Here is a 144,179-nt window from a genome sequence, read left to right on the forward strand (position 1 = left end):
CGTTATGGGTTGGGCATGGTCTGTGGATTTAACACACGCTATGGGTTGGGTATGGTCTGTGGATTTTTACACACGCTATGGGTTGGGTATGGTCTGTGGATTTAACACACGCTGTGGGTTGGGTATGGTCTGTGGATTAAACACACGCTATGGGTTGGATATGGTCTGTGGATTTAACACACGCTATGGGTTGGGCATGGTCGGCGGATTGAACACAGGTCGGTGGATTTAACACACGCTATGGATTGGACATGGTCTGTGGATTTAACAAACGCTATGGTTTGGGTATGGTCTGTTGATTTAACACACGCTATGGGTTGGGCATGGTCTGTGGATTTAACAAACGCTATGGTTTGGGTATGGTCTGTGGATTTAACACACGCTATGGGTTGGGCATGGTCTGTGGATTTAACAAACGCTATGGTTTGGGTATGGTCTGTGGATTTAACACATGCTATGGGTTGGGCATGGTCTGTGGATTGAACACAGGTCTGTAGATTTAACACGCTATGGATTGGACATGGTCTATAAATTTAACACACGCTATGGTTTGGGTATGGTCTGTGGATTTAACACAGGTCTGTAGATTTAACACACGCTATGGATTGGACATGGTCTGTGGATTTAACACACGCTATGGGTTGGGCATGGTCTGTGGATTGAACACAGGTCTGTAGATTTAACACACGCTATGGATTGGACATGGTCTGTGGATTTAACACACGCTATGGGTTGGGCATGGTCTGTGGATTTAACACACGCTAAGGGTTGTGCATGGTCTGTGGATTGAACACACTGCATGGGTTAACCATGGTCTGTGGATTGAACACACTTTATGGGTTGAGCATGGTCTGTGGTTTGAACACAGGCTGTAGGGTGGGTATGGTCTGTAGATGTAATATGCTATGGGTTTAGCAGCGACTGTAAAAACACGATTTAAAACTATGTTTTATTCTACCAGGTAAGGCCTGCTGAGTTATATAGCTCTTTTTCAAAAGCCATCTGGACATAACTGATAGCTCAACGAAGCGGTGTATGTGGAAATTTATAGCACCCAAATACTAAAATTTAACACACACCAGGGATTGAGTATGGTCTGTAGATTTAACACACGCTATGGGTTGGGCATGGTCTGTGGATTTAACACACGCTATGGGTTGGGTATGGTCTGTGGATTTTTACACACGCTATGGGTTGGGTATGGCCTGTGGATTTAACACACGCTGTGGGTTGGGTATGGTCTGTGGATTTAACACACGCTATGGGTTGGGTATGGTCTGTGGATTTAACACACGCTATGGGTTGGGCATGGTCTGTGGATTTAACACACGCTATGGTTTGGGTATGGTCTGTGGATTTAACACACGCTGTGGGTTGGGCATGGTCTGTGGATTTAACAAACGCTATGGGTTGGGCATGGTCTGTGGATTTAACAAACGCTATGGTTTGGGTATGGTCTGTGGATTTAACACACGCTATGGGTTGGGCATGGTCTGTGGATTTAACAAACGCTATGGTTTGGGTATGGTCTGTGGATTTAACACACGTTATGGGTTGGGCATGGTCTGTGGATTTAACAAACGCTATGGTTTGGGTATGGTCTGTGGATTTAACACATGCTATGGGTTGGGCATGGTCTGTGGATTGAACACAGGTCTGTAGATTTAACACGTTATGGATTGGACATGGTCTATAAATTTAACACACGCTATGGTTTGGGTATGGTCTGTGGATTTAACACAGGTCTGTAGATTTAACACACGCTATGGATTGGACATGGTCTGTGGATTTAACACACGCTATGGGTTGGGCATGGTCTGTGGATTGAACACAGGTCTGTAGATTTAACACACGCTATGGATTGGACATGGTCTGTGGATTTAACACACGCTATGGGTTGATCATGGTCGGTGGATTGAACACAGGTCTGTGGATTTAACACACGCTATGGGTTGGGCATGGTCTGTGGATTTAACACACGCTAAGGGTTGTGCATGGTCTGTGGATTGAACACACTGCATGGGTTAACCATGGTCTGTGGATTGAACACACTTCATGGGTTGAGCATGGTCTGTGGTTTGAACACAGGCTGTAGGGTGGGTATGGTCTGTAGATGTAATATGCTTTGGGTTTAGCAGCGACTGTAAAAACACGATTTAAAACTGTTTTATTCTACCAGGTAAGGCCTGCTGAGTTATATAGCTCTTTTTCAAAAGCCATCTGGACATAACTGATAGCTCAACGAAGCGGTGTATGTGGAAATTTATAGCACCCAAATACTAAAATTTAACACACACCAGGGATTGAGTATGGTCTGTGGATTTAACACACGCTATGGGTTGGGCATGGTCTGTGGATTTAACACACGCTATGGGTTGGGCATGGTCTGTGAATTTAACACACGTTATGGGTTGGGCATGGTCTGTGGATTTAACACACGCTATGGGTTGGGTATGGTCTGTGGATTTTTACACACGCTATGGGTTGGGTATGGTCTGTGGATTCAACACACGCTGTGGGTTGGGTATGGTCTGTGGATTAAACACACGCTATGGGTTGGATATGGTCTGTGGATTTAACACACGCTATGGGTTGGGCATGGTCGGCGGATTGAACACAGGTCGGTGGATTTAACACACGCTATGGATTGGACATGGTCTGTGGATTTAACAAACGCTATGGTTTGGGTATGGTCTGTTGATTTAACACACGCTATGGGTTGGGCATGGTCTGTGGATTTAACAAACGCTATGGTTTGGGTATGGTCTGTGGATTTAACACACGCTATGGGTTGGGCATGGTCTGTGGATTTAACAAACGCTATGGTTTGGGTATGGTCTGTGGATTTAACACATGCTATGGGTTGGGCATGGTCTGTGGATTGAACACAGGTCTGTAGATTTGACACGCTATGGATTGGACATGGTCTATAAATTTAACACACGCTATGGTTTGGGTATGGTCTGTGGATTTAACACAGGTCTGTAGATTTAACACACGCTATGGATTGGACATGGTCTGTGGATTTAACACACGCTATGGGTTGGGCATGGTCTGTGGATTGAACACAGGTCTGTAGATTTAACACACGCTATGGATTGGACATGGTCTGTGGATTTAACACACGCTATGGGTTGATCATGGTCGGTGGATTGAACACAGGTCTGTGGATTTAACACACGCAATGGATTGGACATGGTCTGTGGATTTAACACACGCTATGGGTTGGGCATGGTCTGTGGGTTTAACACACGCTATGGGTTGGGTATGGTCTGTGGATTTTTACACACGCTATGGGTTGGGTATGGCCTGTGGATTTAACACACGCTGTGGGTTGGTTATGGTCTGTGGATTTAACACACGCTATGGGTTGGGTATGGTCTGTGGATTTAACACACGCTATGGGTTGGGCATGGTCTGTGGATTTAACACACGCTATGGTTTGGGTATGGTCTGTGGATTTAACACACGCTGTGGGTTGGGCATGGTCTGTGGATTTAACACACGCTATGGGTTGGGCATGGTCTGTGAATTTAACACACGTTATGGGTTGGGCATGGTCTGTGGATTTAACACACGCTATGGGTTGGGTATGGTCTGTGGATTTTTACACACGCTATGGGTTGGGTATGGTCTGTGGATTTAACACACGCTGTGGGTTGGGTATGGTCTGTGGATTAAACACACGCTATGGGTTGGATATGGTCTGTGGATTTAACACACGCTATGGGTTGGGCATGGTCGGCGGATTGAACACAGGTCGGTGGATTTAACACACGCTATGGATTGGACATGGTCTGTGGATTTAACAAACGCTATGGTTTGGGTATGGTCTGTTGATTTAACACACGCTATGGGTTGGGCATGGTCTGTGGATTTAACAAACGCTATGGTTTGGGTATGGTCTGTGGATTTAACACACGCTATGGGTTGGGCATGGTCTGTGGATTTAACAAACGCTATGGTTTGGGTATGGTCTGTGGATTTAACACATGCTATGGGTTGGGCATGGTCTGTGGATTGAACACAGGTCTGTAGATTTAACACGCTATGGATTGGACATGGTCTATAAATTTAACACACGCTATGGTTTGGGTATGGTCTGTGGATTTAACACAGGTCTGTAGATTTAACACACGCTATGGATTGGACATGGTCTGTGGATTTAACACACGCTATGGGTTGGGCATGGTCTGTGGATTGAACACAGGTCTGTAGATTTAACACACGCTATGGATTGGACATGGTCTGTGGATTTAACACACGCTATGGGTTGGGCATGGTCTGTGGATTTAACACACGCTAAGGGTTGTGCATGGTCTGTGGATTGAACACACTGCATGGGTTAACCATGGTCTGTGGATTGAACACACTTTATGGGTTGAGCATGGTCTGTGGTTTGAACACAGGCTGTAGGGTGGGTATGGTCTGTAGATGTAATATGCTATGGGTTTAGCAGCGACTGTAAAAACACGATTTAAAACTATGTTTTATTCTACCAGGTAAGGCCTGCTGAGTTATATAGCTCTTTTTCAAAAGCCATCTGGACATAACTGATAGCTCAACGAAGCGGTGTATGTGGAAATTTATAGCACCCAAATACTAAAATTTAACACACACCAGGGATTGAGTATGGTCTGTAGATTTAACACACGCTATGGGTTGGGCATGGTCTGTGGATTTAACACACGCTATGGGTTGGGTATGGTCTGTGGATTTTTACACACGCTATGGGTTGGGTATGGCCTGTGGATTTAACACACGCTGTGGGTTGGGTATGGTCTGTGGATTTAACACACGCTATGGGTTGGGTATGGTCTGTGGATTTAACACACGCTATGGGTTGGGCATGGTCTGTGGATTTAACACACGCTATGGTTTGGGTATGGTCTGTGGATTTAACACACGCTGTGGGTTGGGCATGGTCTGTGGATTTAACAAACGCTATGGGTTGGGCATGGTCTGTGGATTTAACAAACGCTATGGTTTGGGTATGGTCTGTTGATTTAACACACGCTATGGGTTGGGCATGGTCTGTGGATTTAACAAACGCTATGGTTTGGGTATGGTCTGTGGATTTAACACACGTTATGGGTTGGGCATGGTCTGTGGATTTAACAAACGCTATGGTTTGGGTATGGTCTGTGGATTTAACACATGCTATGGGTTGGGCATGGTCTGTGGATTGAACACAGGTCTGTAGATTTAACACGTTATGGATTGGACATGGTCTATAAATTTAACACACGCTATGGTTTGGGTATGGTCTGTGGATTTAACACAGGTCTGTAGATTTAACACACGCTATGGATTGGACATGGTCTGTGGATTTAACACACGCTATGGGTTGGGCATGGTCTGTGGATTGAACACAGGTCTGTAGATTTAACACACGCTATGGATTGGACATGGTCTGTGGATTTAACACACGCTATGGGTTGATCATGGTCGGTGGATTGAACACAGGTCTGTGGATTTAACACACGCTATGGGTTGGGCATGGTCTGTGGATTTAACACACGCTAAGGGTTGTGCATGGTCTGTGGATTGAACACACTGCATGGGTTAACCATGGTCTGTGGATTGAACACACTTCATGGGTTGAGCATGGTCTGTGGTTTGAACACAGGCTGTAGGGTGGGTATGGTCTGTAGATGTAATATGCTTTGGGTTTAGCAGCGACTGTAAAAACACGATTTAAAACTGTTTTATTCTACCAGGTAAGGCCTGCTGAGTTATATAGCTCTTTTTCAAAAGCCATCTGGACATAACTGATAGCTCAACGAAGCGGTGTATGTGGAAATTTATAGCACCCAAATACTAAAATTTAACACACACCAGGGATTGAGTATGGTCTGTGGATTTAACACACGCTATGGGTTGGGCATGGTCTGTGGATTTAACACACGCTATGGGTTGGGCATGGTCTGTGAATTTAACACACGTTATGGGTTGGGCATGGTCTGTGGATTTAACACACGCTATGGGTTGGGTATGGTCTGTGGATTTTTAGACACGCTATGGGTTGGGTATGGTCTGTGGATTTAACACACGCTGTGGGTTGGGTATGGTCTGTGGATTAAACACACGCTATGGGTTGGATATGGTCTGTGGATTTAACACACGCTATGGGTTGGGCATGGTCGGCGGATTGAACACAGGTCGGTGGATTTAACACACGCTATGGATTGGACATGGTCTGTGGATTTAACAAACGCTATGGTTTGGGTATGGTCTGTTGATTTAACACACGCTATGGGTTGGGCATGGTCTGTGGATTTAACAAACGCTATGGTTTGGGTATGGTCTGTGTATTTAACACACGCTATGGGTTGGGCATGGTCTGTGGATTTAACAAACGCTATGGTTTGGGTATGGTCTGTGGATTTAACACATGCTATGGGTTGGGCATGGTCTGTGGATTGAACACAGGTCTGTAGATTTGACACACGCTATGGATTGGACATGGTCTGTGGATTTAACACACGCTATGGGTTGGGCATGGTCTGTGGATTGAACACAGGTCTGTAGATTTAACACACGCTATGGATTGGACATGGTCTGTGGATTTAACACACGCTATGGGTTGATCATGGTCGGTGGATTGAACACAGGTCTGTGGATTTAACACACGCAATGGATTGGACATGGTCTGTGGATTTAACACACGCTATGGGTTGGGCATGGTCTGTGGATTTAACACACGCTAAGGGTTGTGCATGGTCTGTGGATTGAACACACTGCATGGGTTAACCATGGTCTGTGGATTGAACACACTTCATGGGTTGAGCATGGTCTGTGGTTTGAACACAGGCTGTAGGGTGGGTATGGTCTGTAGATGTAATATGCTTTGGGTTTAGCAGCGACTGTAAAAACACGATTTAAAACTATGTTTTATTCTACCAGGTAAGGCCTGCTGAGTTATATAGCGCTTTTTCAAAAGCCATCTGGACATAACTGATAGCTCAACGAAGCGGTGTATGTGGAAATTTATTGCACCCAAATACTAAAATTTAACTCACACCAGGGATTGAGTATGGTCTGTGGATTTAACACATGCTATGGGTTGGGCATGGTCTGTGGATTTAACACAGGCTATGGGTTGGGCATGGTCTGTGAATTTAACACACGTTATGGGTTGGGCATGGTCTGTGGATTTAACACACGCTATGGGTTGGGTATGGTCTGTGGATTTTTACACACGCTATGGGTTGGGTATGGTCTGTGGATTTAACACACGCTGTGGGTTGGGTATGGTCTGTGGATTTAACACACGCTATGGGTTGGGTATGGTCTGTGGATTTAACACACGCTATGGGTTGGGCATGGTCGGCGGATTGAACACAGGTCGGTGGATTTAACACACGCTATGGATTGGACATGGTCTGTGGATTTAACACACGCTATGGTTTGGGTATGGTCTGTGGATTTAACACACGCTGTGGGTTGGGCATGGTCTGTGGATTTAACAAACGCTATGGGTTGGGCATGGTCTGTGGATTTAACAAACGCTATGGTTTGGGTATGGTCTGTTGATTTAACACACGCTATGGGTTGGGCATGGTCTGTGGATTTAACAAACGCTATGGTTTGGGTATGGTCTGTGGATTTAACACACGCTATGGGTTGGGCATGGTCTGTGGATTTAACAAACGCTATGGTTTGGGTATGGTCTGTGGATTTAACACATGCTATGGGTTGGGCATGGTCTGTGGATTGAACACAGGTCTGTAGATTTAACACGCTATGGATTGGACATGGTCTATAAATTTAACACACGCTATGGTTTGGGTATGGTCTGTGGATTTAACACAGGTCTGTAGATTTAACACACGCTATGGATTGGACATGGTCTGTGGTTTTAACACACGCTATGGGTTGGGCATGGTCTGTGGATTGAACACAGTTCTGTAGATTTAACACACGCTATGGATTGGACATGGTCTGTGGATTTAAAGCACGCTATGGGTTGATCATGGTCGGTGGATTGAACACAGGTCTGTGGATTTAACACACGCAATGGATTGGACATGGTCTGTGGATTTAACACACGCTATGGGTTAGGCATGGTCTGTGGATTTAACACACGCTAAGGGTTGTGCATGGTCTGTGGATTGAACACACTGCATGGGTTAACCATGGTCTGTGGATTGAACACACTTCATGGGTTGAGCATGGTCTGTGGTGTGAACACAGGCTGTAGGGTGGGTATGGTCTGTAGATGTAATATGCTTTGGGTTTAGCAGCGACTGTAAAAACACGATTTAAAACTATGTTTTATTCTACCAGGTAAGGCCTGCTGAGTTATATAGCTTTTTCAAAAGCCATCTGGACATAACTGATAGCTCAACGAAGCGGTGTATGTGGAAATTTATAGCACCCAAATACTAAAATTTAACACACACCAGGGATTGAGTATGGTCTGTAGATTTAACACACGCTATGGGTTGGGCATGGTCGGTGGATTTAACACACGGTATGGGTTGGGCATGGTCTGTGAATTTAACACACGTTATGGGTTGGGCATGGTCTGTGGATTTAACACACGCTATGGGTTGGGTATGGTCTGTGGATTTTTACACACGCTATGGGTTGGGTATGGTCTGTGGATTTAACACACGCTGTGGGTTGGGTATGGTCTGTGGATTTAACACACGCTATGGGTTGGGTATGGTCTGTGGATTTAACACACGCTATGGGTTGGGCATGGTCGGCGGATTGAACACAGGTCGGTGGATTTAACACACGCTATGGATTGGACATGGTCTGTGGATTTAACACACGCTATGGTTTGGGTATGGTCTGTGGATTTAACACACGCTGTGGGTTGGGCATGGTCTGTGGATTTAACAAACGCTATGGGTTGGGCATGGTCTGTGGATTTAACAAACGCTATGGTTTGGGTATGGTCTGTTGATTTAACACACGCTATGGGTTGGGCATTGTCTGTGGATTTAACAAACGCTATGGTTTGGGTATGGTCTGTGGATTTAACACATGCTATGGGTTGGGCATGGTCTGTGGATTGAACACAGGTCTGTAGATTTAACACGCTATGGATTGGACATGGTCTATAAATTTAACACACGCTATGGTTTGGGTATGGTCTGTGGATTTAACACAGGTCTGTAGATTTAACACACGCTATGGATTGGACATGGTCTGTGGATTTAACACACGCTATGGGTTGGGCATGGTCTGTGGATTGAACACAGGTCTGTAGATTTAACACACGCTATGGATTGGACATGGTCTATGGATTTAACACACGATATGGGTTGATCATGGTCGGTGGATTGAACACAGGTCTGTGGATTTAACACACGCAATGGATTGGACATGGTCTGTGGATTTAACACACGCTATGGGTTGGGCATGGTCTGTGGATTGAACACAGGTCTGTAGATTTAACACACGCTATGGATTGGACATGGTCTATGGATTTAACACACGCTATGGGTTGGGCATGGTCTGTGGATTTAACACACGCTATGGGTTGATCATGGTCGGTGGATTGAACACAGGTCTGTGGATTTAACACACGCAATGGATTGGACATGGTCTGTGGATTTAACACACGCTATGGGTTGGGCATGGTCTGTGGATTTAACACACGCTAAGGGTTGTGCATGGTCTGTGGATTGATCACACTGCATGGGTTAACCATGGTCTGTGGATTGAACACACTTCATCGGTTGAGCATGGTCTGTGGTTTGAACACAGGCTGTAGGGTGGGTATGGTCTGTAGATGTAATATGTTTGGGTTTAGCAGCGACTGTAAAAACACGATTTAAAACTATGTTTTATTCTACCAGGTAAGGCCTGCTGAGTTATATAGCTCTTTTTCAAAAGCCATCTGGACATAACTGATAGCTCAACGAAGCAGTGTATGTGGAAATTTGTAGCACCCAAATACTAAAATTTAACACACACCAGGGATTGAGTATGGTCTGTGGATTTAACACACGCTATGGGTTGGGCATGGTCTGTGGATTTAACACACGCTATGGGTTGGGCATGGTCTGTGAGTTTAACACATGCTATGGGTTGGGCATGGTCTGTGGATTTAACACAGGTCTGTGGATTTAACACACACCAGGGATTGAGTATGGTCTGTGGATTTAACACACGCTATGGGTTGGGCATGGTCTGTGGATTTAACACACGCTATGGGTTGGGCATGGTCTGTGGATTTAACACACACCAGGGATTGAGCATGGTCTGTGGATTTAACATACGTTGATTTTGCATGTTTTATGTTCTCTCGTAATTTCTTGCAGGCAAAGTAGCTGAAACGTCGAGATTCGTTATTGCCGTTTCCAATTCGTACTGTATAAGAGCTTACTTGAAAGTATTCAGTAAAATACTCATTCACTGCAAAAGTTAATGAGCACCCCGCACGATGCGAACACATCAGCACTGGGGAGACAAAGGTGGCCGAGCATGGTGCTGGCTCCACCACCCCCTGGTTTCGCCGCGAACCCCGTAATAGGTGCTTGCTAACAGCATTTCCTCAACAATGCGTTTGATTTGTAGGGGGATTCTAGATGATTCAGTGTCAAAACATTTATTCACCTTCCACAAATTTGGCACCTATCCCTTGCATAGCCTCACACGGTATACTATCATGTACAACACGTGGGTCTTGAAGGAGTGTGTGCGGTCCAGGGTCACTCCAAGGTAGATGAAGTTGGTGCTGCGAGTCAGGGGAATGTCATTCTCGGTGACCTTTTACGTTTTTTTTACATCACCGTTATGACCGACCTGTCTTGCTTGGGTTTTGCCGGAGCTGGTTGGTGTCAGGGTGTGCTCAATTTTGGCGAAGTCTCCTGCTTGCGTTGCAATTATCAGGTTATCGGCATAGATGAAGCTGTATGTGGGTAGAAAGTTTGATCTTTGTGTAGATCTTGAGGGGTATCAGAACACTTCCTTGTGGTAGTCCATTCCACTGCATTTTGCTCCAATAATTCAATCAGTGACAGAATTATTCCGACTCGGTGGTGGTACTTTGTCAGGCTGTAGATCTTTGAAAGGAGAATTATCTGGTTAACAAGTGGCATATGCTGCTGATAGGTTGACCAAGGCGACACCAGTAATTTGGTTGTTCTTGAAACCGTCTCTTATGTACTGGGTGAGGTTTAGCACTTGGCCAGTGCAGGACTTGCGCGGCTGGAAATCAGATTGTTCTGGAAAGAGTTGTTCCTCCAGTATAGGTGATTGCTGCTTCAAGATAAGTCTCTCAAAAAGTTTGAAGAGGTAGCAGAACAAGGCCATTGGTCAGACGCTCTTAGGGTCAGATGGGTCTTTTCCTGGCTTTGGAAACGTGACAAGTCTTCCGTGTCTTGGGTATGAGCACAGAAATTTAACATTCTCAAGAGCCAATCCCTTGTTTTTAGTGCAACATTCTTTAACTGTTCAGTGCAGATGTCCGAATGCCTGCTGCCTTGACAGTCTTTATACCCTTGATGGCTTCCAGTGCCAATAAAGACCGGTAAACTCTTTCCACTGCAGTTCATCCAGCATTAGCCTATGAGTCTTGCAAACATTAAAACTTTTCAACATATAACATTCACCATGTATATGCTTTCGGTAAAATGAAAACAAAAACTATTAAATAAATGAACTATTAACATTATCATGAAAACCAGCACTGTTCAATTACTCTGCATGACATTTTGCAAAGCACCAATGTTGTGGGTAACGGCTACAAATTGACAACTTTTATGACAAAGTTTATCTCACAAAATAATCAGGAAATAACATTTTAAAAACCATAATCAGTATAGATTATCACAATGTGATGTTATTTTGGAAATGGATAGTGTTATTTCGTAATTGCTTATGCCTATAAAGTAGAGAAAATGGCTATTATTCCACACAAACTTTGTTACCAAAGCACATACTTTGCTTTTGAGGGGGGGGGTCGACAATTTTCGGGAACCTTTTATATCAAATATTTACTCCCCAATTTCTTAACTCTTTAGACTTCTGCAAGCCTCTTATAATTTTGTTAGTGGAGAAATGGGCAAACGGCCCACCAGGCTTTCACAATAGCTGAGTATCTGTGTATGTATATGTAATGCTTCCACAGAGTACTTTTTCGCTCTTGTCTTGATAAATTGGCCGCAGATATGGCAAAATGCGTCTGCCGGATGCTTGCAGCCTCTTGATGCCATCTCAGAAAAATGCAGATATGTATCCACTTAGGCAGCTGGAACTAAACTGAACTGGTGGGCTTAAGGCCCCTGTATTTATACTATTATTTATATTACTGGAAAGTTCCAGAATGTTCTAGAAGTTACTACAAGTTTACTCAGCACTGAATCTATCTGGAATGTTCTGGAAAATAGGATAATTTCTAAATATCATTCTCCTGGTCACAAAAGCAAAGTTTGTGGGGAATAATAGCCATTTTCTGTACTTTTGAGGCATAAGCAATTAGGAAATAACACTCACTACCCAGGAACAAAAAAAATTGTGTTATTGCAGACCTTGAATCGTACAATGTACTAAAGTGTCCCCATACCCTGGACACCCTTGCAAGCACTATATTCCAGCTCGACTTCCCTGGCTTCCAACTGCCATGGGAACGGGGCAGCACATACCCGGACCCACACGAAGCACGCGAGTTGCACAAGTTGCGAATCAGAGACTCTCCTGTGTGCAACTGCGGCTCCGAAATTAAAACCACGTAGCGCGTGAATTCGCACTGCCCCAAATATAAACGTGAGACTAGGCAATTTAATGGATGAATACGTTTACGGCAGAATTTGTAATAGTTGGCCTTGATTGACCATAAGGAAGGAGATTCAGATATAATATTGAAATAAGTAATATTAAAATTTGCAGCATCCCTAGAATTTTGGCCTAGCTGGTCCCATCCATCAGCCCCTCTAAACCCTGGCCTGACCCACTGTCCAGGACGCCCTTGATGGCCACAGGGGCCTGGAACCACACGCAGTCGTCCTCGCATGGCTGGCCGAGGGCCGTGCCCAGCGGCTCCTCCAGGCTGTTGCTAAACGCGACGACGACCCTCCTCCCGCGGTTGGGCGGCTTGTAGTTGAGCTTGGGCTTGAACCAGTCGACGCCGCAGTCCCTGTGCGCCCACAGCAGCAGTGTGGCCGAGGTGACAGGCAGAGCGCGCGGCTCGCCAAACACATTCTGCACGAAGAGTGAGTGAAACACGTGGCGGCTGTAGCGAGCGTGGCACAGTGAATCACCGCTGCCTCCCAGCGCCAGCTCGTGGAAGTCCAGCTCGTAGAGCTCAAGCGGCGACATGGGGCTCGGCCCTAGCAGGATGAGGACCCGGGGCACGTGCGACAGGGAGAAGAGCGTCTCCAGGTGGCCGCTCAGCTCGTGCAGGGCCGTCAGCATGCGTGCTTCTTGCCTTAACCTGGGGGGCACCTCTGCCTGCAGGGAAGAGGGGAGGGAGGCATTCACACCAGGACGAAAGCCACGGTCTTCAGCCACCAACAGAACTGCTGCCCTGAGATGCAATTGCAGATATTATAAACATCACGTCCAGCATTATTACGTTGTGTCCCACGTCAATATATCCACCTCTACCATCACCGTCACCACAAACTAGAGGCCGACCGAAATTCGGTTTGGGCGCCGAAAGTTGGCAAATGGCCTCTTTCGGCATAGTTTTGGTTTCGGCCGAAAGTAAATTTTTAACTTTCAGTCTGGTTTCGTTTTCGGTCGGCCTCTACCACAAACATCGCAACAGTCACCTGTCACACCATACTATCACCACCACTATATCCGGCACATATTATCCATCATCACATTCACCTCCACCATCACATTTAACATCAGCAGCAACATCGACTATCACCACATCCAACATTTAACTGCCACCTCGCCACCATCGCCCCATTTACGAGTCCTTAAGAGATGCTGTAGTTCAGCGACTGTACTCCATGGGTACAGCGTCATCTAACACGTGAAGGACACCGGCCATGATAAAATGTATCTTTACTTTTTATAATCTCACTAGCTTGACTACCTGGCTTCGCCCGGGACGCCCGGCCGTCTTTGTCTCCCCAGTGGCGATGTTCACACACCACACCAGTTACTCGTTTGAGTCGACCTAGGGGAGGCCCAGGACCGGTTCAAATAATCGTGGTGGCCGTGAGCGGGAATCGAACTCGGGTCGCCGGGTTTGTAGCGCGGCGCGCTAACCACTACACTACAATGCGTTACGCTTCCACATGCGCGGGTCACGTGACAGAACTGAAATCACAGCTCACTTGCCGTGCAAAAAATAAATGCATTGAGCTCCCCAACCCCCCTCCCAAAAATAAGAAAGTGTATTTTTATAATTTTTGCATAGTGTACAGTCTGGAAAGTACCCACATGGCAAATTTCCAGTTTGTTGCATGTCGGGAAGTACGCTAAACATTTCGAACAGACACACAATCACAACTTTGCCTTTTATATATATGGAGATTTCTATTACTGTTTAAACATCACCGAAATTATTAAAACCTTAATTTCATGTCGAATGTCGCCCGCTCGTGTCCACCCTTCGCGTCCACAGCCGCTCCGCCTCCACACACGACCCGGGGTCAGGTCTAAACCAATCGGTGACCTTGCGCCCACACACCGAAACCCAAATTGCTGAACCCTCAAAGCCTACACCCCTGCACACTCCACCCCTGCACACTCCACCCCTGCACACTCCACCCCTGAACACGCCACCCCTGCACACTCCACCCCTGAACACTCCACCCCTGCACACTCCACCCCTGAACACTCCACCCCTGCACACTCCACCCCTGAACACGCCACCCTGCACACTCCACCCCTGAACACTCCACCCCTGAACACTCCACCCCTGCAGACTCCACCCCTGCAGACTCCACCCCTGAACACTCCACCCTGCAGACTCCACCCCTGAACACTCCACCCTGCACACTCCACCCCTGAACACTCCACCCCTGCAGACTCCACCCCTGCAGACTCCACCCCTGAACACTCCACCCTGCAGACTCCACCCCTGAACACTCCACCCTGCAGACTCCACCCCTGAACACTCCACCCTGCACACTCCACCCCTGAACACTCCACCCTGCACACTCCACCCCTGAACATTCCACCCCTGAACACTCCACCCCTGCACACTCCACCCCTGAACACTCCACCCCTGCACACTCCACCCCTGAACACTCCACCCCTGCACACTCCACCCCTGAACACTCCACCCCTGAACACTCCACCCTGCACATTCCACCCCTGAACACTCCACCCCTGAACACTCCACTCCTGAAAACTCCACCCCTGAACACTCCACCCTGCACACTCCACCCCTGAACACTCCACCCCTGAACACTCCACCCCTGAACACCCCACCCCTGCACACTCCACCCCTGAACACTCCACCCTGCACACTCCACCTGCAGACTCCACCCCTGAACACTCCACCCCTGAACACTCCACCCCTGCAGACTCCACCCCTGAACACTCCACCCTGCACACTCCACCCCTGAACACTCCACCCTGAACACTCCACCCCTGAACACTCCACCCTGCACACTCCACCCTGCACACTCCACCCTGCACACTCCGCCCCTGAACACTCCACCCCTGAACACTCCACCCCCACCTCACCACTCCCCTCACCAGGTGGCTGTGGAAGTGCAGCAGCTGCGGGTAGGGAAGCGGCAGCTGGCCGCGCTGGTACAGGGCGTGAGCGAAGATCTCCCAGACCAGGGCGCCAAGGCTCCGCTGGCTCACGGCGCCGCGCACCGTCACCTCGCAGCGCCGCGCCGACATCGCCGCCGCCACTCTCCTCTCCTTCCTCCTCCTCTCTCCTCCTCTCCTTCCTCCTCCTCTTCTTCCTCTTCTTCTCACTCCCCTCGCTCGCCCGGCTCCGCTGGCCCGTTAGTCGTCTCCCAGTTAATAAACTGAACAGTTCAAAACGGCGTCACGTGGCCTACCCACCGGAAAAGGGCACGACGGGAAGAAGGGGCGCGGCTTAGGTGAGGGGTTTGGTGAGGGGTTTGGTGAGGGAGGGGTTTGGTGAGGGGTTTGGTGAGGGGAGGGTTTTGGTGAGGGAGGGGTTTAGTGAGGGGAGGGGTTGGTTAGGGGGGTTTGGTGAGGGGAGGGGTTTGGTGAGGGAGGGGTTTGGTGAGGGGAGGGGTTTGGTGAGGGGAGGGGTTGGTTAGGGGGGTTTGAGGGGTTTGGTGAGGGGAGGGGTTTGGTGAGGGAGGGGTTTGGTGAGGGGAGGGGTTTGGTGAGGGGAGGGGTTTGGTGAGGGGAGGGGTTGGTTAGGGGGGTTTGGTGAGGGGAGGGGTTTGGTGAGGGGTTTGGTGAGGGGAGGGGTTGGTTGGGGGGGTTTTAGGGGGGTGGTGAGGGGAGGGGTTGGTTGGGGGGGTTTGAGGGGGGTGGTGAGAGGCGTTGCGTGGAGAGGTAAGGGGGAATTTTTATTTAAAGCTTTCGTGACTGCAGTAATTCATATTCTTAGCTCTTTCGGTAAAGTCACGTTGAAGGGAAACAATAAAATAATAAAAAATATATAAAACAATAAAAATTCTCACGACGTTTCGACCATAATACAAACGGTCGTCATCAGGTGCGTCGGTTTGCATTAATTTATTTTAAACGGTGTATTTATTTACTTATAAAAAACCGTCAGCGCCACGCGCAGTGATTTGGCAGTTTATTTAGAAGGACTAGTCCATCTATGTTCTGAAAAGAGGAGGGGGGAAACGAAAAATTAATGTATGCTGTCTGAAAGCCACTGTAAGCGTGAACAATCAATTAAGACCTGAAATAGTTAATCAAATCTTTCCAATGATTGCTAAGCCATTTCAGGTCTTAATTGATTGTTCACGCTTACAGTGGTTTTCAGACAGCATACATTAATTTTTCGTCTCCCCCCTCCTCTTTTCAGAACAGAGCCAAGCTGTGGCTCCACTAAATAAACTGCCAAATCGCTGCGCGTGGCGCTGACGTTTTATATAAATAAATACACCGTTAAAAATAAATACATTAATGCAAACCGACGCACCTGATGACGACCGTTTGTGTTATGGTCGAAACGTCGTGAGAATTTTTATTGTTTTATATATATTTTATTGTTTCCCTTCAACGTGACTTTACTGAAAGAGCTAAGAATATATATAACTCTTATACACAAAAACCTGGCAGGAAGCAAGTAAAAAAACTCTGCCTGGAGGAATTTGTGGCCAGAAGCCGTAACTGAAAGGGACTTTGAGGGCTTTGAGGCTGTGCCTATTGTGGAGGATATTGTCTCTCTGGGCAGGTCCATGGGCCTGGAGGTGAATGGTGATGATGATGTGGAGGAGTTAGTGGAGGGGCACAAGGAAGAGCTGTACCCACTGAGGAGCTGCGGCAGCTTGAGAGGGAGGAACACCAGGTGAAGATGGATGCACTCTCTTCAGGCGAGGAGGAGATAGAGGAAGCCCCTACTTCACTTATTAAACAAATGTGTGCAAAATGCATGGCAGTCCAAAGTTTTGCAAGAAAAATACCACCCCAATAAAGCTCTAACAAGGCCGTAAGAGTATTGTGTGGAATGACCAGACAATGTCACACTTCAGGAACGTTCTTAGAAGAAGGCAAAAACAAACGTCAATGGACAGGTTTTTAGTACAACTCAAACCTGGTGAGCTTCAACCAGGTCCAAGTCAAGAAAAAAGACAGAAAAGAGAAAAAAACCCTCAGAATTTCAGCTTGCTGAAGTTTTAATGGAAGGGGAATCTCCTTCCAAAGAATAACATCTCCTCCTGCTCCTCCCCCTCACCACCATCCTCGTAGGCTATCAACTCCTCTCAGCGAGGTAAAGTGACGTTAAATTTTATTTTTATTTCAATTTATGCATTTATTTTAATGTATGTATGCATTTTAGTAATAAGTAGAGTCTATATTCTTAGCTCTTTCGGTAAAGTCACGTTGAAGGGAAACAATAAAATATATAAAACTATATTGTTTTATATATTGTTTCCCTTCAACGTGACTTTACCGAAAGAGCTAAGAATATGAATTACTGCAGTCACGAAAGCTTTAAATCAAAAGTAGAGTCTACATTATATTATACAACTCCACTAATGTATAATATGCCATATAAAATATAATTTCTTACACTCTGGAACGGATTATTTCCTTTCACTTTATTTCTTATGGGGAAAAATTGCGTTTGGTGTTCGTCATTTTGGGTATAAGTCCTCCTACCTTCTGGAACGATTTAACGACGCGTACCGAGGTACCACTGTACGTTGTTGTTGTTGGTATTATTAACAAGGCGTTATCGACTATTACATAACATCGCACTTTTCTCACCAAAACGCTCTAAAGCCACCTTCCAACTCGGTCGCGTCGATGTCATTCCGATTTGGATCGATAAAAGAAGCGATGAATACAGTATTAGTAGTACTGTAATAATTATTGTTAATAACCACATCTTGTTACGCCCATTTGATTTCCCCGCGCAAAAAAGGCGGGAAAACCCCCAACGGCAAAGTTAACGTCTAAAAGCTCGCAAGACGTTCATTGGACACAGTCCCCTACACTTGTAACTTTTAACATTTTAGACCTTAATTATTACAAAGTTTTTGTTTATATCATTAAACAATCGACGATAACACCTCGGGCTCTCTAAGGCAGCCGCAGTCACCAATCACCGAGTGTTGTTTAATCGATGTCAGTGATGTAGAGTTCATTTTAAATGTATACAAGTTAATAATAAATGTATATAAGTTAATAAATATAAGTTAATGATAAATATAAGTTAATAAGAAATATAAGTTAATAAATAAAAGTTAATAATAAATATAAGTTAATAATAAATGTATAAAAGTGTTGCGGCGCTTACCAGCGTTGCCGAGTGCTACTGACGGAGTGAAGGCCCTCGAGGCGTGTCACGTGGTCTACAGGACCACGTGGGGGGGTGGGGGAGTGGCCTTGAGGACGGCCCCCTCTTGGGGGGACCAATCAGTGGCCGCCTCGTGCAGAATGCGCGCGCGTGCGCGTGAGTGGGTGGGTGGGGGGGAGGAGCGGTGGTCAGCGAGTCACTCCACGACCCCGGCCCACCCGAGTTCGATTCCCGCTCACGGACAACACCGTCAGTGACGATTATTCTGAACCGGTCCTGGGACTCCCCTAGGTCGACTCGGCCTCAAATGAGCACCCTGGGTGCCTGTGCGTAGTAAACGTCGCGATTGGGGAGACAAAGGCGGACGGGCGCGTGGCGTTGGCCACGGTGTGCCGTGTCGGCCTTAATAGGCGCTCGCTAACAATACCCCCGGTAGTCTGTCAGGGCTACACGGGGGATCTGTGTGTGTGTGTGTAGAGGCGCAGCCCCTGCAATTGCTTGCTCAGACCACTCATGGCTGGCGGAGGAGACTTTGACCGGAAGCTTCAATCACAACGAAGTGCTATGAAGAGAGACCATTGGCGTAACCACCTGTCACGTGCATTGTTTTTACCATGAGAAATCACTATTATTGACTCGTGCGGTGGTGAGTCGTTTTGCTATTTGTGCACCACTGACAGCGCAGCATCACCACGTTATTTGCTCAAGCAGAAGGAACTCTTAAGAGAGGCCCTCTTAGTGGGTAAACTTAGCCTACTTCTCCACACGGGCCAGGTGCCTTGGGAGAGGTTGTGAGTGTCCACACTCTACCCCGACACACGCGGCCTGCTCCTGAGTGGAGGTCGGTGAGTGGGCGAGTGAGTGGGTGAGTGAGTGAGTGAGCGTGAGTGAGTGAGCGAGTGAGCGTGAGTGAGTGGGTGAATGAATGAGTGGGTGAGTGAGTGGGTGAGTGAGTGAACGGATGAGTGAGTGGGTGAGTGAGCGTGAGTGGGTGAGTGAGTGAACGGGTGAGTGAGTGGGTGAGTGAGCGTGAGTGAGTGAGTGGGTGAATGAGTGGGTGAGTGAGTGGGTGAGTGAGTGGGTGTGAGTGGGTGAATGAGTGAGTGGGTGATTGAGTGGGTGAGTGATTGAGTGAGTGGGTGAGTGAGTGGGTGAGTGAGTGGGTGTCAGTGAGTGGGTGAGTGAGTGACTGAGTGGGTGGGTGAGTGACTAGGTGGGTGAGTGACTGGGTGGGTGGGTGAGTGGGTGGATGGGTGGGCGAGTGGGTGGGTGGGTGAGTGACTGAGTGGGTGGGTGAGTGAATGGGTGGGTGGGTGAGTGGGTGGGTGAGTGAGTGGGTGGCTGCGTGGATGAGTGGATGATTGAGTGGGTGGGTAGTTGAGTGGGTGAGTGAGTGGGTGGGTGGGTGAGTGGATGATGGGTGAATGAGTAAGTGAGTGGGTGGTTGAGTGAGTGGTTGAGTGAGTGGTTGAGTGAGTGAGTGGGTGGTTGAGTGAGTGAGTGGTTGAGTGAGTGAGTGGTTGAGTGAGTGGGTGAGTGAGTGAGTGGGTAAGTGAGTGAGTGGGTGGGTGAGTGAGTGGGTGGGGTGGCTGAGTGAATGGGTGGATGGGTGGCTGAGTGAGTGGGTGAGTGAGTGGGTGAGTGGCTGAGTGAGTGGGTGAGTGAGTGAGTGGGTGTGTAAGTGGGTGAGTGGATGATGGGTGGGTGTCATAACCCTCCACCACCCGACACGGCCAATCAGCAAAAAAAGTGTCACGTTGACAAAAGACAAAATAGCTCACTACTTTAGCCCACCGGTGTGTTGAAGAGTGAATCCACAACATTTACACATTTTTTTTAATACGACGTTTCACTGGAAATTACATCCAGCATCATCGGGCATTAGAGGGGTTGTTTGTTATTGCTGTGCAGCGTGTCCTCGTGTGACTCTGGGGATAGGCATGGGACGCCCCCCGGTGCATATCCCTTTTTGTTATCAAAACCCCCATGATTTGGTGACTACAAATATATAAAAAAAGCAATAAGGTCCAAGGTTGTTAAAAATAAAATGTAAAAAACCCACCACCATTGAACAGCGAAAATAACAAACCAATCGCGGAGCGCACCGTCCAGTGCTGCAGCAGTACCCGGGTGGCACACTGGGCAGCACCCAGGTGGCACACTGGGCAGCACCCGGGTGGCACACTGGTGGCACACAGGGTGGTACCAGTGTGGTACACTGGTGGCACACTGGTGGCACACTGGTGGCACACTGGGTGGTACCAGTGTGGCACACTGGTGGCACACTGGTGGCACCCGGGTGGCACACTGATGGCACCCGGGTGGCACACTGGTGGCACACTGGTGGCACACCGGGTGGCACACCGGGTGGTACCAGGGTGCCGCCTGTGTACAGCCAACTGAGCTGCTGTGTACCACTTTTTCAGAAGCGACCCGACCATCACAGACGACAGCTCAACTGAGTGGCGAAGCGTCGTCATCATCATCATCACGTGGACATTTATAGCGGCAGTCAAATACTCTAAACGGGTCATCGATGTTGATTCTAAATGTGGATTAGAAAAATCCACCCGACCATGGGGAGAGAGACACAAATATACAGCAGCAGCAGGCGTCGGGGTCGAACCCACGACGTCCTGTAGACCAGGCGAGGTAGTCAACATCTCCTAGCCACCATGGTGATGAGAGAGACACGCAAACGCCAAATATACAGTGGCAGGCACACTACACTATACACTACACTATACATTACTATACCCTACACACTACACTATACATTACTATACACTACACTATACATTAATATACACTACACTATACATTACTATACACTACACATTACTATACACTACACACTACACTATACATTACTATACACTACACAGTACACTATACATTACTATACACTACACATTACTGTACACTACACACTACACTATACATTAATATACACTACACACTATACATTACTATACACTATCCATTACTATACATTACTATACACTACACATTACTATACACTGCACACTACACTATACATTAATATACACTACACACTACACTATACATTACTATACACTACACATTACCATACATTACACACTACACTATACATTACTATACACTACACATTACTATACACTACACACTACACTATACATTACTATACACTACACACTACACTATACATTACTATACACTACACAGTACACTATACATTACTATACACTACACATTACTGTACACTACACACTACACTATACATTAATATACACTACACACTATACATTACTATACACTATCCATTACTATACATTACTATACACTACACATTACTATACACTACACACTACACTATACATTAATATACACTACACACTACACTATACATTACTATACACTACACAACACACTACACTATACATTACTATACACTACACATTACTATACACTACACACTACACTATACATTACTATACACTACACACTACACTATACATTACTATACACTACACTATACATTAATATACACTACACACTACACTATGCATTACTATACACTATAAATTACTATACACTATCCATTACTATACATTACTATACACTACACACTACACTATACACTACACTATACATTAATATACACTACACTATACATTACCATATACTACACACTACACTATACCTTACTATACACTACACACTACACTATACATTACTATACACTATACATTACTATACACTACACACTACACTATACATTACTATACACTACACATTACCATACACTATACACTACACTATACATTACTATACACTACACACTATACATTACTATACACTACACATTACCATACACTACACTATACATTACTATACACTACACACTACACTATACATTACTATACACTATCCATTACTATACACTACACACTACACTACACATTACTATACACTACACACTACACTACACATTACTATACACTACACACTATACATTACTATACACTACACATTACTATACACTAGTGATGTATACGTGTAGCAGTGAAGCCGGTGCCAGGCTAGGTGCACCTGCTTTAGTGATGTAGCAGTGAAGCAGTGAAGCCGGTGCCAGGCTAGGTACACCTGCTGTAGTGATGTATCTGTGTAGCAGTGAAGCCGGTGCCAGGCTAGGTGCACGTCGTGTTGCGGGTGGAAGGAACAACCTGAAGCCCTCCTGATTGGTCCAAGTGGCACCCAGCCACCCCAAACCATCGCCTCCTCCGATTGGACGGTGCCTCTGAGCAACGTGCGCTCCTATTGGCTAAGCTGCGCAGATCGCATCATAGCCGATTCGATTCCTAATTATAGCTCAATACGATTTAGCCGCTGTTCAACAAAGAGGGCGGTAGGCATCGATGATCGATTCTATGAATCGTTTGTCAATGCGTTCTTAGATTGGAGAGAATCTAATTTTTTTACGGTGAAGGTGAATATCGATTCTGATGGAACGAGTCGGGGAATGAATCGAAACTACGGAATCGCGTTTAGATCCACACTAGTGTTAGTGAATTTTTAAAAAATATTTTTAAGCAGGAAATTCGTTTTAAAATTTAGATTATTTTTTTTCTCCATGGCTACGGCCTTGATGTATGCACACACATACACGTGTTGAGATATCGCACCTTCAATTAGCAAGGTTGGCGTAATCTCGGACCGGTTTGATCTCGTGATAAGACGCTTGGACATGGCCTAAACGGTAAAATAACACAGCGTTTACAGAAAGCAAACGCACACTGATGCCTATCTGAATGCAGAATCGCATCATCATCATCCAGCTCAGAAATCCTCTCTTATCAAGACGCTCATACATCGGGCTAAAACAGTGTCTGATGGTGAGAGTCTAGTGAGAGAGATTAAACACGTTAAAGACGCACTACGACAGAATGACTACAATAATGCTCAAATTAACAGCACTGAATGCCAAATCACGATCGCAAAGCAATACTGCTGAAAGCGACCAGATTGTTAAAACAATAAAAAATTCCATATATCTTAGGAGTAGCTGACAAATTAGCCCGTGTTTTGCAAAAACAAAACATTACAGTAAGATTTGGTACAGTACACAAAATTCAAAAACTAGTATCTTGCACTAAAGACGCATTACCTAAATTATCAACAGAAGGTGTATATCGGATTAATTGTTTATGTGGCAGATGCTATATTAGACAGACGGGACGTAACATCAGCATAAGACTAAAAGAACATCAAAGAAATATTAAATTATCTCAAACAACTGTCGGCAGTGGCAGAACATGCTTGTCAACAAGGACACTCAATTGATTTTGATAACGTTGAAGTGTTGTGTAAAACGAATTATTACTGGCAAAGACTAATTAGAAAATCCATTGAAATTGAGAGGAATAGAAATAATTTTAATCGCTCTGACAGCTACAGGCTTAGTGCGGCTTGGAAGCGTATTATTAAATCATACATATTACAATTCCTTATTGGGGAAACACATACTAATTAACGGATTACTAACGTAGCATATAATCACAATAACACACATTACAACTAATTACTAATCTACAACTCATTACTAATCAAAACCATTGACTGATTACCAATCGATTATATAATTACAATACCCCCCTCCGCCTCTAATCACTGCCCCTGATATGAGTTAAGTGATGACGTCACCCTGCTGCTCTATATAAAACCGGGAGCAAGTGAGGGCTTTACCATTCTGGCGAATTGCCCGTTGATGCGGATGTAATTACCAGCGAAACGTCGTACTCAAACTGTAAATGTTGTGGATTCACTCTTCAACACACCGGTGGGCTAAAATAGTGAACTATTTGTCTTTTGTCATAGTGACACTTTTTTTTGCTGATTGGCCGTGTCGGGTGGTGGAGGGTTACGACACATTTATAAATAACGCGATCTAACCCAAAAACCTTTATGATGAATATACATTGTATTAAACCTATATTAGATCATAAATACATTTCTACCCTACAATATACAAATCTACATTGTGCTTATGTTTCAATTCTACTTTTATTAACTCACACACTTACAAATATAGTGTCTAGGACACATTTATTGTCTAGGACACATTTTCAAAGAAATATTTTCATGTACCCAGACAATATTTGCACGTGCCCACATTAAAAAAAACTTGCAGACTGCATACGTAGCTACGACAATGCAAAGCAGCACACACAGCCATGCATTCAATAGCTTTTTACGTTTCGCGGGTTTCTCTCTAAGTTTATTCTGTTTCTATTTCAGCTTATTGGGGTTTTCTCCTAGTGAATGGGCAGTGATGAGTCGATGGGCAGTGCTGAGTCTACGGGCAGTGCTTATCAGATCTACGGAATCTGAGCCTCGCTCGCCCCCACGTGATCGCCTATCCGCGCTACGTTTTCTGAAAGCGTCAAGATAAGGCCTCTGACGTGATCACAGGCACGCGCGCAAGTCACCCGTCCGTGGCAGCGACACGGAACGTCAGACATAAGCGACCTCCTCTTCCACCACCGCACTAGGAAATAGTTTCATGTGTAACCTCATCAAGACCCCTCCCCCCCTCCCCCAGACACCTACGGAGCTTTGCGCCGGTAAGTGCCGTAGTGAGGCCTGGTCCCCGGGAGTGTCGCCGGTCTCGGCTAGATTGCTCACCCGGCCCAGGGTGGCGATGTGGGCCGCCTGGGGCTCGCTGGGGAGACAAAGGCGGCCGCGCGCTCAGGCGCTTGGTCACCCCATCGTGCACCACGCGGCGGCTGCTGCTGCTGCTGCTGGAGACTGAACAGCGGCTCGCCCCCCAAGGGTCTCGTTCCAGGGCTCGTACGGTGGGGGGGGGGGGCATCTCTCTAGTTTGTCTTTGATGGTGGTGATGGTGGTGGTGATGATGTTGGTGGTGATGATGGTGGTGGTGGTGGTGATGGTGGTGGTGGTGGTGATGGTGGTGATGTTGGTGGTGATGGTGGTGGTGATGTTGGTGGTGGTGATGATGTTGGTGGTGGTGATGTTGGTGGTGTTGGTGGTGATGTTGGTGGTGGTGATGGTGGTGGTGATGATGTTGGTGGTGATGATGGTGGTGGTGGTGGTGATGGTGGTGGTGATGGTGGTGATGTTGGTGGTAGTGATGGTGGTGGTGATGTTTGTGGTGATGATGGTGGTGGTGGTGGTGATGTTGGTGGTGGTGATGGTGGTGATGTTGGTGGTGGTGATGGTGGTGGTGATGTTTGTGGTGGTGATGTTGGTGGTGGTGGTGGTGGTGATGTTGGTGGTGGTGGTGATGGTGGTGATGTTGGTGGTGGTGATGATGGTGGTGGTGATGGTGGTGATGTTGGTGGTGATGTTGGTGGTGGTGATGGTGATGATGTTGGTGGTGATGTTGGTGGTGGTGATGGTGGTGGTGATGTTGGTGGTGATGTTGGTGGTGATGTTGGTGGTGGTGATGTTGGTGGTGGTGGTGGTGATGTTGGTGGTGATGTTGGTGGTGATGTTGGTGGTGGTGGGGATGTTGGTGGTGATGTTGGTGGGGGTGATGTTGGTGGTGGTGATGGTGGTGGTGATGTTGGTGGTGGTGGGGATGTTGGTGGTGATGTTGGTGGTGGTGATGGTGGTGGTAATGTTGGTGGTGGTGGGGGTGTTGGTGGTGATGTTGGTGGTGGTGATGTTGGTGGTGGTGATGTTGGTGGTGGTGATGGTGCTGTTGGTGGTGGTGATGTTGGTGGTGGTGATGGTGGTGGTGATGGTGCTGTTGGTGCTGGTGATGTTGGTGGTGGTGGTGATGGTGGTGGTGGGGATGTTAGTGGTGGTGATGTTGGTGGTGGTGGTGGTGATGGTGGTGGTGGTGATGGTGATGTTGGTGGTGGTGATGGTGCTGTTGGTGGTGGTGATGTTGGTGATGGTGATGTTTGTGGTGGTGATGTTGGTGGTGGTGGTGATGTTGGTGGTGATGGTGGTGGTGGGGATGTTAGTGGTGGTGATGTTGGTGGTGGTGGTGATGTTGGTGGTGGTGATGGTGATGTTGGTGGTGGTGATGGTGCTGTTGGTGGTGGTGGTGATGTTGGTGATGGTGATGTTTGTGGTGGTGATGTTGGTGGTGGTGGTGATGTTGGTGGTGGTGATGTTGGTGGTGGTGATGGTGCTGTTGGTGGTGGTGATGTTGGTGGTGGTGATGGTGATGTTGGTGGTGGTGATGGCGCTGTTGGTGGTGGTGGTGGTGGTGATGTTGGTGATGGTGATGTTTGTGGTGATGTTGGTGGTGGTGGTGTTGGTGGTGGTGGTGATGTTGGTGGTGGTGGTGACGGTGGTGATGTTGGTGGTGGTGATGTTGGTGGTGATGTTGGTGGTGGTGGGGATGTTGGTGGTGATGTTGGTGGTGGTGATATTGGTGATGGTGGTGGTGATGTTGGTGGTGGTGGGGATGTTGGTGGTGGTGATGGTGGTGGTGATGTTGGTGGTGATGTTGGTGGTGGTGGTGGTGATGTTGGAGGTGGTGGGGATGTTAGTGGTGGTGATGTTGGTGGTGGTGATGGTGCTGTTGGTGGTGGTGGTGATGTTGGTGGTGGTGGTGATGTTGGTGGTGATGTTGGTGGTGGTGATGTTGGTGGTGATGGTGATGTTGGTGGTGATGTTGGTGGTGGTGATGGTGGTGGTGATGTTGGTGGTGGTGTTGGTGGTGGTGGTGGTGGTGATGTTGGTGGTGGTGGTGGTGATGTTGGTGGTGATGTTGGTGGTGGTGATGTTGGTGGTGGTGGGGATGTTGGCGGTGATGTTGGTGGTGGTGGTGGTGATGTTGGTGGTGGTGGTGTTGGTGGTGATGTTGGTGGTGGTGGTGATGTTGGTGGTGGTGATGTTGGTGGTGGTGATGTTGGTGGTGGTGGGGATGTTGGTGGTGGTGATGGTGCTGTTGGTGGTGGTGGTGATGTTGGTGATGGTGATGTTTGTGGTGGTGATGTTGGTGGTGGTGGTGATGTTGGTGGTGATGGTGGTGGTGGGGATGTTAGTGGTGGTGATGTTGGTGGTGGTGGTGATGTTGGTGGTGGTGATGGTGATGTTGGTGGTGGTGATGGTGCTGTTGGTGGTGGTGGTGATGTTGGTGATGGTGATGTTTGTGGTGGTGATGTTGGTGGTGGTGGTGATGTTGGTGGTGGTGATGTTGGTGGTGGTGATGGTGCTGTTGGTGGTGGTGATGTTGGTGGTGGTGATGGTGATGTTGGTGGTGGTGATGGCGCTGTTGGTGGTGGTGGTGGTGATGTTGGTGATGGTGATGTTTGTGGTGATGTTGGTGGTGGTGGTGTTGGTGGTGGTGGTGATGTTGGTGGTGGTGGGGATGTTGGTGGTGATGTTGGTGGTGGTGATATTGGTGATGGTGGTGGTGATGTTGGTGGTGGTGGGGATGTTGGTGGTGGTGATGGTGGTGGTGATGTTGGTGGTGATGTTGGTGGTGGTGATGTTGGTGGTGGTGGGGATGTTAGTGTTGGTGATGTTGGTGGTGGTGATGGTGCTGTTGGTGGTGGTGATGTTGGTGGTGGTGGTGATGTTGGTGGTGATGTTGGTGGTGGTGATGTTGGTGGTGATGGTGATGTTGGTGGTGATGTTGGTGGTGGTGATGGTGATGTTGGTGGTGGTGTTGGTGGTGGTGGTGATGTTGGTGGTGGTGGTGGTGATGTTGGTGGTGATGTTGGTGGTGGTGGTGATGTTGGTGGTGGTGATGTTGGTGGTGGTGATGTTGGTGGTGGTGGGGATGTTGGTGGTGGTGATGGTGCTGTTGGTGGTGGTGGTGATGTTGGTGATGGTGATGTTTGTGGTGGTGATGTTGGTGGTGGTGGTGATGTTGGTGGTGATGGTGGTGGTGGGGATGTTAGTGGTGGTGATGTTGGTGGTGGTGGTGATGTTGGTGGTGGTGATGGTGATGTTGGTGGTGGTGATGGTGCTGTTGGTGGTGGTGGTGATGTTGGTGGTGGTGGTGATGTTGGTGGTGGTGATGTTGGTGGTGGTGATGGTGCTGTTGGTGGTGGTGATGTTGGTGGTGGTGATGGTGATGTTGGTGGTGGTGATGGCGCTGTTGGTGGTGGTGGTGGTGATGTTGGTGATGGTGATGTTTGTGGTGATGTTGGTGGTGGTGGTGTTGGTGGTGGTGGTGATGTTGGTGGTGGTGGGGATGTTGGTGGTGATGTTGGTGGTGGTGATATTGGTGATGGTGGTGGTGATGTTGGTGGTGGTGGGGATGTTGGTGGTGGTGATGGTGGTGGTGATGTTGGTGGTGATGTTGGTGGTGGTGATGTTGGTGGTGGTGGGGATGTTAGTGTTGGTGATGTTGGTGGTGGTGATGGTGCTGTTGGTGGTGGTGATGTTGGTGGTGGTGGTGATGTTGGTGGTGATGTTGGTGGTGGTGATGTTGGTGGTGATGGTGATGTTGGTGGTGATGTTGGTGGTGGTGATGGTGATGTTGGTGGTGGTGTTGGTGGTGGTGGTGATGTTGGTGGTGGTGGTGGTGATGTTGGTGGTGATGTTGGTGGTGGTGATGTTGGTGGTGGTGGGGATGTTGGCGGTGATGTTGGTGGTGGTGATGGTGGTGGTGATGTTGGTGGTGGTGGTGTTGGTGGTGGTGATGTTGGTGGTGGTGGTGATGTTGGTGGTGATGTTGGTGGTGGTGATGTTGGTGGTGATGTTGGTGGTGGTGGGGATGTTGGTGGTGATGTTGGTGGTGGTGATGGTGGTGGTGATGTTGGTGGTGATGTTGGTGGTGGTGGGGATGTTGGTGGTGGTGGTGTTGGTGGTGGTGATGTTGGTGGTGGTGATGTTGGTGGTGATGTTGGTGGTGGTGGGGATGTTGGTGGTGATGTTGGTGGTGGTGATATTGGTGGTGGTGATGGTGGTGGTGATGTTGGTGGTGGTGGGGATGTTGGTGGTGATATTGGTGGTGGTGATGGTGGTGGTGATGTTGGTGGTGATGTTGGTGGTGGTGGTGATGTTGGTGGTGGTGATGTTGGTGGTGGTGATGTTGGTGGTGGTGATGTTGGTGGTGGTGATGGTGATGTTGGTGGTGGTGATGGTGCTGTTGGTGGTGGTAGTGATGTTGGTGATGGTGATGTTTGTGGTGGTGATGTTGGTGGTGGTGATGGTGATGTTGGTGGTGGTGATGGTGCTGTTGGTGGTGGTGATGGTGGTGGTGGTGGTGATGCTGGTGGTGGTGATGGTGGTGGTGATGCTGGTGGTGGTGGTGGTGATGTTGGTGGTGATGGTGGTGGATGGAGCGTTTGTGTGAACTAATATAAATGACGGTGTCAAAAATCTTTACTTGAAAGGAATTGGCCTTTAAAAGGTAGCAAAGCGTTTATTTGCAAGGCAATTTTAACAAATTGCACGAACATGAACCATTCAAAAACGTGTCATAACGTGACTGATCAGACATCACGAAAACGTCTGAGGCCTGCGCCCAAAACAATTACCGCACTCCCGGTCAAAGTGCGCCGTCTAATCTGGGAAACGGGGGCATTACAGGAGAAAGGTCAAATTTAATTTAACAACAACAACAATAATAATATATGGACAAGTTCGGCAGGCCAAATTAAGAAGCCCAACGGGCCGTCTTTTGCCCACGTCTGGCCCAACTCGTGTAGAGACGGAGCTACGGGATCGCTTCATGACGCAGGAGCGAAGTGTAACGTGGCCCTTGCAGTACCGTGAGCGACTCACGAGGGGGGTGCCCTTCACCCCGCAGCGGATAGACCACGGCTGAGGCTGATGACGGACCGGTTGAGGGTCACGGCGTTCCTCTGAGGCCGAATGAATCAGCCTCGCCCCCCTCCGCTGCACTCCGGGCTCTCACGTGATGTATCCTGTACACAAATTGAACGTCTCTGAATGTGGATTCAACTGTCGCCGGTTCCAACGTGCAAGCCTCATCTCCCCTCTTACACCAGGCACCGCCTCCGTGCGCTCTGTGCTGCAGGAGCCGAAGCTTTCTGATCGAAGCGGCGAGTTGACCTTCTCCTTGTGTAGAGGTCAACCCTCGATTCGTCATTTGCCTCGCCTTCTCCTCTTGCTGCCTCCAAGATCTGGAACTTACTTCCCTCAACCATCTGTCCAAGTCCAAGCTAAATACATTTCCTCCTCTTCTCTGCCTATGGCCGTCTCTCTCTTAAAATACCGGACAAATATCACGCCTCGTTGTTACCGGTTAGGTGCACGCGTCTGTTGTGGTATAGCGTCGTGAGATTTGGTTGCATGCAGATGCTCTCTAAATTAAAAATCGTGTTAACTTATTCTGTACAAGCTACACCACTGTCGTCATGTATAATAATCACACACACACCACTCGCGCTATTCGCCACAGCAGAGTTAATTGTGTAGGCAATGTCACAACAGTTGCAAAGCTACCGATCAAAGATGAATCGGCCCACTCTGAAACACATGCAAAATGAATATCTAGATATGAATGGCGTGACCAAATAAAACATATGCCGGATCGTTTTGGTGAACGCTACACTAACAACAATACTCATTTCTATACAACGTCTGGCTCGCATGATTACTCTGTGTGGTTCATAAGGTGAGGGGCGTGTGCTGCTTTGATTATGGCAATTCAACCCCCGACCCACCACCCTCCCCAACAACTCACTCCAACCATTCTGCGGTCATGATTTGGGACTGTGATTCCATTTGCAAGTAAACTCACATTTCAACAATGAGGGTTGAAAGCATTAAGCATTAGATCTGTCTGCATGTCTGCTGTGTTGTAAAGATGATCCAATATGAACACAATTGTAGCACAACAGCTCTGTTGCTGTTAGGGACCTAACAATTTTGAAAACTGGCCACAATTGATTACACGGCCCACGCATGGTCCAGAGCAGAACTCGGTATCACCTAAGGTAGCAAGACTTCAGTCGTACCCATTTATTTGGATGGAAAATGAAAGTAAATTACTTGATAGTCTCACTCATTGCATTTGTTTATCACTGGCCACGTAGAGAAATTGAAACTGCTCAATTTAGGCCACCTCACGTGGTACCGACAAAGGAGACATCTCATGGGCTATGAAAAAATAAGAATAGGTTGTATCCTTTCTGGCAATAAAACAGATCTTAGGATTCATTGAAGAAGGTTTCTGTTTGGTGTTTGAACATCTAAACACCCGTTTTATTGCCAAAAAAGGATCAAATCTATTCTTATTTTGTCATACTTTGATACCGGCAAAACGGTCTCATTTTGAAGCGTCTCATGGACTATTGGATGGGGGGGAAAAAACTGGCGCTAAAAGTCAGTGGCGACCTCTCCTGTCGTGCCCAGTGACGTCATCACGGGCGAAGTTCACCGCGCGAAGTCAAACGCCGCCTCATGAGCGCCGCTCGAAACGCAAAATCATCGCTCGGTGAACATTTCCGAGGACAAACAAACGCATGCCGGGAACCGTGTGAGTTTGTGTTTCTTGTTTCCTCTGCGCAATGTGGGGGAGGGCTTCATCCAGCAGTGGATTGACAAAAGCGCTGTATGCATACTGCACAGGCTACGCTAACGTCACATTTAGGCCCATGGACCGAACAAACGCGTCTCTCTTTCTCCATCCGTCTCCACTCTCTCTCTTCCTCTCTTCACTGCTGGCCTGTAGGTTTGGGCCGAGCGAGTTCCTGCCGGGGATTTGGCTCTTCAGGAGCTGATTCCCCCCGTGGCTTTGTCGGCACGAGGCGACCGCGCGGAGTGTCAAGGGCTCCACCGGGCCCCAAGCCGCTGCCCCAGCACCACCGTAGCAGCCAAACCACCGGTGCTCGGCATGGCCTGTATGAAGGTCCTGCCGGACCTCATGTTGCGCACAGGGTACAACATCGTCCAGGAGAACGGACAGAGGAAGATCGGACCACCGCCCGACTGGCAGGGGCCCCGTCCCGCCCGTGGCTGTGAGGTGTTTCTGGGGAGGATCCCGCGCGACCTCTACGAGGATGAGCTGGTGCCCGTGCTGGAGATGGTGGGGAATCTCTACCAGCTCTGCCTCATGATGGAGTTTAGCGGAGAGAACCGCGGCTACGCGTTCGCTACCTACGCCACGCGCGCCCAAGCCATGGATGCCGTCAAGAAACTCGATAAATTCGAGATCCGTCCAGGATGCCGCATTGGAGTCCACTTCAGCGTGGACAATCGCTGCCTCTTAATTGGGGGGCTGCCAAAGGACAAGAAGCGAGCGGAGGTGATGATGGCGATGAGCGGTGCCACGGAGGGCGTGGTGGACGTCAAGATGAGCGTCTGTCGCTGGGACAAAACCCTCAACCGAGGCTACGCGTTCATCGAGTACGGGAGCCATCGCGCGGCCGCCATGGCCCGGCGGAAGCTCCTTCGAATCAACTTGCAGCTATGGGGCCGGACCATCAAGGTGGACTGGGCCATCCCGGAACGGGTGGCTGCGGCCGCGGCGGTGGAGATGGAGGCGGCGGTGCCAGACCTGCTGCAGCCGGAGTGCACGGGCACCGGCAAAGCCGCACAAAGCCAATTTGGGGGCTGGGGGGCACGCATGCAGCTGTGGTGGGTACCTCTCCACCTGCGGCCCATGCCCATTGCTCTCGAGGCGCTGCCGGAGGCGGCCATGCTGTCGTGGGAGGTGCGGCTGCGGATGCTGTGCCGGACCGCCGGCATCAGCTACCCAATCTTCGAGCTGCACGCTTACTCGGAGCCCGGGATACCCGTGGGCCTCCTCTATAAGATGTCGATTCCCGGGGTGGGAGAAGGCGCCGGCATCTTCCCCGAATTTCTGAGCTCCAGCGAGGAGGGAGCACGGGAGGTGGCGTGTCAGCTCGCCTACAACATCCTCAGCAATGCGAATTCCCCACCTCCGGCCACGCCCTCTCGTGGAACCTTCGAGCAGGTTACCTGAGAGGGCGTGGCCAGAGGCGTGGCTAGGCCCCGCCTCCGGCCACGCCCTCTCGTCGAACCTTGGAGCAGGTTTCACGAGAGGGCGTGGCCAGAGGCGTGGCTAGGCCCCGCCTCCAGCCACGCCCTCTCGTGGAACCCTTCGAGCAGGTTACCGGAGTAACTCGGCTAGCCCCACCTGTTGCCCTTGCCCCAGATGTGCCTCCTTCCCTGATTGGTTGTTACCTCTGTGGCCGTACCCCTGAAGCCCTTGCCAAGCCAGCAGGTGTCACCCTGTCAAGTCAGCAGGTGTCACCCTGTGATGTCAGCAGGTGTCACCGTGTGATGTCAGCAGGTGTCACCCTGTGATGTCAGCAGGTGTCACCCTGTCATGTCAGCAGGTGTCACCCTGTCATTACACTTCAATGAAAACCGACAACAGAATCCTTGAAGAAAAAAAACTAATTCAGGTTTTTTGACATGTCGACGCCATTTCGTTTATGAAAATGCACGGGAGAAAAATATATTTTGTTCACGTCGCATTCTGATGTCAGAACATTTGATTGTTTATCAAATAGAAAAACCCTTGAACAACTTTGCTGCACACGGAGATGTCCGTGCACCGCCTCGTTTCCACGGCCTCTATCCCGGTGCCATTTGTATTTTAGTTCTGTTCCTTCACCTGAAGAAGGCTACTTGTGTTGTGGCCGAAACGTCGTGATTTTTGTTGTTTTATTTTTTTACCTACGTGGTGACTTTACCGAATAGAACCAAAGAGTACACATACAGCTGTTAAGAGTTTGATGTTTTATTGATTTTCAGTTTAGGTGTTTTTTTCCGGTAATGTTTCTGTTGTTAATGTTTTAGTGGAAATAAAGTCCCGAAAAGTCTCTCTCCACTCTCTCTCCACTCTCTCTCTCTCCACTCTCTCTCTCCACTCTCTCTCTCTCCACTCTCTCTCTCCACTCTCTCTCCACTCTCACTCTCCACTCTCTCTCCACTCTCTCTCCACTCTCTCTCCACTCTCTCTCTCTACTCTCTCTCTCCACTCTCACTTTCTCCACTCTCTCTCTCCACTCTCTCTCTCTCCACTCTCTCTCCACTCTCTCTCCACTCTCTCTCCACTCTCTCTCTCCACTCTCTCTCTCCACTCTCTCTCTCCACTCTCTCTCCACTCTCTCTCTCCACTCTCTCTCTCCACTCTCTCTCTCCACTCTCTCCACTCTCTCTCTCCACTCTCTCTCCACTCTCTCTCCACTCTCACTCTCCACTCTCTCCACTCTCTCTCTACTCTCTCCACTCTCACTCTCTCCACTCTCTCTCCACTCTCTCTCTCTCTCCACTCTCTCTCTCTCTCCACTCTCTCGGCCGAGTCTCTGCCACTTGTGGTTCTGAGTGTCGCACGCTTGGGATCCTTCTTGCCCTCCTCTGCGGTTCTGTGTGTGACCGACGACGTGTGTGGAGAGCTGAAGGGTAGCGGTTAGCGCTACGCTGCACCACGATCCTGGCGACCCAAGTTCGATTCCCACTCACATCCAACACCGGTGACGATTCTCTGTACCGGTCCAGGGCCTCCCCTAGGTCGACTCCGCCTCAAATGAGTACCTGGTGCGGTGTGTAGTAAACATCGCCACTAGGGAGACAAAGGCGGCCGGGCGTGGCGCTGGCCACCCACCCCCTCGTGTACCGTGCTGGCCTTATAGGAGCTCGCTAACAGCACTTGCCACTACAGTCTGTTAAGGCTATATGGGGGATCTTTGTCTGTGCGCGGCACGGTGAGTGTGTGCGGCGAGTGTCTCTGCTGGGCGTATCAGAAGGCAACGAAAATAAGGACAACTTGGCAGTCACACAAACACAGTGACACACACACGCAGAGACAGACACACACATGCAGAGACACAGACACACACGCAGAGACATAGACACACACGCAGAGACAGACACACAGACGCACACGCAGAGACACATAGACACACACAGAGACACATAGACACAGAGACACATAGACACACGTAGAGACATAGACACACACGCAACCACAGACACACACGCAGAGACAGACACACAGACACACACAGAGACACATAGACACACACGCAGAGACAGACACACACGCAGAGACATACACACACGCAGAGACAGACACACATGCAGAGACACAGACACACCGATACAGACACACACACGCCGAGACAGACAACAACCGCCATTCGCCACTAAGTGGCGGTGACGTCACCACGACGCTTGTGCCAGGCTATGTACACCCTGAGGCCACGTGAAGTGTCGAACGCCCGCTGGCAGGAGGTCACGGGGCAGACCCAGGTGCCACAGGTCGACTGACTGAGATGACTGAGATGACTGGCTGATGCACCACCTGTGCCCCCTACTGTGCCAACCTGCTGTGCTTTAGCCACCCGGTGCTCCACTCGTTGTTGAGTAGTGGCCTAGACACACACACAGACATCACACACACACAAGACACACACACAGACATCACACACACACATTACACACACAGACATCACACACAGACATCACACACACACACAAGACACACACACAGACAACACACACACACACACAAGACACACACACACAAGACACACAGAGACATCACACACACACAGACAACACACACACAACACACACACAGACATCACACACACACAAGACACACGCAGACATCACACACACACACAAGACACACGCAGACATCACACACACACACAAGACACACACAGACATCACACACAGACAGACATCACACACACACACAAGACACACGCAGACATCACACACACACACAAGATACACACAGACATCACACACACACACAAAACACCACACAGAAGACACACAGACATCACACACACACAGACATCACACACACACAAGACACCACACACAAGACACACACAGACATCACACACACACACACAAGACACACACACAGACATCACACACACACACATCACACACACACACAGACATCACACACACACAAGACACCACACACAAGACACACACAGACATCACACACAAGACACACACACAGACATCACACACACACACACAGACATCACACACACAAGACACACACACTTGACACACACACAGACATCACACACACAGACATCACACACAGACATCACACACACACACAAGACACACACAGACATCACACACACACACATGACACACACACAGACATCACACACAGACATCACACACACAAGACACACACACAGACATCACACACATGACACACACAGACATCACACACACACAGACATCACACACAGACATCACACACACACACAAGACACACACAGACATCACACACACAGACATCACACACACACAGACATCACACACACACACAAGACACACACACATGACACACACACAGACATCACACACACACAAAGACCCCCCGTACAGACTGTAGGGGCAAGTGCTGTAAGCGAGTAGCAGCACCTATAAGGGCCGGCACGGCACACGAGGGGGTGGGTGGCCAACACCACGCCCGACCGCCTTTGTCTCCCCCAGTGGTGATGTTTACTACACACCACTACACCAGGTACTCATTTGAGGCTGAATCGACCTAGGGGAGGCCCAGGACCGATTCAGATAATCGTCGCCGGCGGTGGCTGTGGAAGGGGTATAGAACTCAGGCCGCCCGGTTCGTAGCGCGGCGTAGCGCTAACCACTACACTACCGCTCCCCACATACACACACAACACACACATCACACACAGAGACGCACACACAGAGACTCACACGGAGGCACACACGTACACACACGGAGACACACACACAGAGACACACACACCACACACAGAGACACACATCACACACAGAGACACACACAGAGACACACACAGAGACACACACACCACACACAGAGACACACATCACACACAGAGACACACACAGAGACACACACAGAGACACACAAAGACACACACATTACACACAGAGACACACAGACACACACACATCAACCAAACAGAGACACACACAAAGACACACACATCACACACACACAGACACACACACGAGACACACAGAGACACACACACATCACACACATCAAACAGAGATACACACACAGAGACACACACACACAGAGACACACACACAGACATCACACACACAAGACACACACAGACATCACACAGACATCACACACACACAAGACACACACAGACATCACACACACACAGACATCACACACACACAGACAAGACACACACAGACATCACACACAGACATCACACACACAAGACACTCACACAGACATCACACACAGACATCACACACACAGACATCACACACAGACATCACACACACAGACATCACACACACACAGACATCACACACACAAGACACACACAGACATCACACACAGACATCACACACACACAGACATCACACACACACAGACATCACACACACAAAGACATCACACACACAAGACACACACAGACATCACACACACAAAGACATCACACACACAAGACACACACAGACATCACACACACACAAGACACACACAGACATCACACACACACAAGACACTCACACAGACATCACACACACAGACATCACACACACACAAGACACTCACACAGACATCACACACAGACATCACACACACAGACATCACACACACACAAGACACACACACAGACATCACACACACAAGACACACACACAGACATCACACACACAGACAAGACACACACAGACATCACACACAGACATCACACACACACAAGACACACACACACAAGACACACACACACAAGACACACACACACAAGACACACACACACACAGACATCACACACACAGACATCACACACACAGACATCACACACACAGACATCACACACACAGACATCACACACACAGACATCACACACACAGACATCACACACACAGACATCACACACACAGACATCACACACACAGACATCACACACACAGACATCACACACACAGACATCACACACACAGACATCACACACACAGACATCACACACAGACATCACACACAAGACACACACAGACATCACACACACACAAGACACACATGAGATACACACAGATACACACATAATACAGATACAAAGACAAAGATCCCCCATATAGCCTTAACAGACTGTAGGGGCAAGTGCTGTTAGCGAGCACCTATGAAGGCCGGAACGGTACACGAGGGGGTGGGTGGCCAGCACCACGCCCGACCGCCTTTGTCTCCCTAGTGGCAATGTTTACACACCGCACCAGGTACTCATTTGAGGCTGAGTCGACCTAGGGGAGGCCCGGGACCGGTTCAGATAATCGTCACTGGTGTTGGCCGTGAGCGGGAATCGAACCCGGGTCGCCAGGTTCATAGCGCAGCGCGCTAACCGCTACACTATCGCTCCCCACATAATACAGATACACACACATATACACACATCACACACAGATACATACACACACATACACACAGATACACACACACAGATAAATACACATACACACACATACACACACATACACACAGATACACACACTATTACACTATTCAACTATAGACGAGAGACCTGCAGTGATCTATCAGTGCAGGAGCGGAGCTGCTGTGAGGCGAGGCGCTTGGAGCTCTCTGATTGGTCCAAGCGGCGACTTGGAGCCAATCAGATTTGATTCCTCCCTAGCCACGTGACCCGGGATTTTTTTTTCCCGCCAAATTTTTGAGACTCCTCGTCGGCCAGGCGCCATTTTGAGAGTCGTGAGGTGCGGATTTGAATTTTTTTTATTTCGTAGCAGAAATTAACGACGATGACGACCCCCCAGGGGTGCGAGATCGCCTCTCGTGAGGGAAAACGTGAGGTAAAAAGTGGCCTCAAATGTCCAGCCCGTGATTCGCAGATAGTTTAAATATGCACTGTTGAATCTATGTGCAGTGTTGGGTTTATGGGACAGTGTTGAATCTATGGGCAGTGCTGAGTCTATGGGGCAGTGCTGAGTCTATGGGACAGTGCTGAGTCTATGGGGCAGTGTTGAGTCTATGGGGCAGTGCTGAGTCTATGGGACAGTGCTGAGTCTATGGGACAGTGCTGAGTCTATGGGACACTGCTGAGTCTATGGGGCAGTGCTGAGGCTATGGTCATTGACAAAATAAAAACGATTTAATTTGTGAATAGTTTGCCTCGTGAGGGGCATAAGATGTGCCAGTATTCGTCGAGATGACTGTTTTCTTTTCACCCTGCGAGTCATTTATTGCTTAAAGGAGACATCGTGGAGGGAAACAATGGGAGTGATATAAAACTACATCTGTGTGCTTTGTGGTTGTTCCTACAAGTAACTAAACCTACCCACGTGACGCGGGAGTTTTTTCCCCGCCACATTTTTTTTGGCTCCTCCCCACCCCCGCCTTGGAGCCAATCAGGTTTCGTTCCCTCCTACCCACGTGACACGAGATTTTTTTTTATCCCGCTAAATTATTTTGGCGTCTCGCCCTCCTCGCTACGCCTTGGAGCCAATCAGGTTTGAGTCCTCTCTACCCACGTGACGTGATATGTTTTTCCCGCCAAATTTTTTGTGACTCCTTTTCCTCGGCCAGGCGCCGTTTTTAAAGTCGTGAGGTGCGGTTTTGATATTTTTTTTATTTCGGAGCAGAAATTAACGACGATGACGACCCCCCAGGGGTGCGAGATCGCCTCTCGTGAGGGAAAACGTGAGGTAAAAAGTGGCCTCAAATGTCCAGCCCGTGATTCGCAGATAGTTTACAAATGCACTGTTGAGTTTATGGGCAGTGATGAGTCTATGGGACAGTGCTGAGTCTATGGGGCAGTGCTGAGTCTATGGGGACAGTGTTGAGTCTATGGGGCAGTGCTGAGTCTATGGCACAGTGATGAGTCTATGGGACAGTGCTGAGTCTATGGGACAGTGCTGAGTCTATGGCACAGTGCTGAGTCTATGGGACAGTGCTGAGTCTATGGGACAGTGCTGAGTCTATGGGACAGTGTTGAGTCTATGGGACAGTGCTGAGTCTATGGGACAGTGCTGAATCTATGGGACAGTGGTGGGTCTATGGGGCAGTGCTGAGTCTATGGGACAGTGCTGAGTCTATGGGACAGTGCTGAGTCTATGGGGCAGTGCTGAGTCTATGGGACAGTGCTGAGTCTATGGGACAGTGCTGAGTCTATGGGACAGTGCTGAGTCTATGGGGCAGTGCTGAGTCTATGGGACAGTGTTGAGTCTATGGGGCAGTGTTGAGTCTATGGGACAGTGCTGAGTCTATGGGGCAGTGCTGAGGCTATGGTCATTGACAAAATACAAACGATTTAATTTGTGAATAGTTTACCTCGTGAGGGGCATAAGATGTGCCAGTATTCGTCGAGATGACTGTTTTCTTTACACCCCGCGAGTCATTTATTGCTTAAAGGAGACATCGTGGAGGGAAACAATGGGAGTGATATAAAACTACATCTGTGTGCTTTGTGGTTGTTCCTACACGAATGTAGACTGTAGTAATGGTTATTAACCAGAGTGTACTGACAGTCTATAATGTAGACTGTAGTAATGGTTATTAAGTATGGTGAGTGTACTGACAGTCTATAATGTAGACTGTAGTAATGGTTATTAAGTATGGTGAGTGTACTGACAGTCTATAATGTAGACTGTAGTAATGGTTATTAAGTATGGTGAGTGTACTGACAGTCTATAATGTAGACTGTAGTAATGGTTATTAACCAGAGTGTACTGACAGTCTATAATGTAGACTGTAGTAATGGTTATTAAGTATGGTGAGTGTACTGACAGTCTATAATGTAGTCTGTAGCCTGGTTATTAAGTATGGTGAGTGTACTGACAGTCTATAATGTAAACTGTAGCCTGGTTATTAAGTATGGTGAGTGTACTGAGAGTCTATAATGTAGACTGTAGTAATGGTTATTAATTCTGGGTGAGTGTACTGACAGTCTATAATGTAGACTGTAGTAATGGTTATTAAGTATGGTGAGTGTACTGATAGTCTATAATGTAGACTGTAGTAATGGTTATTAAGTATGGTGAGTGTACTGACAGTCTATAATGTAGACTGTAGTAATGGTTATTAAGTATGGTGAGTGTACTGACAGTCTATAATGTAGACTGTAGTAATGGTTATTAAGTATGGTGAGTGTACTGAGAGTCTATAATGTAGACTGTAGCCTGGTTATTAAGTATGGTGAGTGTACTGACAGTCTATAATGCAAACTGTAGCCTGGTTATTAAGTATGGTGAGTGTACTGAGAGTCTATAATGTAGACTGTAGTAATGGTTATTAATTCTGGGTGAGTGTACTGACAGTCTATAATGTAGACTGTAGTAATGGTTATTAAGTATGGTGAGTGTACTGACAGTCTATAATGTAGACTGTAGTAATGGTTATTAAGTATGGTGAGTGTACTGACAGTCTATAATGTAGACTGTAGTAATGGTTATTAAGTATGGTGAGTGTACTGACAGTCTATAATGTAGACTGTAGTAATGGTTATTAACCAGAGTGTACTGACAGTCTATAATGTAGACTGTAGTAATGGTTATTAAGTATGGTGAGTGTACTGACAGTCTATAATGTAGTCTGTAGCCTGGTTATTAAGTATGGTGAGTGTACTGACAGTCTATAATGTAGACTGTAGTAATGGTTATTAAGTATTGTGAGTGTACTGACAGGCTATAATGTAGACTGTAGCCTGGTTATTAAGTATGGTGAGTGTACTGACAGTCTATAATGTAGACTGTAGTAATGGTTATTAAGCTGAGTGAGTGTACTGACAGTTTATAATGTAGACTGTAGTAATGGTTATTAAGCTGAGTGAGTGTACTGACAGTTTATAATGTAGACTGTAGTAATGGTTATTAAGTATGGTGAGTGTACTGAGAGTCTATAATGTAGACTGTAGCCTGGTTATTAAGTATGGTGAGTGTACTGACAGTCTATAATGTAAACTGTAGCCTGGTTATTAAGTATGGTGAGTGTACTGAGAGTCTATAATGTAGACTGTAGTAATGGTTATTAATTCTGGGTGAGTGTACTGACAGTCTATAATGTAGACTGTAGTAATGGTTATTAAGTATGGTGAGTGTACTGATAGTCTATAATGTAGACTGTAGTAATGGTTATTAAGTATGGTGAGTGTACTGACAGTCTATAATGTAGACTGTAGTAATGGTTATTAAGTATGGTGAGTGTACTGACAGTCTATAATGTAGACTGTAGTAATGGTTATTAAGTATGGTGAGTGTACTGAGAGTCTATAATGTAGACTGTAGCCTGGTTATTAAGTATGGTGAGTGTACTGACAGCCTATAATGCAAACTGTAGCCTGGTTATTAAGTATGGTGAGTGTACTGAGAGTCTATAATGTAGACTGTAGTAATGGTTATTAATTCTGGGTGAGTGTACTGACAGTCTATAATGTAGACTGTAGTAATGGTTATTAAGTATGGTGAGTGTACTGATAGTCTTTAATGTAGACTGTAGTAATGGTTATTAAGTATGGTGAGTGTACTGACAGTCTATAATGTAGACTGTAGTAATGGTTATTAAGCTGAGTGAGTGTACTAGCAGTCTATAATGTAGACTGTAGCCTGGTTATTAAGCTGGGTGAGTGTACTGAAAGTCTATAATGTAGACTGTAGTAATGGTTATTAAGTATGGTGAGTGTACTGACAGTCTATAATGTAGACTGTAGTAATGGTTATTAAGCTGAGTGAGTGTACTGACAGTTTATAATGTAGACTGTAGTAATGGTTATTAAGCTGAGTGAGTGTACTGACAGTTTATAATGTAGACTGTAGTAATGGTTATTAAGTATGGTGAGTGTACTGAGAGTCTATAATGTAGACTGTAGCCTGGTTATTAAGTATGGTGAGTGTACTGACAGTCTATAATGTAAACTGTAGCCTGGTTATTAAGTATGGTGAGTGTACTGAGAGTCTATAATGTAGACTGTAGTAATGGTTATTAATTCTGGGTGAGTGTACTGACAGTCTATAATGTAGACTGTAGTAATGGTTATTAAGTATGGTGAGTGTACTGATAGTCTATAATGTAGACTGTAGTAATGGTTATTAAGTATGGTGAGTGTACTGACAGTCTATAATGTAGACTGTAGTAATGGTTATTAAGTATGGTGAGTGTACTGACAGTCTATAATGTAGACTGTAGTAATGGTTATTAAGTATGGTGAGTGTACTGAGAGTCTATAATGTAGACTGTAGCCTGGTTATTAAGTATGGTGAGTGTACTGACAGCCTATAATGCAAACTGTAGCCTGGTTATTAAGTATGGTGAGTGTACTGAGAGTCTATAATGTAGACTGTAGTAATGGTTATTAATTCTGGGTGAGTGTACTGACAGTCTATAATGTAGACTGTAGTAATGGTTATTAAGTATGGTGAGTGTACTGATAGTCTTTAATGTAGACTGTAGTAATGGTTATTAAGTATGGTGAGTGTACTGACAGTCTATAATGTAGACTGTAGTAATGGTTATTAAGCTGAGTGAGTGTACTAGCAGTCTATAATGTAGACTGTAGCCTGGTTATTAAGCTGGGTGAGTGTACTGAAAGTCTATAATGTAGACTGTAGTAATGGTTATTAAGTATGGTGAGTGTACTGACAGTCTATAATGTAGACTGTAGTAATGGTTATTAAGTATGGTGAGTGTACTGACAGTCTATAATGTAGACTGTAGTAATGGTTATTAAGTATGGTGAGTGTACTGACAGTCTATAATGTAGACTGTAGTAATGGTTATTAACCAGAGTGTACTGACAGTCTATAATGTAGACTGTAGTAATGGTTATTAAGCTGAGTGAGTGTACTGACAGTCTATAATGTAGACTGTAGCCTGGTTATTAAGCTGAGTGTACTGACAGTCTATAATGTAGACTGTAGTAATGGTTATTTATTATGGTGAGTGTACTGACAGTCTATAATGTAGACTGTAGTAATGGTTATTAAGTATGGTGAGTGTACTGACAGTCTATAATGTAGACTGTAGTAATGGTTATTAACCTGAGTGAGTTTACTGACAGTCTATAATGTAGACTGTAGTAATGGTTATTAAGTATGGAGAGTGTACTGACAGTCTATAATGTAGACTGTAGTAATGGTTATTAAGCTGAGTGAGTGTACTGACAGTCTATAATGTAGACTGTAGCCTGGTTATTAAGCTGAGTGTACTGACAGTCTATAATGTAGACTGTAGTAATGGTTATTTATTATGGTGAGTGTACTGACAGTCTATAATGTAGACTGTAGTAATGGTTATTAAGTATGGTGAGTTTACTGACAGTCTATAATGTAGACTGTAGTAATGGTTATTAACCTGAGTGAGTGTACTGACAGTCTATAATGTAGACTAGTAATGGTTATTAACCTGAGTGAGTGTACTGACAGTCTATAATGTAGACTGTAGCCTGGTTATTCAGCTGGATGAGTGTACTGACAGTCTATAATGTAGACTGTAGCCTGGTTATTAAGTATGGTGAGTGTACTGACAGTCTATAATGTAGACTGTAGTAATGGTTATTAAGCTGAGTTAGTGTACTGACAGTCTATAATGTAGACTGTAGCCTGGTTATTAAGCTGAGTGTACTGACAGTCTATAATGTAGACTGTAGTAATGGTTATTTATTATGGTGAGTGTACTGACAGTCTATAATGTAGACTGTAGTAATGGTTATTAAGTATGGTGAGTGTACTGACAGTCTATAATGTAGACTGTAGTAATGGTTATTAACCAGAGTGTACTGACAGTCTATAATGTAGACTGTAGTAATGGTTATTAAGTATGGTGAGTGTACTGACAGTCTATAATGTAGTCTGTAGCCTGGTTATTAAGTATGGTGAGTGTACTGACAGTCTATAATGTAAACTGTAGCCTGGTTATTAAGTATGGTGAGTGTACTGAGAGTCTATAATGTAGACTGTAGTAATGGTTATTAATTCTGGGTGAGTGTACTGACAGTCTATAATGTAGACTGTAGTAATGGTTATTAAGTATGGTGAGTGTACTGATAGTCTATAATGTAGACTGTAGTAATGGTTATTAAGTATGGTGAGTGTACTGACAGTCTATAATGTAGACTGTAGTAATGGTTATTAAGTATGGTGAGTGTACTGACAGTCTATAATGTAGACTGTAGTAATGGTTATTAAGTATGGTGAGTGTACTGAGAGTCTATAATGTAGACTGTAGCCTGGTTATTAAGTATGGTGAGTGTACTGACAGTCTATAATGCAAACTGTAGCCTGGTTATTAAGTATGGTGAGTGTACTGAGAGTCTATAATGTAGACTGTAGTAATGGTTATTAATTCTGGGTGAGTGTACTGACAGTCTATAATGTAGACTGTAGTAATGGTTATTAAGTATGGTGAGTGTACTGACAGTCTATAATGTAGACTGTAGTAATGGTTATTAAGTATGGTGAGTGTACTGACAGTCTATAATGTAGACTGTAGTAATGGTTATTAAGTATGGTGAGTGTACTGACAGTCTATAATGTAGACTGTAGTAATGGTTATTAAGTATTGTGAGTGTACTGACAGTCTATAATGCAAACTGTAGCCTGGTTATTAAGTATGGTGAGTGTACTGAGAGTCTATAATGTAGACTGTAGTAATGGTTATTAATTCTGGGTGAGTGTACTGACAGTCTATAATGTAGACTGTAGTAATGGTTATTAAGTATGGTGAGTGTACTGACAGTCTATAATGTAGACTGTAGTAATGGTTATTAAGTATGGTGAGTGTACTGACAGTCTATAATGTAGACTGTAGTAATGGTTATTAAGTATGGTGAGTGTACTGACAGTCTATAATGTAGACTGTAGTAATGGTTATTAAGTATTGTGAGTGTACTGACAGGCTATAATGTAGACTGTAGCCTGGTTATTAAGTATGGTGAGTGTACTGACAGTCTATAATGTAGACTGTAGTAATGGTTATTAAGCTGAGTGAGTGTACTGACAGTTTATAATGTAGACTGTAGTAATGGTTATTAAGCTGAGTGAGTGTACTGACAGTTTATAATGTAGACTGTAGTAATGGTTATTAAGTATGGTGAGTGTACTGAGAGTCTATAATGTAGACTGTAGCCTGGTTATTAAGTATGGTGAGTGTACTGACAGTCTATAATGTAAACTGTAGCCTGGTTATTAAGTATGGTGAGTGTACTGAGAGTCTATAATGTAGACTGTAGTAATGGTTATTAATTCTGGGTGAGTGTACTGACAGTCTATAATGTAGACTGTAGTAATGGTTATTAAGTATGGTGAGTGTACTGATAGTCTATAATGTAGACTGTAGTAATGGTTATTAAGTATGGTGAGTGTACTGACAGTCTATAATGTAGACTGTAGTAATGGTTATTAAGTATGGTGAGTGTACTGACAGTCTATAATGTAGACTGTAGTAATGGTTATTAAGTATGGTGAGTGTACTGAGAGTCTATAATGTAGACTGTAGCCTGGTTATTAAGTATGGTGAGTGTACTGACAGCCTATAATGCAAACTGTAGCCTGGTTATTAAGTATGGTGAGTGTACTGAGAGTCTATAATGTAGACTGTAGTAATGGTTATTAATTCTGGGTGAGTGTACTGACAGTCTATAATGTAGACTGTAGTAATGGTTATTAAGTATGGTGAGTGTACTGATAGTCTTTAATGTAGACTGTAGTAATGGTTATTAAGTATGGTGAGTGTACTGACAGTCTATAATGTAGACTGTAGTAATGGTTATTAAGCTGAGTGAGTGTACTAGCAGTCTATAATGTAGACTGTAGCCTGGTTATTAAGCTGGGTGAGTGTACTGAAAGTCTATAATGTAGACTGTAGTAATGGTTATTAAGTATGGTGAGTGTACTGACAGTCTATAATGTAGACTGTAGTAATGGTTATTAAGCTGAGTGAGTGTACTGACAGTTTATAATGTAGACTGTAGTAATGGTTATTAAGCTGAGTGAGTGTACTGACAGTTTATAATGTAGACTGTAGTAATGGTTATTAAGTATGGTGAGTGTACTGAGAGTCTATAATGTAGACTGTAGCCTGGTTATTAAGTATGGTGAGTGTACTGACAGTCTATAATGTAAACTGTAGCCTGGTTATTAAGTATGGTGAGTGTACTGAGAGTCTATAATGTAGACTGTAGTAATGGTTATTAATTCTGGGTGAGTGTACTGACAGTCTATAATGTAGACTGTAGTAATGGTTATTAAGTATGGTGAGTGTACTGATAGTCTATAATGTAGACTGTAGTAATGGTTATTAAGTATGGTGAGTGTACTGACAGTCTATAATGTAGACTGTAGTAATGGTTATTAAGTATGGTGAGTGTACTGACAGTCTATAATGTAGACTGTAGTAATGGTTATTAAGTATGGTGAGTGTACTGAGAGTCTATAATGTAGACTGTAGCCTGGTTATTAAGTATGGTGAGTGTACTGACAGCCTATAATGCAAACTGTAGCCTGGTTATTAAGTATGGTGAGTGTACTGAGAGTCTATAATGTAGACTGTAGTAATGGTTATTAATTCTGGGTGAGTGTACTGACAGTCTATAATGTAGACTGTAGTAATGGTTATTAAGTATGGTGAGTGTACTGATAGTCTTTAATGTAGACTGTAGTAATGGTTATTAAGTATGGTGAGTGTACTGACAGTCTATAATGTAGACTGTAGTAATGGTTATTAAGCTGAGTGAGTGTACTAGCAGTCTATAATGTAGACTGTAGCCTGGTTATTAAGCTGGGTGAGTGTACTGAAAGTCTATAATGTAGACTGTAGTAATGGTTATTAAGTATGGTGAGTGTACTGACAGTCTATAATGTAGACTGTAGTAATGGTTATTAAGCTGAGTGAGTGTACTGACAGTTTATAATGTAGACTGTAGTAATGGTTATTAAGCTGAGTGAGTGTACTGACAGTTTATAATGTAGACTGTAGTAATGGTTATTAAGTATGGTGAGTGTACTGAGAGTCTATAATGTAGACTGTAGCCTGGTTATTAAGTATGGTGAGTGTACTGACAGTCTATAATGTAAACTGTAGCCTGGTTATTAAGTATGGTGAGTGTACTGAGAGTCTATAATGTAGACTGTAGTAATGGTTATTAATTCTGGGTGAGTGTACTGACAGTCTATAATGTAGACTGTAGTAATGGTTATTAAGTATGGTGAGTGTACTGATAGTCTATAATGTAGACTGTAGTAATGGTTATTAAGTATGGTGAGTGTACTGACAGTCTATAATGTAGACTGTAGTAATGGTTATTAAGTATGGTGAGTGTACTGACAGTCTATAATGTAGACTGTAGTAATGGTTATTAAGTATGGTGAGTGTACTGAGAGTCTATAATGTAGACTGTAGCCTGGTTATTAAGTATGGTGAGTGTACTGACAGCCTATAATGCAAACTGTAGCCTGGTTATTAAGTATGGTGAGTGTACTGAGAGTCTATAATGTAGACTGTAGTAATGGTTATTAATTCTGGGTGAGTGTACTGACAGTCTATAATGTAGACTGTAGTAATGGTTATTAAGTATGGTGAGTGTACTGATAGTCTTTAATGTAGACTGTAGTAATGGTTATTAAGTATGGTGAGTGTACTGACAGTCTATAATGTAGACTGTAGTAATGGTTATTAAGCTGAGTGAGTGTACTAGCAGTCTATAATGTAGACTGTAGCCTGGTTATTAAGCTGGGTGAGTGTACTGAAAGTCTATAATGTAGACTGTAGTAATGGTTATTAAGTATGGTGAGTGTACTGACAGTCTATAATGTAGACTGTAGTAATGGTTATTAAGTATGGTGAGTGTACTGACAGTCTATAATGTAGACTGTAGTAATGGTTATTAAGTATGGTGAGTGTACTGACAGTCTATAATGTAGACTGTAGTAATGGTTATTAACCAGAGTGTACTGACAGTCTATAATGTAGACTGTAGTAATGGTTATTAAGCTGAGTGAGTGTACTGACAGTCTATAATGTAGACTGTAGCCTGGTTATTAAGCTGAGTGTACTGACAGTCTATAATGTAGACTGTAGTAATGGTTATTTATTATGGTGAGTGTACTGACAGTCTATAATGTAGACTGTAGTAATGGTTATTTATTATGGTGAGTGTACTGACAGTCTATAATGTAGACTGTAGTAATGGTTATTAAGTATGGTGAGTGTACTGACAGTCTATAATGTAGACTGTAGTAATGGTTATTAACCTGAGTGAGTTTACTGACAGTCTATAATGTAGACTGTAGTAATGGTTATTAAGTATGGAGAGTGTACTGACAGTCTATAATGTAGACTGTAGTAATGGTTATTAAGCTGAGTGAGTGTACTGACAGTCTATAATGTAGACTGTAGCCTGGTTATTAAGCTGAGTGTACTGACAGTCTATAATGTAGACTGTAGTAATGGTTATTTATTATGGTGAGTGTACTGACAGTCTATAATGTAGACTGTAGTAATGGTTATTAAGTATGGTGAGTTTACTGACAGTCTATAATGTAGACTGTAGTAATGGTTATTAACCTGAGTGAGTGTACTGACAGTCTATAATGTAGACTAGTAATGGTTATTAACCTGAGTGAGTGTACTGACAGTCTATAATGTAGACTGTAGCCTGGTTATTCAGCTGGATGAGTGTACTGACAGTCTATAATGTAGACTGTAGCCTGGTTATTAAGTATGGTGAGTGTACTGACAGTCTATAATGTAGACTGTAGTAATGGTTATTAAGCTGAGTTAGTGTACTGACAGTCTATAATGTAGACTGTAGCCTGGTTATTAAGCTGAGTGTACTGACAGTCTATAATGTAGACTGTAGTAATGGTTATTTATTATGGTGAGTGTACTGACAGTCTATAATGTAGACTGTAGTAATGGTTATTAAGTATGGTGAGTGTACTGACAGTCTATAATGTAGACTGTAGTAATGGTTATTAACCAGAGTGTACTGACAGTCTATAATGTAGACTGTAGTAATGGTTATTAAGTATGGTGAGTGTACTGACAGTCTATAATGTAGTCTGTAGCCTGGTTATTAAGTATGGTGAGTGTACTGACAGTCTATAATGTAAACTGTAGCCTGGTTATTAAGTATGGTGAGTGTACTGAGAGTCTATAATGTAGACTGTAGTAATGGTTATTAATTCTGGGTGAGTGTACTGACAGTCTATAATGTAGACTGTAGTAATGGTTATTAAGTATGGTGAGTGTACTGATAGTCTATAATGTAGACTGTAGTAATGGTTATTAAGTATGGTGAGTGTACTGACAGTCTATAATGTAGACTGTAGTAATGGTTATTAAGTATGGTGAGTGTACTGACAGTCTATAATGTAGACTGTAGTAATGGTTATTAAGTATGGTGAGTGTACTGAGAGTCTATAATGTAGACTGTAGCCTGGTTATTAAGTATGGTGAGTGTACTGACAGTCTATAATGCAAACTGTAGCCTGGTTATTAAGTATGGTGAGTGTACTGAGAGTCTATAATGTAGACTGTAGTAATGGTTATTAATTCTGGGTGAGTGTACTGACAGTCTATAATGTAGACTGTAGTAATGGTTATTAAGTATGGTGAGTGTACTGACAGTCTATAATGTAGACTGTAGTAATGGTTATTAAGTATGGTGAGTGTACTGACAGTCTATAATGTAGACTGTAGTAATGGTTATTAAGTATGGTGAGTGTACTGACAGTCTATAATGTAGACTGTAGTAATGGTTATTAAGTATTGTGAGTGTACTGACAGTCTATAATGCAAACTGTAGCCTGGTTATTAAGTATGGTGAGTGTACTGAGAGTCTATAATGTAGACTGTAGTAATGGTTATTAATTCTGGGTGAGTGTACTGACAGTCTATAATGTAGACTGTAGTAATGGTTATTAAGTATGGTGAGTGTACTGACAGTCTATAATGTAGACTGTAGTAATGGTTATTAAGTATGGTGAGTGTACTGACAGTCTATAATGTAGACTGTAGTAATGGTTATTAAGTATGGTGAGTGTACTGACAGTCTATAATGTAGACTGTAGTAATGGTTATTAAGTATTGTGAGTGTACTGACAGGCTATAATGTAGACTGTAGCCTGGTTATTAAGTATGGTGAGTGTACTGACAGTCTATAATGTAGACTGTAGTAATGGTTATTAAGCTGAGTGAGTGTACTGACAGTTTATAATGTAGACTGTAGTAATGGTTATTAAGCTGAGTGAGTGTACTGACAGTTTATAATGTAGACTGTAGTAATGGTTATTAAGTATGGTGAGTGTACTGAGAGTCTATAATGTAGACTGTAGCCTGGTTATTAAGTATGGTGAGTGTACTGACAGTCTATAATGTAAACTGTAGCCTGGTTATTAAGTATGGTGAGTGTACTGAGAGTCTATAATGTAGACTGTAGTAATGGTTATTAATTCTGGGTGAGTGTACTGACAGTCTATAATGTAGACTGTAGTAATGGTTATTAAGTATGGTGAGTGTACTGATAGTCTTTAATGTAGACTGTAGTAATGGTTATTAAGTATGGTGAGTGTACTGACAGTCTATAATGTAGACTGTAGTAATGGTTATTAAGCTGAGTGAGTGTACTAGCAGTCTATAATGTAGACTGTAGCCTGGTTATTAAGCTGGGTGAGTGTACTGAAAGTCTATAATGTAGACTGTAGTAATGGTTATTAAGTATGGTGAGTGTACTGACAGTCTATAATGTAGACTGTAGTAATGGTTATTAAGCTGAGTGAGTGTACTGACAGTTTATAATGTAGACTGTAGTAATGGTTATTAAGCTGAGTGAGTGTACTGACAGTTTATAATGTAGACTGTAGTAATGGTTATTAAGTATGGTGAGTGTACTGAGAGTCTATAATGTAGACTGTAGCCTGGTTATTAAGTATGGTGAGTGTACTGACAGTCTATAATGTAAACTGTAGCCTGGTTATTAAGTATGGTGAGTGTACTGAGAGTCTATAATGTAGACTGTAGTAATGGTTATTAATTCTGGGTGAGTGTACTGACAGTCTATAATGTAGACTGTAGTAATGGTTATTAAGTATGGTGAGTGTACTGATAGTCTATAATGTAGACTGTAGTAATGGTTATTAAGTATGGTGAGTGTACTGACAGTCTATAATGTAGACTGTAGTAATGGTTATTAAGTATGGTGAGTGTACTGACAGTCTATAATGTAGACTGTAGTAATGGTTATTAAGTATGGTGAGTGTACTGAGAGTCTATAATGTAGACTGTAGCCTGGTTATTAAGTATGGTGAGTGTACTGACAGCCTATAATGCAAACTGTAGCCTGGTTATTAAGTATGGTGAGTGTACTGAGAGTCTATAATGTAGACTGTAGTAATGGTTATTAATTCTGGGTGAGTGTACTGACAGTCTATAATGTAGACTGTAGTAATGGTTATTAAGTATGGTGAGTGTACTGATAGTCTTTAATGTAGACTGTAGTAATGGTTATTAAGTATGGTGAGTGTACTGACAGTCTATAATGTAGACTGTAGTAATGGTTATTAAGCTGAGTGAGTGTACTAGCAGTCTATAATGTAGACTGTAGCCTGGTTATTAAGCTGGGTGAGTGTACTGAAAGTCTATAATGTAGACTGTAGTAATGGTTATTAAGTATGGTGAGTGTACTGACAGTCTATAATGTAGACTGTAGTAATGGTTATTAAGCTGAGTGAGTGTACTGACAGTTTATAATGTAGACTGTAGTAATGGTTATTAAGCTGAGTGAGTGTACTGACAGTTTATAATGTAGACTGTAGTAATGGTTATTAAGTATGGTGAGTGTACTGAGAGTCTATAATGTAGACTGTAGCCTGGTTATTAAGTATGGTGAGTGTACTGACAGTCTATAATGTAAACTGTAGCCTGGTTATTAAGTATGGTGAGTGTACTGAGAGTCTATAATGTAGACTGTAGTAATGGTTATTAATTCTGGGTGAGTGTACTGACAGTCTATAATGTAGACTGTAGTAATGGTTATTAAGTATGGTGAGTGTACTGATAGTCTATAATGTAGACTGTAGTAATGGTTATTAAGTATGGTGAGTGTACTGACAGTCTATAATGTAGACTGTAGTAATGGTTATTAAGTATGGTGAGTGTACTGACAGTCTATAATGTAGACTGTAGTAATGGTTATTAAGTATGGTGAGTGTACTGAGAGTCTATAATGTAGACTGTAGCCTGGTTATTAAGTATGGTGAGTGTACTGACAGCCTATAATGCAAACTGTAGCCTGGTTATTAAGTATGGTGAGTGTACTGAGAGTCTATAATGTAGACTGTAGTAATGGTTATTAATTCTGGGTGAGTGTACTGACAGTCTATAATGTAGACTGTAGTAATGGTTATTAAGTATGGTGAGTGTACTGATAGTCTTTAATGTAGACTGTAGTAATGGTTATTAAGTATGGTGAGTGTACTGACAGTCTATAATGTAGACTGTAGTAATGGTTATTAAGCTGAGTGAGTGTACTAGCAGTCTATAATGTAGACTGTAGCCTGGTTATTAAGCTGGGTGAGTGTACTGAAAGTCTATAATGTAGACTGTAGTAATGGTTATTAAGTATGGTGAGTGTACTGACAGTCTATAATGTAGACTGTAGTAATGGTTATTAAGTATGGTGAGTGTACTGACAGTCTATAATGTAGACTGTAGTAATGGTTATTAAGTATGGTGAGTGTACTGACAGTCTATAATGTAGACTGTAGTAATGGTTATTAACCAGAGTGTACTGACAGTCTATAATGTAGACTGTAGTAATGGTTATTAAGCTGAGTGAGTGTACTGACAGTCTATAATGTAGACTGTAGCCTGGTTATTAAGCTGAGTGTACTGACAGTCTATAATGTAGACTGTAGTAATGGTTATTTATTATGGTGAGTGTACTGACAGTCTATAATGTAGACTGTAGTAATGGTTATTAAGTATGGTGAGTGTACTGACAGTCTATAATGTAGACTGTAGTAATGGTTATTAACCTGAGTGAGTTTACTGACAGTCTATAATGTAGACTGTAGTAATGGTTATTAAGTATGGAGAGTGTACTGACAGTCTATAATGTAGACTGTAGTAATGGTTATTAAGCTGAGTGAGTGTACTGACAGTCTATAATGTAGACTGTAGCCTGGTTATTAAGCTGAGTGTACTGACAGTCTATAATGTAGACTGTAGTAATGGTTATTTATTATGGTGAGTGTACTGACAGTCTATAATGTAGACTGTAGTAATGGTTATTAAGTATGGTGAGTTTACTGACAGTCTATAATGTAGACTGTAGTAATGGTTATTAACCTGAGTGAGTGTACTGACAGTCTATAATGTAGACTAGTAATGGTTATTAACCTGAGTGAGTGTACTGACAGTCTATAATGTAGACTGTAGCCTGGTTATTCAGCTGGATGAGTGTACTGACAGTCTATAATGTAGACTGTAGCCTGGTTATTAAGTATGGTGAGTGTACTGACAGTCTATAATGTAGACTGTAGTAATGGTTATTAAGCTGAGTTAGTGTACTGACAGTCTATAATGTAGACTGTAGCCTGGTTATTAAGCTGAGTGTACTGACAGTCTATAATGTAGACTGTAGTAATGGTTATTTATTATGGTGAGTGTACTGACAGTCTATAATGTAGACTGTAGTAATGGTTATTAAGTATGGTGAGTGTACTGACAGTCTATAATGTAGACTGTAGCCTGGTTCTTAACCTTGGTGAGTGTACTGACAGTCTATAATGTAGACTAGTAATGGTTATTAACCTGAGTGAGTGTACTGACAGTCTATAATGTAGACTGTAGTAATGGTTATTAAGCTGAGTGAGTGTACTGACAGTCTATAATGTAGACTGTAGCCTGGTTATTCAGCTGGGTGAGTGTACTGACAGTCTATAATGTAGACTGTAGCCTGGTTATTAAGCTGGGTGAGTGTACTGAAAGTCTATAATGTAGACTGTAGTAATGGTTATTAAGTATGGTGAGTGTACTGACAGTCTATAATGTAGACTGTAGTAATGGTTATTAAGTATGGTGAGTGTACTGACAGTCTATAATGTAGACTGTAGTAATGGTTATTAAGTATGGTGAGTGTACTGACAGTCTATAATGTAGACTAGTAATGGTTATTAACCTGAGTGAGTGTACTGACAGTCTATAATGTAGACTGTAGTAATGGTTATTAAGTATGGTGAGTGTACTGACAGTCTATAATGTAGACTGTAGTAATGGTTATTAAGTATGGTGAGTGTACTGACAGTCTATAATGTAGACTGTTGTAATGGTTATTAAGTATGGTGAGTGTGCTGACAGTCTATAATGTAGACTGTAGCCTGGTTATTAAGTATGGTGAGTGTACTGACAGTCTATAATGTAGACTGTAGTAATGGTTAAGTATGGTGAGTGTACTGACAGTCTATAATGTAGACTGTAGTAATGGTTATTAACCTGAGTGAGTTTACTGACAGTCTATAATGTAGACTGTAGTAATGGTTATTAAGTATGGAGAGTGTACTGACAGTCTATAATGTAGACTGTAGTAATGGTTATTAAGCTGAGTGAGTGTACTGACAGTCTATAATGTAGACTGTAGCCTGGTTATTAAGCTGAGTGTACTGACAGTCTATAATGTAGACTGTAGTAATGGTTATTTATTATGGTGAGTGTACTGACAGTCTATAATGTAGACTGTAGTAATGGTTATTAAGTATGGTGAGTGTACTGACAGTCTATAATGTAGACTGTAGTAATGGTTATTAACCTGAGTGAGTTTACTGACAGTCTATAATGTAGACTGTAGTAATGGTTATTAAGTATGGAGAGTGTACTGACAGTCTATAATGTAGACTGTAGTAATGGTTATTAAGCTGAGTGAGTGTACTGACAGTCTATAATGTAGACTGTAGCCTGGTTATTAAGCTGAGTGTACTGACAGTCTATAATGTAGACTGTAGTAATGGTTATTTATTATGGTGAGTGTACTGACAGTCTATAATGTAGACTGTAGTAATGGTTATTAAGTATGGTGAGTTTACTGACAGTCTATAATGTAGACTGTAGTAATGGTTATTAACCTGAGTGAGTGTACTGACAGTCTATAATGTAGACTAGTAATGGTTATTAACCTGAGTGAGTGTACTGACAGTCTATAATGTAGACTGTAGCCTGGTTATTCAGCTGGATGAGTGTACTGACAGTCTATAATGTAGACTGTAGCCTGGTTATTAAGTATGGTGAGTGTACTGACAGTCTATAATGTAGACTGTAGTAATGGTTATTAAGATGAGTTAGTGTACTGACAGTCTATAATGTAGACTGTAGCCTGGTTATTAAGCTGAGTGTACTGACAGTCTATAATGTAGACTGTAGTAATGGTTATTTATTATGGTGAGTGTACTGACAGTCTATAATGTAAACTGTAGTAATGGTTATTAAGTATGGTGAGTGTACTGACAGTCTATAATGTAGACTGTAGCCTGGTTCTTAACCTTGGTGAGTGTACTGACAGTCTATAATGTAGACTAGTAATGGTTATTAACCTGAGTGAGTGTACTGACAGTCTATAATGTAGACTGTAGTAATGGTTATTAAGTATGGTGAGTGTACTGACAGTCTATAATGTAGACTGTAGCCTGGTTCTTAACCTTGGTGAGTGTACTGACAGTCTATAATGTAGACTAGTAATGGTTATTAACCTGAGTGAGTGTACTGACAGTCTATAATGTAGACTGTAGTAATGGTTATTAAGCTGAGTGAGTGTACTGACAGTCTATAATGTAGACTGTAGCCTGGTTATTCAGCTGGGTGAGTGTACTGACAGTCTATAATGTAGACTGTAGCCTGGTTATTAAGTATGGTGAGTGTACTGACAGTCTATAATGTAGACTGTAGTAATGGTTATTAAGTATGGTGAGTGTACTGACAGTCTAGAATGTAGACTGTAGCCTGGTTATTCAGCTGGGTGAGTGTACTGACAGTCTATAATGTAGACTGTAGTAATGGTTATTAAGTATGGTGAGTGTACTGACAGTCTATAATGTAGACTGTAGCCTGGTTGTTAAGTACGGTGAGTGTACTGACAGTCTATAATGTAGACTGTAGTAATGGTTATTAAGTATGGTGAGTGTACTGACAGTCTATAATGTAGGCTGTAGTAATGGTTATTAAGCTGAGTGTACTGACAGTCTATAATGTAGACTGTAGTAATGGTTATTTATTATGGTGAGTGTACTGACAGTCTATAATGTAGACTAGTAATGGTTATTAAGTATGGTGAGTTTACTGACAGTCTATAATGTAGACTGTAGTAATGGTTATTAACCTGAGTGAGTGTACTGACAGTCTATAATGTAGACTGTAGCCTGGTTATTCAGCTGGGTGAGTGTACTGACAGTCTATAATGTAGACTAGTAATGGTTATTAAGTATGGTGAGTGTACTGACAGTCTATAATGCAGACTGTAGTAATGGTTATTAAGTATGGTGAGTGTACTGACAGTCTAGAATGTAGACTGTAGCCTGGTTATTCAGCTGGGTGAGTGTACTGACAGTCTATAATGTAGGCTGTAGTAATGGTTATTAAGTATGGTGAGTGTACTGACAGTCTATAATGTAGACTGAAGCCTGGTTATTAAGCTGAGTGTACTGACAGTCTATAATGTAGACTGTAGTAATGGTTATTTATTATGGTGAGTGTACTGACAGTCTAGAATGTAGACTGTAGCCTGGTTATTCAGCTGGGTGAGTGTACTGACAGTCTATAATGTAGACTGTAGTAATGGTTATTAAGTATGGTGAGTGTACTGACAGTCTATAATGTAGACTGTAGCCTGGTTGTTAAGTACGGTGAGTGTACTGACAGTCTATAATGTAGACTGTAGTAATGGTTATTAACCTGAGTGAGTGTACTGACAGTCTATAATGTAGGCTGTAGTAATGGTTATTAAGTATGGTGAGTGTACTGACAGTCTATAATGTAGACTGAAGCCTGGTTATTAAGTATGGTGAGTGTACTGACAGTCTATAATGTAGACTGTAGTAATGGTTATTAAGCTGAGTGAGTGTACTGACAGTCTATAATGTAGGCTGTAGTAATGGTTATTAAGCTGAGTGTACTGACAGTCTATAATGTAGACTGTAGTAATGGTTATTAAGTATGGTGAGTGTACTGACAGTCTATAATGTAGACTGAAGCCTGGTTATTAAGTATGGTGAGTGTACTGACAGTCTATAATGTAGACTGTAGTAATGGTTATTAAGCTGAGTGAGTGTACTGACAGTCTATAATGTAGGCTGTAGTAATGGTTATTAAGCTGAGTGTACTGACAGTCTATAATGTAGACTGTAGTAATGGTTATTTATTATGGTGAGTGTACTGACAGTCTATAATGTAGACTAGTAATGGTTATTAAGTATGGTGAGTTTACTGACAGTCTATAATGTAGACTGTAGTAATGGTTATTAACCTGAGTGAGTGTACTGACAGTCTATAATGTAGACTGTAGCCTGGTTATTCAGCTGGGTGAGTGTACTGACAGTCTATAATGTAGACTAGTAATGGTTATTAAGTATGGTGAGTGTACTGACAGTCTATAATGCAGACTGTAGTAATGGTTATTAAGTATGGTGAGTGTACTGACAGTCTAGAATGTAGACTGTAGCCTGGTTATTCAGCTGGGTGAGTGTACTGACAGTCTATAATGTAGACTGTAGTAATGGTTATTAAGTATGGTGAGTGTACTGACAGTCTATAATGTAGACTGTAGCCTGGTTGTTAAGTACGGTGAGTGTACTGACAGTCTATAATGTAGACTGTAGTAATGGTTATTAACCTGAGTGAGTGTACTGACAGTCTATAATGTAGGCTGTAGTAATGGTTATTAAGTATGGTGAGTGTACTGACAGTCTATAATGTAGACTGAAGCCTGGTTATTAAGTATGGTGAGTGTACTGACAGTCTATAATGTAGACTGTAGTAATGGTTATTAAGCTGAGTGAGTGTACTGACAGTCTATAATGTAGGCTGTAGTAATGGTTATTAAGCTGAGTGTACTGACAGTCTATAATGTAGACTGTAGTAATGGTTATTTATTATGGTGAGTGTACTGACAGTCTATAATGTAGACTAGTAATGGTTATTAAGTATGGTGAGTTTACTGACAGTCTATAATGTAGACTGTAGTAATGGTTATTAACCTGAGTGAGTGTACTGACAGTCTATAATGTAGACTGTAGCCTGGTTATTCAGCTGGGTGAGTGTACTGACAGTCTATAATGTAGACTAGTAATGGTTATTAAGTATGGTGAGTGTACTGACAGTCTATAATGCAGACTGTAGTAATGGTTATTAAGTATGGTGAGTGTACTGACAGTCTAGAATGTAGACTGTAGCCTGGTTATTCAGCTGGGTGAGTGTACTGACAGTCTATAATGTAGACTAGTAATGGTTATTAAGTATGGTGAGTGTACTGACAGTCTATAATGTAGACTGAAGCCTGGTTATTAAGTATGGTGAGTGTACTGACAGTCTATAATGTAGACTGTAGTAATGGTTATTAAGCTGAGTGAGTGTACTGACAGTCTATAATGTAGACTAGTAATGGTTATTAAGTATGGTGAGTTTACTGACAGTCTATAATGTAGACTGTAGCCTGGTTATTAAGCTGAGTGTACTGACAGTCTATAATGTAGACTGTAGTAATGGTTATTTATTATGGTGAGTGTACTGACAGTCTATAATGTAGACTGTAGTAATGGTTATTAAGTATGGTGAGTGTACTGACAGTCTATAATGTAGACTGTAGTAATGGTTATTAACCTGAGTGAGTTTACTGACAGTCTATAATGTAGACTGTAGTAATGGTTATTAAGTATGGAGAGTGTACTGACAGTCTATAATGTAGACTGTAGTAATGGTTATTAAGCTGAGTGAGTGTACTGACAGTCTATAATGTAGACTGTAGCCTGGTTATTAAGCTGAGTGTACTGACAGTCTATAATGTAGACTGTAGTAATGGTTATTTATTATGGTGAGTGTACTGACAGTCTATAATGTAAACTGTAGTAATGGTTATTAAGTATGGTGAGTGTACTGACAGTCTATAATGTAGACTGTAGCCTGGTTCTTAACCTTGGTGAGTGTACTGACAGTCTATAATGTAGACTAGTAATGGTTATTAACCTGAGTGAGTGTACTGACAGTCTATAATGTAGACTGTAGTAATGGTTATTAAGTATGGTGAGTGTACTGACAGTCTATAATGTAGACTGTAGCCTGGTTCTTAACCTTGGTGAGTGTACTGACAGTCTATAATGTAGACTAGTAATGGTTATTAACCTGAGTGAGTGTACTGACAGTCTATAATGTAGACTGTAGTAATGGTTATTAAGCTGAGTGAGTGTACTGACAGTCTATAATGTAGACTGTAGCCTGGTTATTCAGCTGGGTGAGTGTACTGACAGTCTATAATGTAGACTGTAGCCTGGTTATTAAGTATGGTGAGTGTACTGACAGTCTATAATGTAGACTGTAGTAATGGTTATTAAGTATGGTGAGTGTACTGACAGTCTAGAATGTAGACTGTAGCCTGGTTATTCAGCTGGGTGAGTGTACTGACAGTCTATAATGTAGACTGTAGCCTGGTTCTTAACCTTGGTGAGTGTACTGACAGTCTATAATGTAGACTAGTAATGGTTATTAACCTGAGTGAGTGTACTGACAGTCTATAATGTAGACTGTAGTAATGGTTATTAAGTATGGTGAGTGTACTGACAGTCTATAATGTAGACTGTAGCCTGGTTCTTAACCTTGGTGAGTGTACTGACAGTCTATAATGTAAACTGTAGTAATGGTTATTAAGTATGGTGAGTGTACTGACAGTCTATAATGTAGACTGTAGCCTGGTTCTTAACCTTGGTGAGTGTACTGACAGTCTATAATGTAGACTAGTAATGGTTATTAACCTGAGTGAGTGTACTGACAGTCTATAATGTAGACTGTAGTAATGGTTATTAAGTATGGTGAGTGTACTGACAGTCTATAATGTAGACTGTAGCCTGGTTCTTAACCTTGGTGAGTGTACTGACAGTCTATAATGTAGACTAGTAATGGTTATTAACCTGAGTGAGTGTACTGACAGTCTATAATGTAGACTGTAGTAATGGTTATTAAGTATGGTGAGTGTACTGACAGTCTATAATGTAGACTGTAGCCTGGTTCTTAACCTTGGTGAGTGTACTGACAGTCTATAATGTAGACTAGTAATGGTTATTAACCTGAGTGAGTGTACTGACAGTCTATAATGTAGACTGTAGTAATGGTTATTAAGCTGAGTGAGTGTACTGACAGTCTATAATGTAGACTGTAGCCTGGTTATTCAGCTGGGTGAGTGTACTGACAGTCTATAATGTAGACTGTAGCCTGGTTATTAAGTATGGTGAGTGTACTGACAGTCTATAATGTAGACTGTAGTAATGGTTATTAAGTATGGTGAGTGTACTGACAGTCTAGAATGTAGACTGTAGCCTGGTTATTCAGCTGGGTGAGTGTACTGACAGTCTATAATGTAGACTGTAGTAATGGTTATTAAGTATGGTGAGTGTACTGACAGTCTATAATGTAGACTGTAGCCTGGTTGTTAAGTACGGTGAGTGTACTGACAGTCTATAATGTAGACTGTAGTAATGGTTATTAAGTATGGTGAGTGTACTGACAGTCTATAATGTAGGCTGTAGTAATGGTTATTAAGCTGAGTGTACTGACAGTCTATAATGTAGACTGTAGTAATGGTTATTTATTATGGTGAGTGTACTGACAGTCTATAATGTAAACTGTAGTAATGGTTATTAAGTATGGTGAGTGTACTGACAGTCTATAATGTAGACTGTAGCCTGGTTCTTAACCTTGGTGAGTGTACTGACAGTCTATAATGTAGACTAGTAATGGTTATTAACCTGAGTGAGTGTACTGACAGTCTATAATGTAGACTGTAGTAATGGTTATTAAGCTGAGTGAGTGTACTGACAGTCTATAATGTAGACTGTAGCCTGGTTATTCAGCTGGGTGAGTGTACTGACAGTCTATAATGTAGACTGTAGCCTGGTTATTAAGTATGGTGAGTGTACTGACAGTCTATAATGTAGACTGTAGTAATGGTTATTAAGTATGGTGAGTGTACTGACAGTCTAGAATGTAGACTGTAGCCTGGTTATTCAGCTGGGTGAGTGTACTGACAGTCTATAATGTAGACTGTAGTAATGGTTATTAAGTATGGTGAGTGTACTGACAGTCTATAATGTAGACTGTAGCCTGGTTGTTAAGTACGGTGAGTGTACTGACAGTCTATAATGTAGACTGTAGTAATGGTTATTAAGTATGGTGAGTGTACTGACAGTCTATAATGTAGGCTGTAGTAATGGTTATTAAGCTGAGTGTACTGACAGTCTATAATGTAGACTGTAGTAATGGTTATTTATTATGGTGAGTGTACTGACAGTCTATAATGTAGACTAGTAATGGTTATTAAGTATGGTGAGTTTACTGACAGTCTATAATGTAGACTGTAGTAATGGTTATTAACCTGAGTGAGTGTACTGACAGTCTATAATGTAGACTGTAGCCTGGTTATTCAGCTGGGTGAGTGTACTGACAGTCTATAATGTAGACTAGTAATGGTTATTAAGTATGGTGAGTGTACTGACAGTCTATAATGCAGACTGTAGTAATGGTTATTAAGTATGGTGAGTGTACTGACAGTCTAGAATGTAGACTGTAGCCTGGTTATTCAGCTGGGTGAGTGTACTGACAGTCTATAATGTAGGCTGTAGTAATGGTTATTAAGTATGGTGAGTGTACTGACAGTCTATAATGTAGACTGAAGCCTGGTTATTAAGCTGAGTGTACTGACAGTCTATAATGTAGACTGTAGTAATGGTTATTTATTATGGTGAGTGTACTGACAGTCTAGAATGTAGACTGTAGCCTGGTTATTCAGCTGGGTGAGTGTACTGACAGTCTATAATGTAGACTGTAGTAATGGTTATTAAGTATGGTGAGTGTACTGACAGTCTATAATGTAGACTGTAGCCTGGTTGTTAAGTACGGTGAGTGTACTGACAGTCTATAATGTAGACTGTAGTAATGGTTATTAACCTGAGTGAGTGTACTGACAGTCTATAATGTAGGCTGTAGTAATGGTTATTAAGTATGGTGAGTGTACTGACAGTCTATAATGTAGACTGAAGCCTGGTTATTAAGTATGGTGAGTGTACTGACAGTCTATAATGTAGACTGTAGTAATGGTTATTAAGCTGAGTGAGTGTACTGACAGTCTATAATGTAGGCTGTAGTAATGGTTATTAAGCTGAGTGTACTGACAGTCTATAATGTAGACTGTAGTAATGGTTATTAAGTATGGTGAGTGTACTGACAGTCTATAATGTAGACTGAAGCCTGGTTATTAAGTATGGTGAGTGTACTGACAGTCTATAATGTAGACTGTAGTAATGGTTATTAAGCTGAGTGAGTGTACTGACAGTCTATAATGTAGGCTGTAGTAATGGTTATTAAGCTGAGTGTACTGACAGTCTATAATGTAGACTGTAGTAATGGTTATTTATTATGGTGAGTGTACTGACAGTCTATAATGTAGACTAGTAATGGTTATTAAGTATGGTGAGTTTACTGACAGTCTATAATGTAGACTGTAGTAATGGTTATTAACCTGAGTGAGTGTACTGACAGTCTATAATGTAGACTGTAGCCTGGTTATTCAGCTGGGTGAGTGTACTGACAGTCTATAATGTAGACTAGTAATGGTTATTAAGTATGGTGAGTGTACTGACAGTCTATAATGCAGACTGTAGTAATGGTTATTAAGTATGGTGAGTGTACTGACAGTCTAGAATGTAGACTGTAGCCTGGTTATTCAGCTGGGTGAGTGTACTGACAGTCTATAATGTAGACTGTAGTAATGGTTATTAAGTATGGTGAGTGTACTGACAGTCTATAATGTAGACTGTAGCCTGGTTGTTAAGTACGGTGAGTGTACTGACAGTCTATAATGTAGACTGTAGTAATGGTTATTAACCTGAGTGAGTGTACTGACAGTCTATAATGTAGGCTGTAGTAATGGTTATTAAGTATGGTGAGTGTACTGACAGTCTATAATGTAGACTGAAGCCTGGTTATTAAGTATGGTGAGTGTACTGACAGTCTATAATGTAGACTGTAGTAATGGTTATTAAGCTGAGTGAGTGTACTGACAGTCTATAATGTAGGCTGTAGTAATGGTTATTAAGCTGAGTGTACTGACAGTCTATAATGTAGACTGTAGTAATGGTTATTTATTATGGTGAGTGTACTGACAGTCTATAATGTAGACTAGTAATGGTTATTAAGTATGGTGAGTTTACTGACAGTCTATAATGTAGACTGTAGTAATGGTTATTAACCTGAGTGAGTGTACTGACAGTCTATAATGTAGACTGTAGCCTGGTTATTCAGCTGGGTGAGTGTACTGACAGTCTATAATGTAGACTAGTAATGGTTATTAAGTATGGTGAGTGTACTGACAGTCTATAATGCAGACTGTAGTAATGGTTATTAAGTATGGTGAGTGTACTGACAGTCTAGAATGTAGACTGTAGCCTGGTTATTCAGCTGGGTGAGTGTACTGACAGTCTATAATGTAGACTAGTAATGGTTATTAAGTATGGTGAGTGTACTGACAGTCTATAATGTAGACTGAAGCCTGGTTATTAAGTATGGTGAGTGTACTGACAGTCTATAATGTAGACTGTAGTAATGGTTATTAAGCTGAGTGAGTGTACTGACAGTCTATAATGTAGACTAGTAATGGTTATTAAGTATGGTGAGTTTACTGACAGTCTATAATGTAGACTGTAGCCTGGTTATTAAGCTGAGTGTACTGACAGTCTATAATGTAGACTGTAGTAATGGTTATTTATTATGGTGAGTGTACTGACAGTCTATAATGTAGACTGTAGTAATGGTTATTAAGTATGGTGAGTGTACTGACAGTCTATAATGTAGACTGTAGTAATGGTTATTAACCTGAGTGAGTTTACTGACAGTCTATAATGTAGACTGTAGTAATGGTTATTAAGTATGGAGAGTGTACTGACAGTCTATAATGTAGACTGTAGTAATGGTTATTAAGCTGAGTGAGTGTACTGACAGTCTATAATGTAGACTGTAGCCTGGTTATTAAGCTGAGTGTACTGACAGTCTATAATGTAGACTGTAGTAATGGTTATTTATTATGGTGAGTGTACTGACAGTCTATAATGTAGACTGTAGTAATGGTTATTAAGTATGGTGAGTTTACTGACAGTCTATAATGTAGACTGTAGTAATGGTTATTAACCTGAGTGAGTGTACTGACAGTCTATAATGTAGACTGTAGCCTGGTTCTTAACCTTGGTGAGTGTACTGACAGTCTATAATGTAGACTAGTAATGGTTATTAACCTGAGTGAGTGTACTGACAGTCTATAATGTAGACTGTAGCCTGGTTATTCAGCTGGATGAGTGTACTGACAGTCTATAATGTAGACTGTAGCCTGGTTATTAAGTATGGTGAGTGTACTGACAGTCTATAATGTAGACTGTAGTAATGGTTATTAAGCTGAGTTAGTGTACTGACAGTCTATAATGTAGACTGTAGCCTGGTTATTAAGCTGAGTGTACTGACAGTCTATAATGTAGACTGTAGTAATGGTTATTTATTATGGTGAGTGTACTGACAGTCTATAATGTAAACTGTAGTAATGGTTATTAAGTATGGTGAGTGTACTGACAGTCTATAATGTAGACTGTAGCCTGGTTCTTAACCTTGGTGAGTGTACTGACAGTCTATAATGTAGACTAGTAATGGTTATTAACCTGAGTGAGTGTACTGACAGTCTATAATGTAGACTGTAGTAATGGTTATTAAGCTGAGTGAGTGTACTGACAGTCTATAATGTAGACTGTAGCCTGGTTATTCAGCTGGGTGAGTGTACTGACAGTCTATAATGTAGACTGTAGCCTGGTTATTAAGTATGGTGAGTGTACTGACAGTCTATAATGTAGACTGTAGTAATGGTTATTAAGTATGGTGAGTGTACTGACAGTCTAGAATGTAGACTGTAGCCTGGTTATTCAGCTGGGTGAGTGTACTGACAGTCTATAATGTAGACTGTAGTAATGGTTATTAAGTATGGTGAGTGTACTGACAGTCTATAATGTAGACTGTAGCCTGGTTGTTAAGTACGGTGAGTGTACTGACAGTCTATAATGTAGACTGTAGTAATGGTTATTAAGCTGAGTGAGTGTACTGACAGTCTATAATGTAGGCTGTAGTAATGGTTATTAAGCTGAGTGTACTGACAGTCTATAATGTAGACTGTAGCCTGGTTATTCAGCTGGGTGAGTGTACTGACAGTCTATAATGTAGACTAGTAATGGTTATTAAGTATGGTGAGTGTACTGACAGTCTATAATGCAGACTGTAGTAATGGTTATTAAGTATGGTGAGTGTACTGACAGTCTAGAATGTAGACTGTAGCCTGGTTATTCAGCTGGGTGAGTGTACTGACAGTCTATAATGTAGGCTGTAGTAATGGTTATTAAGTATGGTGAGTGTACTGACAGTCTATAATGTAGACTGAAGCCTGGTTATTAAGTATGGTGAGTGTACTGACAGTCTATAATGTAGACTGTAGTAATGGTTATTAAGCTGAGTGAGTGTACTGACAGTCTATAATGTAGACTGTAGCCTGGTTCTTAACCTTGGTGAGTGTACTGACAGTCTATAATGTAGACTAGTAATGGTTATTAACCTGAGTGAGTGTACTGACAGTCTATAATGTAGACTGTAGCCTGGTTCTTAACCTTGGTGAGTGTACTGACAGTCTATAATGTAGACTAGTAATGGTTATTAACCTGAGTGAGTGTACTGACAGTCTATAATGTAGACTGTAGCCTGGTTATTCAGCTGGGTGAGTGTACTGACAGTCTATAATGTAGACTGTAGTAATGGTTATTTATTATGGTGAGTGTACTGACAGTCTAATGTAGACTGTAGTAATGGTTATTAAGTATGGTGAGTTTACTGACAGTCTATAATGTAGACTGTAGTAATGGTTATTAACCTGAGTGAGTGTACTGACAGTCTATAATGTAGACTGTAGCCTGGTTCTTAACCTTGGTGAGTGTACTGACAGTCTATAATGTAGACTAGTAATGGTTATTAACCTGAGTGAGTGTACTGACAGTCTATAATGTAGACTGTAGCCTGGTTATTCAGCTGGATGAGTGTACTGACAGTCTATAATGTAGACTGTAGCCTGGTTATTAAGTATGGTGAGTGTACTGACAGTCTATAATGTAGACTGTAGTAATGGTTATTAAGCTGAGTTAGTGTACTGACAGTCTATAATGTAGACTGTAGCCTGGTTATTAAGCTGAGTGTACTGACAGTCTATAATGTAGACTGTAGTAATGGTTATTTATTATGGTGAGTGTACTGACAGTCTATAATGTAAACTGTAGTAATGGTTATTAAGTATGGTGAGTGTACTGACAGTCTATAATGTAGACTGTAGCCTGGTTCTTAACCTTGGTGAGTGTACTGACAGTCTATAATGTAGACTAGTAATGGTTATTAACCTGAGTGAGTGTACTGACAGTCTATAATGTAGACTGTAGTAATGGTTATTAAGCTGAGTGAGTGTACTGACAGTCTATAATGTAGACTGTAGCCTGGTTATTCAGCTGGGTGAGTGTACTGACAGTCTATAATGTAGACTGTAGTAATGGTTATTAAGTATGGTGAGTGTACTGACAGTCTATAATGTAGACTGTAGCCTGGTTGTTAAGTACGGTGAGTGTACTGACAGTCTATAATGTAGACTGTAGTAATGGTTATTAAGCTGAGTGAGTGTACTGACAGTCTATAATGTAGGCTGTAGTAATGGTTATTAAGCTGAGTGTACTGACAGTCTATAATGTAGACTGTAGTAATGGTTATTTATTATGGTGAGTGTACTGACAGTCTATAATGTAGACTGAAGCCTGGTTATTAAGCTGAGTGTACTGACAGTCTATAATGTAGACTGTAGTAATGGTTATTTATTATGGTGAGTGTACTGACAGTCTATAATGTAGACTGTAGTAATGGTTATTAAGTATGGTGAGTGTACTGACAGTCTATAATGTAGACTGTAGTAATGGTTATTAACCTGAGTGAGTTTACTGACAGTCTATAATGTAGACTGTAGTAATGGTTATTAAGTATGGAGAGTGTACTGACAGTCTATAATGTAGACTGTAGTAATGGTTATTAAGCTGAGTGAGTGTACTGACAGTCTATAATGTAGACTGTAGCCTGGTTATTAAGCTGAGTGTACTGACAGTCTATAATGTAGACTGTAGTAATGGTTATTTATTATGGTGAGTGTACTGACAGTCTATAATGTAGACTGTAGTAATGGTTATTAAGTATGGTGAGTTTACTGACAGTCTATAATGTAGACTGTAGTAATGGTTATTAACCTGAGTGAGTGTACTGACAGTCTATAATGTAGACTGTAGCCTGGTTCTTAACCTTGGTGAGTGTACTGACAGTCTATAATGTAGACTAGTAATGGTTATTAACCTGAGTGAGTGTACTGACAGTCTATAATGTAGACTGTAGCCTGGTTATTCAGCTGGATGAGTGTACTGACAGTCTATAATGTAGACTGTAGCCTGGTTATTAAGTATGGTGAGTGTACTGACAGTCTATAATGTAGACTGTAGTAATGGTTATTAAGCTGAGTTAGTGTACTGACAGTCTATAATGTAGACTGTAGCCTGGTTATTAAGCTGAGTGTACTGACAGTCTATAATGTAGACTGTAGTAATGGTTATTTATTATGGTGAGTGTACTGACAGTCTATAATGTAAACTGTAGTAATGGTTATTAAGTATGGTGAGTGTACTGACAGTCTATAATGTAGACTGTAGCCTGGTTCTTAACCTTGGTGAGTGTACTGACAGTCTATAATGTAGACTAGTAATGGTTATTAACCTGAGTGAGTGTACTGACAGTCTATAATGTAGACTGTAGTAATGGTTATTAAGCTGAGTGAGTGTACTGACAGTCTATAATGTAGACTGTAGCCTGGTTATTCAGCTGGGTGAGTGTACTGACAGTCTATAATGTAGACTGTAGCCTGGTTATTAAGTATGGTGAGTGTACTGACAGTCTATAATGTAGACTGTAGTAATGGTTATTAAGTATGGTGAGTGTACTGACAGTCTAGAATGTAGACTGTAGCCTGGTTATTCAGCTGGGTGAGTGTACTGACAGTCTATAATGTAGACTGTAGTAATGGTTATTAAGTATGGTGAGTGTACTGACAGTCTATAATGTAGACTGTAGCCTGGTTGTTAAGTACGGTGAGTGTACTGACAGTCTATAATGTAGACTGTAGTAATGGTTATTAAGCTGAGTGAGTGTACTGACAGTCTATAATGTAGGCTGTAGTAATGGTTATTAAGCTGAGTGTACTGACAGTCTATAATGTAGACTGTAGCCTGGTTATTCAGCTGGGTGAGTGTACTGACAGTCTATAATGTAGACTAGTAATGGTTATTAAGTATGGTGAGTGTACTGACAGTCTATAATGCAGACTGTAGTAATGGTTATTAAGTATGGTGAGTGTACTGACAGTCTAGAATGTAGACTGTAGCCTGGTTATTCAGCTGGGTGAGTGTACTGACAGTCTATAATGTAGGCTGTAGTAATGGTTATTAAGTATGGTGAGTGTACTGACAGTCTATAATGTAGACTGAAGCCTGGTTATTAAGTATGGTGAGTGTACTGACAGTCTATAATGTAGACTGTAGTAATGGTTATTAAGCTGAGTGAGTGTACTGACAGTCTATAATGTAGACTGTAGCCTGGTTCTTAACCTTGGTGAGTGTACTGACAGTCTATAATGTAGACTAGTAATGGTTATTAACCTGAGTGAGTGTACTGACAGTCTATAATGTAGACTGTAGCCTGGTTCTTAACCTTGGTGAGTGTACTGACAGTCTATAATGTAGACTAGTAATGGTTATTAACCTGAGTGAGTGTACTGACAGTCTATAATGTAGACTGTAGCCTGGTTATTCAGCTGGGTGAGTGTACTGACAGTCTATAATGTAGACTGTAGTAATGGTTATTTATTATGGTGAGTGTACTGACAGTCTAATGTAGACTGTAGTAATGGTTATTAAGTATGGTGAGTTTACTGACAGTCTATAATGTAGACTGTAGTAATGGTTATTAACCTGAGTGAGTGTACTGACAGTCTATAATGTAGACTGTAGCCTGGTTCTTAACCTTGGTGAGTGTACTGACAGTCTATAATGTAGACTAGTAATGGTTATTAACCTGAGTGAGTGTACTGACAGTCTATAATGTAGACTGTAGCCTGGTTATTCAGCTGGATGAGTGTACTGACAGTCTATAATGTAGACTGTAGCCTGGTTATTAAGTATGGTGAGTGTACTGACAGTCTATAATGTAGACTGTAGTAATGGTTATTAAGCTGAGTTAGTGTACTGACAGTCTATAATGTAGACTGTAGCCTGGTTATTAAGCTGAGTGTACTGACAGTCTATAATGTAGACTGTAGTAATGGTTATTTATTATGGTGAGTGTACTGACAGTCTATAATGTAAACTGTAGTAATGGTTATTAAGTATGGTGAGTGTACTGACAGTCTATAATGTAGACTGTAGCCTGGTTCTTAACCTTGGTGAGTGTACTGACAGTCTATAATGTAGACTAGTAATGGTTATTAACCTGAGTGAGTGTACTGACAGTCTATAATGTAGACTGTAGTAATGGTTATTAAGCTGAGTGAGTGTACTGACAGTCTATAATGTAGACTGTAGCCTGGTTATTCAGCTGGGTGAGTGTACTGACAGTCTATAATGTAGACTGTAGTAATGGTTATTAAGTATGGTGAGTGTACTGACAGTCTATAATGTAGACTGTAGCCTGGTTGTTAAGTACGGTGAGTGTACTGACAGTCTATAATGTAGACTGTAGTAATGGTTATTAAGCTGAGTGAGTGTACTGACAGTCTATAATGTAGGCTGTAGTAATGGTTATTAAGCTGAGTGTACTGACAGTCTATAATGTAGACTGTAGTAATGGTTATTTATTATGGTGAGTGTACTGACAGTCTATAATGTAGACTGAAGCCTGGTTATTAAGCTGAGTGTACTGACAGTCTATAATGTAGACTGTAGCCTGGTTCTTAACCTTGGTGAGTGTACTGACAGTCTATAATGTAGACTAGTAATGGTTATTAACCTGAGTGAGTGTACTGACAGTCTATAATGTAGACTGTAGTAATGGTTATTAAGCTGAGTGAGTGTACTGACAGTCTATAATGTAGACTGTAGCCTGGTTATTCAGCTGGGTGAGTGTACTGACAGTCTATAATGTAGACTGTAGCCTGGTTATTAAGTATGGTGAGTGTACTGACAGTCTATAATGTAGACTGTAGTAATGGTTATTAAGTATGGTGAGTGTACTGACAGTCTAGAATGTAGACTGTAGCCTGGTTATTCAGCTGGGTGAGTGTACTGACAGTCTATAATGTAGACTGTAGTAATGGTTATTAAGTATGGTGAGTGTACTGACAGTCTATAATGTAGACTGTAGCCTGGTTGTTAAGTACGGTGAGTGTACTGACAGTCTATAATGTAGACTGTAGTAATGGTTATTAAGTATGGTGAGTGTACTGACAGTCTATAATGTAGGCTGTAGTAATGGTTATTAAGCTGAGTGTACTGACAGTCTATAATGTAGACTGTAGTAATGGTTATTTATTATGGTGAGTGTACTGACAGTCTATAATGTAGACTAGTAATGGTTATTAAGTATGGTGAGTTTACTGACAGTCTATAATGTAGACTGTAGTAATGGTTATTAACCTGAGTGAGTGTACTGACAGTCTATAATGTAGACTGTAGCCTGGTTATTCAGCTGGGTGAGTGTACTGACAGTCTATAATGTAGACTAGTAATGGTTATTAAGTATGGTGAGTGTACTGACAGTCTATAATGCAGACTGTAGTAATGGTTATTAAGTATGGTGAGTGTACTGACAGTCTAGAATGTAGACTGTAGCCTGGTTATTCAGCTGGGTGAGTGTACTGACAGTCTATAATGTAGGCTGTAGTAATGGTTATTAAGTATGGTGAGTGTACTGACAGTCTATAATGTAGACTGAAGCCTGGTTATTAAGCTGAGTGTACTGACAGTCTATAATGTAGACTGTAGTAATGGTTATTTATTATGGTGAGTGTACTGACAGTCTAGAATGTAGACTGTAGCCTGGTTATTCAGCTGGGTGAGTGTACTGACAGTCTATAATGTAGACTGTAGTAATGGTTATTAAGTATGGTGAGTGTACTGACAGTCTATAATGTAGACTGTAGCCTGGTTGTTAAGTACGGTGAGTGTACTGACAGTCTATAATGTAGACTGTAGTAATGGTTATTAACCTGAGTGAGTGTACTGACAGTCTATAATGTAGGCTGTAGTAATGGTTATTAAGTATGGTGAGTGTACTGACAGTCTATAATGTAGACTGAAGCCTGGTTATTAAGTATGGTGAGTGTACTGACAGTCTATAATGTAGACTGTAGTAATGGTTATTAAGCTGAGTGAGTGTACTGACAGTCTATAATGTAGGCTGTAGTAATGGTTATTAAGCTGAGTGTACTGACAGTCTATAATGTAGACTGTAGTAATGGTTATTTATTATGGTGAGTGTACTGACAGTCTATAATGTAGACTAGTAATGGTTATTAAGTATGGTGAGTTTACTGACAGTCTATAATGTAGACTGTAGTAATGGTTATTAACCTGAGTGAGTGTACTGACAGTCTATAATGTAGACTGTAGCCTGGTTATTCAGCTGGGTGAGTGTACTGACAGTCTATAATGCAGACTGTAGTAATGGTTATTAAGTATGGTGAGTGTACTGACAGTCTAGAATGTAGACTGTAGCCTGGTTATTCAGCTGGGTGAGTGTACTGACAGTCTATAATGTAGACTAGTAATGGTTATTAAGTATGGTGAGTGTACTGACAGTCTATAATGTAGACTGAAGCCTGGTTATTAAGTATGGTGAGTGTACTGACAGTCTATAATGTAGACTGTAGTAATGGTTATTAAGCTGAGTGAGTGTACTGACAGTCTATAATGTAGACTAGTAATGGTTATTAAGTATGGTGAGTTTACTGACAGTCTATAATGTAGACTGTAGCCTGGTTATTAAGCTGAGTGTACTGACAGTCTATAATGTAGACTGTAGTAATGGTTATTTATTATGGTGAGTGTACTGACAGTCTATAATGTAGACTGTAGTAATGGTTATTAAGTATGGTGAGTGTACTGACAGTCTATAATGTAGACTGTAGTAATGGTTATTAACCTGAGTGAGTTTACTGACAGTCTATAATGTAGACTGTAGTAATGGTTATTAAGTATGGAGAGTGTACTGACAGTCTATAATGTAGACTGTAGTAATGGTTATTAAGCTGAGTGAGTGTACTGACAGTCTATAATGTAGACTGTAGCCTGGTTATTAAGCTGAGTGTACTGACAGTCTATAATGTAGACTGTAGTAATGGTTATTTATTATGGTGAGTGTACTGACAGTCTATAATGTAGACTGTAGTAATGGTTATTAAGTATGGTGAGTTTACTGACAGTCTATAATGTAGACTGTAGTAATGGTTATTAACCTGAGTGAGTGTACTGACAGTCTATAATGTAGACTGTAGCCTGGTTCTTAACCTTGGTGAGTGTACTGACAGTCTATAATGTAGACTAGTAATGGTTATTAACCTGAGTGAGTGTACTGACAGTCTATAATGTAGACTGTAGCCTGGTTATTCAGCTGGATGAGTGTACTGACAGTCTATAATGTAGACTGTAGCCTGGTTATTAAGTATGGTGAGTGTACTGACAGTCTATAATGTAGACTGTAGTAATGGTTATTAAGCTGAGTTAGTGTACTGACAGTCTATAATGTCGACTGTAGCCTGGTTATTAAGCTGAGTGTACTGACAGTCTATAATGTAGACTGTAGTAATGGTTATTTATTATGGTGAGTGTACTGACAGTCTATAATGTAAACTGTAGTAATGGTTATTAAGTATGGTGAGTGTACTGACAGTCTATAATGTAGACTGTAGCCTGGTTCTTAACCTTGGTGAGTGTACTGACAGTCTATAATGTAGACTAGTAATGGTTATTAACCTGAGTGAGTGTACTGACAGTCTATAATGTAGACTGTAGTAATGGTTATTAAGCTGAGTGAGTGTACTGACAGTCTATAATGTAGACTGTAGCCTGGTTATTCAGCTGGGTGAGTGTACTGACAGTCTATAATGTAGACTGTAGCCTGGTTATTAAGTATGGTGAGTGTACTGACAGTCTATAATGTAGACTGTAGTAATGGTTATTAAGTATGGTGAGTGTACTGACAGTCTAGAATGTAGACTGTAGCCTGGTTATTCAGCTGGGTGAGTGTACTGACAGTCTATAATGTAGACTGTAGTAATGGTTATTAAGTATGGTGAGTGTACTGACAGTCTATAATGTAGACTGTAGCCTGGTTGTTAAGTACGGTGAGTGTACTGACAGTCTATAATGTAGACTGTAGTAATGGTTATTAAGCTGAGTGAGTGTACTGACAGTCTATAATGTAGGCTGTAGTAATGGTTATTAAGCTGAGTGTACTGACAGTCTATAATGTAGACTGTAGCCTGGTTATTCAGCTGGGTGAGTGTACTGACAGTCTATAATGTAGACTAGTAATGGTTATTAAGTATGGTGAGTGTACTGACAGTCTATAATGCAGACTGTAGTAATGGTTATTAAGTATGGTGAGTGTACTGACAGTCTAGAATGTAGACTGTAGCCTGGTTATTCAGCTGGGTGAGTGTACTGACAGTCTATAATGTAGGCTGTAGTAATGGTTATTAAGTATGGTGAGTGTACTGACAGTCTATAATGTAGACTGAAGCCTGGTTATTAAGTATGGTGAGTGTACTGACAGTCTATAATGTAGACTGTAGTAATGGTTATTAAGCTGAGTGAGTGTACTGACAGTCTATAATGTAGACTGTAGCCTGGTTCTTAACCTTGGTGAGTGTACTGACAGTCTATAATGTAGACTAGTAATGGTTATTAACCTGAGTGAGTGTACTGACAGTCTATAATGTAGACTGTAGCCTGGTTCTTAACCTTGGTGAGTGTACTGACAGTCTATAATGTAGACTAGTAATGGTTATTAACCTGAGTGAGTGTACTGACAGTCTATAATGTAGACTGTAGCCTGGTTATTCAGCTGGGTGAGTGTACTGACAGTCTATAATGTAGACTGTAGTAATGGTTATTTATTATGGTGAGTGTACTGACAGTCTAATGTAGACTGTAGTAATGGTTATTAAGTATGGTGAGTTTACTGACAGTCTATAATGTAGACTGTAGTAATGGTTATTAACCTGAGTGAGTGTACTGACAGTCTATAATGTAGACTGTAGCCTGGTTCTTAACCTTGGTGAGTGTACTGACAGTCTATAATGTAGACTAGTAATGGTTATTAACCTGAGTGAGTGTACTGACAGTCTATAATGTAGACTGTAGCCTGGTTATTCAGCTGGATGAGTGTACTGACAGTCTATAATGTAGACTGTAGCCTGGTTATTAAGTATGGTGAGTGTACTGACAGTCTATAATGTAGACTGTAGTAATGGTTATTAAGCTGAGTTAGTGTACTGACAGTCTATAATGTAGACTGTAGCCTGGTTATTAAGCTGAGTGTACTGACAGTCTATAATGTAGACTGTAGTAATGGTTATTTATTATGGTGAGTGTACTGACAGTCTATAATGTAAACTGTAGTAATGGTTATTAAGTATGGTGAGTGTACTGACAGTCTATAATGTAGACTGTAGCCTGGTTCTTAACCTTGGTGAGTGTACTGACAGTCTATAATGTAGACTAGTAATGGTTATTAACCTGAGTGAGTGTACTGACAGTCTATAATGTAGACTGTAGTAATGGTTATTAAGCTGAGTGAGTGTACTGACAGTCTATAATGTAGACTGTAGCCTGGTTATTCAGCTGGATGAGTGTACTGACAGTCTATAATGTAGACTGTAGCCTGGTTATTCAGCTGGGTGAGTGTACTGACAGTCTATAATGTAGACTAGTAATGGTTATTAAGTATGGTGAGTGTACTGACAGTCTATAATGCAGACTGTAGTAATGGTTATTAAGTATGGTGAGTGTACTGACAGTCTAGAATGTAGACTGTAGCCTGGTTATTCAGCTGGGTGAGTGTACTGACAGTCTATAATGTAGGCTGTAGTAATGGTTATTAAGTATGGTGAGTGTACTGACAGTCTATAATGTAGACTGAAGCCTGGTTATTAAGCTGAGTGTACTGACAGTCTATAATGTAGACTGTAGTAATGGTTATTTATTATGGTGAGTGTACTGACAGTCTAGAATGTAGACTGTAGCCTGGTTATTCAGCTGGGTGAGTGTACTGACAGTCTATAATGTAGACTGTAGTAATGGTTATTAAGTATGGTGAGTGTACTGACAGTCTATAATGTAGACTGTAGCCTGGTTGTTAAGTACGGTGAGTGTACTGACAGTCTATAATGTAGACTGTAGTAATGGTTATTAACCTGAGTGAGTGTACTGACAGTCTATAATGTAGGCTGTAGTAATGGTTATTAAGTATGGTGAGTGTACTGACAGTCTATAATGTAGACTGAAGCCTGGTTATTAAGTATGGTGAGTGTACTGACAGTCTATAATGTAGACTGTAGTAATGGTTATTAAGCTGAGTGAGTGTACTGACAGTCTATAATGTAGGCTGTAGTAATGGTTATTAAGCTGAGTGTACTGACAGTCTATAATGTAGACTGTAGTAATGGTTATTTATTATGGTGAGTGTACTGACAGTCTATAATGTAGACTAGTAATGGTTATTAAGTATGGTGAGTTTACTGACAGTCTATAATGTAGACTGTAGTAATGGTTATTAACCTGAGTGAGTGTACTGACAGTCTATAATGTAGACTGTAGCCTGGTTATTCAGCTGGGTGAGTGTACTGACAGTCTATAATGTAGACTAGTAATGGTTATTAAGTATGGTGAGTGTACTGACAGTCTATAATGCAGACTGTAGTAATGGTTATTAAGTATGGTGAGTGTACTGACAGTCTAGAATGTAGACTGTAGCCTGGTTATTCAGCTGGGTGAGTGTACTGACAGTCTATAATGTAGACTAGTAATGGTTATTAAGTATGGTGAGTGTACTGACAGTCTATAATGTAGACTGAAGCCTGGTTATTAAGTATGGTGAGTGTACTGACAGTCTATAATGTAGACTGTAGTAATGGTTATTAAGCTGAGTGAGTGTACTGACAGTCTATAATGTAGACTAGTAATGGTTATTAAGTATGGTGAGTTTACTGACAGTCTATAATGTAGACTGTAGCCTGGTTATTAAGCTGAGTGTACTGACAGTCTATAATGTAGACTGTAGTAATGGTTATTTATTATGGTGAGTGTACTGACAGTCTATAATGTAGACTGTAGTAATGGTTATTAAGTATGGTGAGTGTACTGACAGTCTATAATGTAGACTGTAGTAATGGTTATTAACCTGAGTGAGTTTACTGACAGTCTATAATGTAGACTGTAGTAATGGTTATTAAGTATGGAGAGTGTACTGACAGTCTATAATGTAGACTGTAGTAATGGTTATTAAGCTGAGTGAGTGTACTGACAGTCTATAATGTAGACTGTAGCCTGGTTATTAAGCTGAGTGTACTGACAGTCTATAATGTAGACTGTAGTAATGGTTATTTATTATGGTGAGTGTACTGACAGTCTATAATGTAGACTGTAGTAATGGTTATTAAGTATGGTGAGTTTACTGACAGTCTATAATGTAGACTGTAGTAATGGTTATTAACCTGAGTGAGTGTACTGACAGTCTATAATGTAGACTGTAGCCTGGTTCTTAACCTTGGTGAGTGTACTGACAGTCTATAATGTAGACTGTAGTAATGGTTATTTATTATGGTGAGTGTACTGACAGTCTATAATGTAGACTAGTAATGGTTATTAAGTATGGTGAGTTTACTGACAGTCTATAATGTAGACTGTAGTAATGGTTATTAACCTGAGTGAGTGTACTGACAGTCTATAATGTAGACTGTAGCCTGGTTATTCAGCTGGGTGAGTGTACTGACAGTCTATAATGTAGACTAGTAATGGTTATTAAGTATGGTGAGTGTACTGACAGTCTATAATGCAGACTGTAGTAATGGTTATTAAGTATGGTGAGTGTACTGACAGTCTAGAATGTAGACTGTAGCCTGGTTATTCAGCTGGGTGAGTGTACTGACAGTCTATAATGTAGGCTGTAGTAATGGTTATTAAGTATGGTGAGTGTACTGACAGTCTATAATGTAGACTGAAGCCTGGTTATTAAGCTGAGTGTACTGACAGTCTATAATGTAGACTGTAGTAATGGTTATTTATTATGGTGAGTGTACTGACAGTCTAGAATGTAGACTGTAGCCTGGTTATTCAGCTGGGTGAGTGTACTGACAGTCTATAATGTAGACTGTAGTAATGGTTATTAAGTATGGTGAGTGTACTGACAGTCTATAATGTAGACTGTAGCCTGGTTGTTAAGTACGGTGAGTGTACTGACAGTCTATAATGTAGACTGTAGTAATGGTTATTAACCTGAGTGAGTGTACTGACAGTCTATAATGTAGGCTGTAGTAATGGTTATTAAGTATGGTGAGTGTACTGACAGTCTATAATGTAGACTGAAGCCTGGTTATTAAGTATGGTGAGTGTACTGACAGTCTATAATGTAGACTGTAGTAATGGTTATTAAGCTGAGTGAGTGTACTGACAGTCTATAATGTAGGCTGTAGTAATGGTTATTAAGCTGAGTGTACTGACAGTCTATAATGTAGACTGTAGTAATGGTTATTTATTATGGTGAGTGTACTGACAGTCTATAATGTAGACTAGTAATGGTTATTAAGTATGGTGAGTTTACTGACAGTCTATAATGTAGACTGTAGTAATGGTTATTAACCTGAGTGAGTGTACTGACAGTCTATAATGTAGACTGTAGCCTGGTTATTCAGCTGGGTGAGTGTACTGACAGTCTATAATGCAGACTGTAGTAATGGTTATTAAGTATGGTGAGTGTACTGACAGTCTAGAATGTAGACTGTAGCCTGGTTATTCAGCTGGGTGAGTGTACTGACAGTCTATAATGTAGACTAGTAATGGTTATTAAGTATGGTGAGTGTACTGACAGTCTATAATGTAGACTGAAGCCTGGTTATTAAGTATGGTGAGTGTACTGACAGTCTATAATGTAGACTGTAGTAATGGTTATTAAGCTGAGTGAGTGTACTGACAGTCTATAATGTAGACTAGTAATGGTTATTAAGTATGGTGAGTTTACTGACAGTCTATAATGTAGACTGTAGCCTGGTTATTAAGCTGAGTGTACTGACAGTCTATAATGTAGACTGTAGTAATGGTTATTTATTATGGTGAGTGTACTGACAGTCTATAATGTAGACTGTAGTAATGGTTATTAAGTATGGTGAGTGTACTGACAGTCTATAATGTAGACTGTAGTAATGGTTATTAACCTGAGTGAGTTTACTGACAGTCTATAATGTAGACTGTAGTAATGGTTATTAAGTATGGAGAGTGTACTGACAGTCTATAATGTAGACTGTAGTAATGGTTATTAAGCTGAGTGAGTGTACTGACAGTCTATAATGTAGACTGTAGCCTGGTTATTAAGCTGAGTGTACTGACAGTCTATAATGTAGACTGTAGTAATGGTTATTTATTATGGTGAGTGTACTGACAGTCTATAATGTAGACTGTAGTAATGGTTATTAAGTATGGTGAGTTTACTGACAGTCTATAATGTAGACTGTAGTAATGGTTATTAACCTGAGTGAGTGTACTGACAGTCTATAATGTAGACTGTAGCCTGGTTCTTAACCTTGGTGAGTGTACTGACAGTCTATAATGTAGACTAGTAATGGTTATTAACCTGAGTGAGTGTACTGACAGTCTATAATGTAGACTGTAGCCTGGTTATTCAGCTGGATGAGTGTACTGACAGTCTATAATGTAGACTGTAGCCTGGTTATTAAGTATGGTGAGTGTACTGACAGTCTATAATGTAGACTGTAGTAATGGTTATTAAGCTGAGTTAGTGTACTGACAGTCTATAATGTAGACTGTAGCCTGGTTATTAAGCTGAGTGTACTGACAGTCTATAATGTAGACTGTAGTAATGGTTATTTATTATGGTGAGTGTACTGACAGTCTATAATGTAAACTGTAGTAATGGTTATTAAGTATGGTGAGTGTACTGACAGTCTATAATGTAGACTGTAGCCTGGTTCTTAACCTTGGTGAGTGTACTGACAGTCTATAATGTAGACTAGTAATGGTTATTAACCTGAGTGAGTGTACTGACAGTCTATAATGTAGACTGTAGTAATGGTTATTAAGCTGAGTGAGTGTACTGACAGTCTATAATGTAGACTGTAGCCTGGTTATTCAGCTGGGTGAGTGTACTGACAGTCTATAATGTAGACTGTAGCCTGGTTATTAAGTATGGTGAGTGTACTGACAGTCTATAATGTAGACTGTAGTAATGGTTATTAAGTATGGTGAGTGTACTGACAGTCTAGAATGTAGACTGTAGCCTGGTTATTCAGCTGGGTGAGTGTACTGACAGTCTATAATGTAGACTGTAGTAATGGTTATTAAGTATGGTGAGTGTACTGACAGTCTATAATGTAGACTGTAGCCTGGTTGTTAAGTACGGTGAGTGTACTGACAGTCTATAATGTAGACTGTAGTAATGGTTATTAAGCTGAGTGAGTGTACTGACAGTCTATAATGTAGGCTGTAGTAATGGTTATTAAGCTGAGTGTACTGACAGTCTATAATGTAGACTGTAGCCTGGTTATTCAGCTGGGTGAGTGTACTGACAGTCTATAATGTAGACTAGTAATGGTTATTAAGTATGGTGAGTGTACTGACAGTCTATAATGCAGACTGTAGTAATGGTTATTAAGTATGGTGAGTGTACTGACAGTCTAGAATGTAGACTGTAGCCTGGTTATTCAGCTGGGTGAGTGTACTGACAGTCTATAATGTAGGCTGTAGTAATGGTTATTAAGTATGGTGAGTGTACTGACAGTCTATAATGTAGACTGAAGCCTGGTTATTAAGTATGGTGAGTGTACTGACAGTCTATAATGTAGACTGTAGTAATGGTTATTAAGCTGAGTGAGTGTACTGACAGTCTATAATGTAGACTGTAGCCTGGTTCTTAACCTTGGTGAGTGTACTGACAGTCTATAATGTAGACTAGTAATGGTTATTAACCTGAGTGAGTGTACTGACAGTCTATAATGTAGACTGTAGCCTGGTTCTTAACCTTGGTGAGTGTACTGACAGTCTATAATGTAGACTAGTAATGGTTATTAACCTGAGTGAGTGTACTGACAGTCTATAATGTAGACTGTAGCCTGGTTATTCAGCTGGGTGAGTGTACTGACAGTCTATAATGTAGACTGTAGTAATGGTTATTTATTATGGTGAGTGTACTGACAGTCTAATGTAGACTGTAGTAATGGTTATTAAGTATGGTGAGTTTACTGACAGTCTATAATGTAGACTGTAGTAATGGTTATTAACCTGAGTGAGTGTACTGACAGTCTATAATGTAGACTGTAGCCTGGTTCTTAACCTTGGTGAGTGTACTGACAGTCTATAATGTAGACTAGTAATGGTTATTAACCTGAGTGAGTGTACTGACAGTCTATAATGTAGACTGTAGCCTGGTTATTCAGCTGGATGAGTGTACTGACAGTCTATAATGTAGACTGTAGCCTGGTTATTAAGTATGGTGAGTGTACTGACAGTCTATAATGTAGACTGTAGTAATGGTTATTAAGCTGAGTTAGTGTACTGACAGTCTATAATGTAGACTGTAGCCTGGTTATTAAGCTGAGTGTACTGACAGTCTATAATGTAGACTGTAGTAATGGTTATTTATTATGGTGAGTGTACTGACAGTCTATAATGTAAACTGTAGTAATGGTTATTAAGTATGGTGAGTGTACTGACAGTCTATAATGTAGACTGTAGCCTGGTTCTTAACCTTGGTGAGTGTACTGACAGTCTATAATGTAGACTAGTAATGGTTATTAACCTGAGTGAGTGTACTGACAGTCTATAATGTAGACTGTAGTAATGGTTATTAAGCTGAGTGAGTGTACTGACAGTCTATAATGTAGACTGTAGCCTGGTTATTCAGCTGGATGAGTGTACTGACAGTCTATAATGTAGACTGTAGCCTGGTTATTCAGCTGGGTGAGTGTACTGACAGTCTATAATGTAGACTAGTAATGGTTATTAAGTATGGTGAGTGTACTGACAGTCTATAATGCAGACTGTAGTAATGGTTATTAAGTATGGTGAGTGTACTGACAGTCTAGAATGTAGACTGTAGCCTGGTTATTCAGCTGGGTGAGTGTACTGACAGTCTATAATGTAGGCTGTAGTAATGGTTATTAAGTATGGTGAGTGTACTGACAGTCTATAATGTAGACTGAAGCCTGGTTATTAAGCTGAGTGTACTGACAGTCTATAATGTAGACTGTAGTAATGGTTATTTATTATGGTGAGTGTACTGACAGTCTAGAATGTAGACTGTAGCCTGGTTATTCAGCTGGGTGAGTGTACTGACAGTCTATAATGTAGACTGTAGTAATGGTTATTAAGTATGGTGAGTGTACTGACAGTCTATAATGTAGACTGTAGCCTGGTTGTTAAGTACGGTGAGTGTACTGACAGTCTATAATGTAGACTGTAGTAATGGTTATTAACCTGAGTGAGTGTACTGACAGTCTATAATGTAGGCTGTAGTAATGGTTATTAAGTATGGTGAGTGTACTGACAGTCTATAATGTAGACTGAAGCCTGGTTATTAAGTATGGTGAGTGTACTGACAGTCTATAATGTAGACTGTAGTAATGGTTATTAAGCTGAGTGAGTGTACTGACAGTCTATAATGTAGGCTGTAGTAATGGTTATTAAGCTGAGTGTACTGACAGTCTATAATGTAGACTGTAGTAATGGTTATTTATTATGGTGAGTGTACTGACAGTCTATAATGTAGACTAGTAATGGTTATTAAGTATGGTGAGTTTACTGACAGTCTATAATGTAGACTGTAGTAATGGTTATTAACCTGAGTGAGTGTACTGACAGTCTATAATGTAGACTGTAGCCTGGTTATTCAGCTGGGTGAGTGTACTGACAGTCTATAATGTAGACTAGTAATGGTTATTAAGTATGGTGAGTGTACTGACAGTCTATAATGCAGACTGTAGTAATGGTTATTAAGTATGGTGAGTGTACTGACAGTCTAGAATGTAGACTGTAGCCTGGTTATTCAGCTGGGTGAGTGTACTGACAGTCTATAATGTAGACTAGTAATGGTTATTAAGTATGGTGAGTGTACTGACAGTCTATAATGTAGACTGAAGCCTGGTTATTAAGTATGGTGAGTGTACTGACAGTCTATAATGTAGACTGTAGTAATGGTTATTAAGCTGAGTGAGTGTACTGACAGTCTATAATGTAGACTAGTAATGGTTATTAAGTATGGTGAGTTTACTGACAGTCTATAATGTAGACTGTAGCCTGGTTATTAAGCTGAGTGTACTGACAGTCTATAATGTAGACTGTAGTAATGGTTATTTATTATGGTGAGTGTACTGACAGTCTATAATGTAGACTGTAGTAATGGTTATTAAGTATGGTGAGTGTACTGACAGTCTATAATGTAGACTGTAGTAATGGTTATTAACCTGAGTGAGTTTACTGACAGTCTATAATGTAGACTGTAGTAATGGTTATTAAGTATGGAGAGTGTACTGACAGTCTATAATGTAGACTGTAGTAATGGTTATTAAGCTGAGTGAGTGTACTGACAGTCTATAATGTAGACTGTAGCCTGGTTATTAAGCTGAGTGTACTGACAGTCTATAATGTAGACTGTAGTAATGGTTATTTATTATGGTGAGTGTACTGACAGTCTATAATGTAGACTGTAGTAATGGTTATTAAGTATGGTGAGTTTACTGACAGTCTATAATGTAGACTGTAGTAATGGTTATTAACCTGAGTGAGTGTACTGACAGTCTATAATGTAGACTGTAGCCTGGTTCTTAACCTTGGTGAGTGTACTGACAGTCTATAATGTAGACTAGTAATGGTTATTAACCTGAGTTAGTGTACTGACAGTCTATAATGTAGACTGTAGCCTGGTTATTAAGCTGAGTGTACTGACAGTCTATAATGTAGACTGTAGTAATGGTTATTTATTATGGTGAGTGTACTGACAGTCTATAATGTAAACTGTAGTAATGGTTATTAAGTATGGTGAGTGTACTGACAGTCTATAATGTAGACTGTAGCCTGGTTCTTAACCTTGGTGAGTGTACTGACAGTCTATAATGTAGACTAGTAATGGTTATTAACCTGAGTGAGTGTACTGACAGTCTATAATGTAGACTGTAGTAATGGTTATTAAGCTGAGTGAGTGTACTGACAGTCTATAATGTAGACTGTAGCCTGGTTATTCAGCTGGGTGAGTGTACTGACAGTCTATAATGTAGACTGTAGCCTGGTTATTAAGTATGGTGAGTGTACTGACAGTCTATAATGTAGACTGTAGTAATGGTTATTAAGTATGGTGAGTGTACTGACAGTCTAGAATGTAGACTGTAGCCTGGTTATTCAGCTGGGTGAGTGTACTGACAGTCTATAATGTAGACTGTAGTAATGGTTATTAAGTATGGTGAGTGTACTGACAGTCTATAATGTAGACTGTAGCCTGGTTGTTAAGTACGGTGAGTGTACTGACAGTCTATAATGTAGACTGTAGTAATGGTTATTAAGCTGAGTGAGTGTACTGACAGTCTATAATGTAGGCTGTAGTAATGGTTATTAAGCTGAGTGTACTGACAGTCTATAATGTAGACTGTAGCCTGGTTATTCAGCTGGGTGAGTGTACTGACAGTCTATAATGTAGACTAGTAATGGTTATTAAGTATGGTGAGTGTACTGACAGTCTATAATGCAGACTGTAGTAATGGTTATTAAGTATGGTGAGTGTACTGACAGTCTAGAATGTAGACTGTAGCCTGGTTATTCAGCTGGGTGAGTGTACTGACAGTCTATAATGTAGGCTGTAGTAATGGTTATTAAGTATGGTGAGTGTACTGACAGTCTATAATGTAGACTGAAGCCTGGTTATTAAGTATGGTGAGTGTACTGACAGTCTATAATGTAGACTGTAGTAATGGTTATTAAGCTGAGTGAGTGTACTGACAGTCTATAATGTAGACTGTAGCCTGGTTCTTAACCTTGGTGAGTGTACTGACAGTCTATAATGTAGACTAGTAATGGTTATTAACCTGAGTGAGTGTACTGACAGTCTATAATGTAGACTGTAGCCTGGTTCTTAACCTTGGTGAGTGTACTGACAGTCTATAATGTAGACTAGTAATGGTTATTAACCTGAGTGAGTGTACTGACAGTCTATAATGTAGACTGTAGCCTGGTTATTCAGCTGGGTGAGTGTACTGACAGTCTATAATGTAGACTGTAGTAATGGTTATTTATTATGGTGAGTGTACTGACAGTCTAATGTAGACTGTAGTAATGGTTATTAAGTATGGTGAGTTTACTGACAGTCTATAATGTAGACTGTAGTAATGGTTATTAACCTGAGTGAGTGTACTGACAGTCTATAATGTAGACTGTAGCCTGGTTCTTAACCTTGGTGAGTGTACTGACAGTCTATAATGTAGACTAGTAATGGTTATTAACCTGAGTGAGTGTACTGACAGTCTATAATGTAGACTGTAGCCTGGTTATTCAGCTGGATGAGTGTACTGACAGTCTATAATGTAGACTGTAGCCTGGTTATTAAGTATGGTGAGTGTACTGACAGTCTATAATGTAGACTGTAGTAATGGTTATTAAGCTGAGTTAGTGTACTGACAGTCTATAATGTAGACTGTAGCCTGGTTATTAAGCTGAGTGTACTGACAGTCTATAATGTAGACTGTAGTAATGGTTATTTATTATGGTGAGTGTACTGACAGTCTATAATGTAAACTGTAGTAATGGTTATTAAGTATGGTGAGTGTACTGACAGTCTATAATGTAGACTGTAGCCTGGTTCTTAACCTTGGTGAGTGTACTGACAGTCTATAATGTAGACTAGTAATGGTTATTAACCTGAGTGAGTGTACTGACAGTCTATAATGTAGACTGTAGTAATGGTTATTAAGCTGAGTGAGTGTACTGACAGTCTATAATGTAGACTGTAGCCTGGTTATTCAGCTGGGTGAGTGTACTGACAGTCTATAATGTAGACTGTAGTAATGGTTATTAAGTATGGTGAGTGTACTGACAGTCTATAATGTAGACTGTAGCCTGGTTGTTAAGTACGGTGAGTGTACTGACAGTCTATAATGTAGACTGTAGTAATGGTTATTAAGCTGAGTGAGTGTACTGACAGTCTATAATGTAGGCTGTAGTAATGGTTATTAAGCTGAGTGTACTGACAGTCTATAATGTAGACTGTAGTAATGGTTATTTATTATGGTGAGTGTACTGACAGTCTATAATGTAGACTAGTAATGGTTATTAAGTATGGTGAGTTTACTGACAGTCTATAATGTAGACTGTAGTAATGGTTATTAACCTGAGTGAGTGTACTGACAGTCTATAATGTAGACTGTAGCCTGGTTATTCAGCTGGGTGAGTGTACTGACAGTCTATAATGTAGACTAGTAATGGTTATTAAGTATGGTGAGTGTACTGACAGTCTATAATGCAGACTGTAGTAATGGTTATTAAGTATGGTGAGTGTACTGACAGTCTAGAATGTAGACTGTAGCCTGGTTATTAAGCTGAGTGTACTGACAGTCTATAATGTAGACTGTAGTAATGGTTATTTATTATGGTGAGTGTACTGACAGTCTATAATGTAAACTGTAGTAATGGTTATTAAGTATGGTGAGTGTACTGACAGTCTATAATGTAGACTGTAGCCTGGTTCTTAACCTTGGTGAGTGTACTGACAGTCTATAATGTAGACTAGTAATGGTTATTAACCTGAGTGAGTGTACTGACAGTCTATAATGTAGACTGTAGTAATGGTTATTAAGCTGAGTGAGTGTACTGACAGTCTATAATGTAGACTGTAGCCTGGTTATTCAGCTGGGTGAGTGTACTGACAGTCTATAATGTAGACTGTAGTAATGGTTATTAAGCTGAGTGAGTGTACTGACAGTCTATAATGTAGACTGTAGCCTGGTTATTCAGCTGGGTGAGTGTACTGACAGTCTATAATGTAGACTGTAGCCTGGTTATTAAGTATGGTGAGTGTACTGACAGTCTATAATGTAGACTGTAGTAATGGTTATTAAGTATGGTGAGTGTACTGACAGTCTAGAATGTAGACTGTAGCCTGGTTATTCAGCTGGGTGAGTGTACTGACAGTCTATAATGTAGACTGTAGTAATGGTTATTAAGTATGGTGAGTGTACTGACAGTCTATAATGTAGACTGTAGCCTGGTTGTTAAGTACGGTGAGTGTACTGACAGTCTATAATGTAGACTGTAGTAATGGTTATTAAGCTGAGTGAGTGTACTGACAGTCTATAATGTAGGCTGTAGTAATGGTTATTAAGCTGAGTGTACTGACAGTCTATAATGTAGACTGTAGTAATGGTTATTTATTATGGTGAGTGTACTGACAGTCTATAATGTAGACTAGTAATGGTTATTAAGTATGGTGAGTTTACTGACAGTCTATAATGTAGACTGTAGTAATGGTTATTAACCTGAGTGAGTGTACTGACAGTCTATAATGTAGACTGTAGCCTGGTTATTCAGCTGGGTGAGTGTACTGACAGTCTATAATGTAGGCTGTAGTAATGGTTATTAAGTATGGTGAGTGTACTGACAGTCTATAATGTAGACTGAAGCCTGGTTATTAAGTATGGTGAGTGTACTGACAGTCTATAATGTAGACTGTAGTAATGGTTATTAAGCTGAGTGAGTGTACTGACAGTCTATAATGTAGACTAGTAATGGTTATTAAGTATGGTGAGTTTACTGACAGTCTATAATGTAGACTGTAGCCTGGTTATTAAGCTGAGTGTACTGACAGTCTATAATGTAGACTGTAGTAATGGTTATTTATTATGGTGAGTGTACTGACAGTCTATAATGTAGACTGTAGTAATGGTTATTAAGTATGGTGAGTGTACTGACAGTCTATAATGTAGACTGTAGTAATGGTTATTAACCTGAGTGAGTTTACTGACAGTCTATAATGTAGACTGTAGTAATGGTTATTAAGTATGGAGAGTGTACTGACAGTCTATAATGTAGACTGTAGTAATGGTTATTAAGCTGAGTGAGTGTACTGACAGTCTATAATGTAGACTGTAGCCTGGTTATTAAGCTGAGTGTACTGACAGTCTATAATGTAGACTGTAGTAATGGTTATTTATTATGGTGAGTGTACTGACAGTCTATAATGTAGACTGTAGTAATGGTTATTAAGTATGGTGAGTTTACTGACAGTCTATAATGTAGACTGTAGTAATGGTTATTAACCTGAGTGAGTGTACTGACAGTCTATAATGTAGACTGTAGCCTGGTTCTTAACCTTGGTGAGTGTACTGACAGTCTATAATGTAGACTAGTAATGGTTATTAACCTGAGTGAGTGTACTGACAGTCTATAATGTAGACTGTAGCCTGGTTATTCAGCTGGATGAGTGTACTGACAGTCTATAATGTAGACTGTAGCCTGGTTATTAAGTATGGTGAGTGTACTGACAGTCTATAATGTAGACTGTAGTAATGGTTATTAAGCTGAGTTAGTGTACTGACAGTCTATAATGTAGACTGTAGCCTGGTTATTAAGCTGAGTGTACTGACAGTCTATAATGTAGACTGTAGTAATGGTTATTAACCTGAGTGAGTGTACTGACAGTCTATAATGTAGACTGTAGCCTGGTTATTCAGCTGGGTGAGTGTACTGACAGTCTATAATGTAGACTAGTAATGGTTATTAAGTATGGTGAGTGTACTGACAGTCTATAATGCAGACTGTAGTAATGGTTATTAAGTATGGTGAGTGTACTGACAGTCTAGAATGTAGACTGTAGCCTGGTTATTCAGCTGGGTGAGTGTACTGACAGTCTATATTGTAGGCTGTAGTAATGGTTATTAAGTATGGTGAGTGTACTGACAGTCTATAATGTAGACTGAAGCCTGGTTATTAAGTATGGTGAGTGTACTGACAGTCTATAATGTAGACTGTAGTAATGGTTATTAAGCTGAGTGAGTGTACTGACAGTCTATAATGTAGACTGTAGCCTGGTTCTTAACCTTGGTGAGTGTACTGACAGTCTATAATGTAGACTAGTAATGGTTATTAACCTGAGTGAGTGTACTGACAGTCTATAATGTAGACTGTAGCCTGGTTCTTAACCTTGGTGAGTGTACTGACAGTCTATAATGTAGACTAGTAATGGTTATTAACCTGAGTGAGTGTACTGACAGTCTATAATGTAGACTGTAGCCTGGTTATTCAGCTGGGTGAGTGTACTGACAGTCTATAATGTAGACTGTAGTAATGGTTATTAAGTATGGTGAGTGTACTGACAGTCTAATGTAGACTGTAGTAATGGTTATTAAGTATGGTGAGTTTACTGACAGTCTATAATGTAGACTGTAGTAATGGTTATTAACCTGAGTGAGTGTACTGACAGTCTATAATGTAGACTGTAGCCTGGTTCTTAACCTTGGTGAGTGTACTGACAGTCTATAATGTAGACTAGTAATGGTTATTAACCTGAGTGAGTGTACTGACAGTCTATAATGTAGACTGTAGCCTGGTTATTCAGCTGGATGAGTGTACTGACAGTCTATAATGTAGACTGTAGCCTGGTTATTAAGTATGGTGAGTGTACTGACAGTCTATAATGTAGACTGTAGTAATGGTTATTAAGCTGAGTTAGTGTACTGACAGTCTATAATGTAGACTGTAGCCTGGTTATTAAGCTGAGTGTACTGACAGTCTATAATGTAGACTGTAGTAATGGTTATTTATTATGGTGAGTGTACTGACAGTCTATAATGTAAACTGTAGTAATGGTTATTAAGTATGGTGAGTGTACTGACAGTCTATAATGTAGACTGTAGCCTGGTTCTTAACCTTGGTGAGTGTACTGACAGTCTATAATGTAGACTAGTAATGGTTATTAACCTGAGTGAGTGTACTGACAGTCTATAATGTAGACTGTAGTAATGGTTATTAAGCTGAGTGAGTGTACTGACAGTCTATAATGTAGACTGTAGCCTGGTTATTCAGCTGGGTGAGTGTACTGACAGTCTATAATGTAGACTGTAGTAATGGTTATTAAGTATGGTGAGTGTACTGACAGTCTATAATGTAGACTGTAGCCTGGTTGTTAAGTACGGTGAGTGTACTGACAGTCTATAATGTAGACTGTAGTAATGGTTATTAAGCTGAGTGAGTGTACTGACAGTCTATAATGTAGGCTGTAGTAATGGTTATTAAGCTGAGTGTACTGACAGTCTATAATGTAGACTGTAGTAATGGTTATTTATTATGGTGAGTGTACTGACAGTCTATAATGTAGACTAGTAATGGTTATTAAGTATGGTGAGTTTACTGACAGTCTATAATGCAGACTGTAGTAATGGTTATTAAGTATGGTGAGTGTACTGACAGTCTAGAATGTAGACTGTAGCCTGGTTATTAAGCTGAGTGTACTGACAGTCTATAATGTAGACTGTAGTAATGGTTATTTATTATGGTGAGTGTACTGACAGTCTATAATGTAAACTGTAGTAATGGTTATTAAGTATGGTGAGTGTACTGACAGTCTATAATGTAGACTGTAGCCTGGTTCTTAACCTTGGTGAGTGTACTGACAGTCTATAATGTAGACTAGTAATGGTTATTAACCTGAGTGAGTGTACTGACAGTCTATAATGTAGACTGTAGTAATGGTTATTAAGCTGAGTGAGTGTACTGACAGTCTATAATGTAGACTGTAGCCTGGTTATTCAGCTGGGTGAGTGTACTGACAGTCTATAATGTAGACTGTAGCCTGGTTATTAAGTATGGTGAGTGTACTGACAGTCTATAATGTAGACTGTAGTAATGGTTATTAAGTATGGTGAGTGTACTGACAGTCTAGAATGTAGACTGTAGCCTGGTTATTCAGCTGGGTGAGTGTACTGACAGTCTATAATGTAGACTGTAGTAATGGTTATTAAGTATGGTGAGTGTACTGACAGTCTATAATGTAGACTGTAGTAATGGTTATTAAGTATGGTGAGTGTACTGACAGTCTAGAATGTAGACTGTAGCCTGGTTATTCAGCTGGGTGAGTGTACTGACAGTCTATAATGTAGACTGTAGCCTGGTTATTAAGTATGGTGAGTGTACTGACAGTCTATAATGTAGACTGTAGTAATGGTTATTAAGTATGGTGAGTGTACTGACAGTCTAGAATGTAGACTGTAGCCTGGTTATTCAGCTGGGTGAGTGTACTGACAGTCTATAATGTAGACTGTAGTAATGGTTATTAAGTATGGTGAGTGTACTGACAGTCTATAATGTAGACTGTAGCCTGGTTGTTAAGTACGGTGAGTGTACTGACAGTCTATAATGTAGACTGTAGTAATGGTTATTAAGCTGAGTGAGTGTACTGACAGTCTATAATGTAGGCTGTAGTAATGGTTATTAAGCTGAGTGTACTGACAGTCTATAATGTAGACTGTAGTAATGGTTATTTATTATGGTGAGTGTACTGACAGTCTATAATGTAGACTAGTAATGGTTATTAAGTATGGTGAGTTTACTGACAGTCTATAATGTAGACTGTAGTAATGGTTATTAACCTGAGTGAGTGTACTGACAGTCTATAATGTAGACTGTAGCCTGGTTATTCAGCTGGGTGAGTGTACTGACAGTCTATAATGTAGACTAGTAATGGTTATTAAGTATGGTGAGTGTACTGACAGTCTATAATGTAGACTGAAGCCTGGTTATTAAGTATGGTGAGTGTACTGACAGTCTAGAATGTAGACTGTAGTAATGGTTATTAAGCTGAGTGAGTGTACTGACAGTCTATAATGTAGACTAGTAATGGTTATTAAGTATGGTGAGTGTACTGACAGTCTATAATGTAGACTGAAGCCTGGTTATTAAGTATGGTGAGTGTACTGACAGTCTATAATGTAGACTGTAGTAATGGTTATTAAGCTGAGTGAGTGTACTGACAGTCTATAATGTAGACTAGTAATGGTTATTAAGTATGGTGAGTTTACTGACAGTCTATAATGTAGACTGTAGTAATGGTTATTAACCTGAGTGAGTGTACTGACAGTCTATAATGTAGACTGTAGCCTGGTTCTTAACCTTGGTGAGTGTACTGACAGTCTATAATGTAGACTAGTAATGGTTATTAACCTGAGTGAGTGTACTGACAGTCTATAATGTAGACTGTAGTAATGGTTATTAAGCTGAGTGAGTGTACTGACAGTCTATAATGTAGACTGTAGCCTGGTTATTCAGCTGGGTGAGTGTACTGACAGTCTATAATGTAGACTGTAGCCTGGTTATTAAGTATGGTGAGTGTACTGACAGTCTATAATGTAGACTGTAGTAATGGTTATTAAGTATGGTGAGTGTACTGACAGTCTATAATGTAGACTGTAGCCTGGTTATTAAGCTGAGTGTACTGACAGTCTATAATGTAGACTGTAGTAATGGTTATTTATTATGGTGAGTGTACTGACAGTCTATAATGTAGACTGTAGTAATGGTTATTAAGTATGGTGAGTTTACTGACAGTCTATAATGTAGACTGTAGTAATGGTTATTAACCTGAGTGAGTGTACTGACAGTCTATAATGTAGACTGTAGCCTGGTTCTTAACCTTGGTGAGTGTACTGACAGTCTATAATGTAGACTAGTAATGGTTATTAACCTGAGTGAGTGTACTGACAGTCTATAATGTAGACTGTAGTAATGGTTATTAAGTATGGTGAGTGTACTGACAGTCTAGAATGTAGACTGTAGCCTGGTTATTCAGCTGGGTGAGTGTACTGACAGTCTATAATGTAGACTGTAGTAATGGTTATTAAGTATGGTGAGTGTACTGACAGTCTATAATGTAGACTGTAGCCTGGTTGTTAAGTACGGTGAGTGTACTGACAGTCTATAATGTAGACTGTAGTAATGGTTATTAAGCTGAGTGAGTGTACTGACAGTCTATAATGTAGGCTGTAGTAATGGTTATTAAGCTGAGTGTACTGACAGTCTATAATGTAGACTGTAGTAATGGTTATTTATTATGGTGAGTGTACTGACAGTCTATAATGTAGACTAGTAATGGTTATTAAGTATGGTGAGTTTACTGACAGTCTATAATGTAGACTGTAGTAATGGTTATTTATTATGGTGAGTGTACTGACAGTCTATAATGTAGACTAGTAATGGTTATTAAGTATGGTGAGTTTACTGACAGTCTATAATGTAGACTGTAGTAATGGTTATTAACCTGAGTGAGTGTACTGACAGTCTATAATGTAGACTGTAGCCTGGTTATTCAGCTGGGTGAGTGTACTGACAGTCTATAATGTAGGCTGTAGTAATGGTTATTAAGTATGGTGAGTGTACTGACAGTCTATAATGTAGACTGAAGCCTGGTTATTAAGTATGGTGAGTGTACTGACAGTCTATAATGTAGACTGTAGTAATGGTTATTAAGCTGAGTGAGTGTACTGACAGTCTATAATGTAGACTAGTAATGGTTATTAAGTATGGTGAGTTTACTGACAGTCTATAATGTAGACTGTAGCCTGGTTATTAAGCTGAGTGTACTGACAGTCTATAATGTAGACTGTAGTAATGGTTATTTATTATGGTGAGTGTACTGACAGTCTATAATGTAGACTGTAGTAATGGTTATTAAGTATGGTGAGTGTACTGACAGTCTATAATGTAGACTGTAGTAATGGTTATTAACCTGAGTGAGTTTACTGACAGTCTATAATGTAGACTGTAGTAATGGTTATTAAGTATGGAGAGTGTACTGACAGTCTATAATGTAGACTGTAGTAATGGTTATTAAGCTGAGTGAGTGTACTGACAGTCTATAATGTAGACTGTAGCCTGGTTATTAAGCTGAGTGTACTGACAGTCTATAATGTAGACTGTAGTAATGGTTATTTATTATGGTGAGTGTACTGACAGTCTATAATGTAGACTGTAGTAATGGTTATTAAGTATGGTGAGTTTACTGACAGTCTATAATGTAGACTGTAGTAATGGTTATTAACCTGAGTGAGTGTACTGACAGTCTATAATGTAGACTGTAGCCTGGTTCTTAACCTTGGTGAGTGTACTGACAGTCTATAATGTAGACTGTAGCCTGGTTATTAAGTATGGTGAGTGTACTGACAGTCTATAATGTAGACTGTAGTAATGGTTATTAAGCTGAGTTAGTGTACTGACAGTCTATAATGTAGACTGTAGCCTGGTTATTAAGCTGAGTGTACTGACAGTCTATAATGTAGACTGTAGTAATGGTTATTTATTATGGTGAGTGTACTGACAGTCTATAATGTAAACTGTAGTAATGGTTATTAAGTATGGTGAGTGTACTGACAGTCTATAATGTAGACTGTAGCCTGGTTCTTAACCTTGGTGAGTGTACTGACAGTCTATAATGTAGACTAGTAATGGTTATTAACCTGAGTGAGTGTACTGACAGTCTATAATGTAGACTGTAGTAATGGTTATTAAGCTGAGTGAGTGTACTGACAGTCTATAATGTAGACTGTAGCCTGGTTATTCAGCTGGGTGAGTGTACTGACAGTCTATAATGTAGACTGTAGCCTGGTTATTAAGTATGGTGAGTGTACTGACAGTCTATAATGTAGACTGTAGTAATGGTTATTAAGTATGGTGAGTGTACTGACAGTCTAGAATGTAGACTGTAGCCTGGTTATTCAGCTGGGTGAGTGTACTGATAGTCTATAATGTAGACTGTAGTAATGGTTATTAAGTATGGTGAGTGTACTGACAGTCTATAATGTAGACTGTAGCCTGGTTGTTAAGTACGGTGAGTGTACTGACAGTCTATAATGTAGACTGTAGTAATGGTTATTAAGCTGAGTGAGTGTACTGACAGTCTATAATGTAGGCTGTAGTAATGGTTATTAAGCTGAGTGTACTGACAGTCTATAATGTAGACTGTAGTAATGGTTATTTATTATGGTGAGTGTACTGACAGTCTATAATGTAGACTAGTAATGGTTATTAAGTATGGTGAGTTTACTGACAGTCTATAATGTAGACTGTAGTAATGGTTATTAACCTGAGTGAGTGTACTGACAGTCTATAATGTAGACTGTAGCCTGGTTATTCAGCTGGGTGAGTGTACTGACAGTCTATAATGTAGACTAGTAATGGTTATTAAGTATGGTGAGTGTACTGACAGTCTATAATGCAGACTGTAGTAATGGTTATTAAGTATGGTGAGTGTACTGACAGTCTAGAATGTAGACTGTAGCCTGGTTATTCAGCTGGGTGAGTGTACTGACAGTCTATATTGTAGGCTGTAGTAATGGTTATTAAGTATGGTGAGTGTACTGACAGTCTATAATGTAGACTGAAGCCTGGTTATTAAGTATGGTGAGTGTACTGACAGTCTATAATGTAGACTGTAGTAATGGTTATTAAGCTGAGTGAGTGTACTGACAGTCTATAATGTAGACTGTAGCCTGGTTCTTAACCTTGGTGAGTGTACTGACAGTCTATAATGTAGACTAGTAATGGTTATTAACCTGAGTGAGTGTACTGACAGTCTATAATGTAGACTGTAGCCTGGTTCTTAACCTTGGTGAGTGTACTGACAGTCTATAATGTAGACTAGTAATGGTTATTAACCTGAGTGAGTGTACTGACAGTCTATAATGTAGACTGTAGCCTGGTTATTCAGCTGGGTGAGTGTACTGACAGTCTATAATGTAGACTGTAGTAATGGTTATTTATTATGGTGAGTGTACTGACAGTCTAATGTAGACTGTAGTAATGGTTATTAAGTATGGTGAGTTTACTGACAGTCTATAATGTAGACTGTAGTAATGGTTATTAACCTGAGTGAGTGTACTGACAGTCTATAATGTAGACTGTAGCCTGGTTCTTAACCTTGGTGAGTGTACTGACAGTCTATAATGTAGACTAGTAATGGTTATTAACCTGAGTGAGTGTACTGACAGTCTATAATGTAGACTGTAGCCTGGTTATTCAGCTGGATGAGTGTACTGACAGTCTATAATGTAGACTGTAGCCTGGTTATTAAGTATGGTGAGTGTACTGACAGTCTATAATGTAGACTGTAGTAATGGTTATTAAGCTGAGTTAGTGTACTGACAGTCTATAATGTAGACTGTAGCCTGGTTATTAAGCTGAGTGTACTGACAGTCTATAATGTAGACTGTAGTAATGGTTATTTATTATGGTGAGTGTACTGACAGTCTATAATGTAAACTGTAGTAATGGTTATTAAGTATGGTGAGTGTACTGACAGTCTATAATGTAGACTGTAGCCTGGTTCTTAACCTTGGTGAGTGTACTGACAGTCTATAATGTAGACTAGTAATGGTTATTAACCTGAGTGAGTGTACTGACAGTCTATAATGTAGACTGTAGTAATGGTTATTAAGCTGAGTGAGTGTACTGACAGTCTATAATGTAGACTGTAGCCTGGTTATTCAGCTGGGTGAGTGTACTGACAGTCTATAATGTAGACTGTAGTAATGGTTATTAAGTATGGTGAGTGTACTGACAGTCTATAATGTAGACTGTAGCCTGGTTGTTAAGTACGGTGAGTGTACTGACAGTCTATAATGTAGACTGTAGTAATGGTTATTAAGCTGAGTGAGTGTACTGACAGTCTATAATGTAGGCTGTAGTAATGGTTATTAAGCTGAGTGTACTGACAGTCTATAATGTAGACTGTAGTAATGGTTATTTATTATGGTGAGTGTACTGACAGTCTATAATGTAGACTAGTAATGGTTATTAAGTATGGTGAGTTTACTGACAGTCTATAATGCAGACTGTAGTAATGGTTATTAAGTATGGTGAGTGTACTGACAGTCTAGAATGTAGACTGTAGCCTGGTTATTAAGCTGAGTGTACTGACAGTCTATAATGTAGACTGTAGTAATGGTTATTTATTATGGTGAGTGTACTGACAGTCTATAATGTAAACTGTAGTAATGGTTATTAAGTATGGTGAGTGTACTGACAGTCTATAATGTAGACTGTAGCCTGGTTCTTAACCTTGGTGAGTGTACTGACAGTCTATAATGTAGACTAGTAATGGTTATTAACCTGAGTGAGTGTACTGACAGTCTATAATGTAGACTGTAGTAATGGTTATTAAGCTGAGTGAGTGTACTGACAGTCTATAATGTAGACTGTAGCCTGGTTATTCAGCTGGGTGAGTGTACTGACAGTCTATAATGTAGACTGTAGCCTGGTTATTAAGTATGGTGAGTGTACTGACAGTCTATAATGTAGACTGTAGTAATGGTTATTAAGTATGGTGAGTGTACTGACAGTCTAGAATGTAGACTGTAGCCTGGTTATTCAGCTGGGTGAGTGTACTGACAGTCTATAATGTAGACTGTAGTAATGGTTATTAAGTATGGTGAGTGTACTGACAGTCTATAATGTAGACTGTAGCCTGGTTGTTAAGTACGGTGAGTGTACTGACAGTCTATAATGTAGACTGTAGTAATGGTTATTAAGCTGAGTGAGTGTACTGACAGTCTATAATGTAGGCTGTAGTAATGGTTATTAAGCTGAGTGTACTGACAGTCTATAATGTAGACTGTAGTAATGGTTATTTATTATGGTGAGTGTACTGACAGTCTATAATGTAGACTAGTAATGGTTATTAAGTATGGTGAGTTTACTGACAGTCTATAATGTAGACTGTAGTAATGGTTATTAACCTGAGTGAGTGTACTGACAGTCTATAATGTAGACTGTAGCCTGGTTATTCAGCTGGGTGAGTGTACTGACAGTCTATAATGTAGACTAGTAATGGTTATTAAGTATGGTGAGTGTACTGACAGTCTATAATGTAGACTGAAGCCTGGTTATTAAGTATGGTGAGTGTACTGACAGTCTATAATGTAGACTGTAGTAATGGTTATTAAGCTGAGTGAGTGTACTGACAGTCTATAATGTAGACTAGTAATGGTTATTAAGTATGGTGAGTGTACTGACAGTCTATAATGTAGACTGAAGCCTGGTTATTAAGTATGGTGAGTGTACTGACAGTCTATAATGTAGACTGTAGTAATGGTTATTAAGCTGAGTGAGTGTACTGACAGTCTATAATGTAGACTAGTAATGGTTATTAAGTATGGTGAGTTTACTGACAGTCTATAATGTAGACTGTAGTAATGGTTATTAACCTGAGTGAGTGTACTGACAGTCTATAATGTAGACTGTAGCCTGGTTCTTAACCTTGGTGAGTGTACTGACAGTCTATAATGTAGACTAGTAATGGTTATTAACCTGAGTGAGTGTACTGACAGTCTATAATGTAGACTGTAGTAATGGTTATTAAGCTGAGTGAGTGTACTGACAGTCTATAATGTAGACTGTAGCCTGGTTATTCAGCTGGGTGAGTGTACTGACAGTCTATAATGTAGACTGTAGCCTGGTTATTAAGTATGGTGAGTGTACTGACAGTCTATAATGTAGACTGTAGTAATGGTTATTAAGTATGGTGAGTGTACTGACAGTCTATAATGTAGACTGTAGCCTGGTTATTAAGCTGAGTGTACTGACAGTCTATAATGTAGACTGTAGTAATGGTTATTTATTATGGTGAGTGTACTGACTGTCTATAATGTAGACTGTAGTAATGGTTATTAAGTATGGTGAGTTTACTGACAGTCTATAATGTAGACTGTAGTAATGGTTATTAACCTGAGTGAGTGTACTGACAGTCTATAATGTAGACTGTAGCCTGGTTCTTAACCTTGGTGAGTGTACTGACAGTCTATAATGTAGACTAGTAATGGTTATTAACCTGAGTGAGTGTACTGACAGTCTATAATGTAGACTGTAGCCTGGTTATTCAGCTGGATGAGTGTACTGACAGTCTATAATGTAGACTGTAGCCTGGTTATTAAGTATGGTGAGTGTACTGACAGTCTATAATGTAGACTGTAGTAATGGTTATTAAGCTGAGTTAGTGTACTGACAGTCTATAATGTAGACTGTAGCCTGGTTATTAAGCTGAGTGTACTGACAGTCTATAATGTAGACTGTAGTAATGGTTATTTATTATGGTGAGTGTACTGACAGTCTATAATGTAAACTGTAGTAATGGTTATTAAGTATGGTGAGTGTACTGACAGTCTATAATGTAGACTGTAGCCTGGTTCTTAACCTTGGTGAGTGTACTGACAGTCTATACTGTAGACTAGTAATGGTTATTAACCTGAGTGAGTGTACTGACAGTCTATAATGTAGACTGTAGTAATGGTTATTAAGCTGAGTGAGTGTACTGACAGTCTATAATGTAGACTGTAGCCTGGTTATTCAGCTGGGTGAGTGTACTGACAGTCTATAATGTAGACTGTAGCCTGGTTATTAAGTATGGTGAGTGTACTGACAGTCTATAATGTAGACTGTAGTAATGGTTATTAAGTATGGTGAGTGTACTGACAGTCTAGAATGTAGACTGTAGCCTGGTTATTCAGCTGGGTGAGTGTACTGACAGTCTATAATGTAGACTGTAGTAATGGTTATTAAGTATGGTGAGTGTACTGACAGTCTATAATGTAGACTGTAGCCTGGTTGTTAAGTACGGTGAGTGTACTGACAGTCTATAATGTAGACTGTAGTAATGGTTATTAAGCTGAGTGAGTGTACTGACAGTCTATAATGTAGGCTGTAGTAATGGTTATTAAGCTGAGTGTACTGACAGTCTATAATGTAGACTGTAGTAATGGTTATTTATTATGGTGAGTGTACTGACAGTCTATAATGTAGACTAGTAATGGTTATTAAGTATGGTGAGTTTACTGACAGTCTATAATGTAGACTGTAGTAATGGTTATTAACCTGAGTGAGTGTACTGACAGTCTATAATGTAGACTGTAGCCTGGTTATTCAGCTGGGTGAGTGTACTGACAGTCTATAATGTAGACTAGTAATGGTTATTAAGTATGGTGAGTGTACTGACAGTCTATAATGCAGACTGTAGTAATGGTTATTAAGTATGGTGAGTGTACTGACAGTCTAGAATGTAGACTGTAGCCTGGTTATTCAGCTGGGTGAGTGTACTGACAGTCTATAATGTAGGCTGTAGTAATGGTTATTAAGTATGGTGAGTGTACTGACAGTCTATAATGTAGACTGAAGCCTGGTTATTAAGTATGGTGAGTGTACTGACAGTCTATAATGTAGACTGTAGTAATGGTTATTAAGCTGAGTGAGTGTACTGACAGTCTATAATGTAGACTAGTAATGGTTATTAAGTATGGTGAGTTTACTGACAGTCTATAATGTAGACTGTAGTAATGGTTATTAACCTGAGTGAGTGTACTGACAGTCTATAATGTAGACTGTAGCCTGGTTATTCAGCTGGGTGAGTGTACCAACAGTCTATAATGTAGACTGTAGCCTGGTTATTAAGAATGGTGAGTGTACTGACAGTCTATAATGCAGACTGTAGTAATGGTTATTAAGTATGGTGAGTGTACTGACAGTCTAGAATGTAGACTGTAGCCTGGTTATTCAGCTGGGTGAGTGTACTGACAGTCTATAATGTAGGCTGTAGTAATGGTTATTAAGTATGGTGAGTGTACTGACAGTCTATAATGTCGACTGAAGCCTGGTTATTAAGTATGGTGAGTGTACTGACAGTCTATAATGTAGACTGTAGTAATGGTTATTAAGCTGAGTGAGTGTACTGACAGTCTATAATGTAGGCTGTAGTAATGGTTATTAAGTATGGTGAGTGTACTGACAGTCTATAATGTAGACTGTAGCCTGGTTATTAAGCTGAGTGTACTGACAGTCTATAATGTAGACTGTAGTAATGGTTATTTATTATGGTGAGTGTACTGACAGTCTATAATGTAGACTAGTAATGGTTATTAAGTATGGTGAGTTTACTGACAGTCTATAATGTAGACTGTAGTAATGGTTATTAACCTGAGTGAGTGGTCTGACAGTCTATAATGTAGACTGTAGCCTGGTTATTCAGCTGGGTGAGTGTACTGACAGTCTATAATGTAGACTAGTAATGGTTATTAACCTGAGTGAGTGTACTGACAGTCTATAATGTAGACTGTAGTAATGGTTATTAAGCTGAGTGAGTGTACTGACAGTCTATAATGTAGACTGTAGCCTGGTTATTCAGCTGGGTGAGTGTACTGACAGTCTATAATGTAGACTGTAGCCTGGTTATTAAGAATGGTGCGTGTACTGACAGTCTATAATGTAGACTGTAGTAATAGTTATTAAGTATGGTGAGTGTACTGACAGTCTATAATGTAGACTGTAGCCTGGTTATTCAGCTGGGTGAGTGTACTGACAGTCTAGAATGTAGACTGTAGCCTGGTTATTCAGCTGGGTGAGTGTACTGACAGTCTATAATGTAGACTGTAGTAATGGTTATTAAGTATGGTGAGTGTACTGACAGTCTATAATGTAGACTGTAGCCTGGTTATTAAGTATGGTGAGTGTACTGACAGTCTATAATGTAGACTGTAGTAATGGTTATTAAGTATGGTGAGTGTACTGACAGTCTATAATGTAGACTGTAGCCTGGTTATTAAGTATGGTGAGTTTACTGACAGTCTATAATGTAGACTGTAGCCTGGTTATTAAGCTGAGTGTACTGACAGTCTATAATGTAGACTGTAGTAACGGTTATTTATTATGGTGAGTGTACTGACAGTCTATAATGTAGACTAGTAATGGTTATTAAGTATGGTGAGTTTACTGACAGTCTATAATGTAGACTGTAGTAATGGTTATTAACCTGAGTGAGTGTACTGACAGTCTATAATGTAGACTGTAGCCTGGTTCTTAACCTTGGTGAGTGTACTGACAGTCTATAATGTAGACTGTAGTAATAGTTATTAAGTATGGTGAGTGTACTGACAGTCTATAATGTAGACTGTAGTAATGGTTATTAAGTATGGTGAGTGTACTGACAGTCTAGAATGTAGACTGTAGTAATGGTTATTAAGCTGAATGAGTGTACTGACAGTCTATAATGTAGACTGTAGTAATGGTTATTAAGTATGGTGAGTGTACTGGCAGTCTATAATGTAGACTGTAGTAATGGTTATTTATTATGGTGAGTGTACTGGCAGTCTATAATGTAGACTGTAGTAATGGTTATTAAGCTGAGTGAGTGTACTGACAGTCTATAATGTAGGCTGTAGTAATGGTTATTAAGCTGAGTGTACTGACAGTCTATAATGTAGACTGTAGTAATGGTTATTTATTATGGTGAGTGTACTGACAGTCTATAATGTAGACTAGTAATGGTTATTAAGTATGGTGAGTTTACTGACAGTCTATAATGTAGACTGTAGTAATGGTTATTAACCTGAGTGAGTGTACTGACAGTCTATAATGTAGACTGTAGCCTGGTTATTCAGCTGGGTGAGTGTACTGACAGTCTATAATGTAGACTAGTAATGGTTATTAAGTATGGTGAGTGTACTGACAGTCTATAATGCAGACTGTAGTAATGGTTATTAAGTATGGTGAGTGTACTGACAGTCTAGAATGTAGACTGTAGCCTGGTTATTCAGCTGGGTGAGTGTACTGACAGTCTATAATGTAGGCTGTAGTAATGGTTATTAAGTATGGTGAGTGTACTGACAGTCTATAATGTAGACTGAAGCCTGGTTATTAAGTATGGTGAGTGTACTGACAGTCTATAATGTAGACTGTAGTAATGGTTATTAAGCTGAGTGAGTGTACTGACAGTCTATAATGTAGACTAGTAATGGTTATTAAGTATGGTGAGTTTACTGACAGTCTATAATGTAGACTGTAGTAATGGTTATTAACCTGAGTGAGTGTACTGACAGTCTATAATGTAGACTGTAGCCTGGTTATTCAGCTGGGTGAGTGTACCAACAGTCTATAATGTAGACTGTAGCCTGGTTATTCAGCTGGGTGAGTGTACTGACAGTCTATAATGTAGACTAGTAATGGTTATTAAGTATGGTGAGTGTACTGACAGTCTATAATGCAGACTGTAGTAATGGTTATTAAGTATGGTGAGTGTACTGACAGTCTAGAATGTAGACTGTAGCCTGGTTATTCAGCTGGGTGAGTGTACTGACAGTCTATAATGTAGGCTGTAGTAATGGTTATTAAGTATGGTGAGTGTACTGACAGTCTATAATGTAGACTGAAGCCTGGTTATTAAGTATGGTGAGTGTACTGACAGTCTATAATGTAGACTGTAGTAATGGTTATTAAGCTGAGTGAGTGTACTGACAGTCTATAATGTAGACTAGTAATGGTTATTAAGTATGGTGAGTTTACTGACAGTCTATAATGTAGACTGTAGTAATGGTTATTAACCTGAGTGAGTGTACTGACAGTCTATAATGTAGACTGTAGCCTGGTTATTCAGCTGGGTGAGTGTACCAACAGTCTATAATGTAGACTGTAGCCTGGTTATTAAGAATGGTGAGTGTACTGACAGTCTATAATGCAGACTGTAGTAATGGTTATTAAGTATGGTGAGTGTACTGACAGTCTAGAATGTAGACTGTAGCCTGGTTATTCAGCTGGGTGAGTGTACTGACAGTCTATAATGTAGGCTGTAGTAATGGTTATTAAGTATGGTGAGTGTACTGACAGTCTATAATGTCGACTGAAGCCTGGTTATTAAGTATGGTGAGTGTACTGACAGTCTATAATGTAGACTGTAGTAATGGTTATTAAGCTGAGTGAGTGTACTGACAGTCTATAATGTAGGCTGTAGTAATGGTTATTAAGTATGGTGAGTGTACTGACAGTCTATAATGTAGACTGTAGCCTGGTTATTAAGCTGAGTGTACTGACAGTCTATAATGTAGACTGTAGTAATGGTTATTTATTATGGTGAGTGTACTGACAGTCTATAATGTAGACTAGTAATGGTTATTAAGTATGGTGAGTTTACTGACAGTCTATAATGTAGACTGTAGTAATGGTTATTAACCTGAGTGAGTGGTCTGACAGTCTATAATGTAGACTGTAGCCTGGTTATTCAGCTGGGTGAGTGTACTGACAGTCTATAATGTAGACTAGTAATGGTTATTAACCTGAGTGAGTGTACTGACAGTCTATAATGTAGACTGTAGTAATGGTTATTAAGCTGAGTGAGTGTACTGACAGTCTATAATGTAGACTGTAGCCTGGTTATTCAGCTGGGTGAGTGTACTGACAGTCTATAATGTAGACTGTAGCCTGGTTATTAAGAATGGTGCGTGTACTGACAGTCTATAATGTAGACTGTAGTAATAGTTATTAAGTATGGTGAGTGTACTGACAGTCTATAATGTAGACTGTAGCCTGGTTATTCAGCTGGGTGAGTGTACTGACAGTCTAGAATGTAGACTGTAGCCTGGTTATTCAGCTGGGTGAGTGTACTGACAGTCTATAATGTAGACTGTAGTAATGGTTATTAAGTATGGTGAGTGTACTGACAGTCTATAATGTAGACTGTAGCCTGGTTATTAAGTATGGTGAGTGTACTGACAGTCTATAATGTAGACTGTAGTAATGGTTATTAAGCTGAGTGAGTGTACTGACAGTCTATAATGTAGGCTGTAGTAATGGTTATTAAGTATGGTGAGTGTACTGACAGTCTATAATGTCGACTGAAGCCTGGTTATTAAGTATGGTGAGTGTACTGACAGTCTATAATGTAGACTGTAGTAATGGTTATTAAGCTGAGTGAGTGTACTGACAGTCTATAATGTAGGCTGTAGTAATGGTTATTAAGTATGGTGAGTGTACTGACAGTCTATAATGTAGACTGTAGCCTGGTTATTAAGTATGGTGAGTTTACTGACAGTCTATAATGTAGACTGTAGCCTGGTTATTAAGCTGAGTGTACTGACAGTCTATAATGTAGACTGTAGTAACGGTTATTTATTATGGTGAGTGTACTGACAGTCTATAATGTAGACTAGTAATGGTTATTAAGTATGGTGAGTTTACTGACAGTCTATAATGTAGACTGTAGTAATGGTTATTAACCTGAGTGAGTGTACTGACAGTCTATAATGTAGACTGTAGCCTGGTTCTTAACCTTGGTGAGTGTACTGACAGTCTATAATGTAGACTGTAGTAATAGTTATTAAGTATGGTGAGTGTACTGACAGTCTATAATGTAGACTGTAGTAATGGTTATTAAGTATGGTGAGTGTACTGACAGTCTAGAATGTAGACTGTAGTAATGGTTATTAAGCTGAATGAGTGTACTGACAGTCTATAATGTAGACTGTAGTAATGGTTATTAAGTATGGTGAGTGTACTGGCAGTCTATAATGTAGACTGTAGTAATGGTTATTTATTATGGTGAGTGTACTGACAGTCTATAATGTAGACTGTAGTAATGGTTATTAAGTATGGTGAGTGTACTGACAGTCTATAATGTAGACTGTAGCCTGGTTCTTAACCTTGGTGAGTGTACTGACAGTCTATAATGTAGACTAGTAATGGTTATTAACCTGAGTGAGTGTACTGACAGTCTATAATGTAGACTGTAGTAATGGTTATTAAGCTGAGTGAGTGTACTGACAGTCTATAATGTAGACTGTAGCCTGGTTATTCAGCTGGGTGAGTGTACTGACAGTCTATAATGTAGACTGTTGTAATGGTTATTAAGTATGGTGAGTGTACTGACAGTCTATAATGTAGGTTGTAGTAATGGTTATTAAGCTGAGTGTACTGACAGTCTATAATGTAGACTGTAGTAATGGTTATTAAGCTGAGTGAGTGTACTGGCAGTCTATAATGTAGACTGTAGCGGTACGTAGCTAACCGTGCTAATTGTGTTTTGGTTGCATTTTGCACAATTATAATCGTACAATATGGCACCAATCTTTAGCACGAATGTTCAGTTTTATCCTGAACATTCAGCTCTGACACTTTCAGTGAATACCTGAAATGATTTCCATTGAGAATGTCAATCTCTTGACGCTTAAGGGGAAAATACCCCGGTGGGTTATGACCACGCGATGCCTCGCATTCACCAAGACAATGCAGTGAATGTGCTAGGGGAAAGTAAGCACATTAAGAGCAAATATCCTAAAAATTTTTTTTTTATAAAACTTGACCATAACGTACTCTTTGGCTTTTTCGGTGAAGTCACATAACGGCCAGCATGGTTTTTTTTCCCTCCAAATGTTTTTGTAATCTGTGCACATGACCTGATGAAACGAATAACCTTTTTTATTTAAATAACCCACGTGACAGATCCAACTCATCTCTCTTCTTAAACTATAAACTAGTTTTCTATTTTATTGTACAAGGTAAGGACCACTGAGCTATGTAGCGTTTTTTCACAAGCGACCTGCCCATCACAAATGAAAGCTCAACACAAAGTGACTTCATCGTGTGGAAATGTATTGCAGTTAAATATTTTAAATGCGTGATGTTAATTCTAAATCTGGAGGGGGGGAAACCGGAGGAACCAGAAACAAATCCACGTGACCACGAGGCGAGAGACACTCACACTCCAAATATACTACCAGCAGCTCCACTGTCAACAACAACAACCGCAGTTCGCCACCAAGTGGCGGTGACGTCACCACGACGCTTGTGCCAGGCCATGTGCACCTTGAGGCCACGTGAAATGTCGAACGCCCGCTGGCAGGAGGTCACGGGGCAGACCCAGGTGCCACGGGTCGACTGACTGAGACGACTGGCTGATGCACCACCTGTGCCCCCTACTGTGCCAACTTGCTGTCCTCAACGGATGGCACCTCAGCCAGCCAATCACAGTGGGTGACTTCCTCCAATATTTGAGGCACCGCAACCTCAGCAGGGTCATCCCCACTTTGTCCCACGTTTTCCTGGCTGAGGGATTTCCCCTTTCCCAGGACCTCAGGAATGCTCAGAAAATCTGCAAACCTGTTCCTGGGGGTCGGATATTGGATCACCGTTCTTTCCCCTAATGACGGTAATAGGTGTGGCGCTGCAGGTTACTTTTTTGATGGAGTTAAATAGAGATTTGTGATCGCGGGCCACTGAGGCAGACTCCATCTCCTCAGCAACCCGCGACCACCACCCATCCTTGCAGCGCCTCACGGCTCCCCGAACCTCCGAGCGAAGGCTGCGGTAAGCCTCCTCATTCTCCGACGTGGGACGCTGTAGCCGATGAGAGTGGGCCTGTCGATTTTTCTCAGCCAGCTTGAACACCTCCTCTTGTCAGCCAGGGTCTCTGGGGAGGTCTGGACCGTGTACCCAAAGCAGCCATTGCAACTACATGAGCTACAGTCCTAAACCTCGCCCATTTCCCCTCGACATCAAGAGGAGTGGGAGGCGATGCCAATCCCAGCCGCAAGCGATGATGAAATTCTCGTTTGTAACTTTCATCAGCTAGCTGAGACCATGCCACTAAGGGTTTGAATGGGGTCCTGGGTGTACACCCACCACCGGAGTGGAAGAATTGCAGGTGCATCTTACAGATGACAAGTCGATGGTCAGTGGGCAGATCAGCTCCACGGTCGGTCCTGGTGTCAAGGACATGGGCTCGCATTCGCTGTTCCGTCACTATGTAGTCCAGCAGATGTTCTTGCTTGGACCCGGCATGCATCCATGATGTGGTGTGGATGCTCCGATGCCGGAACAGTGTGTTGGTAATTACAAGCCCATGGGCTGCACAAAAATTTAGCAGCCTCCTGCCGTTGTTATTGAGCTGATCTGCCCGATGCCTTCCAATTACTCCAGACCAGGTGCCAGCATCATGACTAACTTGGGCATTGAAGTCACCCAACAAGATGACTATCCCGAGGGGCCACTTTAGCCAGCACCTGTGACAGGAGGTCATAGAAGGCATTTGACTCATTGGCCTTGCTTGCATCCCTCCACGGATGTTCGTCTTTGGTGGGGGCATAAGTTACCATGACCACCACTCCTCGCCTGTGGTTGATGGGAAGGCGAGCCCAAAGTAGCCTGGAGCTTACAGCTTCCCACACCTCATCACCACGCTCCCACAGCCCTTCATTCTTTTATTCAGAAAAAGAGCCACACCCTGTTGTTTGGCAGTCTCCTGCCCCGTATAGAGGACTGTCCACCCCTCATGGTGGCAGGAGCCAGAGCCGGTCCACAGGACCTCCTTATTACCACAGAGATCCAGGCGGTACCGGTCCAGCTCTTGACAGAGGAGTGGCAGCCTCTCCTCCGCAGTGAGCATTCGAACATTCCACGTGGCCACACGTAGTGTTTTTTTTGTTGTTTTTGGAGGAGCCCCGAGAGGAAGGATTCAGTCTCCTGGCTCCGCCAAATGGGGTTTGGTCAGGAGACGTCATAGACGCCTGTCCCCCCGGGGCCTCCGGCACAAGCTTATTTATAAAATGTTGTGGTCGTGGTTTAGTGGTAATTAATTGGAGGTGGAGGGGTTTCCAGCCCTTCACACCTGTCCAGAGCCCCCACTTAGCCACTGTGGTGGTTACAAACGCCATGAGGGGAAAGGCCAATCCGAATTGGCCCCCCCCCCCGGCACTGCCCACGGCAGCATTGCCCGTCCGGCACCACAAGGAGGTAGGGGGTTGTTTTGCCGGACACCACCACCATTACCACCACTACTACCACCAACACTACCACCACCATTACACCACCACTACTACCACCACCACTAGCACCACCACCACTTCCACCACTTCCACCATTACCACCACTACTACCATACACTACCATCACTACCACCACCACCATTACCACCACTACTACCAGCAACACTACCACCACCATTACACCACCACTACTACCACCACCACTAGCACCATCACCACCACCACTTCTACCGCCACTTCCACCATTACCACCACCACCACCACTACTACCATACACTACCATCACTACCACCAATACCACCACCACCACTACTACCGTACACTACAATCACTACCATCACCACCACCATTACCAACATCACTACAATCACTGACCACCACCGCTACCACCAATACCACCACCACTACCAGGACGTTTGCGTGCTGAATGCTGGAATCTGATCCCGCGTCTCCTCCCTCTCCTCCGGCCCTCCCCCCTCACCAGTGGCCTCCCAGACGGCCTCCCCCGGCCCGGGCCCCGGCCCCGGCCATGGCCACGGCCGCCCCCTCCGCGAGGGCTCGCTCCTCCTGGCCCATCCGGGTGCCCAAGCGCTCCGCGGACGACGCCGGAGGAGGAGCCGAGTCCCACGCGGCGCCCTCTAAGGTCGCTCGCCCGCTCGGCGATGACGCCGGGGGGCCGGGGCCCGCGCCGGGGCCTCCCCGCCGCGGCCGTCGTCTTTGTCGCCCCGTGACGTTCCGGGCTCTCGAGGGGGGGCGCCGCCGCCGGGAGACTCCGGCGGCGGCGCCCCCCCGGGAGAGCTCCCACGGCGGCGGCGGCGGCAGCGGCGGCGCCCGGACGACGACGACGCCGGGAATCGGCCCGAGGGTCGCCCCGGAGCGCGGAGACGGCGGCGGAGAGTCGGGGCCGGCGCTCGGCGCCGACGAAGCGGCGGGCGAGGAGGAGGCGGAGGAGGAGGAGGCGGAGAGACGCAGGGAGGCCGCGGTTGGACCGCGTGCGGCGTGGAAGAGACACTTCGACTTTTGGTGGCAGGGCGTGGGCAGGAGGGCGAGCAGCAGGAGGGGCGGAGGAGGAGGAGGAGGCGGAGCGAGAGGAGAAGGAGGGGAAGAGGAGGCCGAGGCGGCGATGAAGGCGGAGGAGGAAGAGGAGGAGGAGGAGGTTTTGACCGGGCAGTCGCCGCTAAGCAAGCGGCGGGAGGCGGCGGCGGATTGTCCGGCGGGACCGAATCCCGATCCCTGCCCGGGCTCCTCTACCTGCCGCGCTCCTCCGCCTCCTCCGCCTCCTCCGCGCTCGGCCCCACGTGGGGCGACGCTCCACTTCTTCTCGCTGATGCCGTGGCCGCTGGCTGAGCCGCCACCACCGCCCACCGGGAGGCGCCGGGGTCGCGCCCTGGAGAAGCAGCGGCAGCGACGGAGACAAATTCAGCAACAATACCGGCAGCAGAGAGCGTCGTCATCGTCGCCCAGCTGTTGGTCGTTCTCGGACGCATCGTCGTCGTCGTCTTCATCGCCGGAGGAGGTGGTGGAGGGTGACGAGGTGAAGGAGCGGAGGGGCGAGGAGGAGGAGGTGGTCGAGGGTAACGAGGTGAAGGAGTGGAGGGACGAGGAGGTGGTGGAGGGTGACGAGGTGAAGGAGCGGAGGGACGAGGAGGAGGTGGTGGAGGGGGGCGAGGTGAAGGAGCGGAGGAACGAGGAGGAGGATGTGGTGGAGTCTACGGGGGGCATCCGCAGGCTGCTGCTGAAGTTTTGCACCAGCCGCCTGCAGCCGAGCGTCAACAGAGCACGAGACGATGGGGAGGTGGCGGACAACGAGGAGGAGGAGAACGAGGAGGAGGAGGAGAGGAAGACGAGGAGGAAGAAGAGGACGAGGAGGAGGAGGGGACTACGGAGATCACGCAGTGCAGCCGATGATGGCGACTGCAAGTCGGGCGACGAGGTGGAGGAGGAGGAGGAGAGGGTGACGAGTCTCAAGAGGGTGGAGGAGTGCCGGATTCTCAAGCAGATAGACGACATCATGGCTGAGATACCCCAGCTGGAGGGGAGATGCAGGGTGAGGAGGAGCAGATGAGGTGTAGGGTGGTGAGGAGGGGCTGGGTGGTGAGGTGTAGGGTGGTGAGGAGGGGCTGGGTGGTGAGGTGTAGGGTGGTGAGGAGGGGCTGGGTGGTGAGGTGTAGGGTGGTGAGGAGGGGCTGGGTGGTGAGGTGTAGGGTGGTGAGGAGGAGGGTGAGGAGACTCCAGGGCAGCGGGTGAGGGCGTTGGGAGTGGCTCACTCGCTCACTCGCTCGGACACTCAGTCACTCACTCAGACACTCACTCAGACAGTCACTCAGTCACTCACTCAGACATTCAGTCACTCAGACACTCAGTCACTCAGACACGTACTCAGACACTCAGTCACTCACTCAGTCACTCACTCAGACACTTACTCAGACACTCACTCAGTCACTCAGTCACTCACTCAGACACTCAGTCACTCAGACACTCAGACACGTACTCAGACACTCAGTCACTCACTCAGACAGTCAGTCACTCACTTAGACACTCAGTCACTCAGACACACACTGACACACACACTGACACACACACTGACACACACACTGACACACACACACACTGACACACACACTGACACACACACCATGATACACACACTGACTGGAGGAGGTGGAGCGTGGTTAACACATCTATGCCTGAAAGATTTTAGAAAGAAGCGGAGAATACGGAACAACCCACCTGTTGTCCATTTCGATTTCCGCGTTGCCTCTAGTCTTCAGTCTTGCTGTGTATCCACCGTCTGCTGGAGCTCGCCTTCTATAGCGAGGATATCCATCATCTCCAGTTTGTGTGTCTTTAATAAATTGTCTCGGATATTTCTTGCTACTCTCTATGTCCTTCATACATGCTGCTGCATTGACATTAAGGTTTCCGCATGGCCCATGAATCATATTTGCAGTCACTACTGCAAACAGATTTTGGGTCTTCCTCTGGATTTGGAAACTCGGCAGATATAACATCAATTTGGATTGGATGATTTTTTTCTTTCAGCCAGATTAAAATATGAGCGTGGGGAAGTCATCTACATCATTAGACCTCCTTTGGCAGTACCAAAATATAATAATAGGGGTTTTTCCACTTTTTTCTGGCAACAAAACTGAAACCTTTTTACAAGGATTCATGTTACAGCATTAACCACAATACCTGCAGTCAAAATGCAAACAAAACACACGCACTATGATAATATATGTGGCATTGTCCTTGAAACCGATTGGCCCACACCAAGGGACGGCTTTCTTGAGAGCCTCGACCCAATTGGTGCTCGACCAGAGGACGCCAAAAGGTTTCAGTTTTGTTGCCAGAAAAAAAGGGGAAACCCCTATGATGTGGAAGTCCTCGCTTCTGCCACTCAGTTGAGTACATCCAGCATCTTGTTTCTCCAAAAAACACGACTCTCAGTGAATGCTCTCGATGAATTTGACTTGCTTTTGTCTGAACACCCTGGCTGTGAAGTCGTATCGACGGCTGGGTGTCTGGCCGAATGAAAGTTATTTATTTTTTGGTTTTATCTGAGGCCAAGTTGGATTACATGTAAAGGTAATAAATAAGTCGGGGACATCCATACGCTCGAACGTATGACATGGCACCTTGAGCATATTTGTGCATGCGTCTAGGGCTTCCTGTGAACGTAGCAGACGCCTGGAGGCTACAAGGGGGGGGGGATGATGTAGCGCCATTGTTGGGCTGTACGCATATTACCACGGGAGCTGACCTGTAATAGCGGACATGCGTCAACAGGGGGTGGTGTACAGACCAGGTGTGACGAACAGGGCCCCCAGACCCCAAGAGGGGGGGGGGGGGCTGGGGGATGTTCCAGGGCCCCCTAGAGAGTTCCAGAAGGCTTGGCCAGGGGCGGAGAGACCCTGGAACGGGGATAAAAGCCGGACCCCTGAACGGGTTTGGCGGTCCTCGTCCACCTGAAGCTCTGAAGAAGACTCTGAGCGCTACCCTGAAGACCCTGAAGACCCTGAAGCCAAGAGCCCAGTGACCCTGGCTAGGGTCGGGTTCAGACATAACCAGTGTAGGGTTAGCACTAGAACCAGAGTAAGGGCACCGCAGTGTGGAGGGACTGCCTCCTGATGTTATCGGCTGTGAGGGGTCGTCACCCCTCTGTGCTGTGGTTCCCTTGTTGAATAAACGTGTTGCCTCCAGCGAACCGTCTCGCCTCGTCTTGGACCCACTGCACGTGTAACCTGTGGTAATGAAACCTCTTGTCGCGAAAAATTAGCGGCGTGCGAAAGTGAAAGGTGTTAACGAAGTAAAAATAAATGTTGATTTAAAGCTTTTGTGACTGCGAGGAATTCATGTTCTTGTTTTTTTCGGTAAAGTCACCACCACGTAGAAGGGAAACAATAAAATAATAAAAATATAAAACAATACAATTCTCACAACGTTTCGACTGTAACACAAGCAATCGTCATCAGGTGTGAAAACCACAGCAAGAAATTTTGAAAAAAGTGGCGGGTTTTTTTAACGTTAGCACCACGGAGAGCGATTTAGCAGTTTATTCAGATGGACGAGTCCATCTATGTTCGGAATAGAGGAGGGGGGAGACGAAAATAATGGAATGCAGTCTGAAAGCCACTGTAAGCGTGAACAATCAATTAAGACCCGAAATGGTTTATCAAATCTTTCCAATGATTGCTAAGCCATAATCCATCTTCCCGGTTGAAATTGTCTCTGTGTTTGTATATGTGGATAGCCTCATGAACGAATCTCTCATGGTAGCCAGATGGCTTACAAAGAACCTCTGTCTTGGAGAAGTCAATGTCATGTGAGCCTACTGAATTATAACAGTGATCTGCCACGGCCTAGGTGTTGCTCCTACCGTGTTTCAGGTCTGCTTTGTGTTCACGAATGCGGTCCGAGACATGGCGTTTGGTTTCTCCAATGTAACTACTACCACAGAGGCAACTTAGTTTGTAGACGCCAGGGTACTGTATGTCCGGAATCACATCTTTTACAGACGGAACCAGATCACGGATTTTATGTAATGTGTTGAATCGGACCTGGATCTTGTGTTTATTCAAGATTTTGGAGATATTTTTTGTGATCCCCGCAATGTAGGGCAAAGTGATGGTTTTGAAAGGCTCCTCAAGAGGGTCCTTCTTCATGGTTGGAGTAATAGCTTTGCGGATTGTAGTCGGAGTAACCATTAGCCTTAAGAGCTTGGTGTACGTGCTTGAGTTCACTGGCTATGTGTTCCTGGTCGGATATGCATTGGGCTCTATGGTGCAGAGTCTTGGTGAGGGAATTCTTCTGGGATGGATGGTGGTGGGAATCCGGTTTCAGGTAAGCATCCGTATGGGTAGCTTTCCCGTAGACAGAGTGGCTCATTGAACCATCATTTTTTTTACCAATTCCACTTTACAATAAAATTGTAGACACGGCACAATATATATTTCTGAATCTTTATTTTTACCAACATTTTAAAAAATATTCTCCGTTAAGGCAAAATTCTGAAATATTGGATTTTTTACAAAGCCTTGTGAATTCACCTTGTATCTGAACAAGTTCAATTTGTGCAAATATTTTTTTTCAAACGTATAAATAACAAAGACTGCTTACAAATATCAGCTCTATGTTTTCAAGTAAATACATTTTGGGAAGTGAATAAATTATAGTCTAAATAAGCTACACAAGACGAATTGTAGGCATCAAAGACATTTTTAAACAATCACGTGGTCCCTGTAGTCGCCGTTAGAGACAATCTGCTTGAAAACAGTTTATCAACATATATGAATACATTGATTTGAATAAGCAGAGTTAATTTCCTATTTATGGCACGCCAGTTATGTGTCAGTTTTCGATATCAACATCACCTGACACGTGGAGCGATTTCATTGCTTCGTCTCCCCACTGGGCATCCTCTCGAGTGACCACCTCGCCGCCCATCGGCATCACTCGCCCCCTTCGCGCCCTCCACCGTCACCCTCAACTCCACCCGCGGTGTTTTCAACACTGCCTGGTTGGGCACTGGAACGGTATCCCAGACAGTGCCGGATTAAGCTCGTGCGGGTCCTGTGGCATGTATTATAAAGGTGCCCAAAATAAAATAAAAAAACAATTATTAAAACGCAAAGTTTACACATCTACCGGGTCTCCACTTGACTTTGTATTGTCTTGGAGGAAGTCCACCCACACCTCCACTTCCACAAACTGCTGGGAGTTGCCTCGCTCTGCCTCACAGTCAGAATTCTCCTCCTGCTTCACGTTGCCTCCATCGATGTGAAGGTCCCATTTTGGAGTTGAATCTTCATCTTCACATTTCACCATCACTTCTTCCCTCTTCACCATCACTTCTTCCCTCTTCACTATCACCTCTTCATATTTCACCTCGATACCTTTAAAAGTGTCCAAGCTGGGATTTTCTTCCGGTTCGTGTTTCATGAGGGATGGGCTCATGGACTTTCACAAGCTGATTTCAGACTCCACTCCTTGTGGATCTTCTGATGCTTCTGTGTTCTCTGGTGTACTTGAAGATGTGATGACTGTGAAAACGCCTTCCCACACAGAGTGCACTTGAAGGGTTTCTCTCCCGTGTGTGTACTCTGGTGTCGTTGCAGATTTGATGAATGTGCAAACGCCTTCCCACACACAGTGCACCTGAAGGGTTTCTCTCCTGTGTGTGTTCTCTGGTGTTTTTTAAGAACAGATGACTGTGAAAATGCCTTCCCACACAAAGTGCATTTGAATGGTTTCCCTCCCGTGTGTGTTCTCTGGTGTACTTTAAGATGTGGTGACTGTGAAAACGCCTTCCCGCATAGAGTGCACTTAAAGGGTTTCTCTCCCGTGTGTGTACTCTGGTGTACTTTAAGATGTGATGAAAGTGCAAACGGCTTCCCGCACAGAGTGCACTTGAAGGGTTTCTCTCCCGTGTGTGTTCTCTGGTGTTCTACAAGAGTAGATGAATGTGCAAACGCCTTCCCACACACACTGCACTTGAAGGGTTTTTCTCCCGTGTGTGTTCTCTGGTGTTCTACAAGAGTAGATGAATGTGCAAACGCCTTCCCACACACACTGCACTTGAAGGGTTTTTCTCCCGTGTGTGTTCTCTGGTGTTCTACAAGAGTAGATGAATGTGCAAATGCCTTCCCACACACACTGCACTTGAAGGGTTTTTCTCCCGTGTGTGTTCTCTGGTGTTCTACAAGAGTAGATGAATGTGCAAACGCCTTCCCACACACACTGCACTTGAAGGGTTTTTCTCCTGTGTGTGTTCTCTGGTGTTCTACAAGAGTAGATGACTGTGCAAACGCGATCCCGCACAGAGTGCACTTGAAGGGTTTCTCTCCCGTGTGTGTACTCTGGTGTCTTTGCAGATGTGATGACTGTGAAAATGCCTTCCCACACACAGTGCACTTGAAGGGTTTCTCTCCTGTGTGAATTCTCTGGTGCGGTGTCAAATTTCCAGTCCGATCCGTGCTGTATGCACGCTGGTCGCATTGTTGACTTGTCATACCGAGCTGCGCTGACTGCCTTTCCTCCATCAGACCAGCGCCAGCTGCAGACATAAAAAAAATATCCACACCATCTACACGTCAGTATCGAGGCACAGAGGAATACATATATAGTACATGTGACTTACACGTCTATACTTATTCATATATTCATGATGTAGTGAAAAAGTGTCCCAAATTCATCACACGGGCTGTTATGGCACACAATAAGAGGGAAAATGGTTATAAACATGCCTGAAGCCCTCGTATCTTCAAAATGAATGCTCACCCAAAACTCCGAGCACACAATTTCGGCTGTCTGGCTACAAAAGGAATATTTATGAGAGCTAAATTCAGCTGACATAGCAAAAGGTGTTGAAAACAATACTAATTGTGTTAGGCAGAAATGCATAAATTAACGTTCAATCGCAACTTAGAGGTGTGAATCCAGGCTCAGATGTCCTTAAATGCTGGGATGAACAGTTCCGACTTCAGCTGCATGTGTGTGCTGTGTTCACCTCCTGTTTCCATTATTATAAAGAGTTCCAGAGGAAAACAAAAGTAAACTACTGTTATGATATAACCTCCGTGTTCAACAGAGTTAATAGACGTTACTGCAAACACAAACTGTACACTGTCACTGGGTAAACAGGCGGTGGCGTGTCTAGAATCACGCCTGGCCACCTTCATCTGCTTGGCATGAATGCTTCATCACTCCACCAAGTAATTAATTGAGGATCAACGAACATATCTGAGGCTAACTGGAGTTTGCATGTCTCTCTCCGTGGTGAGATGTTAACTACCTCACCTGGTATACAGGAAGTCGTGGGTTCGATTCCGACCCTGACGCCTGCTGTATATTTGGAGTTTGCGCGTCTCTCCGTATAGCGTCTTTGACCGATAGACATTGACACACGTATTCTTGTTTCTTTCAGTAAAGTTACGTAGATAGAAAATAACAATAACAGATAATACAATTACATTAAATAAAGACCACTTGTGTTGCAATCAAAACGACATGAGTTTTTTTGCTTTATTTACATTTATTTTTATTGTTATTTTCATTTAATTTTCTATCTACGTGACTTTACCGAAAGAACCAAGAATATTAATTCCTGCAGTCACCAAAGTTTTAAGTCAAAATATTCACACACGTTGACAAAGCCTCACCTTGTGTTGTTGTGGGCAGGTCGCTTCTGATAACAAGAGCGGTATAGCAGCTCAAGCGGGCTTGGCCTGCTAACAAAAGAAAATAAAAACTGCGTGAATATTGACAATAAAACAAAGTTACAAAGTGGCGAGCCGGGTGAAGACAAATTAAACTTAAGCGAGATAATTAAAGTAAACGCAATCAGGCGAGGGCAGGAGGCAAGGCCCCGCGTGGCTAGGCCCCGCGTTGTAAAGTTCCAACCTGGACATCGATTCCCATGCTCGCTGCTACTCAACTGACATCCCTACGAGAGAGAGAGGCTCTACCTTGGTAAACAACAACAACAACCACCACCACAACAACCACAATCGCAATGAGAATTTCTCACCTCGGATTTCAGTGCAGGAAGCGATAGCGATAGCTTCCTGTTACCGCGTGACGTCACGCGGCAGCAGGTAGCATGACGTCACATTCAGGGTACGAGACACGCTCCTCCCAGAATCAGTCGCTCAAAATAAATTAGAGTATGATTAAATTATGTTAATGTCCATCCGATATATATCGTAGGTGCTGAACCCATCGCAATAAACTCGCGACGGCTTCAACGAACACATTATGTTAATGAGCCGCCAGTCACTGGGCGTAGCTTTGCCCAATTAAGGATTGGCACTGGAACGATATCGGCAGTGACCCAAGCGGAGGTGACGTCATGCTCAAGAGCGCTGTGAACGGGGTTGGGGGGAGTGTGAATTCCTTGGTGACATGACGTCACTAGCGAGGTACACCTCCCGCTGGCACTTCATGCCGATGAGGTAATGCTGAGTGGTGACGTCACTGAGCGGGGATGGAGTTTAAGTTGATTTAGCTTCATTTTCCATTGCCCCATCCCTTGGGTGCGTGAACTCAGCAACATCAAAGTGGATATTATTGTGTGTCCACTCTGTGTGTACACTGTGTGTGTCCACTCTGTGTGTACACTGTGTGTACACTGTGTGTGTGTACACGTGTGTGTGTACACTGTGTGTGTGTACTGTGTGTGTGTGTACACTGTGTGTGTGTACACTGAGTGTGTGTGTGTGCACTGAGTGTGTGTGTGTACACTGTGTGTGTACGTACACAATGTGTGTGTAATGGGGGGCAAAGGCGATGCATTGGCCAGTCATCTCAGTCAGTCGACCCATGGCATCTTATCATCAATTTATTTTTTAAAATGTATTATTTTTATTTATTTGTATTTTTTAATCTTTAATTTAGTTAATTATTTCTTTTCTATCTACGTGACTTTACCGAAAGAACCAGGAATATGGTAGCGCATTCTCTATTTGTTGCAGAGGTTCAAAGTTCAAATCCGACAGGCACACCTGGCTACCCCAGTAACATTCACCACAATATGCGCTGTTCTGCTTCACAGCGGATGTCAAACAGAGTATTGTGTCACTCACAACGCACAGGTCATTGCATGTTGGTGTCACAGTTAAAATTGTGGTTAATTCCAAAACATTATCCAGAAACTCTACAACGGAAATGTTTGGCTACGTACGGTTTTAAAGAAGTGTTAGTCAAACACAATGTGTATTTGCGTGCGCGTGTTTAAACGTATCTTTGTACGAGCGGTAGGGCAGCGGTTAGCGCTACGCTGCGCTACGAACCCGGAGATCCGGGTTCGTTTCCCGCTCACGGCCAACACCGCCAGTGACGATTATCTGAACCGGTCCTGGGCCTTCCCTAGGTCGACTCAGCCTAAAACTGAGTACCCAGTGTGATGTGAGCATCGCCACTCGGGATACAAAGGCGGCCGGGCGCGGTGCTGGCTACCCACTCCCTCGTGTGCCGTGCCAGCCTTCATAGGTGCTCGCTAACAGCACTTGCCCCTAGAGTCTGTTAATGCTCTTCCGGGGATCTTTGTTCTTGTCGTTGTGTATGAGTGGGGAGCGGTAATTTAGTGGCTATCGCACTGCACTCCGTAACCCGGTGACCCAAATTGGATTCCTGCTCATGACACACAACAGTGGCAGATATTTAAACCAGTCCTAGGTTTTCCCTACATCGATGTAGTCTTGAATGACTTGCTAGTGTGGTGTGTAAATATCAGGGGAGACAAAGGCGGCCCGGTGCGGTGTTGGCCACCCTCCCCCTCGAGATGCTGTGCGTGCCGGCGTTTATAGCTCACCAAAAGCACTTGCCCCAGCAGTCTGTTGAAGGCTGTACGGGGGATCTTTGTGTGTGTGTGAGTGTGTGAGTACCTGGTACGGTGTGTAAACATGGCCACTAGGGAGACAAAGGCGGTCGGGCGTTGTGCTGGCCACCTACCCCCTCGTGTACCATTCCGGCCTTCATAGGTGCTCGCTAACAGCACTTGCCCCTACAGTCTGTTAAGGCTATATGGGGGATCTTTGTCTTTGCGTGAGTGCAATAAGATCAGGCAACATGACTGGCAGAGAAAATTGCTTGAGATTATTTTAAAAGCATGGGTTTAGAAAAGTGAACAATGCATGTCTCTGCTATGTGCATTACCATTGAAGGGTGCATTGGGTTCAAAGCCATCCACATAGCCTCAAATCTGCATTAATGCCAATGTCTCCGTATCTGGTGATGATGTGAGTGCACGATCTCTGTATTAGTATTAGTTTTTTTTATTGTACTTAACTCAAATCAAACAATATGCAGTTCAGGTCAAATAAGACATTCCTTTTTAACGCTTTCCAACCAAGGTTGAGATGTTAATGCATTAGCTCTGTTCGTTCATATCTGCCCATCTGTCTGTTGCATGGCATTTCGATAACCCTCTTAAAGATGTATGGACTGATGCTATACATAAAGATGTGGAGCTGAGTGGACTTGCCGATGACCGGTACCAGCGGTGTCAAGATCGGCCTCTGTGGAGGAGGATCGTGAAGCACACTGCTGGGCAGTTGGAGGCAGTCACCCTCCAGTAACGGAGGGCGGATGAGCGACGCTCACGACAACCAGCGGAGCATCTACCACACCAAGTCGGTGCAGTGGTGCCTCTGTCAGTCATCTTATTGAGCACATGGCAACTTGGGTCTGTCCTGTGAGCTGGCAGAGAGCCTTCGACACATCACGTGGCCTCAACACATAAGACAAAACTATAATTTGTGTTGTAGAGAATGTACCTCCTCCCATACGTGTAACTTTTAAGTGGTATGCCTTGTAACTGATGAATGATCCGAGTGTGCTACCTATTTCAAAGACAATGAGTTGCTCCAGATGCTTCGTGGAACACAAAAATACCGTTTGACCTGTATCACAAGAACAACGGGTCTCACCTGAGTTCTCTGTACAGGTTACTTACAAAACACACACACACTTTGTCCTAACATCACTTATTCAATGTTTGACCCTTATAGATCAAATGTTACAAGAATGCACCAAACCAGACAAGTATTCATTCTAAATTATTGACAGGCATATTAACAAAATTGGATTACTGCAGTGAAATATACTGCATCACGTTACATCGTATTAACAAGAAGCTTTTAAAAAAAAGTTGCACAGTCTGCTTCAGTGTATGTAAAACATTATTGTGTCATTCAAAACGAGTAGGCCATTGCATGCTGGCGTCTGAGTGAAAATGTAGCAAATTCTAAACATTACCTACAAACTACACAACTGAGATGACACATCAATCATCGCCCCCTACAGACAGGCTCTTGTCCACATGCAGGCCGGTGCAGGGCCACCACCTTGTGCCACACAGGGGCAGCTGCTACTTGGGGATGCTCTTCGAGTGTTTCAGACGAGGTACGACACAAAACTCCGAGTTGCTGAGGCGATTAAGCCAGCACCATGTAAAAGCAATTATTATAACATAGTGAATGCTTAGGAGCTTATTGGCTCTTGCTCCTGGTTAGAGATCTACCCAACCCACAGGCCCACATAGTGTTCAACTTCACATTCTTGTCATGAAAGGCCTGTGACAAAGATGCATCTATTGTAGCGACATCGTCTCTGGCTTACACATCTACCGGGTCTCCACTTGACTTTGTATTGTCTAGGAGCAAGTCCACCCACACCTCCACTTCCACAAACTGCTGGGAGTTGCCTCACTCTGCCTCACAGTCAGAATTCTCCTCCTGCTTCACGTTGTGAAGGTCCCATTTTGGAGTTGAATCTTCATCTTCACATTTTACCTTCACTTCTTCGCTCATCACTTCTTCACATTTCACCATCACCTCTTCATATTTCACCTTCACCTCTTCATATTTCACCTTTATACCTTTAAAAGTGTCCAAGCTGGGATTTTCGTCCGGTTCTTGTTTCATGAGGGATGGGCTCATTGAGGCACTTTGACTTTCACAAGCTGACTTCAGACTCCGCTCCTTGTGATGCTTTTGTGTTCTCTGGTGTACTTGAAGATTTGATGAATCTGCAAACGGCTTCTCGCACAGAGTACACTTGAAGGGTTTCTCTCCTGTGTGTGTTCTCTGGTGTTTTACAAGATCAGATGAATGTGCAAACGCCTTCACGCACACACTGCACTTGAAGGGTTTCTCTCCCGTGTGTGTTCTCTGGTGTACTTTAAGATGTGGTGACTGTGCAAACGCGATCCCGCACAGAGTGCACCTGAAGGGTTTCTCTCCCGTGTGTGTTCTTTGGTGTACATTAAGATTTGATGAATGTGCAAACGCCTTCCCGCACAGAGTGCACTTGAAGGGTTTCTCTCCCGTGTGTGTTCTCTGGTGTGTTACAAGATGACATGAATCTGAAAACGCCTTCCCGCACAGAGTACACTTGAAGGGTTTCTCTCCTGTGTGTGTACTCTGGTGTTGTTTAAGAGTAGATGACCGTGAAAATGCCTTCCAACAAACACTGCACTTGAAGGGTTTCTCTCCCGTGTGTGATCTCTGGTGTGTTACGAGATTATATGACTGTGTAAACGCCATCCCGCACATCGTGCACGTGAAGGGTTTCTCTCCCGTGTGTGTTCTTTGGTGTATTACAAGTTGGCATGAATCTGAAAACGCCTTGCCGCACAGAGTACACTTGAAGGGTTTCTCTCCCGTGTGTGTTCTCTGGTGTTTTTTAAGAACAGATGACCGTGAAAATGCCTTCCCACAAACACTGCACTTGAAGGGTTTCTCTCCCATGTGTGTTCTCTGGTGTATTACAAGATAACATGAATCTGAAAACGCCTTGCCGCACAGAGTACACTTGAAGGGTTTCTCTACCGTGTGTGTTCTCTGGTGGGTCTCAAGAACTGATGGCCATGCAAATGCCTTGTCACACACACTGCATTTGAAGGGTTTCTCTCCTGTGTGAGTTCTCTGGTGCTGTGTCAAGTTTCCAGTCCGGTCCGTGCTGTATGCACGCTGGTCGCATTGTTGACTTGTCGTACCGAGCTGCTGCCTTTGCTCCATGAAACCAATTCTGCAGAGGAAGCGTCAGAGGAAGCGTCAGCTGCAGACAGAAAATAAGAATATCCACGCCATTTACAAGTGAGTTTCGAGGCACAGAGGAATGCATATATACACAGTAACACGTGACTTACACGTCTATACTTATTACTATATTCATAATGTAGTGAAACCGTTTCCCAAATTCATCAAAATGAGAGGGCAAATGTCATAAATATGCCTGGAAGCCTCATATCTTCAAAATGAATGTTAACCCAAAACTCCGAGCACACAATTTCGGCTGTCTGACTACAAAAAGAATATTTATGAAAGCTAAATTCGACTGACATAGCAAAGGGTGTTGAAAATACTATTTCTGTTATGCAGAAATGCATTAACGTTCAATCGCAACTCAGGTGTGAATCCAGGCTCAGATGTCCTTGAATGCTGGGGATGAACAGTTCCGACTTCAGCTGCATGTGTGTGCTGTGTTCACCTCCTGTTTCCATTCTTACAAAGAGTTCCAGAGGAAAACAAAAATAAACTATTGTTTTGCTATAACCTCCGTGTTCAACAGAGTTAATAGACTTTACTGCAAACACAAACTTGACACTCACACACTGCCATGAGTAAACAGGTGGTGGTGTGACCACAACCATGCCTGGCCACCTTCATCTGCTCAGCATTAATTCTTCCTCACGCCACCAAGTAATGAATCGAGGATCAATCAACATAGCCGAGGCTATCCGTGTCTCTGTCTCTCTCTCCCCGTGGTGAAGGTGTTCCCCTCCACACATTCAGAGTCAACAGCGGCACGCGCTTAGCGTCTTTGACCGATAGACATTGACGCACGTATTGTTGGTTCTTTCAGTAAAGTCACGTAGATAGAAAATAAAAATAACAGATTAAATTTAATAAATAAAGACCACTTGTGTTGCGATCGAAACGTCGTGGGTTTTTTGCTTCATTTTTTTTATTTTTCATTAAATTTATTATCTTTTATTTTATTTTATTTTCTATCTACGTGACTTTACCGAAAGAACCAAGAATATTAATTCCTGCAGTCACCAAAGTTTTAAGTCAAAACATTCACACACGTTGACAAAGCCTCACCTTGTGTTGTTGTGGGCAGGTCGCTTCTGATAACAAGAGTGGTATAGCAGCTCAAGCGGGCTTGGCCTGTTAACAAAAGAACGACAATAAAAACTGCGTGAATATTTACAATAAAACAAAGTTACAAAGTGGCGAGCCGGGTGAAGACAAATTCAACTTAAGCGAGATAATTAAAGTGAATGCAATCAGGCGAGGGCAGGAGGCAAGGCCCCGCGTGGCTAGGCCCCGCGTTGTAAAGTTCCAACCTGGACATCGATTCCCATGCTCGCTGCTACTCAACTGACATCCCTACGAGAGAGAGGCTCTACCTTGGTAAACAACAACCACAACCACCACCACCACAACGATGAGAATTTCTCACCTCGGATTTCAGTGCAGGAAGCGATAGCTTCCTGTTACCTCGTGACGTCACGCAGGAGCAGGTGACGAGACGTCACTTCCGGAGTACGAGACACGCTCCTCCTACAATGAGCGGCTCCGTAAATAAATAAATTAGAGAAATAATTAATTATGTTAATGTTACTCGTCACATGTCGTGGGCAATGAACTCGTCGCAATAAACTCGGGACGGCTTTAACGAACACATTATGTTAATGAGCCGCCAGTCACTGGGCGTAGCTTTGCCCAAATAAGGATTGGCACTGGAACGCAATCGGCAGTGACCCAAGCGGAGGTGACGTCTTGTTCAAGAGCGCAGTGTAATACCTTGGTGACATGACGTCACTAGCGAGGTACACCCCCCCTTTGCGTTTCACGCCGATGAAGTAATGCTGAGTGGTGACGTCACAGAGCGGGATTGGAGTTTAAGTTCATTTAGATTCATTTTCATTTGTCCCTCCCTTGGGTGCGTGGGCTCAGCTACAACAACGTGGACATTATTGTGTATACACTGTGTGTGTGTACACTGTGTGTGTACACTGTTTGTGTCCACATTGAACCGAACCCCCGCCAAGGCCATCTACTTAATGACGAGAGAAAATTCACACGAAATGTCCTTTTCAATGAAGTCTTCCAGATGTAAATTGATACAAGCTTTTAATGAAGAAATAAAATCATCTTATTCAAAACACAACACAATTCAAAGATGTTTCATTTTAAAACTTCAAAACGGAGCATGGGTACTTGCGTGAATGCGTCCTTCGTGTGCAAATGTTGTGACTTTCCTGGCCTGAATGCCGTCAATGTGTTGGACCCTTATTGGTGCACAGCGTCTCAACAACAGCAGTGGGGTTTGCTTCAACCGATAGGTAACGAACATCCAGACGTGAATCAGCAAGGAGCATTTCTAGTCCCAGTTAGACAAAATCTACGTCAACACGTAAGACAAAACTACAATTCGTGTTGTAGAGAATGTACCTCCTCCTATACGTGTAACTTTCAAGTGACTCACACAGATACCCATAAACTCACACAGAGACCCATAGACTACTCACACAGAGAACCACAGACTCGCACAGAGAAAATTAGACACACAGAGACACACTGACTCACATAGAGACCCATTGACTCACACAGAGACCCATTGACTACTCATACAAAGTCCCATAAACTCACACAGAGACCCATAGACTACTCACACAGAGACCCACAGACTCACACAGAGACCCATAGACTACTCACACAGAGACCCATAGACTCACCACACAGAGACCCATAGACTACTCACACAGAGATCCACAGACTAGCACAGAGAATATTAGACTCACACAGAGAAAAATAGACTCACACAGAGACCCATTGACTCGCACAGATACCCATAGACTCAAAGATCCATAGACTACTCACACAAAGTCCCACAAACTCACACAGAGACCCATAGACTACTCACACAGACACCCATAGACTACTCACACAGAGACCCATAGACTACTCACACAGAGACCCATAGACTACTCACACAGAGACCCATAGACTACTCACACAGAGACCCATAGACTACTCACACAAAGACCCATAGACTACTCACACAGAAACCCATAGACTACTCACACAGAGACCCATAGACTACTCACACAGAGACCCATAGACTACTCACACAGAGACCCATAGACTACTCACACAAAGTCCCACAGACTACTCACACAGAGACCCACAGATTACTCAAACAGAGACCCACAGACTACTCACACAGAGACCCACAGACTACTCACACAGAGACCCACAGACTACTCACACAGAGACCCATAGACTACTCACACAGAGACCCATAGACTCACACAGAGACCCACAGACTCGCACAGAGACCCACAGACTACTCACACAGAGACCCATAGACTACTCACACAAAGACCCACAGACTCACACAGAGAAAATTAGACTCACACAGAGAAAATTAGACTCACACAGAGACCCACTGACTCTCATAGAGACCCAATGACTCACACAGATACCCATAAACTCACACAGAGACCCATAGACTACTCACACAGAGACCCACAGACTCGCACAGAGAAAATTAGACTCACACAGAGACACACTGACTCACACAGAGACCCACAGACTCACACAGAGACCCATAGACTACTCACACAGAGACCCATAGACTCACCACACAGAGACCCATAGACTACTCACACAGAGATCCACAGACTAGCACAGTGAATATTAGACTCACACAGAGAAAATTAGACTCACACAGAGAAAAATAGACTCACACAGAGACCCATTGACTCGCACAGATACCCATAGACTCAAAGACCCATAGACTACTCACACAAAGTCCCACAAACTCACACAGAGACCCATAGACTACTCACACAGACACCCATAGACTACTCACACAGAGACCCATAGACTACTCACACAGAGACCCATAGACTACTCACACAGACACCCATAGACTACTCACACAGAGACCCATAGACTACTCACACGGAGACCCATAGACTACTCACACAGAGATCCACAGACTCACACAGAGACTATTAGACTCACACAGAGACCCATAGACTCATCACCCAGACACCCATAGACTACTCACACAGAGACCATAGACTACGCACACAGAGACCCACAGACTCGCACAGAGACCCACAGACTACTCACACAGAGACCCATAGACTACTCACACAGAGACCCACAGACTCGCACAGAGACCCATAGACTACTCAAACAAAGTCCCATAAACTCACACAGAGACCCATAGACTACTCACACAGAGACCCACAGACTCACACAGAGACCCATAGACTACTCACACAAAGTCCCACAGACTACTCACACAGAGACCCACAGACTACTCACACAGAGACCCACAGACTACTCACACAGAGACCCACAGACTACTCACACAGACACCCATAGACTACTCACACAGAGACCCATAGACTCGCACAGAGAAAATTAGACTCACACAGAGACACACTGACTGACACAGAGACCCACAGACTCACACAGAGACCCATAGACTACTCACACAGAGACCCATAGACTCACCACACAGAGACCCATAGACTACTCACACAGAGTTCCACAGACTAGCACAGAGAATATTAGACTCACACGGAGAAAATTAGACTCACACAGAGAAAAATAGACTCACACAGAGACCCATTGACTCGCACAGATACCCATAGACTCAAAGACCCATAGACTACTCACACAAAGTCCCACAAACTCACACAGAGACCCATAGACTACTCACACAGACACCCATAGACTACTCACACAGAGACCCATAGACTACTCACACAGAGACCCATAGACTACTCACACAGAGACCCATAGACTACTCACACAGAGACCCATAGACTACTCACACAGAGATCCACAGACTAGCACAGAGAATATTAGACTCACACAGAGAAAATTAGACTCACACAGAGAAAAATAGACTCACACAGAGACCCATTGACTCGCACAGATACCCATAGACTCAAAGACCCATAGACTACTCACACAAAGTCCCACAAACTCACACAGAGACCCATAGACTACTCACACAGAGACCCATAGACTACTCACACAGAGACCCATAGACTACTCACACAGAGACCCATAGACTACTCACACAGAGACCCATAGACTACTCACACAGAGACCCATAGACTACTCACACAAAGACCCATAGACTACTCACACAGACACCCATAGACTACTCACACAGAGACCCATAGACTACTCACACAGAGACCCATATACTCACCACACAGAGACCCATAGACTACTCACACAGAGATCCACAGACTAGCACAGAGAATATTAGACTCACACAGAGAAAATTAGACTCACACAGAGAAAAATAGACTCACACAGAGACCCATTGACTCGCACAGATACCCATAGACTCAAAGACCCATAGACTACTCACACAAAGTCCCACAAACTCACACAGATACCCATAGACTACTCACACAGACACCCATAGACTACTCACACAGAGACCCATAGACTACTCACACAGAGACCCATAGACTACTCACACAGAGACCCATAGACTACTCACACAGAGACCCATAGACTACTCACACAAAGACCCATAGACTACTCACACAGAAACCCATAGACTACTCACACAGAGACCCATAGACTACTCACACAGAGACCCATAGACTACTCACACAGAGACCCATATACTCACCACACAGAGACCCATAGACTACTCACACAGAGACCCATAGACTACTCACACAAAGTCCCACAGACTACTCACACAGAGACCCATAGACTACTCACACAGAGACCCATAGACTCACACAGAGACCCACAGACTCGCACAGAGACCCACAGACTACTCACACAGAGACCCATAGACTACTCACACAAAGACCCACAGACTCACACAGAGAAAATTAGACTCACACAGAGAAAATTAGACTCACACAGAGACACACTGACTGACACAGAGACCCACAGACTCACACAGAGACCCATAGACTACTCACACAGAGACCCATAGACTCACCACACAGAGACCCATAGACTACTCACACAGAGATCCACAGACTAGCACAGAGAATATTAGACTCACACAGAGAAAATTAGACTCACACAGAGAAAAATAGACTCACACAGAGACCCATTGACTCGCACAGATACCCATAGACTCAAAGACCCATAGACTACTCACACAAAGTCCCACAAACTCACACAGAGACCCATAGACTACTCACACAGACACCCATAGACTACTCACACAGAGACCCATAGACTACTCACACAGAGACCCATAGACTACTCACACAGAGACCCATAGACTACTCACACAGAGACCCATAGACTACTCACACAAAGACCCATAGACTACTCACACAGAGACCCATAGACTCACCACACAGAGACCCATAGACTACTCACACAGAGACCCATAGACTACTCACACAGAGACCCATATACTCACCACACAGAGACCCATAGACTACTCACACAGAGACCCATAGACTACTCACACAAAGTCCCACAGACTACTCACACAGAGACCCACAGACTACTCACACAGAGACCCACAGACTACTCACACAGAGACCCACAGACTACTCACACAGAGACCCATAGACTACTCACACAGAGACCCATAGACTACTCACACAGAGACCCATAGACTACTCACACAGAGACCCATAGACTACTCACACAGAGACCCATAGACTACTCACACAGAGACCCATAGACTACTCACACAGAGACCCATAGACTACTCACACAGAGACCCATAGACTACTCACACAGAGACCCATAGACTACTCACACAAAGACCCATAGACTACTCACACAGAGACCCATAGACTCACCACACAGAGACCCATAGACTACTCACACAGAGACCCATAGACTACTCACACAGAGACCCATATACTCACCACACAGAGACCCATAGACTACTCACACAGAGACCCATAGACTACTCACACAAAGTCCCACAGACTACTCACACAGAGACCCACAGACTACTCACACAGAGACCCACAGACTACTCACACAGAGACCCACAGACTACTCACACAGAGACCCATAGACTACTCACACAGAGACCCATAGACTCACACAGACACCCACAGACTCGCACAGAGACCCACAGACTACTCACACAGAGACCCATAGACTACTCACACAAAGACCCACAGACTCACACAGAGAAAATTAGACTCACACAGAGAAAATTAGACTCACACAGAGACCCACTGACTCGCATAGAGACCCAATGACTCACACAGATACCCATAAACTCACACAGAGACCCATAGACTACTCACACAGAGAACCACAGACTCGCACAGAGAAAATTAGACTCACACAGAGACACACTGACTCACATAGAGACCCATTGACTCACACAGAGACCCATAGACTACTCACACAAAGTCCCATAAACTCACACAGAGACCCATAGACTACTCACACAGAGACCCACAGACTCACACAGAGACCCATAGACTACTCACACAGAGACCCATAGACTCACCACACAGAGACCCATAGACTACTCACACAGAGATCCACAGACTAGCACAGAGAATATTAGACTCACACAGAGAAAATTAGACTCACACAGAGAAAAATAGACTCACACAGAGACCCATTGACTCGCACAGATACCCATAGACTCAAAGACCCATAGACTACTCACACAAAGTCCCACAAACTCACACAGAGACCCATAGACTACTCACACAGACACCCATAGACTACTCATACAGAGACCCATAGACTACTCACACAGAGACCCATAGACTACTCACACAGAGACCCATAGACTACTCACACAGAGACCCATAGACTACTCACACAAAGACCCATAGACTACTCACACAGAAACCCATAGACTACTCACACAGAGACCCATAGACTACTCACACAGAGACCCATAGACTACTCACACAGAGACCCATATACTCACCACACAGAGACCCATAGACTACTCACACAGAGACCCATAGACTACTCACACAAAGTCCCACAGACTACTCACACAGAGACCCACAGACTACTCACACAGAGACCCACAGACTACTCACACAGAGACCCACAGACTACTCACACAGAGTCCCATAGACTACTCACACAGAGACCCATAGACTCACACAGAGACCCACAGACTCGCACAGAGACCCACAGACTACTCACACAGAGACCCATAGACTACTCACACAAAGACCCACAGACTCACACAGAGAAAATTAGACTCACACAGAGAAAATTAGACTCACACAGAGACCCACTGACTCGCATAGAGACCCAATGACTCACACAGATACCCATAAACTCACACAGAGACCCATAGACTACTCACACAGAGACCCACAGACTCGCACAGAGAAAATTAGACTCACACAGAGACAAACTGACTCACACAGAGACCCACAGACTCACACAGAGACCCATAGACTACTCACACAGAGACCCATTGACTCGCACAGATACCCATAGACTCAAAGACCCATAGACTACTCACACAAAGTCCCACAAACTCACACAGAGACCCATAGACTACTCACACAGACACCCATAGACTACTCACACAGAGACCCATAGACTACTCACACAGAGACCCATAGACTACTCACACAGAGATCCACAGAATCACACAGAGACTATTAGACTCACACAGAGACCCATAGACTCATCACACAGACACCCATAGACTACTCACACAGAGACCCATAGACTACTCACACAGAGACCCACAGACTCGCACAGAGACCCACAGACTACTCACACAGAGACCCATAGACTACTCACACAGAGACCCACAGACTCGCACAGAGACCCATAGACTACTCACACAAAGTCCCATAAACTCACACAGAGACCCATAGACTACTCACACAGAGACCCACAGACTCACAGAGACCCATAGACTACTCACACAAAGTCCCACAGACTACTCACACAGAGACCCACAGACTACTCACACAGAGACCCACAGACTACTCACACAGAGACCCACAGACTACTCACACAGAGACCCATAGACTACTCACACAGAGACCCATAGACTCACACAGAGACCCACAGACTCGCACAGAGACCCACAGACTACTCACACAGAGACCCATAGACTACTCACACAAAGACCCACAGACTCACACAGAGAAAATTAGACTCACACAGAGAAAATTAGACTCACACAGAGACCCACTGACTCGCATAGAGACCCAATGACTCACACAGATACCCATAAACTCACACAGAGACCCATAGACTACTCACACAGAGACCCACAGACTCGCACAGGGAAAATTAGACTCACACAGAGACACACTGACTCACACAGAGACCCACAGACTCACACAGAGACCCATAGACTACTCACACAGAGACCCATAGACTCACCACACAGAGACCCATAGACTACTCACACAGAGATCCACAGACTAGCACAGAGAATATTAGACTCACACAGAGAAAATTAGACTCACACAGAGAAAAATAGACTCACACAGAGACCCATTGACTCGCACCGATACCCATAGACTCAAAGACCCATAGACTACTCACACAAAGTCCCACAAACTCACACAGAGACCCATAGACTACTCACACAGACACCCATAGACTACTCACACAGAGACCCATAGACTACTCACACAGAGACCCATAGACTACTCACACAGACACCCATAGACTACTCACACAGAGACCCATAGACTACTCACACGGAGACCCATAGACTACTCACACAGAGATCCACAGACTCACACAGAGACTATTAGACTCACACAGAGACCCATAGACTCATCACACAAAGTCCCATAAACTCACACAGAGACCCACAGACTACTCACACAGAGACCCACAGACTACTCACACAGAGACCCACAGACTACTCACACAGAGACCCATAGACTACTCACACAGAGACCCACAGACTCGCACAGAGACCCACAGACTACTCACACAGAGACCCATAGACTACTCACACAGAGACCCACAGACTCGCACAGAGACCCATAGACTACTCACACAAAGTCCCATAAACTCACACAGAGACCCACAGACTACTCACACAGAGACCCACAGACTACTCACACAGAGACCCACAGACTACTCACACAGAGACCCACAGACTACTCACACAGAGACCCATAGACTACTCACACAGAGACCCATAGACTCACACAGAGACCCACAGACTCGCACAGAGACCCACAGACTACTCACACAGAGACCCATAGACTACTCACACAAAGACCCACAGACTCACACAGAGAAAATTAGACTCACACAGAGAAAATTAGACTCACACAGAGACCCACTGACTCGCATAGAGACCCAATGACTCACACAGATACCCATAAACTCACACAGAGACCCATAGACTACTCACACAGAGACCCACAGACTCGCACAGGGAAAATTAGACTCACACAGAGACACACTGACTCACACAGAGACCCACAGACTCACACAGAGACCCATAGACTACTCACACAGAGACCCATAGACTCACCACACAGAGACCCATAGACTACTCACACAGAGATCCACAGACTAGCACAGAGAATATTAGACTCACACAGAGAAAATTAGACTCACACAGAGAAAAATAGACTCACACAGAGACCCATTGACTCGCACCGATACCCATAGACTCAAAGACCCATAGACTACTCACACAAAGTCCCACAAACTCACACAGAGACCCATAGACTACTCACACAGACACCCATAGACTACTCACACAGAGACCCATAGACTACTCACACAGAGACCCATAGACTACTCACACAGACACCCATAGACTACTCACACAGAGACCCATAGACTACTCACACGGAGACCCATAGACTACTCACACAGAGATCCACAGACTCACACAGAGACTATTAGACTCACACAGAGACCCATAGACTCATCACACAGACACCCATAGACTACTCACACAGAGACCCATAGACTACTCACACAGAGACCCACAGACTCGCACAGAGACCCACAGACTACTCACACAGAGACCCATAGACTACTCACACAGAGACCCACAGACTCGCACAGAGACCCATAGACTACTCAAACAAAGTCCCATAAACTCACACAGAGACCCATAGACTACTCACACAGAGACCCACAGACTCACACAGAGACCCATAGACTACTCACACAAAGTCCCACAGACTACTCACACAGAGACCCACAGACTACTCACACAGAGACCCACAGACTACTCACACAGAGACCCACAGACTACTCACACAGAGACCCATAGACTACTCACACAGAGACCCATAGACTCACACAGAGACCCACAGACTCGCACAGAGACCCACAGACTACTCACACAGAGACCCATAGACTCACACAGAGACCCACAGACTCGCACAGAGACCCACAGACTACTCACACAGAGACCCATAGACTACTCACACAAAGACCCACAGACTCACACAGAGAAAATTAGACTCACACAGAGAAAATTAGACTCACACAGAGACCCACTGACTCGCATAGAGACCCAATGACTCACACAGATACCCATAAACTCACACAGAGACCCATAGACTACTCACACAGAGACCCACAGACTCGCACAGGGAAAATTAGACTCACACAGAGACACACTGACTCACACAGAGACCCACAGACTCACACAGAGACCCATAGACTACTCACACAGAGACCCATAGACTCACCACACAGAGACCCATAGACTACTCACACAGAGATCCACAGACTAGCACAGAGAATATTAGACTCACACAGAGAAAATTAGACTCACACAGAGAAAAATAGACTCACACAGAGACCCATTGACTCGCACCGATACCCATAGACTCAAAGACCCATAGACTACTCACACAAAGTCCCACAAACTCACACAGAGACCCATAGACTACTCACACAGACACCCATAGACTACTCACACAGAGACCCATAGACTACTCACACAGAGACCCATAGACTACTCACACAGACACCCATAGACTACTCACACAGAGACCCATAGACTACTCACACGGAGACCCATAGACTACTCACACAGATATCCACAGACTCACACAGAGACTATTAGACTCACACAGAGACCCATAGACTCATCACACAGACACCCATAGACTACTCACACAGAGACCCATAGACTACTCACACAGAGACCCACAGACTCGCACAGAGACCCACAGACTACTCACACAGAGACCCATAGACTACTCACACAGAGACCCACAGACTCGCACAGAGACCCATAGACTACTCAAACAAAGTCCCATAAACTCACACAGAGACCCATAGACTACTCACACAGAGACCCACAGACTCACACAGAGACCCATAGACTACTCACACAGAGACCCACAGACTACTCACACAGAGACCCACAGACTACTCACACAGAGACCCATAGACTACTCACACAGAGACCATAGACTCACACAGAGACCCACAGACTCGCACAGAGACCCACAGACTACTCACACAGAGACCCATAGACTACTCACACAAAGACCCACAGACTCACACAGAGAAAATTAGACTCACACAGAGAAAATTAGACTCACACAGAGACCCACTGACTCGCATAGAGACCCAATGATTCACACAGATACCCATAAACTCACACAGAGACCCATAGACTACTCACACAGAGACCCACAGACTCGCACAGAGAAAATTAGACTCACACAGAGACACAATGACTCACACAGAGACCCACAGACTCACACAGAGACCCATAGACTACTCACACAGAGACCCATAGACTCACCACACAGAGACCCATAGACTACTCACACAGAGATCCACAGACTAGCACAGAGAATATTAGACTCACACAGAGAAAATTAGACTCACACAGAGAAAAATAGACTCACACAGAGACCCATTGACTCGCACAGATACCCATAGACTCAAAGACCCATAGACTACTCACACAAAGTACCACAAACTCACACAGAGACCCATAGACTACTCACACAGACACCCATAGACTACTCACACAGAGACCCATAGACTACTCACACAGAGACCCATAGACTACTCACACAGACACCCATAGACTACTCACACAGAGACCCATAGACTACTCACACGGAGACCCATAGACTACTCACACAGAGATCCACAGACTCACACAGAGACTATTAGACTCACACAGAGACCCATAGACTCATCACACAGACACCCATAGACTACTCACACAGAGACCCATAGACTACTCACACAGAGACCCACAGACTCGCACAGAGACCCACAGACTACTCACACAGAGACCCATAGACTACTCACACAGAGACCCACAGACTCGCACAGAGACCCATAGACTACTCAAACAATGTCCCATAAACTCACACAGAGACCCATAGACTACTCACACAGAGACCCACAGACTCACACAGAGACCCATAGACTACTCACATAAAGTCCCACAGACTACTCACACAGAGACCCACAGACTACTCACACAGAGACCCACAGACTACTCACACAGAGACCCACAGACTACTCACACAGAGACCCACAGACTCACACAGAGAAAATTAGACTCACACAGAGAAAATTAGACTCACACAGAGACCCACTGACTCGCATAGAGACCCAATGACTCACACAGATACCCATAAACTCACACAGAGACCCATAGACTACTCACACAGAGACCCACAGACTCGCACAGAGAAAATTAGACTCACACAGAGACACACTGACTCACACAGAGACCCACAGACTCACACAGAGACCCATAGACTACTCACACAGAGGCCCATAGACTCACCACACAGAGACCCATAGACTACTCACACAGAGATCCACAGACTAGCACAGAGAATATTAGACTCACACAGAGAAAATTAGACTCACACAGAGAAAAATAGACTCACACAGAGACCCATTGACTCGCACAGATACCCATAGACTCAAAGACCCATAGACTACTCACACAAAGTCCCACAAACTCACACAGAGACCCATAGACTACTCACACAGACACCCATAGACTACTCACACAGAGACCCACAGACTCGCACAGAGAAAATTAGACTCACACAGAGACACACTGACTCACATAGAGACCCATTGACTCACACAGAGACCCATAGACTACTCACACAAAGTCCCATAAACTCACACAGAGACCCATAGACTACTCACACAGAGACCCACAGACTCACACAGAGACCCATAGACTACTCACACAAAGTCCCACAAACTCACACAGAGACCCATAGACTACTCACACAGACACCCATAGACTACTCACACAGAGACCCATAGACTACTCACACGGAGACCCATAGACTACTCACACAGAGATCCACAGACTCACACAGAGACTATTAGACTCACACAGAGACCCATAGACTCATCACACAGACACCCATAGACTACTCACACAGAGACCCATAGACTACTCACACAGAGACCCACAGACTCGCACAGAGACCCACAGACTACTCACACAGAGACCCATAGACTACTCACACAGAGACCCACAGACTCACACAGAGACCCACAGACTCGCACAGAAACCCACAGACTACTCACACAGAGACCCATAGACTACTCACACAAAGACCCACAGACTCACACAGAGAAAATTAGACTCACACAGAGAAAAATTAGACTCACACAGAGACCCACTGACTCGCATAGAGACCCAATGACTCACACAGATACCCATAAACTCACACAGAGACCCACAGACTACTCACACAGAGATCCACAGACTACTCACACAGAGACCCATAGACTACTCACACAGAGACCCATAGACTCACACAGAGACCCACAGACTACTCACACAGAGACCCATAGACTACTCACACAAAGACCCACAGACTCACACAGAGAAAATTAGACTCACACAGAGAAAATTAGACTCACACAGAGACCCACTGACTCGCATAGAGACCCAATGACTCACACAGATACCCATAAACTCACACAGAGACCCATAGACTACTCACACAGAGACCCACAGACTCGCACAGAGAAAATTAGACTCACACAGAGACACAATGACTCACACAGAGACCCACAGACTCACACAGAGACCCATAGACTACTCACACAGAGACCCATAGACTCACCACACAGAGACCCATAGACTACTCACACAGAGATCCACAGACTAGCACAGAGAATATTAGACTCACACAGAGAAAATTAGACTCACACAGAGAAAAATAGACTCACACAGAGACCCATTGACTCGCACAGATACCCATAGACTCAAAGACCCATAGACTACTCACACAAAGTCCCACAAACTCACACAGAGACCCATAGACTACTCACACAGACACCCATAGACTACTCACACAGAGACCCATAGACTACTCACACAGAGACCCATAGACTACTCACACGGAGACCCATAGACTACTCACACAGAGATCCACAGACTCACACAGAGACTATTAGACTCACACAGAGACCCATAGACTCATCACACAGACACCCATAGACTACTCACACAGAGACCCATAGACTACTCACACAGAGACCCACAGACTCGCACAGAGAAAATTAGACTCACACAGAGACACACTGACTCACACAGAGACCCACAGACTCACACAGAGACCCATAGACTACTCACACAGAGACCCATAGACTCACCACACAGAGACCCATAGACTACTCACACAGAGATCCACAGACTAGCACAGAGAATATTAGACTCACACAGAGAAAATTAGACTCACACAGAGAAAAATAGACTCACACAGAGACCCATTGACTCGCACAGATACCCATAGACTCAAAGACCCATAGACTACTCACACAAAGTCCCACAAACTCACACAGAGACCCATAGACTACTCACACAGACACCCATAGACTACTCACACAGAGACCCATAGACTACTCACACGGAGACCCATAGACTACTCACACAGAGATCCACAGACTCACACAGAGACTATTAGACTCACACAGAGACCCATAGACTCATCACACAGACACCCATAGACTACTCACACAAAGACCCATAGACTACTCACACAGAGACCCACAGACTCGCACAGAGACCCACAGACTACTCACACAGAGACCCATAGACTACTCACACAGAGACCCACAGACTCGCACAGAGAAAATTAGACTCACACAGAGACACACTGACTCACATAGAGACCCATTGACTCACACAGAGACACATAGACTACTCACACAAAGTCCCATAAACTCACACAGAGACCCATAGACTACTCACACAGAGACCCACAGACTCACACAGAGACCCATAGACTACTCACACAAAGTCCCACAGACTACTCACACAGAGACCCACAGACTACTCACACAGAGACCCACAGACTACTCACACAGAGACCCACAGACTCGCACAGAGACCCACAGACTACTCACACAGAGACCCATAGACTACTCACACAAAGACCCACAGACTCACACAGAGAAAATTAGACTCACACAGAGAAAATTAGACTCACACAGAGACCCACTGACTCGCATAGAGACCCAATGACTCACACAGATACCCATAAACTCACACAGAGACCCATAGACTACTCACACAGAGACCCACAGACTCGCACAGAGAAAATTAGACTCACACAGAGACACACTGACTGACACAGAGACCCACAGACTCACACAGAGACCCATAGAGTACTCACACAGAGACCCATAGACTCACCACACAGAGACCCATAGACTACTCACACAGAGACCCATAGACTCACCACACAGAGACCCATAGACTACTCACACAGAGATCCACAGACTAGCACAGAGAATATTAGACTCACACAGAGAAAATTAGACTCACACAGAGAAAAATAGACTCACACAGAGACCCATTGACTCGCACAGATACCCATAGACTCAAAGACCCATAGACTACTCACACAAAGTCCCACAAACTCACACAGAGACCCATAGACTACTCACACAGACACCCATAGACTACTCACACAGAGACCCATAGACTACTCACACGGAGACCCATAGACTACTCACACAGAGACCCACAGACTCGCACAGAGACCCACAGACTACTCACACAGAGACCCATAGACTACTCACACAGAGACCCACAGACTCGCACAGAGAAAATTAGACTCACACAGAGACACACTGACTCACATAGAGACCCATTGACTCACACAGAGACCCATAGACTACTCACACAAAGTCCCATAAACTCACACAGAGACCCATAGACTACTCACACAGAGACCCACAGACTCACACAGAGACCCATAGACTACTCACACAGAGACCCATAGACTCACCACACAGAGACCCATAGACTACTCACACAGAGATCCACAGACTAGCACAGAGAATATTAGACTCACACAGAGAAAATTAGACTCACACAGAGAAAAATAGACTCACACAGAGACCCATTGACTCGCACAGATATCCATAGACTCAAAGACCCATAGACTACTCACACAAAGTCCCACAAACTCACACAGAGACCCATAGACTACTCACACAGAGACCCATAGACTACTCACACAGACACCCATAGACTACTCACACAGAGACCCATAGACTACTCACACGGAGACCCATAGACTACTCACACAGAGACCCACAGACTCGCACAGAGACCCACAGACTACTCACACAGAGACCCATAGACTACTCACACAGAGACCCACAGACTCGCACAGAGAAAATTAGACTCACACAGAGACACACTGACTCACATAGAGACCCATTGACTCACACAGAGACCCATAGACTACTCACACAAAGTCCCATAAACTCACACAGAGACCCATAGACTACTCACACAGAGACCCACAGACTCACACAGAGACCCATAGACTACTCACACAGAGACCCATAGACTCACCACACAGAGACCCATAGACTACTCACACAGAGATCCACAGACTAGCACAGAGAATATTAGACTCACACAGAGAAAATTAGACTCACACAGAGAAAAATAGACTCACACAGAGACCCATTGACTCGCACAGATACCCATAGACTCAAAGACCCATAGACTACTCACACAAAGTCCCACAAACTCACACAGAGACCCATAGACTACTCACACAGAGACCCATAGACTACTCACACAGAGACCCACAGACTACTCACACAGAGACCCATAGACTACTCACACAGAGACCCATAGACTACTCACACAGAGACCCATATACTACTCACACAAAGACCCATAGACTACTCACACAGACACCCATAGACTACTCACACAGAGACCCATAGACTACTCACACAGAGACCCATATACTCACACACAGAGACCCATATACTCACCACACAGAGACCCATAGACTACTCACACAGAGACCCATAGACTACTCACACAAAGTCCCACAGACTACTCACACAGAGACCCACAGACTACTCACACAGAGACCCACAGACTACTCACACAGAGACCCACAGACTACTCACACAGAGACCCATAGACTACTCACACAGCGACCCATAGACTCACACAGAGACCCACAGACTCGCATAGAGACCCATAGACTCACACAGATACCCGTAGAGTATCTTCTTTGGTTCTTTCGGTATTAAAGTCACCACCACCACGTAGAATGAGAATAATAAAATAATAAAATAAAACAATAAAATTCTCACGACGTTTCGGCCACGATACAAGCGGCCTTCTTCAGGTGAAAGGAACAAACCTGTCGGGACGACAGAGCTTCAATTAATGACGGAGCTTCAATAATGAAGCCCTTAGCACAGACTGACGTTGTGACACGTGGTGCACGTGGTGTCAGTGTGTGTGTCTGTGTGTGTGTCTGTCTGTGTGTCTGTGTGTGTGTCTGTGTGTTTCTGTGTGTCTGTGTGTCTGTCTGTGTGTCTGTGTGTGTGTCTGTCTGTGTGTGTGTCTGTCTGTCTGTGTGTCTGTGTGTGTGTCTGTGTGTCTGTCTGTGTGTCTGTGTGTGTCTGTGTGTCTATGTGTGTGTCTGTGTGTGTGTCTGTGTGTGTGTGTCTGTGTGTGTCTGTGTGTTTCTGTGTGTCTGTGTGTCTGTCTGTGTGTCTGTGTGTGTGTCTGTCTGTGTGTCTGTGTGTGTGTCTGTGTGTGTCTGTGTGTGTCTGTGTGTCTGTGTGTCTGTGTGTTTCTGTGTGTCTGTGTGTCTGTCTGTGTGTGTGTCTGTCTGTGTGTGTGTCTGTGTGTGTGTGTCTGTCTGTGTGTGTCTGTGTGTGTGTCTGTATGTCTGTGTCTGTGTGTGTGTGTCTGTGTGTGTGTCTGTGTGTGTGTCTGTGTGTGTGTCTGTGTGTCTGTGTGAAGAGCAGAGCGCACGCGCAAATAAATAATTAATTAGAGGGACGCTTGACCTCGAGCCCAGTGGCGCAGAGAGTAATTAATTAATTATTGATCTATTCCACGCGCCATTGGCTTGTTGACACAAGGGCTTAGTAGGAGTAATTAACTCTAAACAGCCGTCAGTCAAACCATTACGTCATCCGCGCGGTTAAAGCGCGAGTGGGGGGATGACGTCATTGACCCCCCCCACACACAAATGGCGGGTGGGGGGGAGGGCATCGGCCCCCACCTCATGGGGAGTGGGGAGAGGGGCATTAGCCCCCACTCACTCACCCATCCACTCACCCCCTCACTCACCCACACACTCACCCATCCACTCACCCACTCACTCACCAATCCCCTCACTCACCAATCCCCTCACTCACCCCCTCACCCACCCACCCCCTCACTCACCCCCTCACCAATCCCCTCACCAACCCACTCACTCACCAATCCACTCACCCACCCCCTCACTCACCCCCTCACTCACCCTCTCACCCCCTCACCCCCCTCACTCACCCACTCACTCACCCCCTCACCAATCCCGTCACAAACCCCCTCACTCACCCCCTCACTCACTCACCCCCTCACCCCCTCACTCACCCCCTCACTCACCCTCTCACCCCCTCACTCACCCACTCACTCACCCCCTCACCAATCCCGTCACAAACCCCCTCACTCACCCCCTCACTCACTCACCCCCTCACTCACTCACCCCCTCACTCACTCACCACTCACCCCCTCACCAATCCCCTCACTCACTCACCCCCTCACTCACTCACCCCCTCACTCACTCACCCACCCACCCACTCACCGTCGTGGTGTGTTTATAAACTAAACAATGTCCTCGTGTGGAGTGAGTGCAGGAGGTCCGACGTTCCGTGCCGCTAACACGGACAGGCGACTGCGCGCGGCTGTGATCACGTGATGCATTCGCAGGGCGGAAGAGTCTTCCGGAAGAGTCTTCCGGAAGAGGTCCCGCGCCACGCTTGAGACGGCCGGAAGAGTCTTCC

General features: G+C 43.1%; 2 protein-coding genes and 1 pseudogene across 5 annotated transcripts; 2 read left to right on the forward strand and 1 right to left on the reverse strand.

The window, feature by feature from the left end:
* Positions 1-10,551: 10,551 nt before the first annotated feature.
* On the reverse strand, positions 10,552-18,944 carry LOC142920789 (MAD2L1-binding protein-like). 4 transcript variants are annotated; one of them, XM_076062870.1, is made up of 4 exons: positions 18,839-18,939; positions 17,347-17,440; positions 15,625-15,937; positions 10,552-13,410 (listed from the first exon to the last, which is right to left on the reverse strand). In XM_076062870.1, the coding sequence occupies exons 3-4, from the start codon at positions 15,775-15,777 to the stop codon at positions 12,868-12,870; spliced, it is 696 nt and encodes a 231-aa protein (XP_075918985.1). In that variant the 5' UTR covers positions 15,778-15,937; positions 17,347-17,440; positions 18,839-18,939; the 3' UTR covers positions 10,552-12,867. The 4 variants fall into 4 exon arrangements, with proteins under 4 accessions (XP_075918985.1, XP_075918987.1, XP_075918986.1 ...); XM_076062872.1 differs by having other exon boundaries at positions 17,343-17,440; XM_076062871.1 differs by having other exon boundaries at positions 17,347-17,435; positions 18,839-18,929.
* Positions 18,945-25,157: 6,213 nt separating this feature from the next.
* Positions 25,158-34,572, forward strand: LOC142920790 (putative RNA-binding protein 46 pseudogene; annotated as a pseudogene).
* Positions 34,573-40,272: 5,700 nt separating this feature from the next.
* LOC142920776 (uncharacterized) lies at positions 40,273-112,002 on the forward strand. Its single transcript, XM_076062848.1, has 2 exons — positions 40,273-40,414; positions 110,396-112,002. The coding sequence occupies exons 1-2, from the start codon at positions 40,364-40,366 to the stop codon at positions 111,974-111,976; spliced, it is 1,632 nt and encodes a 543-aa protein (XP_075918963.1). The 5' UTR covers positions 40,273-40,363; the 3' UTR covers positions 111,977-112,002.
* The last annotated feature ends 32,177 nt before the right edge of the window (positions 112,003-144,179 follow it).

This window comes from Petromyzon marinus, unplaced genomic scaffold, assembly GCF_048934315.1.
Source record: "Petromyzon marinus isolate PM22_M1 ecotype Great Lakes invasive population unplaced genomic scaffold, UKy_Petmar_22M1.pri1.0 PM_G_Scaffold_76, whole genome shotgun sequence".
Taxonomy (NCBI): domain Eukaryota; kingdom Metazoa; phylum Chordata; class Hyperoartia; order Petromyzontiformes; family Petromyzontidae; genus Petromyzon; species Petromyzon marinus.

Excerpts from the sequence above, each read along its gene's own strand:
- LOC142920776 (XM_076062848.1), top strand. The coding sequence starts at position 40,364 with ATGACGACCCCCCAGGGGTGCGAGATCGCCTCTCGTGAGGGAAAACGT. Across the intron at positions 40,415-110,395 it reads CTCGTGAGGGAAAACGTGAG|TGGCCTCCCAGACGGCCTCC; the intron begins GTAAAAAGTGGC and ends CCCCCTCACCAG.
- LOC142920789 (XM_076062869.1), bottom strand. The coding sequence starts at position 15,777 with ATGTCGGCGCGGCGCTGCGAGGTGACGGTGCGCGGCGCCGTGAGCCAG. Across the intron at positions 13,411-15,624 it reads TGCACTTCCACAGCCACCTG|GCAGAGGTGCCCCCCAGGTT; the intron begins GTGAGGGGAGTG and ends TCTTCCCTGCAG.